This window comes from Homarus americanus, unplaced genomic scaffold, assembly GCF_018991925.1.
Source record: "Homarus americanus isolate GMGI-L3 unplaced genomic scaffold, GMGI_Hamer_2.0 scaffold36734, whole genome shotgun sequence".
Classification (NCBI taxonomy): domain Eukaryota; kingdom Metazoa; phylum Arthropoda; class Malacostraca; order Decapoda; family Nephropidae; genus Homarus; species Homarus americanus.
Window position 1 is genome coordinate 9,634,478 of NW_024733126.1, and position 144,179 is coordinate 9,778,656.

The 144,179-nt window shown below is 41.3% G+C and overlaps 3 protein-coding genes across 11 annotated transcripts in view; all 3 read left to right on the forward strand.

Moving 5' to 3' along the window:
- Positions 1–13,004: 13,004 nt before the first annotated feature.
- Positions 13,005–98,331, forward strand: LOC121869334 (unc-112-related protein-like). Of its 9 annotated transcripts, none has more exons than XM_042370631.1 (14): positions 13,005–13,095; positions 18,634–19,020; positions 68,994–69,227; positions 69,574–69,806; positions 70,997–71,181; positions 72,426–72,636; positions 73,789–73,964; positions 76,322–76,553; positions 78,363–78,575; positions 82,517–82,552; positions 85,546–85,686; positions 86,837–86,932; positions 91,369–91,458; positions 94,534–98,331. In XM_042370631.1, exons 2-14 carry the CDS (start codon positions 18,879–18,881, stop codon positions 94,642–94,644), a joined length of 2,100 nt encoding a protein of 699 aa, XP_042226565.1. In that variant the 5' UTR covers positions 13,005–13,095; positions 18,634–18,878; the 3' UTR covers positions 94,645–98,331. The 9 variants fall into 9 exon arrangements, with proteins under 9 accessions (XP_042226565.1, XP_042226564.1, XP_042226567.1 ...); XM_042370630.1 differs by having other exon boundaries at positions 13,006–13,136; XM_042370633.1 differs by having other exon boundaries at positions 13,031–13,151.
- An 8,043-nt stretch (positions 98,332–106,374) lies between these two features.
- Positions 106,375–107,653, forward strand: LOC121869263. Its single transcript, XM_042370511.1, has 2 exons — positions 106,375–106,985; positions 107,518–107,653. Exons 1-2 carry the CDS (start codon positions 106,420–106,422, stop codon positions 107,579–107,581), a joined length of 630 nt encoding a protein of 209 aa, XP_042226445.1. The 5' UTR covers positions 106,375–106,419; the 3' UTR covers positions 107,582–107,653.
- Positions 107,654–123,183: 15,530 nt separating this feature from the next.
- LOC121869337 (dnaJ homolog subfamily C member 11-like) overlaps positions 123,184–144,179 on the forward strand; it is a 55,290-nt gene continuing 34,294 nt past the window's right edge. The window contains exons 1-5 of the mRNA XM_042370641.1: positions 123,184–123,343; positions 129,584–129,713; positions 138,318–138,450; positions 138,575–138,694; positions 138,931–139,028. Coding sequence (XP_042226575.1) covers positions 123,272–123,343; positions 129,584–129,713; positions 138,318–138,450; positions 138,575–138,694; positions 138,931–139,028 — 553 coding nt within the window. The 5' untranslated portion in view covers positions 123,184–123,271. The remainder of the gene's footprint in view (positions 123,344–129,583; positions 129,714–138,317; positions 138,451–138,574; positions 138,695–138,930; positions 139,029–144,179) is intronic.

Consider the following 144,179-nt stretch of genomic DNA (forward strand, 5'->3'; position numbering starts at 1 on the left):
ATCCCCAAACTGTAGCTTATTAAAACAAAGGAACTTGAGAACCTTAATTGACAATGCAACGGAGCTCAACCCTATCCACCACCTTGTCATGGGGACTTCAACTATGGCGATATTGACTGGAAAAATGAATCAAATGACCTTAAAAATCCTGTTACCTGGTAATCTTTTTGTAGAAACTGAGAGACAATTTTTATTTCAATTTATTAAATATTATTCACTACAGTGGGGAGCAAACATCCAAACCGCTGGACCTCATTATAACTAAGGTGGAGGGTATGGTTGCCATGATGGAACACCTAGCCCCTGTTGGCACCAGTCACCATGTAACATTGACCTCCAGATTTAACTGTTACTTGGTTCATGACAAAAGCAGACCAAGGTTCTAATATTACAGGGGCAATTACAAAGAGACACTGGAGGACATGAGGGATATTCACTGACCTGACTCACTAAGGTATAAGAATGCAGACACTACGCTGAATATCATAGCCAGTAAAGTGAACCATTTGATCGATAAATATATACCCAAGACCACATCCAGTGCCTCCAGGAATACAAGGAGAGACTAACACATGAAACATGTGGCAGTTAACAAAGTTAGGAAGAAAACCCAGAATTTTGAGATGTGGGTTAGGACAAATGATGAGCAGGACAGGAAGATGTATGCCAGATTCAGAAATCAAGGAAAGTCAGCGTGTAGAAGGGTTGAAAAATAATTCCAGAGGCAAATTGCAAGCGAGATCAAGTCGAGCCCAAAGGCTTTTTACCACTACGCAAATTCGAAATTTAAAATGTGACTAGGTGTATCGGATCTGAGCCTTGATGATGGCACTTATGTAGATTCTGCCTGGACAAGGGGGTTGACATTGAACAAATTCTCTTCCTTGGTGTTTACAAGAGAGGATGCAAACAATTTCCCTGCATTTGAAGAGAGAGAGTTTGACACAGCACTTGACCCACATTGTGTTCTCAGAAGAGGGTATAAGAAATAAATTGTCAAAGCTAAAGGTTCATAAAGCCTCGTACACACCAAGATACATTGTCTAGAAACAGTCATGCAACAATGTTTCTGGACTGTTGCGAGACAATCCAGAAACACTTGGGAGACATGGCGACATTGTTTCTGGACTGTCTAGCGACTGTTGCAAAACAGTCCAGAAACAATTGGTAAACTTTGTTGCTGGACTGTCTTGCGATTGTTTCGCAACAGTTACGAAACAGTCCAGAAACTTTGTTGTACGTCCAGACCAAGCTAGAGCGATGAATTTGTGGGCAAAGCAGTCGAAGTCGTCATGTTGGTGGATGCAGAAGTAGCCACTGTGGCGGGTGCCTGTGTTATTTCCTTAGAGGAAAGAAGGTGGAGAGCAAGAAAAGACCTAGTGGATGAAGAAATTTTTGATGAAGGAACAACATATGAAGAAAAACTAATGACAGACCTGAAACTAGAAGGTGCAGCTGGATTTAGAAACTTTTTAAAAATAACAGCTTCAGATTTTGAAGTAATACTGAAAATGGTTGGTCCCAAAATCACAAAGCAAAATACCCGTACACACTATTGAACCTCAATTCCTTGCCAAAATATGCCTGGCAGTAACATTAAGGTATCTTGCCAGTGGGGACTCATTTACAAGCCTGATGTATACCTTCAATTTGTCAAAACAGTTAATAACTGCCATCATTCAGGAAGTGTGTGATGCTCTCATTGATGCCCAGAAGGAATTTGTATTAATTTTTTTTTTTTTTTTAGGCTATATGCTTACCTGATTTACATCATCATCAGTGCATCGGCCGCCTCTTGGCTCGTTTCCTTGCAGTAGGAAGAATAGCGGTTCATACCCGAACCACAAACACTTCTTTTAGAATCACTCAACTTTTTATGCTCTCTCCTAAATTGTTTACATTAACTCATTTGCAAGTTTCTGTATGGCGTCTTTCTTTTTTCCTCGGTTTTTATAGTCTGGGCATGTGACATCTCACAAAGAAGGAGTAGCGTGTAGCATCTCAATTACAGAAAGCGTTGTTTCAGTTGTCCACATGATGCTGAAAATAAAAGATATCAACTACATTTAGTACTGTTTACAAAGCAAATAATAATGCATGTAGTTCTTGAGTGTCAGCAAACCTACTTCACAGATCACAAGCTGAACATCAACTGATCCTCCATGTTGCCAAATGTGTCCAGATTGAGCAACTTTGTATTGACCCACATTCTTAGAAGAGGATATAAGAAATAAATTGTCAAAGCTAAAGGTTCATAAGAGTCCCAGCCCTGACATGGTGCATCCCAGAGTGCTAAGAGAGTTAGTTGTGCAATGAGCTTGTTGAGCCTCTTGAATTATTACACGTATATTCATGATAATGAATGGAGAAAAACAGCTTCGAAAACAAGTTAGCAAATTTATATTACATATTAATATCGCTACTATATTATGAAAATATCTGCACAATATTAACATTTGTTGCCTGGATGCCATAAAAATCTCAAGACAAGCAAACGTATTATTTTATAAAAAGTCCGGGGTTTGCAAAGATTCGGTGAATGATTATTTCTGAATTTCTTAGTTTATGAAAATTAAAGATTAAATTTAACTGGTTTATTTAAGCTAAAGCACAAAACTAACCCCTGAAAGAGATTGAAAATGTGAACATTGCCCGTTAAAGTACCTGTAAAAAGAGAGAGTGAAGCAACATTGCAGCGAAGAGAAAGAAAAGACAGATAATCAACTAAAGGAGGAGAGTTAATATGACGAAGTGCCTTTGATTCTACCCTATTTAACAGCTGGACAGAAGAAGAGCCACCCCAGATATGAGAGCAGTACTCCAAGTTAGGATGAATGAATCCCTTATAAACTTGAAGCAACTGCTTAGGAGTGAAGTAGCTATGGCATCTGTACAGCATTTCCAGCTTTTGGGAGGCAGCTTTAGCTATGGTGTGGATGTGTGGCTTCCATGACATATTAGAGGAAATGGTGAGGTCTAGCATATCTATTTTAGAATTTGGCAGAATGATTGCATCCTGAAATGTGATTGGTGGAAGATCATCTAATTTGGAAAGTGTATTGGCAAATACTGTGTATTATTACTATTAAATTTAATCAAGTTTCTACCTCCCCATTTGGAAATGCTGCACAGATCCACATTAATAGATAAAATGATATCAGTTTAGAAACAGATCTACAGGTAGTTAGAGAATTAGGAGGAAGGGAAAAATGTGAAGAGTAGAATAATCAGCATAAGAATGGATAGAATTAGTTGTAGTGTGTAGTAAATCATTGATAAAAAGAAAGAACAGAACCCTGTGGGACACCACTATTGGTAGAGAAAGAGCACGAGATCGATCCCTCAACAACTGCCATGGATCGGTTCTCAAAGAAGCTAGAAATTATAGAGCAAAGTGGGGGAGATAAACCATAAGAAGGAAGTTTAGAAAGCAAAGATGTGCCATACCTTGTCAAATGTTTCGGAGATGTCGAGGGGCACGACGAAAGTTTCCCATAATCCTAAAGAGAGAATGATCAAAGATGGGTGTAGTAGAAGAACAGATCTCCAGTAGATCTCGCCTGGTGAAAGCCATACTGGTGATCCGGCAAAAGAGAAAGGCGTTCAAGGTGACGGAGAAAATGAGAGTTTAAGATACAGTCAATCCTTACTTTACGCAGTTAATTCAACCCACAGGGTACCGCGGAAAGTGAGAAACGCGTAAAGTGAACAACATAACATATGGGATTAATTGAAATAGAGACCGGGCCGACCCCCAAACTCCACTTTTTGACGACACACAACTATGTTGTAGTAAAAATTTTATCTTCACTTTATGATGGTATGCACACACAATTAATAATTAAGAGAAATATCAATAATATTAGGTTTTTTAACACTTACATTAGTAGAAAAGATGGCTGGGCACACGGGGATGGGGGGTTGGTTCCGAGGCAGAGGGCAGATTATTGGCCCTCACCTGTATCACTTGTATCAATTGTATCACTATCCACCACAGAGGCTTGCTGGGCCTCTGTCAAACCCCTCAAAGTCCATATCCTCACTATAATTATCACTATCACTGACTTGGGCCGGCTGTGGTGGGTGGCAGGTGAAGAACTCGGTAATGTTTTGATGACTGGGTGACCTTGTGAGCACCCTGCTCGCGCCGCTTACACAACATGGCGGATGGCGGGAGGTTTGGATCCAAAAATGGCGCGGCTCACCAGCCGCTCTCGGCGTAAAGGGGTACATGCACTGCGGAATGTGAGCATCCTGGTTTTGGCAGGGTACCGCGTAAACGTGGAAAGGCGGAATGTGGGACCGCGTAAAGCGAGGGTTGACTGTAGTTTCGAAAATCTTAGAAAGGGGTGAAGTTAGGGTAATGGACCGATAGTTAGAGGGATTGGAATGGTCACTCTTCATCGGATTGGGCTGAACCGAGGCATGCTTCCTAGAAGAAGGAAAAGTTTGGGTTTTGAGGCAAATGCGAAAGAGGCGAGCAGGCATAGGGGCCAGAATTTCAGTACACTCCCTCAGAACACAAGGGGGTATTCCATCGGGACCATGCGCCTTACATCCAACCAGGATAACACACCAGCAACCCTACGAGTGAAGATAATTGAAAAGTGCATAGGTTCAGCAGGAGTAAGAGGGATAGAGTTGGAATCGTCTAAAGTGGAGTTAGAGGAGAATAAGGTGCCAGAGATGGGCTTTATCAGGGGGAGAGTTGGCTATAGAGTTATCAGGTTGGGAGAGAGGAGGAAAAGAGAGAGTTATTACAGATGTTTTTGGTTAAGGACCAGAAGGCTTTACTAGAAGAGAAGTTAGTCAGGTCAGCGGTCTTTCTTTTTATAAAATTCCGCTTGGCCCAAGGAAGAATAACCTTACAACGATTCCTAGAAGTAGTGAAAGAGGAGTGGGTAACATTACCAACAGGAGAAGGAGATAGTTTCATAACTTGATATGCCGTATCTCTCTCCCTACATGCAAGAGAACAGGAGCGATCAAACCATGATTGAAAAGTGAAAAAGTAAAAGTTTTGGTATAAGATGGGATAAATGCACTCATACCACCCTATATAACCCCAGCAATGCTATTAGCACATACCGAGGTGTCCTGAGTGGAAAAGCAACATTCATCCCAAGGAAAGTCAGTGTAAAGACCTGGGACTTAGGGATAGAAATCCCTTACCAGGCTAATCAGGATCTTAATAAAGGAAAGTCAAGGGCCATGGTTTTCTGAGGAATAACAAACAACCGTTTGAGATTGACATCTCTTTGCTTTAAAAATATAACACAAAACTCTGACACCACTCAACAAACATCAAATAACAATTAAGGCAGTCAACAGTTAATGGGGTCAAACAATTAATGGAAGCAAACAATTAAAGGGAGCAAACAATTAATGGCAGTGGCCCTGGGGGAAGGTTCTGGAACACGGTGATGCACACTCAGGGTAGGGAAGCGTCCATTCAACTCCACACTCGAGCGACGTCTTGAAATGGCAGGAGAACACCGGGGCACAGACGGAATGAGATGAACTGGCAGTCGTGGTATGCGGTAGTGGTAGATAACCAGAGAATTGACAGTCGATAGGTGAAGGTCTGGGAACACAGTCCACGAGTCCAGGACCTATGATGAGATAACAGCCAGAATTTGACGGACAGCGGGGTAGCTAGATAGTGACTGTATGGCGGCTGGGTTGAATCTGCCGGTGACCCAGATAGTCGCTGCCGTTCTCACCTCTGTCCAACCGCCCCAAGTGTCGTCTGCACCAGCAAACGAGCAAGTTCGCAGCGGTAACCAGCGGGAAGATCGTTTCCGCCCTTACAGTCGGAGAAGAATTCTCACATGGATTGCCAGTTTGCCCTCCGACAGTGGAAATAAGATTGTGATCAGAAGACCCAAAGGGGCAGAAATTGAGTATGAATACTGTGTGAGGAGTTAGAGGTAAAGCGAAGATCAAGAATGTTAGTAAGTTGATCGTGTCGATCTGGAACACGTGTAGGGTGTCTAATTATTTGTTCCAGATCATTATGTAAGGAAAAGGAAAGTGCCTCAACTCCACCTGGGTCATCCCTTGCAGACCTAAGCCACTCTCTGTGACGTACATTGAAATCCTCTAGGTAGAGGATCTCGGTGTTGGGGTGTGTGGATAGCAATGACTTGTGGCAAGAAAAGAGAGTCAAAGTGATCCAAATAGTTTGTAGAGTTAGGAGAACAGTATAGGAAACAAAGAAAAATAGTCATAGTTGGTAGAGATATTTTGAGCCAGATGATAATCATAAAGAGAAGATTCAAGATCCGTGAATCGAGCTATAGGTGTAGTACGTGTGTTGCAGTAGGTGCATACACCTCCCCTTGAGCAGAAAGAAGTATAAAGGTTGTAGTTGGAGACTTCATACAATGTCTCGCATCAAAAAACTGGTTTACCGGCATCTTCTTGGTGTAGATTAATTGAATCTTTTTCTCTTCTATTTTTAATTTATATTTACTCTTTTTTTGCCTCTAGGCCCCGCTGTGGGTCAATGACCTGTACCTGGGTGGGCTATCCCCCCCCCCTGCCCCCTCAAAAAACAAAAACACGAGGGGACATAAGAATTACAAGCCCGTAAAGTTATCATGCAGGTCGACTATTGTGTAAGTATAATAATTCTTCACACAGAGGGTGGTAGACCTATGGGACGGTCTACCAGCTCAAGCTGTGGAATTGACAACAAAACTGGCTTCAAAATTGCCATAAACAAAATTATCAAGAACAATGTAACAATGGAGGGATCCTATACACCAGTCCACTGGCCTCTTTCTTGCATTGCCACTTCTAGTGGGTGACCACCGATAAAGGTAGGAGATAAAAATTAGATTTCTTTTGGCTCCCATGCCGTAATTTTGTCTCCTAATGTTTCCAGTATAAATTTAATGGTATTTATGTGCTTTAACTTACATCGATGAAGAAACTTTGGTGTGTGTTATCGTCGTCCCCACATAGAGAGATTGTAGTGGATTTCTCCCCTACAAACGCTGTTTGTCGCTGCGTAGCCGACCCCACGAATTCCCCAGTGTATGCCTCGTGGTCTAGGTCAACCAGCGCCGCCCACGGAGCGGGGGTCAACTACTAAGCCACGCCTATCCCCCGCTATTTAAGACCTGACCTCGTGGTGACCTGTCTCTTTCTACCTACACCAACCAGCCAGCAACACCTCCTCCTCCTTCGCCTGCCTGGCGGCCTTCACTCCCGCCGGAGAGCATGGCGACCCACAAGCTGGTCCTCCTCTGAGCATCCTCACCAACCAGCTCTCTCTACATCACGCTTGTAACCATGCTGCCTTCCCAGCACCAAGCTGCATTGTACATCCAATACAACATGTATACAGACAGCACATTGTGAGTTTCCTTTCTCCATTCTATCCTGAGTGTGAACCAAACATCCCGTACCCCACAAATGGTGACTCCCGGAGATTCGCACTCACACAGCATGGAGGAGAAACTGATCACGCTCCCAGTCTTCAAGCAACATGGAAGACTGGCTTATCCACATGGAAGCAGCTCTTATTGGCTCTACAACTACTGTCTCTACACCATAGTTTAGACACCCTAGAGCAGCACTGCTTCTCTAAGTAGACACCAGCTCCTCTTCCTGCCCCAAGCACCACGTCCTACCGACCCCAGCACACCCGTCCTGCCTCAGACGCCGCCCCCGGCCCAGCAGTAACCCCTGCCGCCCCTGATGCGGCCCCTGCTCCTGACACGGATCAACACACCCGACTTTTCTCCCTCAGGTACTCCCTGCTAATGTCCTGCACCCTGCTGCTGTCGTGGACCCAGCTGCTGTCACGAGCCCTCATCCGCTTCTGCTGATGCAGCCCCTGCTCCTGACCCAGGCCCACACACCCCAGCAGGCGCATCTGACGACTGTACCTGCTGTGAGGGAAGCACAACATTCATCGCCTCCACACACCCTTTTTCTCCCTCTCTACTCCCACAGATATTGTGTATCTAGACAGTTGTCTCCAGCGACCGGCTCATCCACGCCATTGCCGTTGTCTCACATGAGCCATGCACCGCCCGTTCTGCCTCACATGTGCTATGCAACCCTGCAGACAACAAGTCTCCTACACCACCTGGAGGGAAGGGGGAGTATTGTAGTGGATTTCTCCCCTACAAACGCTGTTTGTCTCTGCGTAGCCGACCCCACGAATTCCACAGTGTGTGCCTCGTGGTCTAGGTCAACCAGCGCCGCCATACATCACGGAGCGGGGGTCAACTACTAAGCCACGCCTACCCCCCGCTATTTAAGACATGACCTCGTGGTGACCTGTCTCTTTCTACCTACACCAACCAGCCAGCAACACCTCCTCCTTCGCCTGCTTGGCGGCCTTCACTCCCGCCGGAGAGCATGGCGACCCACAAGCTGGTCCTCCTCTGAGCATCCTCACCAACCAGCTCTCTCTACATCACGCTTGTAACCATGCTGCCTTCCCAGCACCAAGCTGCATTGTACATCCAATACAACATGTATACAGACAGCACATTGTGAGTTTCCTTTCTCCATTTCATCCTGAGTGTGAACCAAATATCCCAAAAACCCCACAGTACATCCAATACAACATGTACACAGAGAGCACAGTGTGAGTTTCCTTTCTCCAACCCATCCTGAGTGCGAACCCAAATATCCCATACCCCACAAATGGTGACCCCCGGAGATTCGCACTCACACAGGATGGAGGAGAAACTGATCACTCTCCCAGTCTTCAAGCAACATGGAAGACTGGCTCATCCACCCAGAAGCAGCTCTCATCGGCTCTACAGCTACTGTCTCTACACCGCAGGTTAGACACCCTAGAGCAGCTCTGCTACTCTAAGCAGACAGCCGCTCCTCTTCCTGCCCCAAGCACCACGTCCTACCGACCCCAACACACCCGTCCTGCCTCAGACACCGCCCCCGGCCCAGAAGTACCCCCTGCCGCTCATCCTGACGCGGCCCCTGCTCCTGATGCGGACCCACAAACCCCTCTTTTCTCCCTCAGGTATTCCCTGCTACTGTACTGCACCCTGCTGCTGTCGTGGACCCAGCTGCTGTCACGAGCCCTCATCCGCTTCTGCTGACGCAGCCCTTGCTCCTGACCCAGGCCCACACACCCCAACAGGCGCAACTGACGACTCTGTACCTGCCGTGAGGGAAGCACAACATTAATCGCCTCCACAACCCTCTTTCTCCCTCTCTTCTCCCACAGATCTTGTGTGTCTAGACAGTTGCCTCCACTAGCGGCCGGCTCATCCACGCCATCGCCGTTAAGTTTCACATGAGGCATGCACCGCCCATTCTGCCTCACATGTGCCATGCAACCCTGCAAACAACAAGTCTCCTACACCGCCTGGAGGGAAGGGGGAGTATTATAGTGGATTTCTCCCCTACAAACGCTGTTTGTCGCTGCATAGCCGACCCCGCGAATTCCACAGTGTATGCCTCGTGGTCTAGGTCAACCAGCGCCGCCCACGGAGTGGGGGTCAACTACTAAGCCACGCCAACCCCAGCTCTCTTTCTACCTACACCAACCAGCCAGCAACACCTCCTCCTCCTCCGCCTGCCTGGCGGTCCTCGCTCCAGCCGGCGAGCATGGCGACCCACAAGCTGGTCCTCCTCTGAGCATCCTCACCAACCAGCTCTCTTTACATCACGCTTGTAACCATGCTGCCTTCCCAGCACCAAGCTGCATTGTACATCCAATACAACATGTATACATGAGAGCACATTGTGAGTTTCCTTTCTCCATCCCATCCTGAGTGAGAACCCAAATATCCCATACCCCCACAAGATCTCTCATATTTTTTTTAAGCTGTTGGAGTCACTAGTGTGTTACTAACCTTGTTACGCGCTTAAAGACCTTCGTTGTTGAACTGCAGTAATGTCCCTGTAAGAAATTGACAACAACAATGTCGTCGACACCAGTGTAGTGGAATTCTCCCCTACAAACGTTGTTTGTCGCTGCCTAGCCGACCCCACCAATTCCCCAGTGTATGCCTCGTGGTCTAGGTCAACCAGCGCCGCCATACACCACGGAGCGGGGGTCAACTGCTAAGCCACGCCTACCCCCGCTATTTAAGACCTGACCTCGTGGTGTCTCTCTTTCTACCTACACCAACCAGCCAGCAACACCTCCGCCTGCCTGGCGGTCCTCGCTCCTCCGCCTGCCTGGCGGTCCTCTCTCCCGCTGGCGAGCATGGCGACCCACAAGCTGTCCTTCTCTGAGCGTCCTCACCAACCAGCTCTCTCTACATCACGCTTGTAACCATGCTGCCTTCCCAGCACCAAGCTGCATTGTACATCCAATACAACATGTATATAGAGAGCACATTGTGAGTTTCCTTTCTCCATCCCATCCTGAGTGTGAACCAAACAATCTCATACCCCACACCAGTTTACACAAAATTCGCGTGTTTGTTACAATGATTTTGTTTGTGTTGGTAGTTGATTGGCCATAAACACGAATATGAACATTTAACCCTGGAATTGAACGTTAGTGAAGACAATCAACTAATAATTAAAAGCACACAAAAACCTAAGAGAACGAAGACATTAACAATTACACACTCGCTCACGCACATCGCGAATTACATATCGATATATAATATTATTTTAGTGAGTTGACATCAAGAGTTTCCAAGAACTGGTGTTTTAATGTCTGGTGAAATTGGATTAACAATGAAGACAATGTCAGAATGTCTTTGTTTTAATTATGTAAAATACTAAGCCGTAATAATAACCTGCACGGAATTTTCGGTTATACTAACAGGAGAGCTTTTTATTGACAATCATCTAGAGGTTTATTCTATTACTGAAATCTAATTGCCATGTGTTAATCGTGGTATTTTAATTGACGTCATCATCTACTCCACAATGTTAAAAAAAAACTATTCAAGTCACCCACCCACGTTTTCTCTGTAGGAGAGTGTGGTCGTAGTTACACACTTACCACTATCAGTTTATTTTCAGGAGTAGTTTTCACACTGAATGATAAACATGTTGCCTTGTGCCAAAATCAAATACAAATGATAAAGCGTTAAGAAAATTGCACAAATGAATAAATAAGTAATTTGCTATTGGAACACTGATGGTGGTATGATCACTGGAGTTGTGGCCAAATACGGAGAAACACTCGCTCAGTATAACCAAAGCTAGCGTTTTCTCGCTATTTAAAGCAGTCGTAATTTTTTAAGGAAACGTTAAATCGGCTATTTAGTTGTGAATTCGAACGTTTGATTATTAATTTTCATGTAACATCAATGTGATGAGTAGATAAGGCAATTCTGACCGATTTGTGTTTTATTTTATGATAATGATTTTTAATGGAATACATTATGCGTCAAAAAACAGTATGAGCATATCCGCCAAAGTGCCCTAATTAATTTGGTCATAGTTATACCTACATTATTTGTCAACTACATTCTCCAATTTATATATAGATTTGGTAAAATTCTTTCTCAAAATTGGAAACACGCAAGCTCTACTGTTATACTGTGCTGTAATTTGTAGAATGGCGCGCGTTTTGGGTAAAATGACGGAGGTAACCCGGACCCCGAATACAATGTATGGCATTGTATTCAAGACTCAAGAGAATAGGTCATCATATTTAAAGGATGAAGGTATCGTACTCCAGGGCTCAGACCATAAACTCGAATGGTTGTCACTGACATAAGGAGTAACAGTTAATAGATCTTATTTATAATTCCAATTCAAAGTACTAAAACATTGAATGCTGAAGGTATTGTAAACTAATGTGCCCGCAATATAGATATTTGCAATATATAATAGAGCCTTTGTTCAATAAGATGTGTGTATTCATCGGGTGGTTACAGTGTCTGAAATCACCATCTTTATTTGGTGACGGCGTGCTTGAAATCACTCTTAGAATGCGTGATGTGATTACAGTGATTCAAATTACTATTAAGCGGGGTGTTGTGTGATTGTAATGCTTAGAGAGCGTGTGCTTATCATATAGTTTTAGTGTTTGAAATTTCTAACAAAAACGATTTACCGTGATTGCAGTACTTGAAATCACTATCAGAAAGCGCGTATTTATTATGCGAGTACAATTCTTGAAATTTCTGTCAGTAGGCGTGTGTTTATCGTGTGATTGCAGTTCTTGAAATCACTGTCAGTAAGCATGTGTTTAACTTATGACTGCAGCTTTTGAAATCACTGTAATTAGGCGTGTGTTTATCTTGTGATCGCAGCATTTGTACTTCCTGTCGGAGGTCGTGTTTTACCTTGTGATTACAAATCTTATAATCACTATCAAAAGGAGTGTTTTGTTATATAACTGCAGTGCTTGAAACACTTAAAAAAAATTACATTATCCTCGGTCATGGTTAGGTTAGGTTATTTAGCCACAGTGAGACGAAAGGGGGGGGGGGCATTTCCTTCACTGAATAAATCTCAGTACCAGTAGCCGGCCAAGATGATGAAACAAACACCGACAAAAAAATATACATTAAAATGAATTAAAGAGTAAGTGTAATGTTGAATATTTTTTTATGTTTGTGCTTTACGTAGCCTATGATAAAACCCTATCACAGTAGAGTTACTTTGTATGAAGTTCTAATTACTAAAATAAATCAAGTCTACAATGACCAGCTGCATTGTGTGTGTGTGTGTGTGTCTGTGTGTACGCTTCAAAACTCCCTGTTATGAGGTTAGGTAATTTTTAGATCATTTGCGAGGAAAACACCATAGAAGATAAGTGTCTTAAAATTGTCCGAACTATTGATTGCAAAGATAAGGTTCTCTATATTCGACTGTTAACAATTTATACAATAACACCGACATTTTCCGAGATTGGTCATTTTCATACAATATATAGCCGTTTTTAAATTCCATATCAACTTATGAATATAATAGCTAGGATGTATAATGTATATTTCTAAAATTTTATAAACGTTCCATTATGCATGATCAGGGTTCAACTTGAGTATGTAGCGATTTGGTGCGTGTAGCGCAACTTAACAAGTATAGCAGTGTGATGAGCGGGGTTGAGTTGGCAATACTGATATCAGTGCCGTAGTGACGCGGTGGGCGGGGGCCACACTAACCCGACTGTGCCATAATTCTCCCTGTGTACGACCTCCCATCTATTAGTGATCGTAACAAACGTCTCAGTAGGCCAACTTATAGTAAAATATACCAGTGATGTGTTGTGAAAACTATGCCAGAGAGCGGTGAGAGCATGAAGAGTGTGTTGTTTACACAGCCTGCTTGTCGCCGCCTCATCCGCAGTACACTGATAGTGCCCCACTCACTTCTCTCCTGTGTGGCACTGGTGGCCCCCAGTGTGTAATACTTCCCCTGCCAGAGTGGTTATCAAGAATCTAACACCTTTTGTTGGTAGTGAAAACTCTATTTGATATGTTTGACAATCGTGCCAGTTTGAGCAGCAAATGAACTTCGCCACTTTAATCTGGCAAAAGACTTATTATTGAACAGTTAATGGGGCATTTTATCATGTTTCATAATTCTTTGTATTTATATATCTTATTTTCACGTTATCTGATATCACTTTTATAGTTTGATTTGAATTAGGAGTGAAGAAGTGGCTAATCAAACTTTTAATAAATAGCTATGGCATTAGTAATGCTATCTTGTTAATTAAGATGTAATTTGGATCTGTATAACTCGATAAAGTTGGCAGTGCTTGTAATTTATATTCTTTTAAAAAAATAATTTTAAAGGGAGTAATATAACTAACATGAAGGTTGAAATACAATTTGGAAGTGTATTCTATTTTTTTATAATTGTAATTGGTTGCTCCTTCCATGATTTGAGGTTAAATGTATACTAGTCAACGTGATTTAATACTGTATAGTGTGACATAAAGCTGTTTGGGAAAAGTTAGTGAGGTGTACGATTTCGAGGGAACTAAAATTTTGGTGATACTATAGTGTGTAGTCTACAAAGATAACTAGTCAAATCTAACCTAAGCTAAGCTAAATATCTTGTAGCACCAATATTTTATAAAATCATAAATTACATACAGTATTTGAATGAATTTTCTGTGTAGCTATGAATCCGAATCCTTAACATAAGAACATAAGAAAATAAGGAGTCTGCAATAAGCCGGTTGGCCTGTGCATGGCAGCTCCTGTCGAGATTTACTACCACTCTATAGCCTCCTTTTAAAACTTTCCAGCATTCCAGCACTTACTACAAAGGTGCTAAGCTTGTTCCATTCGTCTACCACCCTATTTGTGAACCAGTTCCTTCCTATCTCCCTCCTAAACCTAAACTTATCCAACTTGAATCCTTTGCCACGAGTTCTATCCTGCTCAGATATTATAAGAACGTTAACTATATCTCCTTTATTGATTCCTTTCACCCACTTGAATACTTCTATCATATCTCCCCACACTCTTCGTCTTTCTAGGGAATGCAAGTTTAGTTTCTTTAACCTATCCTGATATGGAAGGTTTCTAAGTCCCGGAATCATTTTCGTCATTCTTCGCTGCACCGACTCCAGTGAATTGATATCCATTTTATAATAAGGGCACCAGAACTGAACAGCATAATCGAGGTGCGGCCTGACTAGCGCAAGATATAGTTGCAATATGACCTCCACACTCTTATTACTTACACTTCTGTATATATAACCTAATACTCTTGTTTGCCTTATTTCGATTATTAATGCACTGATTTCTAGGCCGTAGGTTCAGGCTTACAAGTACCCCTAATTCTCTTTCACAAGTCGACTTTTCTAGGTTGATGTTAAGGTTTTATTTATTTTTTACGGGAATTAGCCCACCCGGGCACAGGTCAAACGACCCACAACGGGGCCTGGGGGGCAAAAAAAAAAGAACAAATAACTTGAAAATAGAAAAGAAAAAGGTTATACTACGTTAATGTACACCACGAAGATGCTGGAAAACCAGCTTTTTAAAGTGAAACAGATTGTATAAGTATGGAAACACAGAAGAAGGCAGAGCATTCCACAGTTTGGCTGTGTGAGGAAAGAAAGAGGTACTATAACGGGTTATTCTAGTGTGACCGAAACCCACAGAGAAATGGTGGGTACCGCGGGCAAGACGGGTGTTACGAGCCCATGGCCTTGCTGGCAGTACACAGGATGCCAAATCCACTGAACATTGCCCGTTAAAGTACAGTACCTGTAAAAGAGAGAGTGAAGCATCATTGTGGTGTAGCGAAGGGAAGAAAGATTATCAACTAAAGGAGGAGAGTTAATAAAACAAAATGCCGTTCATTCCACCCTATCTAATGGTTGGACAGAGGAAAAGCCACCCCAGATATGAGAGCAGTACTCCAAGTTAAGACGAATGAATCCCTTATACGGTATACCGTATTTGCCGGCGTATAAAACACATTTTTTTTTATTCATGTATCGCAAATTACCCTGCGTCTAATGTACCTGTATTATGGATGGGAGGCCGAGCGCCGTAGGTGGAGGTGTCTAGCTAGGGAGTCTGGGACGAGCAGTAGTCCACTAAACACAAAAATTGTTTTACTAATAATATTACTAATAATAGAATACTGAAAAACAAGCCAAATTATCACAATCTAATCACAATCTATTATTACAAACTTACGTCAAATTTGCCGAAAACGTAAATAATGGCTTATATTGGCTTAACGGCATAGGGAAGCTACATTGGCTTAACGGCATAGGGAAGCTCACAACATGTCACTGTACCTTCTTCCCTAGCATACATAACCCACACCAGATACATGTCTTACATTATTTAAGGACTGTATTACCTTTAGGAAACATTTGTATATTATCTAATTGAAAAATGCCCCTAGAAAGATTAAAGAAATGTTAGCAGAAAGTTCAGCCGCCAGTCAGCCATTAGCAATGAGACGATGACTCTAAAACATTAGCGATGATGTGGGGGGCCGGTGGTAGAAGCGGTATCGCTCTTGCCTCGCAAGCAAGATGTCAAGGATTCGATTCCCGGGCCGGTGGAAGTTGTTTGGACATACTTCCTAGCCCCCATTAGACCCTGTTCACCTAGCAGTAAAGTAGGTACCTGTTGTAAGTCGAAAGTTGCGAATTCGTATTCAGGGAGTTGTTGGAGCTCTTGACTTCAGGCTTCTATGCCCTTAACTCATGAGACATAAAGGCAAGCATGAACTTAGCATGCTTCCCTGTTGGGCGCTGTAAACACTTCTGCGCTTCACCTTACACAAGGATGTCGGGGAGTGCCCAATAAAAAAAAAAAAAAATTAAGCGATAGTGTTATACCCTGGTGGCAGATCGCAACAACACAAAACATCACAGCCAAAAATACGAGTTTCACATCTTATCGGTAATTCTCTTGACCAAAATATAAACAAGCCACACAGCTGCTCTGATCAGAAGCTATATACAGTATTGTATTTACATGCACAAAATCATATGTTTTCCCCTACAAAACCACTTTTAAATCACTTTCAATAATTGTATGATGAAACGTACTAAAAAAAAATCCACAAAATATCCTTGTAAAATAGGGGTGCATCTTATGCGGTGGTGCGCCTTATATGCTGGCAAATAGGTACTTGAAGCAACTGCTCAGGAGTAAAGTAGCTACAGCATCTGTACAGCATTCCCAGCTTTTGGGAGGCAGTTTTAGCAATGTCGAGGATGTGTGGCTTCCATGCCTTTTAGAGGAAATGTTGAGGCCTAGCCTATTTTAGAATTTGGCAGAATTATTACATCCTGAAATGTGATTGGTGGGAGATCATTTAATTTGGAAAGTGTAATTGGTAAATGCTGAGTTTTATTACTACAGTGACCCCTCGGTTAACGAACTCAATCCGTTCCAGAAGGTCGTTTGTTAACCGAAAAATTCGTTAACCGAAACCATTGTTTCAATGGGTTTTTGGGTAATTGGTTCCAGCTCACCGAAAATTTCCTAAATTCAACAAAAATGGTAGAAAAGTTCACTTACTTTGAGGTGTGTATGTAGAAGGCTCCTGGATGATGATGATGATGATGGAATTAGAATGGGGGTGGAGGAGAAGGAAGAAGAAAAGGCATTGGGGTGGAAGAGAAGTCACCCCATGGCACCATTTCATCCATAAAATTTTAGTTCTCTTGGTGTATTTCAAGATTATTTTCTTTAAATCAACACTGCACTGCATTATATATTGTCAATATGTAAAATATATTTCAAAATGACCAATAATTTGCTTGGAAACACAGAAAAAAGCGTTTAGTTGAAGAGAGTCTCAAGCAAGATGTTACCTGTGTTAAGAGGCTGGATGCCGCGCATTATACTAGTCACTTTACCTTCAATTATGTTCAATAATTGTTAAAATGACTAAAAAATTGAATATTAAACTTTTAAAATTATTGAATAGTATAAACTTCTTGATATTTACTAAAATAGTAAGGAATTTAAGCCCTAGAACCGATTAATGTATTGGCGGACTGATACTAAAGCTGGTTGCCCGGTCAGTGCAAGCGAAAACATGTTGAGGTCGGTTCGTAAGAAATTCGTTAACCTAATTTTTGTTCGTTAACCGAATTGAAGATCCATATGGAAGGCAGTTCGTTAACCGAAATTTTGTTAACCGAGGCGTTCGTTAAACGAGGGGTCACTGTATTGAATTTAACCAAGTTTCTGCCTCCCCATTCGGAGATGCTGCACAGATCCTCATTGTTAGATGTGATGATATCAGCTCTAGAAACAGATCTAATTTGAGAATTACGGGCAAGGGGAAAATGTGAAGAAGAGTGAAGAGTAGAATTATCAGCGTAAGAATGGATAAAATTAGTCATAGTGTGAAGTAAATCATTGATAAAAAGAAGGAAGAGTGTAGGAGAAAGAACAGAACCCTGTGGGACACCACTATTGGTAGAGAAAGAGCGAGAGATCGATCCCTCGACAGCAACTGCCATGGATCAGTTCTCAAGAAAGCTAGAAATTAGAGAACAAATTGAAGTAGATAACCCATAACAGGGAAGTTTAGAAAGCAAAGATTTGTGCCATACCCTGTCAAATGCTTTGGAGATGTCGAGGGCCACGACGAAAGTTTCCCCATAATCCCCAGTAACTCTTGTTGTGAAAGCTACAAAGCTTAACTATTTTTAACAGATCAAATAACCAGGTCTAACTTGATCCTGTAAGTTCAGAAATGCTACTATGTCACACAAAGAATATTGCTACAGTACTTCGTAGCAGTACGTAATATGGCGAATGGCGCCTGAAGTTAGCACTTCGTCTCCAAGTCCAAATGCACACTAATATATCGTTAGGTTGCATTCATGTTTACTGTCTAATGTAACCACTATAAACTAATATTAGATCCTGAGGTTATTTAATTTAGGTCTAGGTAATTCGTTTCTGCTGTAACAAATAGTTATTTTTAGTATACAGATTGTGCCTACCTGGTTATCTAGCAAAAATAAACGGCTTGAGATAATCTGGATCTAGCATCAAGTTTAGGACTACTCACAACTAAAGATCTTGATTCACAGATTCTTTGAAGTGGTTTGATTAACATAAAGATTTGTATAGAGTAACTATTTTGCCGATATAAATTATTTTTGCGTGAAAACATTTTATACGGTTGAGTACATGTGAATATTGTGTACAGGTATTGAAAATTTAATTTAATATAATTTCCCTCAAACACCTTTGGTTATTAATTGTAATTTCTTAGCAATACTGTATATCTATATATGACTATCGAGTGACGGGACGGAAAATTTTGTACAGTGATCGAGTTTGGACGGAGTGGCAAGTGCCCAGCTACTCAGGGAACAGATAACTTGGATTATGAGCACGGTGCTGTGGGTCATACATTATTATTATTGCTACTGTTGCTAAGTGTTAGCAGGACCCCTGTTCTGCTTGCGGCTCCTGGTGCTTCTCGTGTAGCGTGGGGAGACCAGTAGAGCCTTCAAGATGATGGCCGACGGGCAGTTGATCGGTGACGGGTCGTGGGAGCTGCATATCAACGTCACCGATCTGCAGGTGGAGAGAATCCTCAGAGTGAAGAGCGATCTGCACATCGGTGGTGTAATGCTTCGCCTCGTTGAAGAATTAGGTAAGTTGACGTTTTATTTTCCATTTATACCTGTCTTTGCCCATCTCACTTGGTATTTTTTCATGTATCTATCTCTCCTTGAGCTTTTTTTATGTAAGGGAAAACATGGTCACAGCTTTCGTGGCAGGCTTTTAATGCTCTCCCTGTAGTGCAGGGTAGTGTAACCGCAGGTGGTGTAAGTAAAACACCGGAAACCAAACCAGATATGCATGTTATTAGGAGGGCGGGGGATGTTGGCGGCCACCCATAATTACACCTGCTCCTAGTCAAGGCAACCTGCCATCCCTGAAAAAAAACCCACGGGTATTGTGTCCTAAGGCAAAAAGGTAATGATTTTAAACCTACCATATTTGCTTTTTCTCGAATTTCTCTCTTTGCTGTCTTTTTAAGAGGGTAGTGTTCCCAAAATGAGGTTACGCCCTTATTCTGCATATTGTGAAATGAGTTGGGGTAACCAGGTGAAGGAGTGCATGAGACATGTGACTAGTGGTACAGTTGCGGAAATGTATTTTACATCCCTTGCGGTAATCCGTTTCTCCAAACGGCACCGCCACAGTAGCAGTATCACTATTTATCAATGAATGGGTATTGGGAGACACGGGTTACCACCGGGGGTGTAGGAACACATTTCCGCAACTGTACGAATGGCTGGATGAATATCCAACCTGCTTTCAGCCTAAAATTTCACATTATCCATGAGTGAGTATTTATTGTTAACACCTCACCTTTTGGGGGGGGGGGGGGCACTTCTTAGTTATTTGCGCCTCATGTTAATAAAAATGTATTCTTTATTCGCATGACTACAAATCCTAAAAGGTAAGGTGTCCTGGCTCTGTTTTTTAGCAATATGTTAGCGACCAAATGACTTTCATTGACTAGCATAATCTAGTGGCTGTGGGATTTATGAGACAAACGGCTTTTAGCATCTGGACTTCAAAAAAAAATTTATGAATTTCTTGGTTGTTGGCAGTGACTTTTGGTAGCGGAGTTTGTTGATGATACGATAAGTTGCCACTGCACCCCCATTGCCAGACGCTGAGTCACGGGTGGATGGGCAGCACCGTACATCACTATGGTACTGAGGGTTTTTTCCCCAACATATTTGCTTTATCAGCCTACTGATGAGTTTGTGTAGACATTATCACTGTGCGAATATTTAGTGGTGTATCGTGTTGCACGAAACTGAATGCAGTGCATCTTGGGTTTGGGGGTATACTATTTCAAGGTCAAGTCATAGGGTTGCGTGATGCTTGGCTATATTTTCCGGCTTTGAGTGCACAAGTTAGGTGATGAAAGTGCTAGATCGGGATTAAATACCAAAGACCTACTGAACATTAGAAATATTTCACCTCACGTTGAGACACATTCACTCAGTTATAATGGAGGAAGGCTGGAGGAGTTCAAGGCATAAGATATGGGTAGTTTTAGAGGTGTATGCGACAAATAAAATGTGTTGTAGGTTCTGTAAGTGTGGGAGGAGTGTTGATAAGAAAAATATTGGAAGGGCAAGGGTTTGAGGCTCCGGATGTAAGAGTATAGGCATAGGGCATGGGGAGCGAGTTGTGCGTAGGTATAGATATGGGGGTGGGAAGGACGTGGGGTTGAGGTAGCAGGTGCAAGAGGCATAGATAGGAAGTTGTGGGTAGTGTAGAGGCGTAGGTATGGTTTTGGTAGGGACCTGAGTGTGAGGTAGAAGGCGAAAGACCGAGGACGTGGGGAGGTGTGGGTGATGTAAATTTTTAGGTACCGTACTTTGAGAGTGGCGACTGGCGCGAGTGTAGATATATGGTGCAGTATGTGAAAGGTCGTCCACTGCAGCAGTGAATTAGTGACCGCCGCACACCTTATAGAGGGCACCGTGACGTAAGAGGCCAGTCCTTGCCCCATAAGTACATGTACAATCAAAGACAAAAGTAGTGTCACGGTTTTGTCCGAAGATTAAATATAACTCTTGAAACATTATGTGAGCCCCCTACCACAAGGTAGAGCGCACCAAAAGTTAAGTCCTTCGGCATAAATTTTCACCAAATTACACGACACGACTTTTGTCTTTCATTGTACGTACTACCTGTGGTAGGGTCCTTATCTACTTGTGAGTGTGTGTGTAAGATCCTGTGGTCATATATATATATATATATATATATATATATATATATATATATATATATATATATATATATATATATATATATATATATATATATATATATATATAAAGTTTTGGGGAGGATCATCCTGTCATGTGTAACTCGGTGTTTTTGTACGGAGGGGATTTTGTGTGTATAAACGTGTGCACCCGCATTGGTATAAGGGACATAGTACGTTCAAGTATTGTAATTGTGGTGCGAGAGCTCGAGGGCATTTGGAGTGGTGGTAATACCGTAGTGTAGCTTGATAGTGTGGTGTATTCAAAACTGGACAGGATATGACGGACATCCTGATACACTCATCCTCACACGAACTCCCCTCCTCGTCTTCACATGATTCCTAACTTCAGATTGTTCCAGTGAAATGTATTGGATAAACATTAACTCAAGTTTTAACACCGTCGAGAGTACAGAAGTCCTCCGTGGAAGTGGGAAGGGAGGTGCCTTCACGTTGTAGTAGCTCGCTGTCATAGAGCTACACCATCTGGGCATCTGTTGATGGCTTCCACTTTAATTTGTCATTGGCTGATATATGTATACTAAAATAAAATAATACTCATTAAATAGTTTTATGCTACTGCTGGTAATATTTACCATGCCATAATTATAGTGTTTGCTTATATAGTGACTTCCACTACGTTATGTATTCTGTGTCCGTCTTTCACAAGGTTTCCAAACGATATCTTCTGTAAACGTGGATGGATATCGACCAAACTTGGTGTAAAATTGTATTGTCTCAAGATAGTTATCTGTTAATCGTCAGGTCACTAGATCAAAGGACTATTGTTGGTAAAGACAGAGCCTTGTGGTACACTACCATTTTGTTGTAGTGACCAATAACTATTCTTCTTAAATTATTGTACCCCAGCACAACACAAACCTGTACAAGGGTATAATGTTTCTCACATTCTAGTGAGTGTGTCGAACCCCGTCCAGGTTAATGTAAAAAATAGTATACGATACCACTTAGGTCAGGAAGTGTTAGTGGCATATTGCTTCTAACATGATGTGAGTACATTACCGTGTGTCGTTACTGCCAAGTATAATCCAAGCTGATGATTTGGTTACCCTGGGCCCACCTCACGCTCGCCAATTTTTGTGGAATTTGAATGTGAAATTAATTTAATTTTATGGAAGTAGAATATTATTTCAGAGGGACAGATGGGTTCTTCATCACAGAAGGAGGTCAGGGTGGTGGTGGTGTCTGGCGTAGTGTGACCGTGATCTCCCCCCCTCTCTCTCTCTCTCTCTCTCTCTCTCGCGCGCGCGCGCGCGTGTTTAAGTTTAATGTAGTTGTGGGTTAAGGGTAACGCGGAGAAAGTAAAAATTAAAAAGATGGTAGAAAGGTGTCTATAGTGTGTGTTTGTGTGTGATGGATGAAACGATCTAGTGGTGAGGGTGGGAGTGGTGGTTGCTGTGGGTTACTATGTGGTTAGTGGTGATGGTTGTGGGTTATCGTGTGGTTATTGGTGATGCTTGTGGCTTTGACGCGTGGTAAATGTGGCGCGTGGGGAAAGAGGGAGGTTGGAAACGATGGGAAGGAGGATATTGAATGAGGTTGTTATGGAGAAATAAGTGGAACAGAAAACGGAGGTGGAAATGGCGGGGAAAATTGGGAATGTGGGAGGTGGAGGGTTGATTGATAGTGTGGGAGGGTGGGGGGTTGATTGATAGTGTGGGAGGGGTGGGGGTTGATTGAGTGTGGGAGGGTGGGGGGTTGATTGGGAGGGTGGGGGGTTGATTGAAAGTATGGGGGGTGGAGGTTGATTGATAGTGTGGGAGGGTGGGGTTGATTGATAGTGTGGGAGGGGGGGATTGGGGGGGTGGTTGATTGAAAGTATGGGAGGGGTGGTGGGGTTGATTGATAGTGTGGAGAGGGTGGGGGTTGATTGATAGTGGGGAGGGTGGGGGGGTTGATTGATAGTGTGGGAGGGTGGAGGTTGATTGAAAGTATGGGAGGGTGGAGGGTTGATTGAAAGTATGGGAGGGGTGGGGTTGATTGATAGTGTGGGAGGGTGGGGGGTTGATTGAAAGTGAGAGGGTGGAGGTTGATTGACAGTGTGGGAGGGTGGGGGGTTGATTGAAAGTGGGAGGGTTGGAGGTTGATTGATAGTGTGGGAGGGTGGAGGTTGATTGAAAGTATGGGAGGGGGTGGAGGGTTGATTGATAGTGTGGGAGGGTGGAGGGTTGATTGAAAGTATGGGAGGGGTGGGGTTGATTGAAGTATGGGAGGGTGGAGGTTGATTGATAGTGTGGGAGGGGTGGAGGGTTGATTGAAAGTGAGGGTGGAGGGTTGATTGATAGTGTGGGAGGGTGGAGGGTTGATTGAAAGTATGGGAGGGGTGGAGGGTTGATTGAGTATGGGAGGGTGGAGGGTTGATTGAAAGTATGGAGGGTGGAGGGTTGATTGATAGTGTGGGAGGGTGGAGGGTTGATTGAAAGTATGGGAGGGGTGGAGGGTTGATTGAAAGTGGGGAGGGTGGAGGTTGATTGGGTGTGGGAGGGGAGGGTGGAGGGTTGATTGAGTAACTATGGGGAGTGGAGGGTTGATTGAAAGTATGGGAGGGGTGGAGGGTTGATTGAAAGTATGGGAGGGGTGGAGGGTTGATTGATAGTGTGGGAGGGGTGGAGGGGTGGAGGGTTGATTGAAAGTATGGGAGGGGTGGAGGGTTGATTGAAAGTATGGGAGGGGTGGAGGGTTGATATGGAAGCTTCGTACTTGGGGCTCTTGGAGTGAAAGTCATGAACGGTTACATAGAGTAGCAGGGTGATGTGGCGTCCACTGAAGTACGGTACCTCATCTTTAAATTTGATGAATAGTACTTGGGTGGGTGGGGTAGTGGTTTGTTATATCTTTACTGTAACACTGTTCACACCAAGTAGAACATATGGTGTAACTTTGTTAGAAATACAGTGTACTAAGAGAGGAGAACCACTGAGATTACCAAACCGCAGTGTCTGGATCATCGCCAGTAAGTCACGCCCTCCCTTCTCCCTCTCTGTCTCTGGTTAATTACTGCTTCCTTCCCTCCCCTCCTTCACCTCACCACATCTCACACCCGCCACTTGTTAGCATGTGTGCCGAGAGCTCGCGAGGTAATTGTCATGGAAAAAGATTTACAAGGCTTCGTGATATTCATCAGATTTGAAATTTGAAATATTTCGTATGTAATGTTGTTCTCTTTGGTACAGCGTCATCGTTTTCGGTGTTGTATAAAGTTGCAACACCTGATAAAGTGATAGAGGAATTGTCCCGTGTCAGTGGAAGTATTACTGGGATAGTAAGTGTAAACTATCTCCACACAGTAGCGTGCTAGAAGGTGTAGTTGTAAGGTACCAGCTCCTCTCTATATAGTTAAACTGTCAACATTGTTAGTTTTAGATTAGGTGTATTATTAATTCAGACAGCCTCTTCTTTCATAATATTTATGTGAGTGTGCTTTGCTCTCAACCTTGCTCGCGCGCGCGCACTCAATGTTTTTGCATAATTAGCACGTATCTAGCTTATCTTATTACAAATAGGCTGACGTGTGAAGATATTAATTGATTTGTATGTAATCGTGGAGTATATGAATGTCATTAATTTTGAAAATGTTGAAATGGAGTCCATCCGTAAACTCGTTGGTTCAGTTCAGCTTGGCGTCGGGTTTGTATCAAGTAGCCAAGGAGTAACTGGTCAGCGAGGTATCAGAATACTACTTCAACCACTCGGGGAATTAGCTGAGTGGCGAGTATGATGTTTCGATGCCACTGTTGTCTTCACCTTTTTCTTGTAGGCGGTTGAGCGAGGTAGACGCGTTCTTACATCTAGAGTCCGGCTGGAAATTTTAAATTGAGAGCCTTAGAGAGTCGAGGTTTAGGGATGGTGACGAGGCGGTTGGCTTAAGGGCACACTGACTGGTTAGATTGTAATTATAAAAAACCGAAAGGATTATGTGGAGTGGTAGTAATAGTTGATGAGCCTTTATGTGTGGGCGGGGGCTTGTGACATCTCGTATTATGTACACACAGACATCCTTGACCACCGAAGGGTCAAGACGTACCTGGCGCTCCTCTCGGAGCAGCCAGGTCAACTGTTAAGTTGGCCCATACCAACCCCCTCCCCTGAACCCTCCACCTCACCGGAATATCAACAAGTTCTCGCCAGAAGTTACAATTTCATTTAGTAAAGGAACGGAACCAGTGTTAAACAGAGGTGAACAGTGGTGAACAGTGCTTGGAAGTCAGTGAGAACAGCTCAACCGTAACAGTCGTACCCAAGTTAACCTTCACACAGTGAGGTCCCAGGTACCCAGTGATAACGGCCCGTGAGACCCAACAACAACCAGCGATGTGTTAATCCGTCTACGATAGGAAGGTCTAAGACCACACCTCACTCATATAACACCATCTGTGAGGGAGTTACTACACCACATGTCCCTCATAATACCATATGTGAGGGAATTACAGCACCACGTCAAGTCCCTCATAACACCATCTGTGAGGGAATTACTACACCACATGTCCCTCATAACACCATATGTGAGGGAATTACAACACCACGTCAAGTCCCTCATAACACCATCTGTGAGGGAATTACTACACCACATGTCCCTCATAACACCATCTGTGAGGGAATTACTACACCACGTCAAGTCCCTCATAACACCATCTGTGAGGGAATTACTACACCACGTCAGGCCCCTCATAACACCATCTGTGAGGGAATTACTACACCACGTGATGCTCCTCATAACACCATCTGTGAGGGAGTTACTACACCACGTGAGGCCCCTCATAACATCATCTGTGAGGTAATTACTACACCACGTGAGGTTCCTCATAACACCATCTGTGAGGTAATTACTACACCACGTGAGGTCCCTCATAACACCATCTGTGAGGTAATTACTACACCACGTGAGGTCCCTCATAACACCATCTGAGGGAACTACTACACCACGTGAGTTCCTCCTAACACCATCTGGGAGGGAGTTACTACACTACGAGTTTGTTGTTCAACACCTACATTAATCTGTATGTTCACTGTATGTTCCTTTACCTTTCTCTAATGAAGGCTTTTGTTAAACCACCAATGTATGTAATAAGTCATTTATGTCCAATGTATATTTTCAGCCTTCGGGCTGCAGAATTTTTTTCAATAAACCGTTAATTATTATTATTATTATTATTATTATTATTATTATTATTATTATTATTATTATTATTACACACACGCACGCACGCTACACCACGTGGCCTACGTGACCTCACACAGTCGGACAAGAGACCAGCCCGGGTCATCAACTGTAGACTATAATTTGTATGTTCATTTTATTTTCCTTCTCCTTTTAGTGATGAAAGCTTTTGTTAAACGACCCACCGACCCCATGTCTTTGTGTGTAATAAGTCATTTATGTCCAGTGTATATTTTCAGCCTTTGGGCTGCTGAACTTTTCAATAAACCGTTAATTATTAGCACGGTATATAAAAACGCGAGCGCGCGCGCACACACACACACACACACACACACACACACACACACACACACACACACACACACTCTCTCTCTCTCTCTGAACTTTGACATATTTCATTGTTACTTGATACTTGCCAAGTACCTTGATACTGTGAGGAGCAGACATGTCTTTGTTCACTGTATTTACGTGCCGGGAGTCTTTCGGTGGTTGATCCTGGGGCCTCTTCTTACCGCGACCTGGCTTCCCGGATGACAACCTGATCAACCAGACTATGTTGCTCATAGCCTGCAGGCCAGAGCGTATTCATTACAGCCCGGTTGATGAGGTATTTTGCCAGAAAAAAGCTCATCCAGGTCTTCCTTGAAAATATTTTGTTTCGTGGTTACTATTTTCGTAAACCAAGTATAGACACTGCTTCTTAAAACGATCAGAATATAAACTCTTACTACGGGGTATTTTTCTTATTAGTAATCCCACATGAAATGTGATTGTATCGACTCAACCTCTCGAGGGCCACGATAATCGGCACACTTTTTTTTTTTTTTTTTTTTTACCAGCCCACCCGGGCACAGGTCACCGACCCACATCGGGGCCCGGTGGGCAATAATAATAATAATAATAATAATAATAATAATAATAATAATAATAAAGAACCACAAAAAATACAAAAATTAAGAAAAAGGCCAAAAGTGAGAAACAATAAATGTTTGTTGTGTTGTCAATAGTAAGAGAAACAATCGAGACCCTGCAATTGTGTGTAAATGAGGCAGAAAGTCAGATCAGCAACCTGGGACTTGGTCACAATTTTTGTGGTGCCATATAGCAGCAGGGTCTATCATTAGACAACACATTATGCTTCCAATATCTTCCCAGGCGGTAATACCTCCCTGTTTGGTAGCTGCCTAATACCTACTATCTATTTGTCGTATGGACGCTATAGAGCCTCAAGCGCCGGATGTTGAGTTAATGAAATGCATTACGCTTGTCTCTCGTGCAGAAAATTAGGCTTTAGTGTGTAGGTGTGCTAGTAGGGAGTGGTGAGTAACGTGCTGACTGGTAATTGCCGTATGCAGCTGGGTCCACATTTTCAAAGGTTTGCACGATGAATATCCCTGTTGAGTGAAGGTGAGAGAATGGACCTAATTGGTTAACCAAGACTTCTTAATTTTTCCCTTTAAATGTTGTTAAGTAACCTCATTGATTAAGTTAGTCTCGGTGTTAGATTGGTGCATTAGCTTAAGTCAACCAGCTAGGTGTATTCTTACAGCTTCAGTTTTGCGGTAAAGTCACCTTAAGAATTATTGAAAATCTGGAACCTATTGTGTGGTGGTGAGCGAAAATAAGTCATTACGAGTTAAGTGATAGTGGAGTTTTTAAAGGTGTGTTCTACAAACCTCAGGTGAGTTAAGTCAGGTGATGATTAAGAGTAATGAATGGTGATGTGTCTGTCTGAGGTGTAGTGACGAGTTGCTGTATGAGTGAAGTGTTTTGACAATGAGAAGGTGGGAGAGACATACATAAAGAGGGAAGAAAGAAAATGAAGAAGAGATACGAAGGGGGGGAGGAGGGTGAAATGTAGACTTAGAGGTGTAGAAGGAAAGAAAAACGAAAGGGGGAGAGAAAGACATACAGAGAAGGAAGAAAAAACGAAGGGGAGGGAGGAGTGGCACGCGCCACATACCGCGTGTGCCACCCTGGTCCCCATACCACCAGCCTCCCACATCTATAATTACCCCCGCAGCCTCTCCTCATAGCGCACTATTACCACCTCTTGTGGCGCCCAGGGGAAGGTAGCCAGGCGAGGCATGATGGAGGAGCCACAGCCCCATCACTGACGCCCAACCGGAAGTCATTCTGATGGGAAATTGGCAGGTAAATTGGCTGGGTGTAGTGACAGTGGGTTTGTGTATTTTGGGGATGATGGTTGCAAGGTTGGTGCATGTGTGTATGTATGGGTGGGGAGAGTGTATACTGTATAGTTTGATTGTTTTTGTGTAACACTATTTGTGGATGACAGAACCAACTGTTAAATAAATTAATGTCTTGTAGTTATAGCCAAAGTTGGCTCTATGTCGTAAATTGCATTTTAAAACAGCATATACTGTATGTGGTTATGTTAGGTCAGTTTGCTATATGTCTAAGTGTCCACCTGCATCCTTAAGTTAGGATTAAAACATCGAGGTTGATTGTTTACTAAGAAAATTGGGACATTGTTGTGTGCCATAATTAAAGGAATAAAAACAGAAAACACACATGTATCCAGAGTAAAAACTTGTTGATTTTATACATTTTATGAATTAAACGTAAAGCAATACGCTTCAGAGAGAGAAAAGCTGCAAGCATTGACAAGTGTCAAGGTGTGCCATAAATCGTCAATAGTGAGCAACACTAACTGCTTCATGGTAGCAAGCACGAAGTATAACCTGACTGGGGCTTTCTGAAATAGTTCATTGATCCAGTATTCGTCATAGATATTGGCCAAGATTTCGCCATCGTTTGCTAGGAATGAATGAATGGTCTGAGAAAAGAGGCAATGGTATTGTTGGGAATTCCCTCGTCAAGATGTTTAACTGTGACGTCGTACGGTGGGGGTTACCACCAACCCCAGTTTCTACACTGCAAACGAATGTCATAGGCTGTTACGCGTGGAATTCAAATCATTGGGAATATTCCTGAGTGACCAGTGCTTGTCCAGTTATCTCATTAACTGGTCAAAGATAAGCAGAGTGTAAAACATTGTTTGTTAACATTTATACAAGGTGTTATTTGTCAGTAATCCCAGTAAACCCAGACAGATTTAGCTGGACACGAATTAAAACCATTTTCAACACCGTCAATGAACCTAAGACTGGGTAAGTCATTTTAATCTTCTTGTGTAATGTCAACTGACAAGTGTACAAAATATCTTGGTCTTTTTTGTAATAATAATTTATAGAATTATATTGTTGAAAAAACAAAACAAAACTATACAGTACATGTCCACCTGTTGTTCCCGTGTGTTGGTTCTGGGCAGCAAGTACGTAGTTATCCTGGTGAACAAGTAGGACACTCTCCTTAGAGGAAGGTAACCTTACGCCGGATATGTCAGATAAAAGTGCTCAACATTTGCAAGAGGTTTAGTCTGGTATTTGTGTAATGTAGGTACTTGTTTGACTTGTCTTTGGAGGTTTGTAGTTCGTGTGTGTGTGTGGCCGGTATCAGTATTGCTGGGAGGTGCCTGCGTCCAAGTGCCACTCCCAGTCCGTCCTGAATAATTCAACCCCCACCCCCCACCACCCCACCCTTTCCCTGCTCACCCCCCCCTGCCACTACACAACCCAACCCTCGCCTCTTGACACATCCTCCCTACACACCTCACCCTCTCCCCTCCCCACCTGCTTCTCTACACCTTTCCACTCCTGTGTTATCTCCTTTTCGTCTCGCCCTCCATACCTTCATCATACTTAGTGTCATATGTCCCCCTCTCCCTCCTGTTTCATCTCCCCGTCATGTCACCTGCCTCCCATAATTTAAACCTTCCTACCCTCTTATTTTCCTCTTTCCTCTTCTATTCCTCCTTCCTCTTCTATTCCTCCTTCCTCTTCTATTCCTCCTTCTTTTACTCCTTCCTTTTCTTTTCCTCTTTCCTCTTTTCCTCCTTCCCCTTTTTTCTTCCTTCCTCTTTTTTCCTCCTTCCTCTTTTTCCTCTTCTTCCTCCTCCCTCTTTTTCCTCTCCTCCCTCCTTCCTCTCCTCCCTCCTTCCTCTCCTCCCTCCTTCCTGAGCTTGGCGTGATAGACGTGGACACGACCACTTGAGACGGGTCTTGGCCTTATCCCCACCACCATAAAGACGAGCCAAACTGCCTGGTAATAGTACCTAGGGTTCCCTCATACTCGTACAACCATCTTTATCTTCCCGAGACCCATACTAAAGTTACTTACATTAGCAATTTGTGCATTTATGGTGATAATGTGTCTGTGCGTGGTTATTGGTAAAATTACTGTTTGATCTGCCTGTGTATTTAAGTAGTTTGTGTTGTTTGATTTTGCTTGTAACTTAGTGTGTAGTTTTTGCTTTTAACTTAGTTTTTTTTTCTGGTAGACCTTGTTGATTCTGTATGTGAGAGGTTTGGAAATGCAATTGACTAATGAATTAAAAGCAGACACAGTGGCTCCTACAAAATGTGAACAGTCGGAGAAATAGGTGGATGGAACACTAGCAGCTTGTACATACACTGCCAAGTGTCTGTTGACGGAACAACAGGAAGGACTTGTAGTGTGTCTGAGCAGACCCTTCTTCACCCCTACCCCGCTACCCCTCCTTTAACATCCCCACAAGGCTACCCCCCTCCCCCATCACCACCACTATCACCCCCAAGAAAATGTGGGAGGCTATTATTAGAGATGGTCGTCATTTGTCGTGAGGCATTATGGTGGTGAAGGAGTGCAAGTCTTATCCTTGACTAGTTTAGCTTTAATTGCTGTCATGTGCAATTATTATGATAGGCCAGTGTATTGTCTGGCTGTGGCGTTTTCTCCCTTGAGCTGTGGCCTCGCTCACATGCTTGATGGTTAACACAAAGACCTACCTTGAAAGTATTGTTTGGACAAAAGATTTTCAAAGACACTTGTGTCCATCTAATTGTTCCTTGTCATTAACTCAGAGCAAGAAGATTCTCTGGTCTTATAAGTGCTTTGCATGATCGCATTTAAAATATTTTTGAAGCATGTCCTTAGCTATAACATACTTATTAACAATGCAACTATTATAATGATATTCCTGAGGAAGGACTTAAGTACAAATGAAGGCGGATAACACGCTGTGAATAATGAAGGCGTCAACATGTACACTTAAGTACAAAACTCCTTGGACACATGGTGGTATCTGACATGTTTGACTTAAAATGTAGATAAGGAGGTTGGGATCTCAACACATGGTTACTTTGATTTTTCTTTGTATTTTTTTTTATGATTACTGTGATATGAGACGCAGCTATCATCTGGTATAGGCCAGTCATGTATGTGACCCACAAGTAAATGTCGAGAAGAGGTAAATGTTGAGGGAATTTTGTTTTTATCTGTATACACGTGGTGGGTGGAGGCAGCCTACACCCGTCCTCCAGCCCCCACAGTATTCCTGGCTACGGGTTGTCACAGATTCATTTCTAATTTTTTCCGTAACTCGAAGAGTGAGAACATATCTAACTAGCTTCCTTAAGCGACCGCACAAAAATGGCGATCTAATTGGCGCTGAAATTGCTGTGAAATTGGTCCCGTAACTTAACCCATTCTCGTATCCGCGGTAATGGGAAAAAGTAACGAAGAAATTATTAAGGACAGGTCCAGGATGTCAGCAATAGTTAGGACACCCAGCATCTCTCCCATCATTTCTACACAATATTCCAGGTCAGGGTCCGGAGTCACAGAAATTAGCCTTAAGGTAAAGAGCAAGTTTAGCGTCAAAAGTACAGTACAGTACCCAGATATTGTACCGGATCTTCAACCTTATTTTTGTCCCAACTTGTGTAATGTAAACATACCTAATTAAGAAAGTACAGTTTATCGTTGCACTGTACCATTGGTGCTATTTTGGGTGTTATTATTGTACTTTTGCTTGAATGTAGAACTTAGGAGTATTTTTATGGCTCACCTACGAGGAATATTCATCGTGCGAACTTCAGTGAATTCCTACTGTAAGGTCTTTCGCGGTACAGTACATTGTGTGCAGAAAATTTGAACACAGTCACTGTACAATACAAGGTGGAGGGAGGCCGGACAACTGAGCTGTGCGTGTTTATGGCGGGGGACTCCTTGTGTACACAACTGGGAACCATTGTCATACGGCGGTAAAAGGTTGGGAGGTAGGGGTGAAGGACAGCAGGACTCTTTTTGGATATGGGACAGGATTGATGGTGGGCACGGTGGGGTACTTTGTTTACAGTAAGTGTTGTCAAGATGATAGTCCGAACATGAGCTCATATGTAAGGATGTAGATAATCTGGCGACAATTTGTGCGTTAACACATTTATCAGATGTTATGCTAATTATTCTCGACTCTCTTCTAGTTGTAAGCGGCACCGTTGTAGAGATTGCAGTGCGAAGTGCGGATTTCCCTTGATTACACAAAATGATGTGAGAGGAGGCTTATCGAGGAGCCAGGACCAACATAAATATTTCCTGTTGCCTCACCGGTGAAGAGCAGCTTCAGGGCTTTCTCTAAAGGAGCCACATCTCACACAAGTAGATGTACCGGTACAGTGTGTTGCCAAGTGTGGCAGATGTACAGTGTGTTGGTGGAAGTTTTTCAGGCAAAAACAGGAATGACCAATAATTGGTCAGTAGCTGTGTCAGCGGGAGCTGGCCAAAAAGTGAGGAAATTAGTCAATCGTTTGGTGAGTGAGTGAGTGAATCAGCCAGGTGGCAAGTCCATCAGTGAGTTAGTAAGTCAGTCTTGTGGCGAGTCAGTGAGTTAGTCAGGTGGTGAGTTAGTTGAGTCGGTGAGTGAGTTAGTCAATCAATCTAGTGGTGAGTCAATGAGTGAGTTAGTCAGAGTGTGAGTTATTCAACAGTGTGGTGAGTCAGTAAGTCAGACAGTCTGGTGGTGAGTCAGGGAGTTAGTCATTCAGTCAGGATTTATACGTGTTGATGCTCTTGACGTAGGAAAAATGCATGTTACATGGTTTATCTGCCGTTCCTTCAAGTCGGGGATGTGTGCGTCAGAGGTTCAGTGGTATATGATTGGTGGCCACGTGGAGGAAACTCCAATAGTGACGAGGTGGAGGCCGGGGAATGATGGGTATTCCCAGATTGAGTGATGATGGCTGGGGGAGTGTAGCGTGGAGCACGAAGATATCTGGAGAATTGATGCTTGTCGTGGAATAATCACTGATGAGATGACCCATGGTGTCCGAGGGGGTGCCTCGGTGGCTTGGTTGTGGGGCTGACCGAGGCTACCACCGGGCGTTTGGTCTGGTTTGAGAGATAGTAACATATTGATAATAGTTTAATGGGGAGTAGGAAACATACCCTGAAGGTGTTGGGCCAGTGTAGGGGTAGTTGTGAGAGAGTGGCCGTCGTGGTGGCCACTGACTAGGATACCGGATGTGTGGGATCGGCGTGCGGGTATCGTGTTACTGGCCAGTCCCACGTTGTCCACTCCTCATACTTCACCCTCCTCGCCCCTGTCATACTGAGTCATACTGTACGTTACCCTCACACGTGGAGGTCAATGTTTATAACAGAGGAAGTCAACCCTCATAAAAGGTGATGCTATGGTTCACTTAACATATCTCGGGTGAAAAACATCAATTAGTTTAGGTTAGAAAAGGCCGTTTTAAGCTGTAAACTCAGCCAATAGTATTAGGTATAGTTATCCGTGTCACGACAATCATGTAGATATACTTAAATGTAAAGCTTGGAGTTGAGGGTTTAGAATATGTCTGTTGTCATCTGTCTTGCACTTAATTTGCCTGTACTGTACTTTACTGTATATATGGCCATTCACTCAGTATTGTTTCCTTGTTAATTATATTTTTGTCTGAATAATCATGTTATCTTGTGAACTTGAGGGCGGGGCAGTAAAGTATTGGGTTGTGTGGAAATATTTTCATTCTATATTTTATGATCATAATATCATCATAGTAGACTCCCAGGTCAAGCATTAATAAACTATCTCCACTTATGTAAGGTACTGCATTGTGCGTTTTTCTCCACTAAGCGTATCATTTCATTGGGCTGGCACCTATCTTAATGTATTTTTTAAGACAATTTGTTTTCTAATGAACAGAACTGACAAAGTTCAGGACTTTTTGACGTAATCCCTTTACAAAGACACCAGTAGGACACCAGCGAGAGGTCAGTGCCATGGGGTTTAAAACAACACACACTTGGATCGCTAACACTTACACAAACACTTCTTTGGCCCACATTTGGGTGCAGTGGTGGCGACAAGGCGCATAGCGTTGAAAACATGACCCCCGGCATATGGGTTAGAATATTCCCTTGACTTGGTGCATTTATTAGGTTACTCACTGCAGATCTTAGTAGCATACTTTCCTCGAGGGGAAGGAATTAATAGGGTACGAGGTAAAAGAATATACTGTATGTTTATTTGAATGCGCGATAGCAGTAACAAAATATAGCGTTCGAAAAGACAGTATGTTTGAGGTGTATTAATCTTTATATGATAATGTTGTCATATGCGGTGTGAACCAGTGTAGTAAAAAAAAAACATTTCGAAGGAGTGGAGATGTGGAGTGTGTTGTGGCCTGGCTTGCCCGGAGTGGTGCAGGGTGGTGGTACTGCTGCAGGCTCCTTGTAATGGTGGACGGTGCCTCGCCTCCATGTAATGTCTTCACGCACCCACACCTCCCAGTTTGTGCACTCGAGAAGAGTTTTAACGTGTTTTTTCACGTGGAAGGATCGATTGTAAGGGACAGCATATGGCCAGATGGTGAGTGTGGTTGCATCATTGGGGGGTATTCACCTCTGGCAGCAGGGGTATTAGGCCGGGTGGGCTGGGGGTAATGCGGGGGAGAGGAGGTTGTGCGGTGGGGAAGGGAGGGGAGGGTAGAAGGCGGCAACATACCCAGGTGTCTCACGGCCTTGGGCGCTTCACCCAGACTTTCATTTTCACCTTCTGGTATCAGCCGACACCTGCAGGTATCACCCCAGGGATGTCCACGTTTAAGGCGCTACCTTTTTCGTTATGAAGTAGTTGCACCAATGTGACACTGACTAACACTAGTTGGTGCACTGCATTACAGGTATCGTTGTCCCTTTAGTGATTTTCGACAGAAGTGATTCATCTGAGTTAACACTTTCCATCAGGATACACAGCTTCAGGGATCTAGTCTAAATGTACTATGTATTGTATACCATTGTTTTTGTCGAGATTAAATCAGTATATGCCTACTTGCATGTGACGTGATCATAGTGTTACTGACAATGCAAATCATATCGAAATTGCACCCCCGGTGACTCGAATACATTGCCATTTTGAACGAGAATAGGAAGTTATGACTAGGTGGGAGGGAAGGGCTCTTGCTTCCTCATTCCTGTAAGATCATACCAGATCTCTGTGTCACGACCATCTCATTCTTTGAATTTTGTAGTGCCACTGATGGCGTTTTCAAAGTGTGTTATACACTCTCACAGTTGGGAAGTGTGTGATAGGGAGAGGCTGTGCTGCTTGGTCGCTCATCAGGTCCACTGTCACGGGTGAGTGGACAGCCTCATGATGGAGAGAAAGGAATATAATGATAAAAAAAAAACACTTTACTTCTACAAGTCATCAGTGCGCGTTGACTCCTTTCATTCCCCACTCACTCTCCTGTGTGATGTTGTCGTGATAGTTTGTCTTAAAATATGCACACTTGAATTTGCCTGTTGGAAGTTTACAACGTTTGAAGTTGTTAATGTTACGATATAGCAATAAGATTCAAATAATTATAACTCACAACGAAATGTTCTCACGCGTCCTAAACGTTTAATGCACCGATATCGCAAAGTTATCTTCGGTGTATGAACTTCACCAGGTGTGTTGGAAGTAGTAGTAGTGGGAGGTTGTGGCAGGTGACAGACCCTCGTCAAGTGGCATGGAGTGAGGATAACATATAGTGATTCGGCTTCGAGGCTCAGATTTGTTTTGATACGGCATGACTACTTTATCATGGTCGCCATCATTAATATTACAATTATTACTACTACTTGCGACGTTCCATTGTGTTCGTCTTGTGGTATATCCTCAGTGGTATTAATAGTGATAATGGTAATACTGTACTGTATTATTGATACTCTCATAAGATGTGGTGATGTAACAGAGCATCTTAGACGATATGGGGTGAGAGGGAGGTTGATAGCTGGTGTGTGGTGGCATGAGTGGTGAGTGCAGCAGCCCTGGTCCTGGGAGTGGCTGAATCGAGTCTTGATTCAGTGGCCACTTGCATGGTGGTTGTGTACTCCGTCACCCACCTGTTACCCTGTGTCACCTTGGTTCACATTGCTTCCTCTCCCCTCTCTTGGTCACAATAGGTAGTGATGGTAACTACTGGATGACCACAGTAATAATTCCACTGTAACAGCCGGCGAGGAGTTTAGAAAGATTCCCTTTATGTTATATGATTCTACACTCGTGTGATTCATCTTACTGGGAAGCTGTGTGTCATACTGGAGTGTGATGCAACGCTTAGTGGAGGTGGAGTCCGGTGTGCTGATGGTGGGTAAGAGGTGAGTGTGGCAGGCTCTTGACTCCTTCATGCGGGCGATGGGTGGTGGTGGTGCCTGGCAGTGTGGTGGGTGGGTGGGTTGGGCCTGCAGTGCCTTGAGGCCGAACTTGCCCGAGGCTCTCACACCACCACTCAATACTCTCTCTCTCTCTCTCTCTCTCTCTCTCTCTCTCTCTCTCTCTCTCTTATCAGTGTGGTGGCTGGTAATATACTTACTCGCTGCTTCAGTCTTGTTTATTTAAAAAATTTTAACCAACCATGAATATACCACACACACACACACTGTTGAACAAATCATTGTTTGAGGTGTCTTGGCACATTATTATCCCATAGGTTAGTGCCTTTTAACCCCGAATAATACAAGTTCCTCTGGTATTTAGAATCCAGATTTTCAGGTTTACCGAATCAATATTCCTCGCAAGTGAAGATGTAAGGACGCACCTAACTGTTTGACGTAAACTTAATACAAAAGTAACATCCCAATACTATCAACATTACTCAAGACGCTACCTTAATTAACCGGATAACATCATTAGCACCAGGCAGAATTAACGGATACAATTTGCCTAAAAATTATCGGCGTTCCTTTTGTCCTCTAGAGTCTAGATGGTGTTAAGTTAGCTTTTGTAATTATGGTCCAGTAAAGTTTCATTGTAGCACGTGTGTGTAACAAGCGTACGTTTTATGGATTACGTATGTATTTTAATAACGGGTATTGGGCAAGTTTGTCGAGTCCAGACAATTTGGAAGTAGTCTTGTACAGCACAGCGGTGACGCAGCGTCTTGCTAGACTAGAATATGGCTTACGTGACCAAGTTTTGTGTATATGTTAACAGTCGTTTCCTGAGGATGTGCGTTGTAAGAATATCTTTCTCTCCCGCTGTGTCATGGCAACCAGTGTAAAATAGTAGTGGCCTTGCTCCTGCGTGTTCTTATTTAAGAGACTCACAGCAGCTCAGAGATACTGCTTATCAAGGAACGTCCTCTCTCTCTCCCATCTAGTATTTTCTGGTAAAGTAATTGACGCCATCAGAGTCGGAGGATTAACCCCGTATCTTGTGAACAGGGCTACCGGAGAAGGTGCCCTCCTCTTCCTCTTCGTCGCCATTCTTTCTTCATTTTACACGTTTCTTACCTTCCCACCTCCCCTCTACTCAACCATCATTCTAATTGCCTCCTCTATACCCCCCCCTTCCCGTACCATAGTGGAGGACTGTGCCTCTCTTTACCCTCTGTACTACTGTGGATTCGCTACCCACGTTCCCCCCTTCCCCAGCTATTCCCTTCCTGGACACCCGCTAATCACCCCCTACCCTTCGTCCCCTTCCCCAGGATGCCCCCCTCATCCCCTATCTTTGGACACCCAGTCCTTACCCCCTCCCCTCTATCACCCTCAATGGGCTCCTCTCACTCCTCCTCCATCGCCTTGTTAAAATATCCTGGTGGACAATCACACACCCATTGGCTCTATAAAAAGGATTTATGGTGGTATAAAGGGATTACTTTTGTGTACAGGGAGTGTTGGAGTCTATCTTCTATGGGGGAACACCTTGGTGGTTAAACTTGCATTGTGTCAACTATTTTAGAGGACTGCATCATTTAGTTTATAAAGACTTATGAGATAAAGCTCAGACGTGTGGTAGGATTACGGTGAGTGTGTGTGTTACTTTGTTTGGCATGATGTCGAAAAATATCTGGATGAATGTACAGGATCTTGTTTTTGTGAGGGTATGTAGAATGTTGTGGAGGGAGAACAGTTATAGAAATCTGTGTAGGGAATATACAAGTATTTACAATGATATGGAAGGTCGTTGGAAGCGAATACACGATGGTATTGAATACTGGTGGGGCAGGGTTGGGTGATGTGGGGCAGGTGTGACGGTGTAGGTGACAGATGCCCAAACAAGGCTTGTGACACCTGGCCTTAACATTGTACACCACACATGATGATGGCCATGGCATTGCAGGAACTTTGGCCACCACATCAGATGATTGCCAGGACAGTGAAGGATCTTAGGCCACCACAGCAGATGATGGCCAGGGCATTGCAGGATCTTAGGCCACCACGTCAGTTGATGGCCAGGACAGTGCAGGATCTTAGGCCACTACACCAGATGATGGCCAGGACGTTGCAGAATATTGGCCAACCACATTAAGTGTTGATCAAGACATTGTGGATCATTAGGCCACCCCACGTGTCCACCACACTAGGTGTTGGCCAGGATATTGCAGGTCCTTGAACCGTCACGAGTGTCCTCATTAGGCCAACCACTTATGCCATGACTAGAATCACCAACACCGGTAGTGGTGAGTGTGTGGCGGTATCCTCCTCCTCCAGTAGGAGATGTAGGGGTGACAGGAGGGTGTTGGAGCAGCTGGTATATACCATGTGTGAAGTGTGGTGGCAGGCGCGCCCACTTACTACCTGCACCACCACCAACTATGACGAGCCTCGCCAAACTCCTCGCCCAGGTGACCACGCCCAGCTTCTTTCACTGATGATGATGATGGTGCCCTTGTTGTTACTACTACAACCACCTCTACTACTATCATCACCCTCATTTTAGCGATCACTATCTGGACAACCGTGCCTCTTACCAGTGACCCGATTAATAACTTATCACGTAGTAGGCAGGTAGTAGTAGTGTTGGTGGTGGGTGTAGGTGTGGTGGTGGCGTTGTGGACGTTGGCACACCTGCCCTACTGGCGGTGATAACATCAGGGGTGATCGCCGTCGTGTGGGTGGGGCGCGGGCATTGGGGGCACGGGAGGGGCGGAGACTAATGGGAGGTAGTCAAGGGTCTCTGGGGAAGGGATAAGTTTTCAGGTCATTTTAATGTTTTACAAGATGATAGTGGGACCCCTCACTCGCATGTTTGTATCTGTACTTCATTATGGTGTATTTTCTTATGCACGTCACGAATTGTATATACTGTAGTATTACACTTGACCGTTCTCTTGTATTACGTACAGGGTGACTTCTCACAAACAAACCGGTAGTCATGGACCCTCACATCTTGATGAGTACTACAGCATCACGCCAGAAGTAGGTTACTGACCTACACTTTGAAAGTAATTTACCTGACCCCAGTTAAGTGTTTTGTTGACCTTTGAGTGTAGTTTATTTTAGGCGCTGAATTTTTATGGTCACTGTATAAGAGCGGGGGACCCTTGTCATACGGCACACTTTTTTCAAGTGATGATAGAGATAATTAAACATTTGGTAGTTGTGGTGTGTTGGTGTGACTTGGTGCTTGTAGTGCAGGGGTGTGTAGGATGCCTGTATGGTGGTGGCGAGGCCACGTCACACCCTACAGGATATGGTACACATCGCTTACTACAGAGACACCTCCCCAACTTCACTACACTAAACCATAATCTACTTTCCCAACGACTTCACTGGCCGGTTTTTTTGTGGGGGGATGCCTTATGTTTTTCTTCCAGCCTTGCTAACACAAACCAGACTGCTGGCCTTGGTGGCGTTATATTCATGTCAAAATACTCACTACTGAATCCGGCAACTCCGTAGCAATGATGCAATTGAGGCAAGGTGCGGTGCCACCTCCAGATCCTACCATAAGTGGACCCCTGGTCCCTCCCAGTCGGGGGTTACCCTTAACCACTACTACCACAAATAAAAAAACACTACTACTACTACTACTACTATTACTATTATTATTATTATTATTATTATTATTATTATTATTATTATTATTATTATTATCATTATTATTATTATTATTATTATTATTATTATTATTATTATTATTATTATTATTATTATTACTACCCTCACCACCTTCACCATTACCACCACCACCACCTTCACCACCACCACTACTACTATCACCACCATCATCACCACTACCACCACCACCATTACCACCACCACCACCATTGCCACCACCTCCACACTAACCACGTGCCAACATTTACTCGCCCACTCACTCTGGTGTCAGCTTAGACGACACTAATAGTTAAGGTGTCACAGTGTTAACCGGTACTGTGTTAGTGCTTCGTCAGGTACACCAAGGTACCCCTCGTTGTCCAGTGGAGGGTGAGAGAGGGGAAGGCGTTTGGGGTGGTTTTAATATGAGGGTTTGGGGCAGAAGAGGGCTAAGTAACGAGGGTAAGAAGAGATAGTAGAAGAAGGGGTGACAAGGGAAAGAAGAAGTAAGGGCGAAGGGGAGGGAGAGATTGGTACAAGTGCTGGAAGGGGGATGGAGTTGAGACGGTTGAAGATGAGCAGGAGGATGTGGGTGAGGGAGACCAGCTGCTGGGTCTATCTGCCACACGCCCGGACACACACACACACACACACACACACACACACACACACACACACATACATACATATGCATATATGCACACATACACCGTCCCTTCCTGCCCCGCCCCGCTCCGTCCCGTTTAGCCCCGTTCTTTGGCACTCTCTCCCCTAACCTTGTCTAGGCACGACTTGTGGTTTGGTTTCTCCCCAACCTTATTCATACATCTTTCCTCCCCGCTCCATACCTTGGTCCTCTCTTCCTCCTCGTCCAGGCACCGTCCCCGTCCTGCCCCGTTCCGAGGCTCTTACTCTCCCCTACTTAGCTCAGGCATCGCCCCGCTCCATGCTTCTCTTACCCACCTCATCCAGCACCATCACACTTCTAAGGTAGGGCCCCTCTTCCATCACCCTGCCCCGTCCTCGACCACCATATGTACCCTCACACGTGACCACCGGAGCGACACTCATCTGGCTCTAACCTCGACTGACCCACCTATACCATCTATCCCCCTTGCTAATGCCGGGTCACTTGTTCCACCTGTGCCATCTGGCGTATGTCACCTCTTGTCCTCCTTGCTACAGCCGGGTCACTTGTTCCACCTGTGCCATCTGGCTTATGTCTCCTCCTGTCCTCCTTGCTACAGCCGGGTCACTTGGTCTACCTGTGCCATCTGGCTTATGTCTCCTCTTGTCCTCCTTGCTACAACCGGGTCACTTGTTCCACCAATCCCGTTATGGGGATCCCTTGCTACAGGTGGGTTACTTGTCCTGCTTGTACCATCTGGCCCCACTTGGCTCAGCTGGCTCACGGCACCATAAACGTCCGGGTACATCTTGAGAACATCATGGGCAGGTGGTGAGCATGAGTCAGGTGTACTCCTGTAATCGCTACACCGCCATCTGGATGACTCTTTCGATGCTTCTCTCTTTTAGCTTCGTGTTGATCAGCCGAGAGGATGTTCCCAGTCACCTCACCTTCTCTTACTGATATCTGCAGCCGTTATTTAATGCCTTGCGTACTGTATATCCCTCACTAGCTTTTCTTGGTGTTATTGTCATATTAATAGTGAATTCTGTAACGGCGAGCGGATTGGGAAGAGATAAATGGTTACACCCTAATGATGAAGAATGGCTATTTAAGTTGGTTAGGCAGATACGAAGATGAAACATAGTTAATGACGATGATAGTGTTGTTAGATTAGATAATATTACCAACTTATCATACAAGGACTTAATTAGTTGCCTTATTATGCAGAATTATGCTAGGGGCTGTAGCTAGTTCCAGTGCAATTTGGGTTTCTCTCCCTCGCCAATATATTTCGGGCGATGTCCTAAAGAACGCCTTAACTGATTCGCTTTACGACAGACATCCAAATTCTGTGATATCTTCATGGTTGTTGTGCTAATTGTTGGAGGTTCTTGCCCTCTGGCGGCTGTTGTAAGACTCGTTCTCCGCCTCCAGTGGTTTGCTTTATATACAGTACTTGGTGTGTGGTGTTGTGTTGAAGTCTCTTGTTTGGACCGTCTGTGATTCCTGATGGTATTCCTTCAACACCTCCACAAACTTGTTTCAGATTCTGAATGTCTCTTCTCTTGGACTGAGTGTGTATGTTGTAATACTGTGGAGGGGGATTTGTTTCCTGGTCTTCTGGAGGATTTTTCATTAACATTTCTCACTAGTTTACTTAAAACCCAAAACATACGCCTGTTCATCTTAGGGTATTGTATATTTTTAAGGTGAAGTTGCATTCTTGTACCCGTCTTCGAGGTGTGTTTTAGAAAATACCTTTAATTTGCGTCAAATCTGACGCAAATTTACTGTATCTTGTCATCATTATAAAGACTATTTTGGTAACTATTATTGTTCATTTGTAAAAGCTGACTATGTATCCGCAATAAATTATTTAGATTGTGCAGACTTGAGGGATCATATCAGGGGTTAGTACCTTTATACGATGATATATCTGGAGCATGTTTGTATAAAAAAAGGGTCTGAGTAACAAGCGAACACTGAACTCCTTAATTAATGCCTCAAACATGTAAACAAATTCTCCCTCACACCCACGCGGGCTCCAAAAACAGCATTGTGTCAACTTTGAACCCAGGGACTGCCCTTCAGGTTAAATTTCATTATCAAGTCGTAAATTGCTCTTGTGTTTGTTATTGTAATCACTATTTTTTATTTTTTTTGTATATAAAACTGATTAATAATGATGAGGCTAACAGAGTACCGTGTGTTGGTTTGATTCGCCCTCTCTTGACTGGCGAGGGGGGGGGGAATTAGCTTTTATCTTATCTGTTGATACAGCGAGGAGATACTGCTTATCTCTGTTTGCCCTTACTCTGCCACTCACGCCCCTGGTCTGGGCTCTGGAGGAGGTGGTGCTGCCAAGAGTGGTGGTGAGGGAGGATTAATGGTTTTGATGTGTAAAGGTAGTTGTATCATTAGTATATATTTATAGTAAAATCTTGGTAGTATTCGTGCTCTTAAGAGTATCAGAGGTCATACCAGTAGTAGTATTAGAAGTAGTAGTAGAACGACATGAACAGGGAGTATTCCAAGAGAATTCAGAATGTGGATCAAGACGGCTTCACTCCTCTGGTGTTCACAACATCTGGTGGGATGAGACCAAGTGCAAGATGCTTCTATGCAAGACTGGCCGATGTGTTATTTGAACAGAAACATCAGCCCAGAAACCACGTTGCAGCCTGGTTGAGATGTCGACTGTCCTCTCTGCTTAGGTCTGCATTGCTATGCCTCAGGGGAACGAGATCTTCGGCTCCAGTGTCAACAACAAGTCACAGATATTGACTATGAGGCAACAGTCACTGAATGCTACATAGATCTGCGGCTTAACTAACTCAGCACAGCTAGGGTAGCTACTTTTGTATTAGGATGTTTAATTTTAAGCTAATAAAATGGCAGTGAGGGTGTGGTTATTGGGGGAGTCTGGAGGCCACGTTAAAAAAAATAGTAGTAGTAGGAGGAGGATAGGAGGATAGGTACACGAGGCGGAGTGTGTTGGGATGTGTGTGGGGAGACCGGTATGTTGATGAATGGTGTAAAAACTTAATGAGGGACTGGATTAAACATAGAACGAGGGAGGGAGATTTGGGGACGGAGGGTGGTAGAGTTGGAGTTACTCTTCATGAAGGGGAGGAAGGAGTTAACTGGCCTCTGTTTACCCTTAGAGGTGCAAGGGTGTTAGAATGACACCCACTTATAAGCTCTTACGATTAGTTTCGGAAACTGAATATAAAGGTCGGGAAAATGGTTTAGAACTTTAGATTATGATTACTCGACCTTGATAATAATTGTTGTTTAATTTTAATGTTTCCCAATAATTTAAGCTACAATTTATATGCGATTAAGTAATTCCTAGAGAGAAAAGGTGAGGAAATGACTTCGCTGAGATGCAATGGAGATGAGGAAGTAATAGTTTGATTACATATCAGATGCCATCTGCACTACTGAGAAGTAGAGAAGGGGGGGGGGGCACTTCTTCACTTCCGTAATATTTGTATCGTACAGGATTTGTTTCAGAAGTATCAGCATTGTTAACTCGTGCTCTAACTTTACAGTGTTATTGGGTCAGTAGTTCGTCTTCACAGCACAGGATTTATATTTAATCATGGTAGGTTTTCCCTAGTATATATCGCGCTTTGAATCATGTGATGTCAATATTTTATCTTCCTACCACTTGAAAAAAAAATCTGCTGACGCCATATAATATTTAATATTAATTAAAGCACAGTGCGGCAGAGCGTGGGAGTGAGGGCTGGAGTGCTGTGTTTGTTGAAGAGGATATATTCTTCCTCGCCTGGGCGGTGTTGTGCGGCGGGAACAGGTGTGGGCAGCAGATATTGATGATGTGTGCTTGTTGGTGCTGAAGGTGTTCTTGTTGATGTTCTTGATAATAGTGTTTAGCCGTGATCCTGACTCCTTATGGCCCGGTAATGGTAGTAGTGGTAATGTTATTGTGCTTGTTGGTGACAGTGATGATTGTGGTTGTAGTGGTAATGGTGGTGGAGGTGGTTCGTGTTGGTGTTAGTTGTTCTTTGTGTTGCTAACATATTCTTGTTGTCATTATCGGTTGTGTTCTTGTTAGGAATAATTTTTATTTGTTTTTCGGTGTTGGTTATAACGGAGTTCTTAATGGTGTTGTAAAACACACGACGCACACACGTATAAGGAGTTACTCAACAGGCTGTGGTGGTCACACACTCGGTGCTCTCCAAAAAAGAAAAAATCCATCCCTGGGTCGTGGTGAAGGTGTGTAGGCGTGAGCGTGGGGGGCGTCGTCCTGAAAGTGTGCGCGTAAGTGTGGGTGTGATTGTAGGCGGAGTGGAAATGTGTGCGTAAGAATGTGGGCGGCCTGAAGATGCGGGCGTTAGGTTAATGGCGGCGTGGTTGCTGGCATAAGACTGTGGGTGTTGTGGGCATACAGATGTTAAGACTGTGGGTGTTGTGGACATACAGATGTAAGGACTGTGGGTGTTGTGGACATACAGATGTAAAGACTGTGGGTGTTGTGGACATACAGATGTAAAGACTGTGGGTGTTGTGGACATACAGATGTAAAGACTGTGGGTGTTGTGGACATACAGATGTAAAGACTGTGGGTGTTGTGGACATACAGATGTAAAGACTGTGGGTGTTGTGGACATACAGATGTAAAGACTGTGGGTATTGTGGACATACAGATGTAAAGACTGTGGGTGTTGTGGACATACACACATTAAGGGTGTGGAGGCGTAGTGGAGATACAGCGGGAGTTGTGTGTGTTGATCTCTGTGGGCGTGGGCTAGCATGTGGGCGGGGCGCGCGAGGCTTCTACCACCTAGTAAGGCAGCAGGAATGGGGCCGCTCACCACATTAACATAATCCACACATCTGTTCCCTGGGCTCTTGATGAACTATCCTCCTTTATTGACTTAGAATTTTATATTGTTGTTGTTGGATGTTTCCGGGTTATAATAAGACAAACACTTTACGACTGATATTGGTAGGAAACGTTGGCAAAAAAGTGATGGATGGGTTGTAGTCATTGCGTGTGTATCTGGGAAGTGAATCGTTTGTAACTTATTAAAGTGACCCTCACTGAATTTGCATTAATAACTGGTCTGATTTCAGTATGGCGAACCGTGTGATAACTGAACGTTTAATAGTCGGTCATTACAGAAAGTACTCCCAGTGTTTTGTCACAGGTGTATGGCTGACGAGAGGACCTGACTAAACTATTTACCTCTGACCTATAGCTAACTTATGGACAGTAATGAAATCTTTTGTTTCCTCTTAGTGTGAATGAACCTTATTTATATCCGTATATATTTATTTAACCAATTTACACATGTTCTCATTTGTTGTATAGTTAAAAATGATTATAGCCAGATATGTGTTGTAAATGTTGGTAATAGGTGTGTCGTGCGTACCTGCCAGCGTGGGTGTGTTGTGATTGGTGTTATCATTAACGCCAGTTGGTGTTGGCACCAGCCTAGTGCCTCAGCCTCTGAGTGCCACTCGTCTTGTTTATAGCCATTTTATAGCTCATACCTGTGCGCCGGTGATTGGTTCTTGGCTGGGCTGCTCCTGATTTTATGTTCCACCTGCACCATCTTATAAAAAAAAGATTTATTATGAAATGTCACAACGAGTTGAGATTTAAGTTTACAAAGAACAAGTACAGTGTTTCCATGTGGTAATTGGGCCTTAGGGGTGATGCCGTGACCTAGATACGAATGGGTATGTTGAAAGAAGTGTGATTCAAATGTCCTCACGAATTGTGTTTATTATTTACAGTGTTGTTCAGGACTGAGTAATAATAAAGATGATATATCCAGTATTAGAGAGGAGTACTTGGATACTTGTTAGAAGAGACACAATAAATGTGGTGTTGTACAGTGGCGAGAACTTCATGTGGTGATGTTTGTTATTGCTGGCTGGGGAGTTTTTCTGGTGGACCATGTGTGTGTTTGTGTTGACTTCCATGTGCGGCTTTTACCTACTCGGGTTCCTTGCCTTCCCCTCACCAATACTTGTGTTGACTTCCACACTGTTCCCGGATGTATTTTTATTAATGAAACTCTAGATACGAGTTTTGAATTTTAAAGTGTGAAAGTATAAAGGAATATATGTTTTAAATTCGTGAAAGTTACTGTCTGTCAGTCTGTTCGCCATTATTTTATTTAGTAAAGAAACTAGTAATCAATATTCATATTACAGAGTGTTTAAAATTCAACTTTTTTCGTGTGTGTATATATATATATATATATTGTGTTGTTGGCAGATGGTAACCTTTGAAGTGTGTGGGTCATTCAAGAATAGCCAGGGTGCGGTAAGACAAAGTTGCTTGCCGCGAGTTGAATGCTGTTTCTCAGGCCGCAGTTGGCTCCGTCCCTGTTTGCTTTTGTTTATTGATTTCTCGGGTTTGTGCTGCTGTAAGAAAGGTTTTTCCACGTATTATTTTCTCATGATGTGTGCGTGGACTCATAGCTTCTTAGGGGTTCTGGGGTGACATGCCAGATTGGGTGTCACCTTCAATGTTCGCTTAACATTATAGTGGTGACTCATCAACGTCTGCACACACAAAAGGCTCCAAAGACAATATAGCCACGGTATCATGTCACATTTAGACCGCTGAGATTATACATTTAGGGGTTTGTTGTTATTTTGAGTTAACTCGGACATTATCAGCACCTATTAAGTTTCTCCTTTCATGGGATGGATAAGTTATTGATTCTAGATGATACAAGGGTGTCAACTTTCAGAGCTTCTCTGTATTTGTTGATGTTAGCTGTGGGGTGCGTGTCTGGTTCAACGTGTATTCTATACTACTGGATCTATACCTTGCAAACTGCTTTGTCCATTTGCTTTATCGGACACTTATTCATCACTTTATTTACGGTCAGACTATTAGTCTTGTCTAACAAATCTGCTGACGTTTTTTTTTAGGAAAGTCTTCGAGGTAGTAGATAATGACGAAAATTACGATGCTATTTACTTAGACATTAGCAAAGCATTTGATAGAGGCTTCTGAGAAAAGTTAAGGCTCATGGTATCGAGGGGAAAGTTTTAAATTGGATAAAATCATGGCTCACCGATAGAACACAGAGGGTCAGCGTAGATGGTGTTTAATCTGACTGGGGCTGTGTAACCAGTGGGGTTTCCCAGGTGTCAGTACTGGGCCCACTCTTGTTCATAATCTACATAAACGATCTACTGTAGATACTGGGATCAGCAGTGACATAAGCAAGTTTGCGGATGCCACCAAAATAGGGTGGCAGATTAATTCTGGGCGGGATGCAAATGCACTACAGGAGGATTTAATTAAACTGCAGGTCGCCTCTTGAGCTGAATATGATCGTCTGGCGTTAGCCAAACAAAATAGTGATAGTGGCGTCCCCTTTTGATATTGATACAGAAACAGTTTATTTAGGCATAAAAATACAGATACAAAGTGGACAATAATAAAATTTTTAACACGGCTGAACTAGTAGAGAGCCTGATCTCTCTTGAAGGCACCTGATATACGAGTACACCGTACATTTATGTCAAGGAAGTATTATGCAACATTTAGTATCATCTGGAATAGTACACGTAACATGGTGGTATTAAGAACATACCACAATGTTACCACGTTATCACTTCGTTATTTATTTATTTTATTTTTATTAGAGTATATACAAATTTACAGTGGAGTTTGAATCAGGGTTGTATTAAGGTGGAACAAGAGGACAGAAGCTGTCAGTATCATGTTCTATCGGCAAATATGATAATTACATTGGTAATTTCTGTCTGTCTACATGACACTTTCTGATATAATGGTTTTGGCGGTACAATAAAGCAGGAATACAAAGTAGGTATTACAAAAATATTAATACTGAGACAATGTATATTTTTAGAGATAATTTAAAGGAAGGGAGCGTAGTTTTTACTCGGATGGGTGGGGGTAAGTTGTTCCACACCTTCACACCATGATATTTTATGGAGGTCTGGGAGTGAGAGGAGCGGTACACGGAAAAAATGGCACAGGAAAAATGGCACAATTTTCATACTAGGAAAAAATGGCACAACAAATTTCACTTCGAGCTCACGAACCACAAACGGACTTACGAGCTAACGAGCCTGTGTTTGAAGCTATCCAGCGGATTCGAATTAATGATGCTGACGAGGATAGGTTAAAGAAACTAAACTTGCATTCCCTAGAAAGACGAAGAGTGTGGGGAGATATGATAGAAGTATTTAAGTGGGTGAAAGGAATCAATAAAGGGGATATATATAAAGTTCTTATAATATCCGAGCAGGATAGGACTCGGAGCAACGGATTTAAGTTGGATAAGTTTAGGTTTAGGAGGGAGATAGGAAGGAACTGGTTCACAAATAGGGTGGTGGACGAGTGGAACAAGCTTAGCATCTTTGTAGTAAGTGCTGGAACGCTGGAAAGTTTTAAAAGGAGGCTAGATGGATTAATGTATGATAGAGAGTGGTAGTAACTCTCGACAGGAGCTGCCATGCACAGGCCAACCGGCCTATTGCAGACTCCCTATGTTCTTATGTTTGGTAACTTGCTATATCACCTTTGTTGAGCCCTGATTTCCATTTATACACTTCGATCATATCTCGTGTTTTAGTTTGATACATTTGAAAGAATCCCTTGGGGGTATGACTTCGCCTCCCTTGTTACCTTCAGTTCATTATTCCTCTGCTTTTCTTATCTCGGTCTTAACCCTACTGGCCAATACTTTACAATAATCTCGGAGGTAAACTTCACCATGATTTATTCTCTTATCTATAGCCTTCATTTGTCCAATAATATTCTTTAAATAATTGTTTATCCATTTGGGGGTCATTGTTGTTTGAGCTGAGTTTTCTGGATGGTATGTTCTGCCCTTGTGCATTAAGTAACTCATTATTTAAATTGTTGTGGAACTCGTCAACCTCAGATCTCGTGATCAGGTCATCCTCAACCGTCATATTTTGTGAGGTCGTCCTCTGTGGGTACATTGTGTTAGGTCACCTCACGTGAGGTCATGTTTTATGTTATAGCGTTGATATAACTCTAAGTTTCAGTAACAAACGTTTTAAAATTTTAGCGAAAACATGTCAATCAAAATTAATGTGCCATTTTTCCTAGTCTGATGATTATGCTTTTTTTTCCGGTGCCATATTTTCCTATTGCCATTTTTTCTGTGCCCTTTTTTCCTGTGACATTTTTTTCCTACATTCGAGAGGAGCGCATGGGGGTGGTCTTAGTAGCTCTGGGTGTTTCAAGTTGTATCTTTGATTATTCCGGAACTGGAAATAGAGGTTGTAAGGGGAAGTGCAAAGCGTGACTTGTAGCTGCGCACTGACCGGAAGTTGGGCTGTGACCGCACGTCAACCTGTGCGGGTGGGTGCTGCGCGGTCTGTCGCCACCACCAGGAACTAGGGAATCTCCCCTTCCTCCCCAGCGCCCCTGGTGTACACCCTATTAGGAGGCCTATCCTCGTCATCCCTATTGCCACTCAGGAAACGTAATATTTTCTTGTCAATAGGGACAAATTCCTACCTTCTGGTGCATATGTTTACGACTCACCTTTGTTAAGAATGTTTGTTGGGTGGTGGGTGAGGTGGAACAAGGAGGCGTTATATTCTGCGGGTGGGGATTGTCTGTGAAGGACACACGTTATAACTGTATTGTAATAACTGCTGACGTCATGTACACCATCTTGTGTAACGTATCGGGTTTTTAACTTGGCGTTGGCTGCAGTTCCGTCTCCAGCTCGCCCCTGCACCGAGCCCCCAGTCACTTGAGATTCGTACGGCCAACTTGTCTTAAATTAGGGGATAGGACTTGTTTAACTAGAAGTACGTAGGAGTCGAGAAGACCTTAGCCCAGACTGGAATATTTTTTGTAACCCGTCTGCCTGGGCTGGTTAGGTACACCGAAAGAACATACCGATTGGATTTAAACATTGTCAGTGATCTTCCCTGAAGCTTTTCCAGTAATAGGTTATTGCATTTTACGTTTCAATGTCTTAATATTGAATTTGATCCGACAGTGTTCAATTAGTTCATTGCACGAGTACCTTACGAAAAATGGAATAGTACTGTAGCTTTTTTATACAATTTATATAGTGATGATGATGATGATGATGTGATAACCTTTGTACAGTACAGTATATGGTAGTTTGTAGTGCTGAAGTAATGACTGGATGGTGTGGACTGTAGTGTGGGGGGTGGGGAAAATAGATTGAAAGCAAACTCGGGGAAAGTAGGATCAGGGGGAGGGATGGTATAGGTGAGTGTTAGGAAGATGGTGAAGTGTAAGAGAGAGTTGAGGGAGGGAGAGTAAACAGAGGAAGAGTGTGTGTATAGGAGGAGGAGGAACCCGAATGAATAAGAGGATGGAGGTGAGAGTACAGATGGATGTTTGCTGAAATGTAAACGATAAGAAACGAGAGTGTTGACCGTGTTGCCTGGGGGGCGGTAGGTGTACAGCCAAACTTGCAGCAGGTGTGGTGGTGAGGTGGAGGTAGTGTGAGGCAGAAACATACAACACTGTCCATCAGGGGGACGTGTGGTGGGCCGCAAGCCAAGGTCCTCACGTACACACAACGTGCAGGACAACACATAACAACACACACACACACACACACACACACACACAATAATAATACGAGAGAGAGAGAGAGATATATTCAAAAACAGTAAGAAGACATCTGATACCATATCTGACACAGTTTACACTAGGGTAACAACAACACTGCTAGTATCTGAGACAGAATAAAACAAGCTGAGTATTGTGGTGTGTGTGAGAGAGAGAGAGAGAGAGAGAGAGAGGTGTGTGTAAAAGGAGAGATGTGCGTGCAAAAATATCCAACTCAGGACTGTGCTACTCAGTTTAAAAGTGTCACTTATCCTCTTGAAAACCCACAATTCCCTGGAGGAGTTGTTCTCTCTCTTCATCTTAGGCTGCATAACACTCAGGGGAGAATCTCTTCACATGATTTCAACTGGGTCACAAAAGCTTCTCTTCAATCACACTAGGTAATGTTTTCTCTCGAGGATCACTCACTCGGTAATGTTTTCTCTCGAGGATCACTCACTCGGTAATGTTTTCTCTCGAGGATCACTCACTCGGTAATGTTTTCTCTCGAGGATCACTCACTAGGTAATGTTTTCTCTCGAGGATCACTCACTCGGTAATGTTTTCCGGAGGATCACCACTGGTAATGTTTTCTCTCGAGAATCATCACTCGGTAATGTTTTCTCGAGGATCACTCGCCAGGGTAATGTTTTCTCTCGAGGATCACTCACTAGGTAATGTTTTCTCTCGAGGATCACTCACTAGGTAATGTTTTCTCTCGAGGATCACTCACTAGGTAATGTTTTCTCTCGAGGATCACTCACTAGGTAATGTTTTCTCTCGAGGATCACTCACTAGGTAATGTTTTCTCTCGAGGATCACTCACTAGGTAATGTTTTCTCTCGAGGATCACTCACTCGGCAATGTTTTCTCTCGAGGATCACTCACTCGGTAATGTTTTCTCTCGAGGATCACTCACTAGGTAATGTTTTCTCTCGAGGATCACTCACTCGGTAATGTTTTCTCTCGATGAATTACTCACTAGGTACATCTCACTCTCCAGGACGATTTGCTGTTTGGTGTTCTGCGTAGGCCAGTCTTAGGGCGTGTTGTCCTTGGAAGCCACAGGGTCAGTGTTCTCTAAATCAGAATGTTGAGGAGAGAGAGAGAGAGAGAGAGAGAGAGAGAGAGAGAGAGAGAGAGAGAGAGAGAGAGAGAGAGAGAGAGAGAGAGAGAGAGAGAGAGAGAGAGAGAGAGAGAGAGAGAGAGAGAGAGAGAGAGAGGAGAGAGAGAGAGAGAGAGAGAGAGAGAGAGAGAGAGAGAGAGAGAGAGAGAGAGAGAGAGAGAGAGAGAGAGAGAGAGAGAGAGAGAGAGAGAGAGAGAGAGAGAGAGAGAGAGAGAGAGAGAGAGAGAGAGAGAGAGAGAGAGAGAGAGAGAGAGAGAGAGAGAGAGAGAGAGAGAGAGAGAGAGAGAGAGAGAGAGAGAGAGAGAGAGAGAGAGAGAGAGAGAGAGAGAGAGAGAGAGAGAGAGAGAGAGAGAGAGAGAGAGAGAGAGAGAGAGAGAGAGAGAGAGAGAGAGAGAGAGAGAGAGAGAGAGAGAGAGAGAGAGAGAGAGAGAGAGAGAGAGAGAGAGAGAGAGAGAGAGAGAGGAATGTGATAAAGAGAGACACGGGAAAGATAGAGGACGAAAGAAAAGAGAGATAGAAAGGGGGTTAATACGGGGTAGAATTGAGAGGAGAGAGAGAACGGTGAAGGCACAGAAAATACAATGGCGAGGAAGAGCCACTGAGAGCAGGAAGCACGGAAGGCACGATACATCACTCGGGTTATGCATAATCAACTGCTTCACAAAGTTCACATGTCCTGGGGCTACGGTGGTCGACCTGCATCTCCCCCTTGCCTGCTTCTCCCCCTCACCTGCTTCTCCCCCTCACCTGCTTCTTCCCCTCGCCTGCATCTCCTCGCCTGCTTCTCCCCCTCACCTGCTTCTCCCGCCTGCTTCTCCCCGCCTGCTCTCCCCCCTCGCCTGCTTCTCCCCGCCTGCTTTCCCCTCGCCTGCTTCTCCCCCCGCCTGCTTCTCCTCGCCTGCTTTCCCTGCCTACTTTTTCCCCACTCGCTTCTCCTCTCTCACCTTCCCCGCCTGCTTTCTCGCTTGCTTTCTCCCCCTCACCCCCTCTCACCTGCAAGTGTGTCTTCACTTCTCCTCACCTGCAGTTATCGCAAATTACAGTCCCGATAATGGCTGTCTTTTCTTAGGCACGAGTGTATGTTTCATGTGTGTCTTCGTGTCATGTGTGGTCAGGGTGCGAGCAGCGTCAGTGGCTGTGCTGCGGTTTGTTGATAGTGGCCGCGGCAGGCAAAAGGGATATTAAACTTCAGATGGTAAAGGGACTTCGGGATGGGATAGAATTTTTTAAAATAAGTTAACCTTAATGTTGAGTGTCATTATCAGACCCTGTTGGCTCATTAAATCTCACGGAGTCAAGTACAAAGTTCCCCTCGTAGCCGAAACCTTCAGGTGTCAAGACTTGGTGGTGCTCCCTGCATTATGTGGATCAAGCGGGGTGAGTGCTGGGAGGCATGAGGATCGTGTGGGGTCACGGTGCAAGGGTGTGGTGGGGTCAAGGTTATGCTGCTTGTGCTTTAAAGATACAGATCTGAAGGCGCGGGTCAAATCTGAATCTAAGGTGTGATAGGGGATGTTTTAGGGCCATTGATGCTTTCAGTTGACGACATGGGGTTTGGAATGGGGTTATGCTCCTGGATGGGGGCGGTGGAGTGATGGGCTACAGCTGTGCCTCCGCCGCCCTCACCACCATCTGGTAACGAAGACGGTCCTGACACGCCCACACCCAATCATCTTTTATCATATGATACACCACCCCGTTGCCCCCACCCACGCCCTCATGTACACCTACCCTCACTGAGACGTGGCACTGGCAGGTGTGTGGACGTGCCTGGTGATGTGTGCTTGTACAAGTGGGTTAGGTTAGGTTTGTATGGTGAAGCCTGTCGTGGTGCCCCGTCATGGTGCTGAGTTATACTTATTACTCTGTCGTGGTTTTGGGACGTCCTCTTGTTGCTATTTAAAGAGTCACTGTCTCGCTCAGTCAGTGACGGTCTTGTAGTTACTGGTTAAACTTAGCCACTGCCAGGTATCACGACACTCACTGCCAGTCACTGCCAAAGCCACAGTGTCTGTCAGAAATTTCATGGTCTAGTGTCACTTCTATACACTGCCAAGCATAGTCAGTGCCACTCACTGCTAACATCACTGCCTGACAGTCATAGTTACCGTTAATCCATTCACCACGGGTCACTGCCTCAGGTACAGGGTACAGACGGTCCTCGGTAAGTTTCACACGTGCACACCACACAGAGGCGCTTTTGGGTACACCTGCCTGGATCTACACTCAAATATTCACCTGTTTTACCCCAAACTGGGCATAAGAGAACACATCTACGCTCAGTAGGTTGTCAGTGCAATGTGGATGCATGTTTTGGTCGCTGTTTTGTGACGTATAATGAGCTGGTTTGATATATGTAATCCCAAGTTACGGGAAAGGATTAACTTAGAAATCTTGACGAATTCCCTAACTTCCACCGCTACAGCCCGCCAGGTCACGCTACATTAATATGTCATCACCTTCACTAAGCCTTGTTACCATCACCCGTGAAGATTTTACGTGAAAGGAGGTTGTGTTTGTTTATTTATTTATTTTAACTCTCCTTCAGTAGTAGTCACCATTTTTTATGTTTTGTGTTCTCGACCCAAAATCCGTGTTTGTAGTGGTCATCCCTCACCACAGCAAAAAAAAAAAAAATGGAAATTTGGGCATTTTTTCTCTCTCAAGTAAAGTGGTGGGACGGTGTAATATATGTACGGATTTACATGTTTTACGAGTTTGGGTAAAGAGAAGGTTGGCTGGCTGACGGTATGTTCTTCATAAAGTCCGTGTTTGTTGTTGACATTTATGTGTAAACGTATTCCATATTGAGGTAAAATCACCATAAAAGTAAAGTAAGAAAAGGAGCTGAAGTAATTCTAAGTCTGTAACTGAATGATGGAAACCTTAAAAATAATCCACGTGAATTTATTTATTTATTTTTTATCTGTTTGCACTTTATATTGATTTTGTCTAATACAACTTCGGTAAGTGAGTCAGGATTATTACTGGTAGTATTGTCAAACGGCAGTGGTATTGGGAGGACCTTTGGGTAATTATTTTGGGGCGAGTGGAGGTGGGGAGAGGACTGGGGCGAGGGGAGGTGGGGAGAGGACTGGGGCCAGGAGGTGGGGAGGACTGGGCGGGGAGACTGGGCGAGGGGAGGTGTGTAGAGATCAAAATAGGAGGCGGATTTAGGCCTGGGAGGTTGCCGAGCAATAGGAGTACCGCCGGTGTGTATGTGTTTTAGTGTTTGTCGTCCATCTTTTTATTCGTCCCTGCCGTCTTGTGTTCTCTCTTCTTCATATCCCTAGTCTGTAAGCCTTTTTCAGATTCATACACACACACACACACACACACACACACACATCTCCCGTGAGGTCTTGAAAGTTAACTATCATTCCTATCAGTTTGTTACGCCCGTCTGTTCTCCCGTCCATCCGTTTCCACCTTGTTCCACTATTTTTACTTCCTCTTCTGTCTTTCTCTCTTTTTACGATTATTTCTTTAGTCACTCCTTTATTCCCTCTTCTCTTTTACGCGTTTTTTTCTTATTTTGTCCTCAAGTCGAGCTGTTCGTCTTCTAACCAATTTCTTTCTCAATTACGACAACTTGTCTTCTTTTTCCGCTGTATCTTTTCTCCCCTTCTCCTTTCTCCCTCCCCCCTCTCCATCTCTCTTCCTTCTCAATTCCTGGATCCCCCTTCCCACCTCCTCCCTTCCCACCTCTTCCTCCTCTCCTCCCCTTCCCACCTCTCCCCACCTTCTCCTCCCTCTCTCCTCCATCTCCCTCTCTCTCCCCAGGTGGTGTACATGGAGAGGAAGAAGACTATCAGTGAGGAAGGGAAGTAATGAGGGTGGTGCTGATATACCTTGCCTGGGTGTAGGATCATGACAGCTGCTGCCAACCTGGTCCAGGGTTCACAAACGTTCGTCCTGTGAATAGTGCTCTAACCTAACCTAGCTAACTAACTTAACCCCACCATTTAACGTTAGTGTTTGATCATCAGGTGGAATAAACTGGGTTGTCTTAATTTTCACGTGATCTTTGAGGATGCTACTTCAATGGTTGACTTAGATTAAAGTATCAAAATAAGATTAAAGTATCAAAATAAGATTAAAGTATCAAAATAACACCCCAAAGGCATCAACTTTCAACTGGATACGTTCACTCACCACAAGAACAAAATTGATACTGTCTCTTTAACTGACATGAAGTGATTGTAGTTAAGAGTCACGGTTGTAATTTTAAGGATATTTTTGGGGGCATTGTATATTTGTGCTTTAGCTATACGAGGAATGGTGATTAAACGCTTTCATGTATCTACTGTTGTGTGGTTGAGTGTATTATGTGTTTGTAAGGTGATCTTCATAGAAATTCAGTAGGTGATGGGAAAACTCTTTGACTGTATTAGTTTTATGATTCCGCCTCTCGTGTGTGTGTGTGTGTGTGTGTGTGCGTGTGTGTGTGTGTGTGTAAGTGGGCGTGGTGGTGTTATTAAGAGATGGTTTGCCAGTCATTCCCTTAATAGAATTATCTCGTTATTCTTCCCAGCTATGTGCACTTTGTTCAGCTTATCTGTGTGTGCACTGTAGATAAGGGTGAATGGGGTGTGTGAGGATGGTGGTTACATGGTTAGTGTGTGAGGATGGTGGGGGTGTGTGAGGATGGTGGGCTGTGAGGAAGTGTGTGAGTGGGTTATGTGTGAGTGAGTGTGTGAGGAATGTGTGAGGATGGTGGGAGTGTGTGAGGATGGTTGTGTGGGATGGTGGGTTAGTGTGTGAGGAGGATGTGGTGGGTTAGTGTGTGAGGATGGTGGTGTGTGGAGGAGGTGTGTGAGGATGAGGTGTGTGCGTGAGAGGATGGTGGTTAGTGTGTGAGGATGGTGGGTGAGTGTGTGAGGATGGTGGGTGAGTGTGTGAGGATGGTGGGTGAGTGTGTGAGGATGGTGGGTTATGTGTTAGGATGGTGGGTGAGTGTGTGTCTAGTTGGGTGTGGGGATGGTGGGGGGTAGGAGGCAGGTAGTCAGTGTTGGCAGGTGATAGTTTACGTAGTGGCGCCTGTGGTGTTCCTTAGAGGCCACTGTGTACTCCTGCTGGTGAGTGGTCATCTCCCACTTAACGCCTGCTAGTATTCCTCTTGCCATTGGTGCTGCTGTTCCTCTTGCTTCTGTTGTTTGTGTTTCTGCTACGTGCTGCTTTTGATATTCTTGTTACTGGTGATATTGCTCCCTAATATTACTTCTAGATTGCCTGATCGGTTCGCAGTCATGAAACACCTGCCTCAGATTACTGATGTTTGTATCACTGGTAGAGGGAGTAAGTGGGGGAGGGATGAAGGGAAGGAGACTGAGTGAAAGGAGTAGCTGTCCTTGATTGAGTCACATCTAGTTCTACCAAGAATCTTTTGTGTCCAGGTCCTGCGTGTTTTCTCCCTCTCATTATCTCTTTTTAAGCCTCTGGTTTCTTCCAGTGTCTCTATTCAATCGTCCTTGATTCCTGTAGAAGGTTTCACTCACATGTTTTCTGTTTTACTGTGTTACATCTGGTGCTGTCCCTGCGTGAAAGATAAATAAAAGCATTACGTAAATTAATTGTGTTGATATAATGTAGCGCGAAGGGCGTGGTTGGTGCGCTCTCATGATATGTGATATATAGTTTCGTGTTACTGGTGCCGTCACAACGATATCGGTGCACTTGACCTGCATACTCTCGACCCCGTCTTACATCCCCTGACCCCGTGTGCCTCACTCTTAGATTTTTGGCAAAAGAAAAAGAAAACTACTCCATGGTCAGGATGATGCCAAGGTTAGTTCATTTCCCAATCTCGTGTGTGTTGATAAAACGGTTGTGTTTAAATGTAAACGGACGTAGAAGCGGACAGACCATACCAGACAGCCCACTTATGGCGTGACGATCAAAACAGATCATAGATGACCTTGGATACTTCACCTACAAAGAAAAAAACATTTAGAATGTGTGCGATGCATAAACAGTTTTATTATGGAACTCGGCGGATAATAAAACAACGCAAAGTAGGATGGTGAATGATCCGCACTGTGCGATAAAATACCACAAGAGATATCATGACTCACTGATGACGTCACAGTGTTATTATCCCAAACAAATGGTAAGGGCAGCACTGAGGAGTGATTGTTGAAGATATAGTGAGCTAACACACTAGTGTCATCCATTCATCGGCTGATATGAATCACCGTCTGCTGAACGCAGGACAAGAAAACAACGTGTTGATACTTGTAGAATTATCGTTATATTTGTGAATGAAGTTATAACGTATTGGCAGGAGTGTTTTTCTCCATTCATCACTATTGTTTGCTTGCGTTAGCGGATAAATTTCAGGATATTGATTACGTCTCGTGGAGGAGCGACTGTGTTGCCGTAAGTGATCTTTGTTACGCACTCGTGATATAATTAATGAATCGTCTGTAGGGCGGAAGAATGGACTCCTTGTAGTATTGTCTGCCACGGATAACACCGTTGTAGTGACATACATGGCTGACTCCCAAGAAAACCAGAGTGTTGTATTAGTGTTGAAAGTTACCTCGAATGTGAATGTAACGAGGTCATTCAGTTTACCGAAGATATTTTGTGGTTAGTCATTTTACTTGCTAATCTTATCTGCTTCACCACATGCTAGCCAGCAAGGGCATAGCAAAATATTATTGATTTGTCATTCTAATTGTATTTAGGTTACAAAGAGATTACTCACGTATTCTACACTGGCATTCTTTCAGCAGCTTAGAACAAACTGATAGTGTACGTTATTTTACAAGATGGGATCATAGTAATGATAAATAATGACTGCCTTCTTGTTGTAAGTGTGTCATCTGGAACCTATTTTTGTTCACGGAATAACTAAATTTAAAGGCTTGCGTCTACCACGACAGAAGCGGAATCTCACCAAGTTACGCCCCTCTGTGGGTTCCGAGAATGGTCGCTGCATGCTGCCAAGTGCAACAAACGAGTCACCTGCTGAAATATATACGTACCCGGGTCTTGTAATCTTAGTCTCGTTCAACTTCCTGTTCCGTCTAGGATACCAGCTTCCTCGAGCAATAACTAGTGATTGGAAACTGGGAAATGACGTCACAGGGGAGTTGCTGCTTGCCTGAGGAAATACCAATGTTGTGTGACCATGACGTGTGAGACATCAGCTGAAAATGCTTTGTTGTTGAAAAGTGGTGGCACTCATGATGTGAGAAATGACGTTATCTCCGACGTATAGATAATATTCGTTGATTGATTTCAGCGACTATATCTTGTCTTAAAACTGATCGATCATCTGTGGGAAAATTGGTGATATTAGTTTGCGGGATGAGAGCTGACGCCTGTGTGTGAGAATATAGTCATTAATTAATCTTCTTGGGGGGTTTTATCAGTGGTCCGGTGATGGTACAAAGCTGTGTTTTGGAACCTATGTGTAAAGGTGTTGATGGCCTAGAAGATCAGTCTTCTTAACTCGGAATCCCTGAACTTGAGCATAAAAAAATTCAGATGTGTTGGACATACTGTGCAGGATGTCCATAAAGTCATTATACAACTTGTATTAACTTCTGATGTACACATGATACAAAGAAACTGAACGGCGTAATGAAAACATACCTCTTTTTTTTGCGTTCTTTGGCATTTTCCTTCGTGCGTTACGTTTCTTAACAAGTGTATGGGTAAACGTGGACCGGTTGTTTGTTACCTTATTTTCCTGGCCCATCCACATTGGATTTTTTTTATCAGGTCATGAAACTGCGCAGCAACATCTGGGACAATATACTGTTTTTTTTTTTTTTTTGCGAATTGGAAAATCAGATTGAACCAATGTTAGCGGTTATGTTGAAACCCGGACATTTAACCGGATTGTGTGAAAACTTTGACATACTCATATTTTTTTTACAGGTTTTACTTTTATTCTATGTACACCCAAATTTGGTTAATTTTAAAGTTACATAAGGTCTTAATGGACACTTAACATCGCTCTCCAACACTTAATTTATTACTTTTTTACCCAAAAGCACATTATAAAAGTCTTCGTTGAACACGAACACACACAGGTTCCTAAAACAGTATACTGTATATCTTGCCACCTTTAAACCTCTGATATGATCACTTAACCTTCCCCGGGAGAGTTCCCTGGGAGCCTTGGCCGATCCTGCGGTGTGCCGAGTCATCGGTAACAGCTATTTATATATACATTTGTCTATTTTGCACAACGTATGTCTAAATATAGCAAGGTGGTCCACGCAGCTCATCCCCCTCACCATACCTCTGTCACCTTAATAAACACGCGATGAGCAAACTATGAGTCGTATAAAAGCGAAGAGATACTAAACCTTTACAAGAATTACTTGGGTCACACCCCGTATGAGTTGTAAGGCCCCGGGAATAGAACATGATTTGGGTGACCGGAAGGAAACTATTCTTACGCCAGTCACCAGTGTTTCGCCAATGTTTTCGTATCAGTTGGTTACGTCAGTGTAAAGTAGATAAGGAATGTGGTGGCTGCTGCCCAGAGGCTGGCAGGTAAGTCCCATTCATTTAGGAAGTAATTTCAAGATAAGTAAACAGCTGTAGAGAATACGTTTTGAAAAATGTTCTAGCAAGACGGCTTACCCCCAGAGCCTGCACAATTATACCTTTATTCTTGAGATTGGGATCGGCGACCCAAAATGTTGACGAAAGTCGAACGTTATTTTATGTATGTAAAAACTTGGGGGATTTACAGTGGTTTGTTCTTGTGTAGATAAGAGCCTCGTATACCAGCATGTCATGTACTGTATAGTTAGGATTGTGCTTTAGACACTGAAAGATTGGGTGTGAAGGATAGTGCTGGTAATACTTGATACATAGCTACCAGAGGTTCAGGTGTGCTGTATCGCCTTTAATGGTGAACCCGATATTGCTTGACCTTTACCCACGCTTATCAAGGATTCCTCAGCCCCACCTTAACCCAACAGGTATATGATTCACTGTAAAGCATGATACTATACTCAGGCCACCAAGTATGCTGGTTCACCGTAGAGGACGATGTCTTTGATGTAATAAGGCTTCTGTATGTTAGTCAACTTACTGGTGCAAATGTTAGTGCTTTTATATTGACCTGTGGAACGTGGCTTTTATACGTCTGCTGTGTCAGCTTTAGTTGGCAGAGCTTTCTGCCTTGTGGTTTGTGAAGGTGTACAATGTACTAGCCTTACCGCTTTAGTGTAAATATTATATTGCAGATCTGAGATAGCGTGAGTCAACGATCACTTCTCAGAGGGTAGTGCCCGGGTATAGCCTACCTTGGATGCCTTTTAAATTCGCTAAGTGCAGGAATTCTTTATGTACATTGTTATTATAAAAAATTATTGCATTTGGATACATGAATATGAAACTTAAAGGAGTGTGTCTGTGGTGGAATATACTGTATGTATGTAACAATCATCTGCTGTGACGTCATAATGGTGGCCCACATTCTCGTTATAGGCCCCCGCGCCCATTAAGGTGTTGTTGTGGACCTCTGTTATGCAAGCACCTAACGTCTGGGAATTTTAATCACATTTATTTAAGTGTCCATTATTTGAATTGTTTATATTATGTTATAAACAAGTGTCTCAAGTACAGCATAAAAAGTGCGCGTCATGTAAACAAATATTTTCATTACTAGCTCACGGGTATGTCGACCAGTCCCCTCTTGTCACGTACAGGCAGACGACGGCTTTCTTCGCTGACCACTGATAGGCGAGTTGCATTAAAAAACCCATGGTTCAGGAGAGGTGGGAATTATAATTGGCTGAAACAAAGTGCGTTTTGTTTATAGTATCTGTCTGTCTCATTTTGTTTAGACTGCGACGCGTCTCAGTGTTATAGAACCAGCCAATCGCTTGTAAATCCTACCGTGACATTACATGCCAGCGTGAAAACGTTCCTCGTATTTCATATTCACATTGATATAATGTTATTGTCTTTGCAGGTTAAGAATGCTATAGTGCTGAGATGAAGAAGAATAATGTATGATTGGCTTAATGGAATAAACTTGCCCAAATTGGTTGTGTGAGTGTTGTTATCAAGAGAATATGTTGAGGGTTAGTTTTGACGCGTCAGCTGATGTCAAGGCTGGTATTAGTGCCTTGACACGTCTTACATGGCGGTGAGATCCTCATGGGTGACTTGTAACGATTAAGATTTATATTATATCAGTGATGCGCCCTTTTAAAGCTCATTGTTATTGTTGTTACGGTCGTGCGCGCGCGCGCGTGTGTGTGTGTGTGTGTGTGTGTGTAAATGATGGTATATAAGCTAGCAGGTCACAGACCCACACGTCCACTGTTATGGTGGCACTAAAACCACCTCACTCTACTTCACTTTACCTTTACTGTCACATGGGTTTTATCTTGGAGATCATGACGTGTTAGTTCCTTCCAGCTGTGGACGATGTTATTATCTTGCAACTGTGATCAGATCAACATGCTAGAATAATCTGGCTATCTTTGACCAGAGGTGATAGAGCCTTTATCTGACAGGGGTAATAATGGTATCATCTTCCATTTCTTGTTAAACCAGTATCTGACAGATATAGCCAAGGTATGAATGTGTGCAGGTGTAGTAACTGTACAGCCATAAGATGAGTAGCTGCCTCACACGGAGGGTAAACAGATTCCCCATCTTGTGTTTACAAACGGGAGCTGCGGCGTCTGCGTATAGACTAAACCTCGCCAAGGTCGTGGCCACTCTGGTTACCTGCGGGAAGCGCTGACACCTGTGTCATTAATATTCCTTATGAAGCCAGGTGTAAATACAGTTAAGGAGTCACGTTTGTGGGATGGGAGTTTAACCTGCTTTTCAGTAACATACTTCATGAAACCAGGTGTAAATACACTGTTATTCACTAGCACTATGAGTCACTTGCATGTGTTGTGGAGACTTGCTCGTTTGTTATTAATATTTTTCACTGAACCAGATGGAAGAAAGGTTTGTTTGTTTTTAGTGGTGGTGATGGCGGGACGATGGGAGAGGGAGAGTAGCATAATGGGTGGGAAGAGTAACGGTGGTGGTGATGGGGTCAGTTCCTTCCTCTCTTTCTGAAGGTGTGTGTGTGTTAGTTTTTCCATGGGTGTAATGGTTGTGTTTATAATAGCGAAATTGCGATGGTTTGAGTGTGTATGTATTTTTTTTTGTATGTTCTGTTAATTGGGCAGTAGGTGTAGCAGATGGTAATTCCCAGGTAGTACCGAGGAGTGGTGGTAGTATGTGGACCCGCCCATCTGTAACCAAGTATCTATGGTGGCCTCCTCAGTGTTCACTATTCATTAAGCAGCAGCACGCGGTGTAAACCGATCCCCAGTTGTCTCACACACACACACACACACACACACACAAACAAACAAACAATAGGTATGCACTGGCCGGACGACCACGTCTGATTGGCGGATTCTCTTACCATTGGGAGACGAATCCTTGTGCTCGATGTACACTCGGTAAAAAACGCTATCTTTACAATAATTCTTGTGCGGAACAAAATGACACCACGAAGGAAGGTTTTTGAAAAGGGCTCATGAGCCCTACTGTTATTCACCAATGATGATGCAACGAACTAATTTTATATTTCGAATTAAATAACTAAATTAGGCCTCCCATAATAGGTAGGAAATGTCTCACAATCACGCCTACCAACCCGAGCGAGACAACAGGATTGTTCAGTTCCAAATTCATCGTACCCCTCCTGAGAGATGCTTTTTTACCGAGTGTACAAGAGGCCAACTTACACCTGGTGTGGATCTCCCCTACTCCCATTCTGATGCATTTCGTTCAAGTATATTATTTGATATAAAGATGTTACAACACGTTCCTGTACTGTATTAATAAAAGGAAAAACACAAAATCTAGGGTGAACGTGTAATTGCGAGAGTTAAATCCCACTTGGAAATAAATCGGGACAGAAACATTATCACTCAAGTCAGGAAAGGCAAACCTTGGGCTGGTAAAGAAGATTGAATTCCCAAAACAGTGTTACTCTAAAACCTGCCAACACTGGGACGTTATCGACCTGGAGGTTACGGTGAAGTTAGTTGTTAATGAGATCACATTAGATTACAGACCCCTGGCTATTTCACCTGAGGATTAAACGCCCTGCTGCTATCCTATCCTAACCCCTAAGGCAGTGTTAGGATGTTTATTCAAAAGTGGTGGTTTCTAATCTTCATGAGCTCCTGTTAATGTCCCGTTATCGTAACGTTATCTTGTGCCTGTAAATTAACATAGGAGGACCCGAGTGTGCCTCGACCCTCACTGCTACGACGGTTATGTATTCTGAATATTGAGCGTTAATTCCCGAATATGTTAATCGGTCACTGTGTGAATAGGTCACGGTGTAGTTATGTGCGTGTTTTGGTTTTTGTGTGAGTGTAAGCCTTGGTGGAGGTATGTGTGAGTAGAGGTGGCTGTGTATTTGTGGGTTTAGATGTGGACATTTACTTATACTGTAAGTCTGTGTGTTTATATGTGTGCATGTAGGTTTAGTTTTACACATTTAGGTTTAGGTGTGCACGAGTACGCATAGATATATAGGTTAGTTGTGCATATCTGTGTGTTAGAGTGCACACACGAATGTACGTGTGTGCGTATATGTGTAGGTGTGAGCGTGTAGGTGTAGCAGGGTCGGGTCTGACATCAGCAGTAAAATCGAGCATCAACATTTTGGCGCCGCCCTCTGCCCCCTCCACCAAGGTGCCCCTTTAAACTCTCTACACTGGCCTGACACTTGCCCCCCCGCCCGCCTGTGCCACCTGTCCATCTCACCCGCCCACCTATCTTGCTCGACTTAACTGTCACCCCCTATCTACCCTCTTCCTCCTAGACCCGCCCTCCCCATCAACCCACCCCATCAGCCACCCCTCACCCCACCCCTCAGCCCACCCCTGACTACCCACCTGACTACTCAATCTCTCCTTTCCACTAATCCCTAACTACTCATTCCCCGCTCACCTTCCCACCACTCCCTTCCCCACCCCTCCCCTCCCCACCCACTCTCCCCCACCTTGCCTCCCTTGCCGACGTTTTGGTCCCCCTTCCTCCACTTCCCCCCCATTTCGTCATCAGTGCTCTTCCCCCTACCCCCCCCCCTCCTTCCTTCTATTCAACCCTCTCCCATCTTTCTTTCCTCCTACCCCTCCTTGCCATCCTTCCCTCTCTACCCCCCCTACTTCCTACCCCACCTCCTTCCCGACCGTCCCTCCTCCTTCCCTACCTTCCACCCTTCCTATCCTCTTCCCCACCTTTCCCTGCCTTCCCCTCCCTACCTTTCTATCCCTCTCCTTACCTTTCTATCCCCTCCTTACCTTTCTATCCCTTCCCTACCTTCCTGCCCCCTGCCCCCTACCCCTTCCCACCTCCTTTCCACCCCTCCCTGCCCCCAACCTTCCCACCTCCCTACCCCTTCCTACCTCCTACCTTCCCTCCTTACCTTTCCACCTGCCCTTTCCTTCCCTACCCCCCTCCCTACCTCCCCCCCTCCTACCTTCCCCCTCTACCTTCCCACCTTCCCACCCCTATTCCCACCTCCCCTCCCCCTTCCCTCCCTCCCTACCCTCCCCTCTGCCTGCCTTCCCCCTCCCCCTGCCTTCCCCCCCCTCCCACCTTCCCACCCCTCCTCCCTACCTTCCCTCCCCCCCTACTTTCCCACCTCCCCTCCCTACCGTTTCTATCCCCTTCCTGTTCTCCCCTCCCCTTCCTATCCCTCCCCTCCTCCCCTCCTCCAATCGTGTGTCATTATGTTAAAGATCCAAGGAGCCATGTTAGGTCTCTTGTGGTCACTGGTACTGGCTCCCAGGGGTCATTCACTCCTCCATGTAAATTACGCTGAGTGCAGTGTTTTGTCAAGACATGGTGTCCAAGGCAGAAATTGGAGACGGACGCGACCTATTAATGAATGTTTTTAATTTCCATTTGTGTTTTCTCAAAATATCTCGAGAAATATCACAGGAATCCCCACATGTTGATACCAGATATTTTACATACTGATAACAGTCTGAATCTGGATTTAAGATTCTGTATGGTAACTTGCCTGTCTGTTGATTACACTCGTACAACTTCAGTTTCAAAGAAAATTTGACAAGCTTTTGTAAATAAAGCCCCATGGGAAAAGTTCTTAAATTTAGTTAAAACGCAGTTGAACTGATCAAGGTCACAGGGAAAGATCAAGGTACACACGTTGTGTGTTTCCAGGAGGGTTTGAGGACTTTTCAAGCGATAATTAGTAAGCTTGCTCTCCCATATTCATTTAATTTTGTTGGATAAATATAAGTACAGTATGGGGAATCATTAATGCTGTCTTATATGTTGTGGAACAATTTGACCTTCATAATTGAGCTGCATTAAAACTGTAAACTCCTGTACATAAACACAGTGGTTCTTTATTTAATTTTATTGTTATGAACTTGTGCATGATGCTTGATGGTGGTAATGATGTTGATGTACACACAATCAAGAAATATACAATGACGGTTCTGGGGAAACATCTCCAATAATGACTCTCCAAGAATGTTGAAAGGTAACATAACCAATGTCTAAAGTCCAAATAGCAAAACATTAACTGGCAGAGATGTTAAAACGAATCTTAACCTATTTTTCTAATCATCAGTATGATGTATGGAGTATGGAAGAAATACAAAACAAAAATTATAATTGAGATAGTTCTCCATATCCTTCTTTAGCTGGAAAAAATGTATCGATTCGGGGTTCTAATAATGATTTGTTTGCAAGAGAAACAGTCATTACAAGTTCATGTACTGTACCTAAAATTTGCTCTAGAAAATGTGAGAGGAAAAATATCATTCTTACATCGGTTATCAGGAGTGGCAGTTACTTTTTAAAAATAAGAACATTGCATCCAAGTACCAAGTACTTTAATATAATATTGTAGATAAGCCTTGGAAATCATGCACATGGTGAATATTAAGATATTTTCACCTCTTGATAACGTACATGGCAGGATGTTGAAAGAAACATCAAAAAGTTAATAAGAAGCAACAACCGAAGGTATCATAATTTAATATCACTAACCTAATGAAACCTTAACTACAAAAGGTATCAGTTAAGGGTGAAGTATTTGGCCCCAACCTGTCCCTAGGACACCCCTGCATGTTCCTGGCTATCCCCAGCCTATCTCTGATTGTCCCAACTCCCAAGCAAGTAATCTAGCCATGTCTATCCCAAGTCCTTTCCTGATTTCAAAAACTAAGGAAATCAGTGATGAAAGCTTTAGTTTCCACTGTCAAAAGTTCTCATCTTTCTATGCCTCTTTTTGGCACCCAGCAATCAAATACATACATGCGATAATACCAGATAACAACTGTAATTTCTTTATACTGTACCTACACTAAAGACATGAGAGTACAGTACTGTATCTATTAACTTGATATTGTACTAACATTGAAATGATCTTCACAACAGTAGAAGCAGAGCTCTGACATGGAAAACTCTCAAGAAGCATATCTTCCTTCTCTTCATTTCCCTCTGTACTGAGAGAAATATTTTTCCTCGTGTGGCTCTGTCCATGCTCTTACACATAGGCGCAAAGCACCAGTTTCCTTTCCTTTAACAGTGTTTTTTATCAAAGGTGACTGTCAAAGCACACAAATCAACTGGCTGACTCTCGCCCTTGGTATCACCCTGTATTTACTAAAGTGCTTTTTTTTTTTTTTAATTGCAATCGTCAACTTGTCCATTTTGTGTTAGACAATATGACACAGTGGATGTAGAATTTTAACAACCCTGCCGAGACAACAGGAGTCACAATGTTCCTTTTGAAATTCATTGGACCCTTCCAAAGATACTTTTTTGATTGTGTGTACAAACACAGTATTTCTTTGGTCAATATACATTCTGAATTTATGTGAAACAACTCGTCACTTTTTCTGTGAAATTATTGCATGTGTCAAGTAAATATATCCCCACTCACATTATGTATCTTGGTTGGTGTGAGACAGCTAGTCATTATTTCATTGTTATTACCATATACTGTACATATATCCTCACTGTCATGTTATCATGTACTACTGGACTGCTTAGATGACTAATTTTTAACATTCAGAACATGCTGATATGTGTTTATTTATAACTACAAACTATGTGAATACGGTATGCTGACTTAAGTTAATATTTTCAGATATTGCTGTTGATTGGTCAGATCACGCATTATGGTGGCCCAAGAAAAATATGTGGCTAACACACACCCGCTCCACTCTGGACCAATATGGGGTAGGGGCTGCAGCACAATTGGAATTTACACCCATGCACAAAACCCTCCGTGTCCAGCTACCTGATCTACGCTACATGGACTTCAGAGTTGACTTCTCAAAGAAGACTTTCAATTCCGTAGTTCAGCTCTGTAAACAACTGGGTAAGATCTATTTTTATCAAAATTTCCCAGGAATAATTCTGATTCACTTTTCTTCTAAATGATTCAATTAGTTTGGAGATTATACAGTACAGTATAAGCAAACAGCTTTCTTTTAAAATCTTTAGACATTGCTAAGTGATGTGTGAGAAATAGAGTTGGTGTTGCACTGAAGTTTCTTCTGTGAAATATGACAAATCGGTTAAGAAATGCAGGTTTAGAATAGCACTTGAATCATATAGTTTTATAAGTGCAACTTTTCCTCAGTTTTTTTTATACAGTAATTGCAGAAAATCTTCACTGTTCCTCTAAGACTTGAAAACTCATGAGTGCTTTTTCTGTAAAACAGGTATTCGGTACCCAGAGGAACTGTCATTTTGTAAGCCCCTGAGTGTGGACGACCTTAAACACAATTACAGTGAGAAACAAATGAAGAAGAAGAGCAGTGCTACAGTCAAGAATGGTACACCAGCTGACACGAACTCATTCATAGCTAACAAGACTCACAACTCCAGTAATGGCTCGCTGGATCGTTCTGCAGCATCCCATCATTCACCCAACAAAACACCCATCAGCTCTCCGGTAATATCACTCCTCAGGATTGTATTAAAAGGGAATAGTATAATCTAAATATAGTGTAAGAGGGATCCCAGTCTCTTTAAGTTGGATGCATTATTTTTTGCTTAATTTAGTCACAATAGTAGAGTTTGTAGTTCCTTTCAACCCAGTGCTTGCCATTACACAAGTACATACTTCACCCATAAAGGCAGTTTCCCCTACCGGGTACTTGTTTTTACCATTTTATCATTTCAGTACAGAATGTTGGATGCAGTCTCTCACTGCTTCCTTATCTGTGGTTGCTTCTGTATGGTCTTTGCTCAGTGGAGTTTCATTTTGCTTTCTATCCCAGTGAACATTCAGTATTATCCTTTCAAAGTGGTCATTCATTGTCACTGTATTAATTCTGTATTAATTTTATCATAATAACAATGGATGAGTAAATCTGTCAACATGACACCTCATCATATCATCGTTACTCAAACTTATGATGCAGGCAGAACATATTTAGTACATTGTCTTATTTCATTAATTCTCGGTACACCTATCTCTTCTATTATATGCTGCATTACCCCTGTTAGAGTCCCTCATTTGTTACACACACACACACACACACTTTGGCACTGTATACAGGTACTACTTTTTGTATCATAATTTTTGGTATCGGTATTCTTTGTATATACAGTAGTAGAGAAGTGCAATAGAGTACATTCTTTTGATGCACTACTCTTCATGTATACAGTGAACACATTTATGTGAACTTGTTTGTATGTCCATCTGATAGAAAATTGTAACAAGGATTAAGTGAATATGATCCAGCATAGAACAGTGAAAATAATTTGGCTTTGGTGTATCCTATGATATGTGATTGGTATATACCGGTAAGTACGTAGTTTGATATCTGTGCCAGTGGGGGCATGTGTGTCACAAACACAAGTCTTGGTCATTTCCTTTACTTTTGTATATTTTTTGTGTGTACACCTTTTATATTAAACTGTTGCAATCTAAATTGTCTAAATTTTGTCTTTAGTATAGACATATATCAACGTGGTTTTAGATTACCACTGAACTAACCTCTTTCATACTACAGTATGGCTCATCAAATACTACTTTGCCATAGAGGTAAGTCTCTCAGTTTTGTATTAATGAACAGAATTTTTCTGGAATTTATTTAATACAAATTTTTTTACATTCTGAAATTTGCATATTTGTAGGGTGGTACTTGGCGGTTTAATAGTAACAATGGAGTGGGAAGTCTGAACACCACCATGGACAGCATTGATGGGGCCGATGACTTGAGTGCATCTCTCTCAAATTCCCCATTACATCCATCAGAGCAAGCCCGCAACTCTCTCCTACGACCCAAGTCTCTTCTTGAAAGGGCTCGTATGAATGTAGCGTAAGTGCCTGTATTTTTATTATTTTACAGCATTATAAGTTCAGTACACTATCTCAATTTCACACTCTTATTTCATGGTCTTTATAAATACAAATGCAGTAAACATTAAGATTATAAGATGTTAATTATTGTTTGAAAAGATATTACAGTATATGTAGGGTAAGAATTAAATTTTGCATGACGTACCTTTTATTTATTTTGTGATAATTTTTTAAATATTGTAAATGCATATGTTAGCTTCCTTTGTGGCTCCACAAAGACTTAAGACATTGATGGGTTTGACATGCAATGTAAACCCTACTACTGTACTAATACAATGTGCAGTACTGTATCGTAATTGTGAGTCACCACAACACATTAGGTAGCAACATGGACTCAAGAAATAACTTTTTTATATTTTTAGTGAATGATCTGTTCAAAGGAAATACTAGTGAAGAAACCAAAAGTAAGGTAGCATGACTCAAATTTTCTGACATGTATGAAATGCACATGCAGAGCATCTCCACAAGTCATAGTTCAAGCACTCACCGTGTACAGTATATACCAACTGACAACTGATGAAATACATTACAGTATTTTCTCGTTTTAACGGACTAGTTCGAGCCACCCCTTTCTGTTAAATCTAAATTTCCGCTAAATTGAATTTCCAATATTTTCGCTTGATTTAGCGAACTAGTTCACTAAATCGAGTGTGATTCCATTAAATTCTGTCGCTTGGCACCTGGGATTTGTTTTCAACCACTCAGTCTGTGTCCTGCTGCCACCACGTGTTGTTCACTGCTACCTGTCAGTTTACCCCTCGGTCAGTTAACTATTGCGCGTAGACATCAGGCTGAAAGTCTCAGAAGTCTCAGAAAGGAAGTGGTGTGGGGGGAGAAAGTCAAAAGAGTGCGGCTATCAATTGGAAAAAGTTTGGAAATTATCGAAAAAATTTAAAACAAACACCAAACCCCTAGTTTAAGGTAAGCCATGAATAATGTTTCTAATGTTTCTATGTACATATCATGTGTCTGAGGTGCCTCCATAGGTGTGATCTTATTAATGGAAGTAATCTCGATTGAGCGAACTAGTTTGTTATACTGTGTTGGATTCCGTTAAATCAAGAGTATATTGTACAGCCAGTCACCAAGTTGGTCGCATGTAATGTGCGTTCTATTCAGCTGGCCAATATTAGTTCACGGGCCTGCACTATTAAAACATTTATCAGTTAAGATAAAAACTAAAGGTACTTTATTTATTTTCAGATGGCTTGATTCTTCACTGTCAATAATGGAACAAGGTGTACGTGGTTTTGACACACTCTTACTTCGCTTCAAGTTCTTCTCCTTTTATGATTTAAACCCAAAATATGATGCAGTTCGAATTAACCTCATCTTTGAACAGTCCAAGTGGTCGATCATGAATGAGGAAATTGACTGTACAGAGGAAGAGATGTTGATGTTTGCTGCCCTCCAGGTGAGTGTGAATTGTAATTGTTTGAGATCGAGTTAGAGAAGGTTCATGTAGTGAAGGAATGTAAATAAACTTTTGTAATTCTTTAAAACCTTCAAAAATTACAGTAGTTACATTTTTTATAATTGAAAGCAGTAGGAAAAAGAAGAATGAAAAGGGTTGAAGGATGACAGCAGTACAGTAAAGGGGTCCCCAATTTACGAACGCCCACCGATACGAACGGGGTTAAACTTTAAATTTACAGTACTGTACAGTGTTTTATTTACCTGATGACTTATTTTTTACTTTCGTTTATACTGTATTGTATTTTGTGTTTATTTCTTTTGTCTTAACTTAAGTGATTTTAGGTGTATATAAGGACTTAGGCTATGATATAGTGGGATTTTAAACATTGTTCTGTAAGTATGGTATGCACATAGCATGTGTTCCGAATTACGTACAAATCTGACTTAAGAGCGTCCTCGGGAATGGAACCCGTTCGTAACCCAGGGACCCCCTGTAATATAAAAAGATGAATATTTGGTAGACTGCATGTAATGATTGGAGAAAGTTAAGTACAATACAGTATTAGTGAAATGTCACCTAATCTTGTATTGTTATAAAATGGAAGATTGGATGTGATTTAATTTTCCAATGTTTTACAAATACAGTACTGTACCTGTACATGTTTTTTCTTATCTTTGAAGAGAATAAAAATTGGAGCTTTAAATTTCAGAAAACTCTCACATTTTAATATCCTTTTTAAAATATTCAAATTGTTAGAATTACATTGAATAAAGCTCTTTTCTTACAGTATTTTCATATGTTACATAATGCAAAATTCAAGGAAATACTTTGTTTATCTTGTAACCCAAAAATGCAAGTCAAATACATAGTCGCAATAAAATACACTGAAATTGTATGGGTCCATTGTAGATTTTGGCAGGTTTTAAATGGTGTATAGAATAATTACTACTGATCAAAGAATTGTAAAATTATGTACTAAAATATATACAGTACAAGTATACTATATTTGTTTGTTGAAGAAAACTCACTTGTATCATAACCATTAGGTTCTGTGTATGTTCACATGTTGTTGATGCCCTTCATATAACCTTTTTCTTAATTTTTATTCAATTATGTTCTGTTAAAAGTGGTAATTTCCCTTTTTTTCAGCTTCAAGTAAACCTTCAGGTAAATCAGCCACAGCCAGACATAAACAGCGGGAATGAGGATGACATTGACCGTGCCTTGAATGAGCTCCAGATATCCCTGGAAGGTTCTCATGTGGCCTCAACTCCTGCTGATATCATGCACATCCCTGAGTTGGCAGATTATCTAAAGTTCATGAAGTAAGTCATTTTTATACTTTGATTATGTAGATTTATAAACATCATTATGTTGGAGTAATGTGCTTGAATTGCTGTGACAAATGGGAAAGTTTAGAATCTGCGGTGAAGTGAAATATCCTGTATTCAGTATGTGATGTAGTGGAAGACCCAGCACAATATAAAGAGTATTGAAATAGTTTTTAAGAGTGACTTATCTTAGTGAGAAGACATAAGAATACTGAGGAGTTATTGTCCAGGAATACATTGGAGGGATTGTACGGTATCTGAAGTTTGGAATGTAAAGAAAATGAAGGAAGCATAATTGCCAAGTTACTGCATACAGTATAAACGAAGTCAACAGTGATAGCTGTAGATAGAAGTTAAAGATAGTAAATTGACATAAGCATTTTTATTATATGAGCACAGGTATAGATAGATAAGGGTTAATGTAATGTGACTGAAATAAAGTAGTTCTACCAAAATTTTTTACAGTACTGTATACAGTGAACCCTCAAAGATCTGGACTAAAGGGGGTGGTGGGGAGGACCACCTGTCTGAAAAAGCCGATTGTCTGTATCTTCCGTCGAATGTACTAAATGTATAAAAATTACACCAAAAATACAGTACCATATATTACAGCATATAAGATGCCCTCCCCCCCCCCCCCTATTTTAGCAGGGAGTATTTAGGAAAAAACTTTTGTGTGTATTTTCCTCCTGTAGCTTTCTTAAAATAATATATACAGTACCAGGAAATGTGAGGAATAAATAAAAATAATACCAATAAATAAGTTACAACAAAAAATACTGTACTATATTGCCAAATCAGTAAATAAAAGCCAAATAAAAGTTTCACACAGTCGCCATTTGCGTACATTCCCTGCTTCCCCATATTAACGGAGACCAGCTGGGACGCCGATTCCCTAGCAATGCTCCCCACCCCCTACACTCAGCCCTCTCCCACTCCCTCACTGAGCCCGCTAACTGATGTGCAAAGAAATGTATATTCCCTTTGTGTTTGCCCTTAGGACAATTATTTCTTTTACTTTTTCACAATATGTATGTAGGATGGTGTGTGCAGGTAACTGAGTAAAAATAGATGAAGAAAGTTATGTACAGTACTGTATATCTACCTGAAAATACGAGTTGAAAACAACCATAACGTCTCACAGCTTGGCCTGGTGGTTACAGTAATGAGTCTAACCTGGCTATAATGCCATGATTAATCACTGTTAAGTGCTGTTACATCAGTAAACACTGTTAATAACAGTAAATCCAGTGAAATATGGCAGGGAGCAAGGAGAGTTACAAGAGCAGATGATGCGCTTAACTAGCTTTTGCAGTCACTCATTCCCCTTACTGCTCCCATTGCCAGGCGTACGTATGGGAGAAATACATATTTGAAAATGGTGATGGGCACAGTGATAAACAAATCATATAAACCATGCATTTGCCTACGATAACATAATAAGAAACATTGTACCATTACTAGAGCGAATGAAATAATGTTCCCACTAACAATAATTGACATCCCTGTTTATGTTTCCTACCTCGGGCACCTGTGTCATGCACACTTGAGTTTTATTTTTATTTTTTTATTTTTTTTTTTTATTTTTTTTTAAGGGATTAGCCCACCCGAGCACAGGTCACTGATCCACATCTAGGGGGAGGGGGGGAATATAATAATAATAATAATAAAAATAATAATAATAATTAATAAAAATATAATATAAAAATTACAACAAAAAATAATAATAATAATAATAATAATAATAATAATAATAACCATAAAAAAAATCGGGAGTGAGAAATGATATACAGAATGTATGTTGTGTTGTCAATAATAAGAGAAACAAATGAAACCCTGCAATTGTGTGTAAATGAGACAGAAGTCAGATTAGTAACCTGGGACTTGGTCACAATTTTTGTGATGCCATATGGCAGCAGGGTCTACCATTAGACACATTATGCTTCCAATATCTTCCCAGGTGGTAGTACTTCCCTGTTTGGTAGCTGCCTACTACCTAATACTACCTTAGGTACACAGGTCTAAGATGATCTTTCCTTAGTTTTGGGAATGCTTCTTAACGAGGTTGCTTTGCCCCCAGAACCCCCAAATTTTGTCTGAATGTGCCAAAATCCGGATTTACCGGGCCGAATCTTTTAGGGTTCACTGTAAAATATACTGTATCTGTATTATACTGTGCCACAATGTGAGAATCATTGAAAATGAAGAAGTGGCAGTAGTCTTTTTCTGAAGCAATGTACAATATATAAACAAAGAGAAAAGGAAAACTGAACTTGATGCCTAAGAAGTAAAGTAGTTATTGTAAATATTGAGTTCCAGAAACAAACATAAAACAATTCTTCATTTTGCAGGCCACGTCGGTTCACACTGAAAGGGTTCAAGCAGTATTATTTTACATGTAAGGACATGAGCTTGCGTTACTATAAGAACAGTGAGAGTACCAATGAGGAGCCCATTGAGAAGATTAGCCTACGGGGCTGTGAGGTGACTCCTGATGTCAACATTGCACAACAGCGCTATGGGATTAAACTAGAAGTTCCTGCATCAGATGGCATGACTGATTATATCATCAGGTGTGCAACAGTGAGTATTTCCACCCTATTTTATCATCTTATAATTATGTAGTACAGTACTTCCTAATTTTGTTTTTCACTTACATTTTTTTTTTTACAGGGATTAGCCTACCCAGGCACAGGTCACTGACCCACATCAGGGGCTGGGGGACGAAAATGTAATAATAATAATAATAATAATAATAATAATAATAATAATAATAATAATAATAATAATAATAATAATAATAATAATAATAATAATAATAAAGAAATGCAAAAATGAAAAAAAAACAAAAGTGAGAAACAATATACAGTGGGGTATGCTATAACGAATCTAATTGGTTCTAGAACCTCGTTCGTTATAGCATTCGTTCGTTATAGGATTAATCCGTTCCAGGCCCCCAAATACAACCACTTAACACTGAAAAATGTCTGTGGAAATTGTAAAAAATACAGTACTTTATCTTACTTAGTGTTGTTCAGCATACAGGACAGGAGGCAGAGGGGGAGGGGGGAGGAGAGAATTATGGAGAAGAGGTGGAAGGAGAGGAGTCATCCTTCCTAGCCCTCTTTGGTGACTGTCTTACAGGCACTTTGTCTGTTTATTTATAATTTCTTTCTTAGTTTCAAGGGTTATTAGCTTTCTCACTCGCTTTTGACGATTCAACAATTGTTTGTATAACAAAATAGTTATAAAATTGACGACGAAATTTCAACAAGTTCAGTGGTGCACTGACTACACAATGAACCAATATGGCGCCTGACACTCTTGCTGGGAGCAGCGGTACAACAATATTCATGCGCCAGACGAAATAGTCCGGTATTCATCCGCGTTCGTTGTAGGAGTTGCGTTCGTTATAGCATTCTCAATTTTATAGGTAAAACCGTTCGTTATAGGAATATTCGTAGTAGGATCCGTTCGTTATAGCATACCCCACTGTATGTATGTTGTGTTGTCAATAGTAAGAGAAACAATTGAAACCCTGCAATTGTGTGTAAATGAGGCAGAAGTCAGATCAGTAACCTGGGACTTGGTCACAATTTTTGTGATGCCATATGGCAGCAGGGTCTACCATTAGGCCACACATGCTTCCAATATCTTCCTAGGCGGTAGTACCTCCCTGTTTGGTAGCTGCTTACTACCTACTACCTGTAAACAAATTAGACTCTACAGGTACAATACTGTATGGTGATGATAACATGCTGAAAGTGGATGGTTGAAAATATTTTTTGGAATTAAGGACCCATTTTTTGTGGTTTATATTTTCTACATCCTATTCAACTCGCATATTAGTCTCAAGTGTTTCATATCTGTTGCTTTTTAATTTTTCACAATGCAGTATGGCATTTGTTATGAGTGTGGCCTTCACATTTTAACTCAAATCTCACTGCAGGTTCTTCTGAATATGTTAATTCCACTCTCTCCTTGTGCCTCACCTTTCATAAGCATATTTATAAATTGTTTCAGTTAACTACGGTAAGTCCTAAACTGGATAAATTCCATTTTTTTCTTCCATTGCATTTAGGAATTGCTCAAAGAATTTTCCTCTTCTGTATTCCTCTATATCTTCTCTCCGCTATGGTATTTATTCCCTCTTTCATTATTATTGGCCCATTTCCTTTTTGCTCTCAAGGTTTCACCCTTTATAGGAATTCTTTCTTTACAGTAGCTCTTTAGTTTCTTTATTTATTTGTACTCCACTATTCTTTTATCAGGCTTTACTTTTGCCTAGCACTCATTTCAATACTGTATATTTTTTTTTATAAATTATTGATATACTGTATAATATTACTCTTATAACCTCTGATGGATGTGTATGTTTTCTTTTTTATTTAGGAAGACCAATATGCTAGGTGGATGGCAGCCATGCGGTTGGCTTCTAAGGGCAAGTCCTTGGCTGACTCATCCTATGACAGTGAAGTTAAGTCAATCTTGGCCTTCCTGTCTATGCAGCACCCTGCCCCTGCCCCAGTCCTTAACCCAGAGAGTCTTGACATTCAGCCAGAACACTACATGGCTCCACGTTTTGTGAGACGCATTCGAGGCAAGGTCAGTATCTTCCACATGTATTATTTTTTAACTTAGAAGACCATTTTTTATGAGGCATCCCTGTCATGTGGAAATAAAGTTTATATAATGTTTATTTAAAAGTATTTAGATATAGATATGCAGCAGTACTCTGTAGATAAATTGTTAAAGATAGCTATGCCTGTACTCTCTATTTTGCCACAAGAATTACAGGGCTCTATAGAGAATCATATGCTTGATAGTGTAATTTAGTATTCAACATGTCTGTATGTATGTGTGTTTGTGTGTTGAAAGTTGACTCACAGTAAAATAGATCATGTTTAAAATAATTAGGGAGAAGCGCACGGCTGTAATGACCTGAGTTGTCAATGGCCAGAATATTAAATCAAGCAAGCTAGAAGCTTACAGTTGATAAAACCAGGTACAGTAATTGTGCTTATAAACAATAAATATATTGAGTGTTACAAGTTTAAATGAAAAATGCAATTAAAAATCTGACAACTGACTTTGATTGGCTAATGGCTAGTCTAAAAATCAAATGAAGTTTGAAACAGTTGCTCTTAGGTATAAATTTGAGTGAACGTATGTGTGAAAGCTTTTGTAAGAGGTGAGAAAAGGCTTAGTAAAGAAGTGATAAAGAAAGTGAAACTGAAAAGTATTAATAATAAAACAAATTATTTGTATATACATGTATAAGACTTATGAAGATGATAAGAGACTAGAAAAAGTTGGTGTTGAGTGAGATTAATTTAGAATTGATGTCACCTAAGGTGATTAAAAAGTGGTAGTCAGTGAGTTTTGGGCCAAGGGAAGAAAATTGGGATTATGCTTATGTAAGATTTAACAATATTTTGAGTTTAACTTTGAAATGTTGGACAATAAGCTAGTGCATTTTAGGAAACCTCTTAGAATACCAACAGAACATTGAAGGCAAACTACGAGGTCTTGAAAAGGTGTGTAATAAGAGGAGTTGAAATTTATTTTAATACAAGGAAGATAAGTGGTGTCGATAAATAAGAGCCTGCATATAGGATATTGGCCAAATTATTAATGATGGAATTCTCATAAACTGATATTTCAACCTATTCATACCTTATAATGTCTTCTTTAAATATGCTTACACATACTGCATACTCACAACCATTTTCAAAATATACTCCCATGTACACACACACACACAAAATAATAATAATAGTTGCCTCTCGTGTTCGAGGATGGCCGGCTTTAGGGCCACCTAGGCGTGGATTTGTTTAAGGTGTAGAAGTTGTTGCCAACACAACAACCACACCATAAGTTAACGATTTGTATGACCCAGTGTCAAGGAATAGTCCGAGAAGACCAGACAACTCGCCAACTGCACTGGCTAACCATTACTGTACCCCGGAACACGATCCGCAAATCGTTTAACATCCAGGTTCCCAATTACTGCTGGGTAAACACACACACACACACACACATATACACACCAGAAACAGTATATGCAGTACTCCAAAATAAAACCTTTTGATTAGGTTAGGATTTTCTAAATAATATTATTATGTACTGTAGTCTGTAACTGATTTATTGTATTTAATTCTACTAATCTATAGAGTTATTTAAAATGCACAAAGTTCTTAACAGCAATTATTAGGAAATTTATTTCTAATATTGTAATTGGAATCATAATGACATGAGTAGGTATTAATGCAGGTATAGTCAGATCATCCACCATAATAGTGTTAATGAATGGTAATAATAATCTTCTCTTTCTTTTAATGGTAGCCAGGCACTACTTGCATACCTGGACCTTCTCCGGTAATTTTGGAACTACATCTGCTTAAATTTATATATTTCCCTCAGTAGATGCTTATTTGAGCCACATAAGATTGTTTATTAATTTGCCATTATGTTTATATCCATACATCATGGTGGTTCAAGTTAGCTGTGCTGTTTCATAACTTCCTTATCCTTGATGTTGATATTACTGCACACCTTTGTTCTATAGAAACACTGTTATTAGTGACTGTTTTAGTTAGTTTATATGTTCTCCTTTCTTCTTATCTAGTTTTAGCTTTAGATGTAGAAAAACGTAGCTGACTGTTGGGCTGTTTAAAGAGTACAGTTGTGTTTTTGGAGGACAATATTTAGAAATCATCAATTACTCTTATTTTAAGAAATATCCAATTTCCTTTTTGTTTGGAATTTTCAGTTCAGTTACATATCTATCAAAAGGATACTACTGTGTAAGAAATACAAAAATAATGAGGATTTAACCAACGATCAGTGTTTAAGCCAAAGTATGGGCAAACAATTAATTCAAAAGGCTGGAAACTTGAAGATATTGCAAATTCTTGAAAACAAAACTGGAAATATGAATACCAGTAAGTAGTTGTGGAAGTGATCTCTCTAAAGAGACATAATGGAAATTTATTCAACTGGCCTTTTATTTTTGTGAATTTGTTCATAATAGTTCATATAGCAGAAAAATCACTTGTGAAGAAATTCATGAAGATTAGAAGTGGTGCTGTATGTGTTATCATGAAGTTTACTTTAGTATGATCACCCCAAGTCCCAAAACATAACCCCTTTCCGAGTTGGTACAGTCATCCAAAGATGCATTGACCCTCACCCTGGCTCTAGTCCCCTTAATTTTACCTGGCAGTGCTTGGTAAAGTAAGGCTGTATTTAATGGTGATTGTGATTGATTTATAAATTTTTGGCTGTATTACTGTCGGGATATATATTAAACAATCCAAAGGTAGAATTTTTATAATAAACTATTCATTGCTATTTAAGATCATAATAATTTTTCAAATGTTAGTATATATGCTAAAATAATGAAGAAATTAGATTTGAGAATCTTGTGGCGGCCCTCGTTGTAGTTGAGTTGACAATTCATTAATCTCATTTCTTCATTATTTAAGCAAATATACGAACATTTGGAAAATTATCATGATCTTAAATAACAATGAATAGTTTATTATTATAAAAATTCTACCTTTGGGTTGTTTATTATTTATCCTGGCAGCGATACAGCTGAAAAGAGATTCACCAATCACAATCTCCATTACATACAGCCTTACTTTACAAAGTATTGCCAGGTAAAATTGTGAGTATGAGAGCCAAGGTAGGGGGTTAATGCATCTTTGGCTGACTATACATAGATCATACTTTTCACCTTTTATGTTTGGATAACTGAGAAAATACAGTACATGGTGTATAGATTTGTAATTCCTCTTTTATATTAAAATTAATTAGTAGATTTGAACGCTCCACTTGCCATAGATGACTTAGGTCTCCAGAGATTTAATTATGTCTTATGAGATATTCTACCAACACCCACAGGACTTCTTTGCCTTGATGGTTATGTTGTTCTTAATCAAGCGTGAAACAGAAGAAGTTTCCAGTGATTTGAGTGATGAAATGTGAAAGATAAAAATAACCCTTGTAGGTCATCAACACTTCACCCTGTGGTCATGATTTATCCTAAGAAATTTCACACCATTTTGACAAACTTCTGAGTCCTGTTTCCAAGAGAACCTGTTTTTCATTTTATTCGTTTTTTTTTCTACTTTAATTTGTGTGCAGCCATTTTATGAAGCAAAATGTTTTTATGGTGGGCATGCAGTAGATTTGTTCCAATAAATAAAGCATGTAGTTTGAATTTTATGAGAATAAGTTTAATGAGCAAAGGGAGAAAATGGAAAAAAAAAGACAGGTACTGTATTGGGTTTGTATCTTTCCAAAGAACAATGATAATCATGAGATGTCTCTTATTTCAATCTCATTTGTATAGATGTGGATACTATATGACTCGTAGTGTTAACACATGTCCACAAGGGTTAAATTGGTTACAGATACTACATGGCAACTGCCATTTTGAAATGTCAAAAGACTGCCTGTACTGGGACTGAACTCTTGCTCTGGAATATTTGTTTGGTTTAGTGTATTTTAGCTGCCATATTTTCTTGTCTTCTACACAGGGGGGTTGGTGTGGAGGACCTATACCTGAATATATGGTAAATTAATAGCTTGAGTGTGATGTGTGCATATCCTTTCGTCCATCACCAACTTGAACATTTTAATATGTACAACATTCTTCAATTCCCAGGAATTGAAACTGCATTTGAGATTTGTTTGCATGTTTACAGACAGAACCTGAATCTTATAGATGTTAACTTCTATAGCTTCTGTGTTCTGCACAACTTTCCATAAAATGCTGATTTTTTGTAGCTTGAAGTTTAGCCACAAATTTAGTCTTTTGCTGTAGTGTGGTGTTCATCCTACCCTGCTGGCTTAACCATTGTAATAATATCATTTACAGTGTTAAAACAAATATTTCCTGATGATTTGTTTTTGTCCCTGTAATTTCTTTGTTAAGATTCCATTTTAATCTTCACTTTGTATTTTTTGAACCCTATGATAATTAAATGCTTGGTGGTAAAGTACTCACAACCAGTTTTTATTCTCCAACATTGTTTGTTGAAGGCTAATGAAGTATTACACTGATTGATGACTATATTGTACACTGATACAGTATGATAATATTGATACAGTGAATACTGCATTTATCATAAAGGATGAATACTGTAGTTTTTTCACTATATATATATATATATATATATATATATATATATATATATATATATATATATATATATATATATATATATATATATATATATATATATATATATATATATATATATATATATATATATATATATATATAAGAAAAAACTAGTGCTCTTTTGTGTTACATGAGCTGGTGATTGAAATACTTTTTTAATTAGCCATGTTCAAGGGTATCAAATACAGCACAAATTTTGTTTCCACAATATCTATAGTACTGCATTTGCTTAAGAGTAACAAACCCCATGTTTGGATTTTCTGTTTCACAGTTTCCATACGTTTTCCATTTGCTTATACTGTATTCTACTGTATAATTTATATCGGGATCTTTTCATCTTTTATTTCATGTGCCTTCATGTACTACTTTTCTAAATTCACAATGGTATTTCTTGTTTTTTCCATGCTTTCTTCTTTTACTCTAAAATCTAAATTATATTACTCTTCTTCTGCATTAAAATTTTGTTTCCTTATCAAAATCAGCTACAGTGTTTGTTTCTAGTTTGTCATTATTACGTGTTTTATCTACATTCCTTACTTTCTACAACCATTGTGCTATGGCTTTTGGTGAGATAATAATACTTAGCATCACTTTATAAACATTCCCTATTAATCCCTTGTGTACGGTGTCGCCTCTAAGCCGAATAAAATCGTCTGGCATTAGCCAAATAAAATATCAGAAGTGGCTTCTCCGTAATGAAGAGGTTAATGCTAATTTTTTTTCATCTCATACTGACCCTTTTAAGTGTTTCAGTATATTGATTCCCAAGTAAACTATTCATCATATATTAAAAAAATAATTAACGTGGCTTTTTCTTCCAATGTTTTTGGTCCCTGAACAAATCTGGACCTTCAAACATCTAATTAAGAATAAAAAAAAAAAATTCTGCATGACAATATTCTTATATTCCCATATTCTTATTTTACACCATCTTTATCACTTAAGGGATTTGGCTCATTAAAAACTGATTTATAAATGTGGATTCTACTTCAAACACTTGAATTATTTTTCTTTTAAATTTGGTTCAATATGATCAAGAAAGTATACTGGTATATGGTTAGTTAGATGGACTTAGTAATATTTTTTTATTTTCAATAAACAAATTTACAAGTTGAAGTGGCAATCTCTATTGAAATTCATTTGTCTCTTATGAAGGATAATTAAGTGCTTGAAAATTGTAAAGGTATTAAGTCGAGCACTGTATCATCTAGAGTTCTAGATCATTCAAGTGAATTCTCTTCTCTATCATGCAGAGTACTGTACTGAAGTTTAATGTTGGGGAATATACAATAAAGAAGGAATAGATACCATTATGGCACAGTAGTTTGTAAGTCATAAATACTGTATATCATTCACTTTGTGTTATCTTCATTTGTGACTTAAAATTGTTGAAATTGTTCAGTTTTATTTTGCCATGTTAAATTTGTAATTCCAAGTGGATATAAAGATTATCATCTTGGATAGTACAGTACATGTTTGTGGTATTATCCTGTCACTCAAAATTAAATTATTAGATAAATGATTACATTACACTTCTTGTTTAGTGAATGAATTTTAAAAGTTTTTAAGTTTGGTTTAAAAAAAAATGTCACTGGCACAGCAACATGCTTCAGTTTTTCCTGTATTACCTTCACCAGACTGAAGATAAACTGCCCTTAATGTTGTATGAGGCACCACTGTATTTTTTAGATAAATTGATTCTTATTATTTTTTGGTTTGGAATCTCTTGTCTGTTTGTCTCGTCATTTATACAATACCCTGTACAGTATATGCATTGTATTTTTTTCACATTAAGGATGAGATGGTTCAGTAACTTTATTATTGAAGATGAGGTACAGCACTGGGAATGATTAAACTTGTTTTTTCAAATTCAAGTCAGTAATGGTTTAGGATGCTGTGAAATTTTAAACACGTTTACAGTATTTTTATATTGAAATATATTATCTGCTATTAAATCTCAGCTGACATTACTTATTTAATTATCAGTCATTCAATCGACAGAAATTGATTATTAGCTGCCTAAAAATGCACATGAAAAACATTCCTTAAGCACAAATACATCAATTAGTTAGGTCAAGAAAGGTACACATTGGGCTGTCTAAATACAGCCAGAAATTAGCACACTATTTTCCTTCTACTGTACTTAGCAGGGTGGTCAAAATTATTGGGCTGTAGTAGTTGTATATTAGATATTGATTGGATGTGATTAAATTTACAGTACAGGTATTATATATATCTCAATTTGCCTGTGCAATACATATTCTCTTATTAGGTCAGTTTTTAATGTTTTAGCTGATGTTAAGTATACTGATGAAGCAATAAATTCATGTTTCATTGCAAATTTTCCATTATTGAAGTACTCATATTTCCATTGTCTTTTAGGCTGTTCAACGCATCTTGGAAGCCCACGCCAATGTCAAGGATTTGCCGCTAACAGATGCAAAATTACAGTACATTCGTGCATGGCAAGCTTTACCTGAATATGGTATTGCACTTTTCCTTGTCAAGCATATGGGACATAAGGTGGGTGTTTCAAGAGCATGCCTAATACTTCAAAGTGTTTTACGGGTACCATATAAATTTTAACAATTGAGATGGTAGTTTTAATAAATTTGTAATTAATTCATCTTGATGGAGTTAGTGTTGGTACATAAGATTATGGTGTTTTTCACTAATTTTGTGTAATGGTTCTTCTGTATTGTGTAGTACAAAAAAATTGGAGCTTTACTTTGTATATTCTGAGTCTGTTAATATTATATATTTCATGGTAGCTTAATACCAATGGTGTTAAAAGTGATGGCTTATATATATATATATATATATATATATATATATATATATATATATATATATATATATATATATATATATATATATATATATATATATTATTTTTGTATCTTATAGAATAGTAATAATGATATTGTAGCTACATTGCTAAGAATATACTAAAGCTTTTAATTTCATGATACTTGCTGAAGAAAGCTCTTGTTTGGTATGAAAGGAGATACAGTACAGGGTAATTAACCCATAAAGGATTAAATTGAATTGATTTGAAACAGTTTATTTAACCAGAAAAACACAGATACAGAGTGGATAATAATAACAATATTAACATGGCTGAGCCAGTTGAGAACCTGAGCTCTCTTAGGCACCTAATAGACACAACATTTATCTCAAGGAAGCATTATGTAACATTTAGTATCATCTGGAATACTGTAGTACAATAGCATGGGAAGTCTCCCTTCAGAAACTGAATACGTAGTAGGCTAAAATGCGGTCCAGGAGAAGTGTGGGTGAGCGGAGATGAGCTATTGCCACAATAATAGTCATGCTACTCAATGCGGGAAAAAAAAATGAAGCGCTAGATTGACAACATTAGACCCCTACTACATTGGGCACTCTGGGATGACATCAGACCTTTATGGGCTAAAAGAACTAGTGCAGGAGAGGAGCCAAGGAGTTATTATCAATCAATATAAGTAAAAACAGCTTTATTTGAATGTTTGTATTGACTTACTGTATTGCATTCTGACTTAACATGTTCTAACCATTTTTTTAGTTGAAAGTTAGCATATGTGAAAGATACGGGTTATAGCTTATTGATCTTCATAGTTTGTAGCTGAATGTACTTCTGTAAAGATAGTATATAGTAGGGATTTATGTTTTACAGCGTGAAGAGTTGTTGGGTGTTGCATTCAACAGAATTATGCGTATGGACCCCAACACTGGTGATCACATCAAGACTTGGCGCTACAATACTATGAAGGTAAATTTTCCAATAATTTATGAAATTTTATCACTCACAAAAGAGATAGGATGAAATATCCCTATTATACTGTTGTTTCAATCTACAAGTCTTGTAACTCTTCATAGTCATAAATTATCTTTTTTGATGCAAGTACAGGTAAAGACCCTCAAATCTGGGACCCTTGGGACCGATAACCAAAGTGGTTTTAAGGATCTTCTGGTTCCTGAGTCATCCATATAATCCCAGACCTACCAGGACACTATGTCAAGATTTGCTTCCACACACTCACACAAACTCAGTTGAATGTTTTTACTTCTTAGATAACAAAATAAAGTAAACAACATTGTATGTATAATTTCAATAAAAAAGATAATGGATGCCCACAAATCTATTTAACTCACATTTACAGAATCGTGAACTTCTATATAGACTGTATTAAATGTTTGTTTTTTATCTAAAATGTGCATGCAACAACTTTTTCTTTATTTTTATTTATTAAGAAGTAAAATATTCAACTGAGTTTATGTGTGTGTAGAAACAAAACTTGACTAAACCAAGAAAGAACATATACCTTACCTTACCAGAGGTGGCCATGCCAAAGGAAGAAGGCTATTTTGAAGCCCAGTACTGTTCTTGATTTCACAACTTGAAGTAGTAGACTGTTCCATAGGTCTAACCACCCTCTGTGTGAAGAAGTATTTTTTATACTGTATTTGCCGTGCATGAAAAATTTACCTGGGTTCATGTTTTACATCCCTTTAAAGATTTTTGATGCTCATAAGGTCTTCCATATTAATGTCTTGTCTGAAGACTAGTTTGTCCTTAGGCACTCAATATACTGTACTTGGGTAATTGACATAAAGTTCAGGAATCATCATAGTCGCTCTTTGTTGCACCTTTTCTTGGGACAGTAAGTCTTTCTGGAGGTAAAGTTTCTTTGTCTATAAACAGTAATTCAGATTAGGGCATAAGAGAGACAAAGTTGAGGGTACATTTTCTTATTTTTGTATCTGAAGGTACAGCTTATAATTCCTAAATTTTGGTTGGCATTTTTTCACTCCTGCTCCTACTTGTTGCACTGCCTTCAGTGACTTATCTATCACAATGCATAGATCTTTTTCCATATCAATAGTACCCAGGAAAGTGTTATTAACAGAGTATTTATGAGTCTTACATTTTTTTGTTAAAAAGTGTCTGCCAGTCTTTAAATAATTTGAACAGCTCATGCAGATGTTTTTGCATTGTTGTGACATCTTAACTTTCTTCCTTTCCAAATATGTTTGTGTCATCTGCAAACTTGATAGTATGACTGGATATAGTTTCATCTAGGTCGTTAATGTAGATCACAAACAGGGTGAGTTGAAAGATAGATCCTTGTGATACTCCATTGAGAATCTTTTTCCATTCTGAATGTACAATTCTGTTTACGACCACTCTTTTTTTGTGTGCCTTCGAGCCAGTGATTTATCTTCTTCAATATTTTGCCTGTGATACCATGTGTCTGGAGCTTAAGGTCTAGTTACACAAATGAGACTTTATCAAATGCCTTAGAAAAATCCATGTACAACACATCTACTAGACCTCGGTCTATGTCGTCTGTTACAGTGTCAAGGAAAGTGAGTAAGTTTGTCAGGCAGTTTGCACTCTCTTTTATCACTTTGGTCTGTGCTCCGTCCACTTCAGGGACTTAAGATTTTTTCAAGCTCACTATTTTTTATTTTAATGATATTGTCTAAAATTATCATCTCTCAATTCATTTTCCACTCCTGAGGTATGTATTCTCTTGTGTAAACACCAATGCAAAATAATCATTTAATGTACAGTATAAGTTGTTTGTTTATCATCTTCCAGAGCCAGGTTGTTCCCTCATCCTTTAGAGGGCCAACTGTATCATTGGTAGTTGTTCTGCTCCTGGTATATGCATAAGAGGACTTGGGATCTTTATTAATGTTTTGGACTAATTTCATTTCAAAGTGCCACTTAGCTGATCTAATTTCCTGATTGGCCACATTTAGGGCTCTTTTGTATACTATATAGTCCACATAATGTTTTGTGCTCTAATATTTATTGTAATACATCCAACTGGTCTTATTCTCTCTCTTCCTTGATTTCTAGGGTATACAATCCTCTCCTGTTGTCTCAAGGATTTCCACAATTTCTTGTAATGATTCATCTATGCCTGATTTCTCTTAACCACTATTCCCCCCCCCTCCCAGTTAGTTCTCTGTAGTTTGTCTCTCATGAGCTGGTAATCTCCATGGTTGAAGTCTTAATATTCTTCCTCAACTACACTCTTCCAACTTACAAAGATTTTAATCCTTTCTAGTATGCAATAGTCACTGGCCATAGTTAGTTTTTCCTTGACATGGACATTGTCCACCATTGTCTCCTCAGTCATCAAGACTAAATCCAGAGTTTTGTCTCTCTTTGTGGGTTCTGTTAGGGGATTGTGTTTTCATTGAGGTCAAGGAATTCTTCTCTCTCAGCTTGTGTGGTAAGATTCACCCTGTATATTGTCTTGTGATTAAATTAAAATCTCCCATGATGAGAGTGTGCTCTAGATGCTGTCAGGATGACTTTATGAAGATCTGCTACTTCCTCCTCCTTTTGTTTTATATTATCAGGTGTTCCTTGACATATAGTAGTAAACCACCACCTCTTGCAGCCCTCTCCTTTTTGAGTGGTAAATAAAATTCCAACTGCAACACCTCTTCTTGGCCCCAGGACATGCTGATCCCAATGATTCATTGTTGTTTTGTGTCTGCATGTGCAGTACTTTATTTTTATTAACCAGACTTCTGGCATTCTTGTACTAACACTTGATTGGCCTGGTTTCTAATATTGTCCTCTTTAAAGGCCATGGGGTTAGTAGAATCACTCATGTTTCCCGTAGGGTTTTGTTCTCTCTGGGTTATTAGTTACAGGTAGATAACCTCTTTCTGATACTGATGGGAGGACTGAAACATTACTACCACCTCCCCATAATGTTGTACCCCCAACTACTTGGCCTCTACTGTTCTTTAGTTGAGCATTCCTGCTTAACTCATATACTGTAGTGTATATATTATTGTTGTTTTTTTTTTTGGGGGGGGGGGGGAATTGTTAAGTCAGGGGTGATCTTGATATTGCTGTACTCTGCTAATTGCTTGAGGTTTCATGCCTTCTTCAAGATATCCCTCCTGTGCTCCTGTGTAAGGATGGTGATTCTCACCAACTGCATTGTACATTTGTCAAGTTTTTCCACATTTATGATGTGCAACTCGTCTATAAAGTTGACTACATTTCTCAGCATCTATCTAACTGTTCGTTTGACTGTCTTTCCCTACTTCCTTCCTCTCCAGATTCATTATAATGAGTTTTTATTTGCATTTTCTTATTGATAATTGCTCTTTCAACTTGTCTTGAAGATTTTGTGCCAATTTATAAGTCTGTGTCACTGTGAGAGTTAACTTGCCCATTATTTCTTGTCAGTTCTTTAATTCTTCCTGCACTGATTGTTAGAATTCTGTTATTTGTTGCTTGAGTTTATCTTGTTCTTTATCTAACTTCTCTATCTTCTTTTTATGATCCTCTACAGCTGTTATTAGCGCCCTTACTTGTTCCATACATTTTTGCTCATGGTCTGTTCTGAGATGCATTTCAGTGCTTTAAATAGATGTTCAAACAGCCTTAAGCATTCCTAGTGGTGATCTGTTTTACAACATTGACATGTAAGGATCCCAGCTTTGTTGCCTGAACTCTCACTGCAGGAACCATAAGTGCCCCGAGACATTTTATTTGTATTGCCTTGGGGATGTGGAGGATCAGTTGCTTCTCTGATCCTCTGTATTCTGATGTCGAGAGCATGAGTTTAGTTAGTGAATACCAACTCCTTCAGTTGTTAACAATTGCTCAGTGCAAAGTAATCCACATAAAATTCATGAACTAATGTCCTGGTGGCAAAAAACTGACCTGACACATTGAGCTCTTTATCATTTTGTAGGATATGCCATTACTTTTCACTTATCTGTTACTTTGTGTACCACTGTGGACTGGTCTTGGCATTCCTTTACTATAGTATCAGATCTTTCTATGGAAGGGTAATCAATGTCACCACTAATGGATGTCACTGAATTTCTCTCTTTTTTTCTCTCTGTTTTTTCTCCCTATTCTTTCTGTGTGACTCTTGTGGCTTATGACAACTGTTGCTTCTTAATTATAAGTCCCACTCCAAACAATAAAGCTGATATTTTCACTCAAAATCTGACGTGAATTTACCCAGATCAAAAATTCAATGCATGGAATGTCCTAATGATGATAATTTTTTTTATTTTATTATTTTTTGGTGGAGCCCAGCAATAGTACATCTACATTGGCCTTTGAGAACCTCCAGCTTTCTGAGATTCAGTTTTGAGTGTCTACCTATAATAAAACGATAATACTGGAATTTTACATGTTCCCTACAACTATTTCAGGCTTGGAATGTGAACTGGGAAACGCGGCACATGATGATCCAGTTTGAGGAGGACAATGTGGTGTTTTCATGCTTGACCGCTGATTGCAAGGTATGTTCTCAAGATGCCTCAGATATTTTTGCCTTTTCTGTTGCTTTTTGCACATGTCTTGCTGGTGTTGAATGTGGGATAGTTTTTGTTTTGTTTTTTCCCAGGAAAGTTGATTCTTTTAGGACTATTTTATAAACCTAGTACCAAAGGAACCTGAATTATATGAGAATTATATGGTGAAATTGCATAAAGACGTGTTAAAGGGATCTCGGGGGAGGGAGCCACCCACCCGTGCTACACCCCCTCCTCTCTGCCTGCTGCTCCCAGATAAACACTCGTCTTCACATACAATATACTCCTACACTTATTTGTTCTTATTTTTATCTTTAGAGTACTGTACAATACATAGTTTTCTAATTTATTCATTAGACATATTGTATTATGTGGTTACTAACATTTTCCACTTTACAGTAAATAACAATCATCTCTGTGAAAACAGGGCATGCTATATTGTATTTTTTCTTTATTAATAAAGATATGTTAATCATGATGAACCGTAAACCATAAGAGGCCAATCATATGAGAATATAAAACTGAATCAATCAATCAATAAATAAATAAATAAACAAACATGATGAATGTGGCAACACTGGATCAGTCCTAGCCTGCATATATACCGGTACTCAAGTGTCTTAGTTCTCAGAAGGCCTATTGCAAATCTGTTAGACCACTGTACAGTATTCAGTAAGTGTGGTTCTTTTAATAAGATTAATTTATTAATCTTCCCAATTTCTAAATTAATTTATGTATTTTGTATTTCTTATATATTTTTTATTTCTTATTTATTTATTTCATTTTTTTTTTTTTTGTATTTCTGGGCCGGTATACAGAAAACTTTTAAGTGCTCGCAAACAGTTGTTAAGGTTGACATTTTCCTGCTAAGCACTAATAGTACATATACAAAACTTTTAAGGGCCTTAATAGTAGTGTTAAGTTAAAAGACTCCTGGAGCACTGCTAAGTCCCATAATAGTTGTCTGTTAGTTGGTAACCACCTTGGTTGATAACATGGCTAACCAAGAACAACATCAGCGGCGGCAACGCATTTATCAGGAGAGAAAGATGTTAATGAGAAGTGGTTTTTTCTTTAATTGATGCAACAAAGGATTCCTTTTTATTTTTCATATTCATAAGGATTTCTTTTTTTGCTAAGGTGAATTAATTGTTTTTCAGGTAAATTGTAATTTGTAAGTGAACTCATCATGCGATACCGACTGGACTGTGCAGGTATCATGGCAGTGACTGATTTAGTGAGAGAAACACTACAAAGTAGAACTGGGAGGAATAGAGCTCTAACCCCAGAGATGAAAGTGGCCATAACCTTGCATTATTTTGTGACTGGAAGAATGCAACTACTGTGTAGCAGTGATGATTTTGGAACCACTCGGCCCACTATCAGCCATACTATAACTCAGACACTGAATGCACTACCTGAACCAAACATTTTTTGTCAGTTTGTGAAGTTCCCACTCACCCAGAGAGAAATTCAAAGAAAGCAGCATTGACTCTCATGGCAATTTCCAGCCATGCCCTCTTTTAGTCTTTATTATTCAGGAAAGGCTTGAAGCGGCCATTCAATATTAACTGGTTATTTTTCATTATCCACCCATCACCCTTTTACGATATTTTTCTTATCATTTGGTAGATCTCATTGAGAAACAAAAGAATATACTTGAATTTAGCGGCACATTTAAAAAATATACGCGATATTCGCAATTTATTAGTTGTAAAAATCACGAATTTTTCTAAGTCCCAATTTGATGTTATGGTGACATGCAGCATCGCTCTCGTTTCGTTACCCATCCATCACCTTGTGAAGAATATATTTTTTTGCAAGTTTTCGTGCTGTTTTAGATGATTCTGACATTTATCTTTGGGGCAAATAACTTTTTTTTTAGTTGGGTTAGGTTAGGTCTGGTCAGGTTAGGATAGGATATGGTTTGTTAAGTCAGGTAACCTAACTAAAAAAAAAGTGATTTGCTCCAAAGATAAATGTCAGAATCATCTAAAACAGCAAGAAAACTTGCAAAAAAAAATATTTTTCATGTGAAAAAAAGTGAAGGGTGGATAACGAAAAATAACCTTAACTTTTTCTCTTCAATGGCATCCACCAATAATAAAGTCTGATCTGCTATCCAGATGGGCTTCCTTTTCTTTCATGGGGTTAAGGCTTCCATTTTCGTGATGCTCATCTTGTCCTCTCCTCAATAATACGTTTGTTTACAAACAGCACGGCAAGGTCAAGCCACCGATTACTATCCTTGGTTAATATATCTTCCTTCAAACTGCATAGATTAGATTTATATTTTTTTTAATGATCAAAATTTTAATACCAGTAAATGTAAATACTGAAATTAACCTTTATAATTTTATTGAGATTATTCAGCCATAAGACCATTTTATATGATGAACTGCTTTCCTCAGTGCTGTTTAGCGGTACAGTACTTAGCAAACAACTATTTGTGTGGTAAAAGTTTGCTTGTTAAGATTTTAAATATTACTGCTAGCTAACTGAACTATTATGTCATTAGCATAAAAGTTTTGTATACCGGTTCTGGTGACCAGAACACCTCAAGAGTCTGAAAATAGCGAATTCCGATATATTGAAGTCCAATTTATTGAGGTTTTACTGTGTATTTATCTCACTATTGAAAACACTTGTGGTAGTTTACAATAAAATGAGCATAGAGGAAGCATGAGTGAGTGTTTCACACCCATGTAAGCTCAGTGTGTTGTTTGGCATGATCCTGGAAGCATTGTTAGCGATCGCACCGAGTCGAGCAAACTTCAACATCACCATCTGGCTATTAGTTCAACAGCGGACAATGTTCCCAATCTTACTGGCCGAGTCCGCTAATTGTACCAGATAAAAAGACATCTGTTATTAGGTACACAGTATCTGGTATTGAGAAGTCTGTTATTATGTTAACTGTATTGTGTAATTATTATGTTGATCTATTTGTAGGTAAGTGTTTACTGTACAGTATTGTACATGTAAATATTATGCATTCCTTATGTTTGGTGGTCCATTCTGTCTTTCATGTTGTTTTGATCTTATGACATTTAAAATTTTCAGGTGGTGCATGAATTCATCGGTGGATACATTTTCCTCTCCATGCGTACAAAAGATGCAAATCAAAATCTCAATGATGAACTATTCCACAAGTTGACTGGTGGATGGGTCTGAGGTGATCAATATCTTATTACCTCGAAATGCTAATTTTTATGCCGTAAAGCTTTTGTGTTTGGTTTATTGTTTATCTCTGTAATTGAGTTAATTTTATTGTGAAAATTTCTGCTCAGTATTCTAATGATGCCTGCTTTATTAATATCTTATTTATATAAAAATACCAGAGTCAGTGGTATAAAGTATAAATCCCATTATAGTATGTAGAAGTGTAAGATTGTGAATAGAGGTAATTGCCAAGTATTCAAATAGTAGTAAATGATAAGATCTAGAGTGTGAAGCTTTAAGGTGTGCCCATGCTATAAGTTAAATGTAAGTTTGTCAAATTTCTTCCATAAATGCCAGCTTGAAAATTCCACCGCTTCAGAGAATCATTACAAGTGGCATTGCTACCACATTTAGTTAGGGAAAAATATTTAATATTCACAGACCAGTCATTTGTTTACTAGGCTTTACAAATTAACTATCAACACTAAACTGTGTATATTTATTTTACCAGTTGTGGAATTTATCATTCATGATATTGTATGTTTTGCAAACTTTTGTGTAGCTTTTGCAGATTTGGCTGCAAATCTATGTGCTCTTCCATTTAATAGAAAAAAGAAGGATATTTTGGTTTTGCAAAGAGTACTCTTTCCATAATGTGAATAACTAATGGAATTAGATTTTTATGTAAAGAGCATTGAATATCTCTTCTTTTATTGCAATTTGATCTTAATGTTTTCTTACATGATCGTAAACTTCATGAGCAATATTAATATTTGAGATGCCACTGTATTAACAAAGTCATTGGTTGGTTCTAAATTATAAGAATTCTGATTTAGGATGTAAGTACAGTACACTAAATCATATTTATGTTTGGGTGATTGTTTAGTGGAAGCATTCACCAGCATAGCTATTAATCTTCTTTAATAAGAAAATAATTCTTTGCTATTTGTTTTGCTTGGAGAAATTTTATGCACAAAACAGAGGCACTTGTAAACTTGTGACTTAGAGGCTTTAATAGTATCTCCAGGTAGGAGTTAGAAACATGACCTAAACATTTTACCATGTCGCTGCAGTTATTAGAATTTTCACAGTTAATTTGTATATGTTCTATGTACACTAGCTTTATTGAACTACATGTATTATTTAAGATTAGACTTTATGAGACTCATAGGTCCTAATGTGTGCTTAATAAGTGTTTGCATATGTAAAAATATAGCATATGGTTAACATAGTAGATTCTGAAGAAAAAAAAATCCTTTAAACAGGTACAATTTATTTTGCCTGTCATATTTCTTGCTTGCTTTTTACAATATTTTGGTGAAATATAGTATTATAATGCTTAATATATATAGAGGCAGTGCTTTTTTTATTAAGTATTATATTTGTATAGTATAGGTAGTTGAAGTTTACCATAAGGAGAGTGACTTTAAAGGTTTAATAGACAAATAATAAGTAAAGTATAGTATCATACTATTACAAGATCTGCTTATAAATAACTTATATTAATATGTTGAAAATCGATTCCAGTTGTATGTTAAAAGGGAAACGAGATTAAAAAGTTTAATTTTATAGTAAAAGACTGTTATGAATGTTGCAAATATTGTTTAAAATTGCACAGATCATATTTTAAGCTTTTAAAGAATGATATTGACTTGTTGCAGATCTTGACTAAGACTATTGCAGGCCTTGGCCAAGTTTGTTGGGGGTCTTGCTCAAGATTTTTCCGAGTTTGCTTTAAGGTCTCCATAGCTATGCTCAAAATAATAGACAATCATGGAAATGTTTAACACAAATTATTAATTAAAGTAATTATGGTGTATACAGCAGTGGAAATTTGCATATTTAAGAAATTGAAACTAATGATAAATATTAATGACTATACTAACTCTTGTGATGCCAATTGAAAACCTTTTGATTATCTTATAGTAATTTCTGTGTATAACCATGAAAATTTAGTAATTTTGCACTGTTCAATTATTAATTGCAATAAAAGGCATTCTAGTATCTAGTTGAAATTCCACTTTAATGGTGAAAAAGTGTATAGCAAAAAGTAATATAGGGAAAAAAATATTTACATTTGACACAATTTTTTTTTTTATTTCTTGTTAACAAATCAATTTGTAGAATGTAAAACTTATTAATACTGTGTAAATATTAATTTGTCCAAAAGAGGATTTTTGTTTTGTATAAACAAAAAAATATGGGGATTTTTGGATAACATTTTTAGGTGACAAGTTTCTAGGCCTGCTTTCAGTCCAGATATGTGTGAAGAATTCTGAGTAACGTTCATGGAGTTTCAGCACTGTTGACCTCCACAAATTAGTCAAACTGTGCAAGATAATAGATTCCTGATGCAATAACCAGAAAAAAGTCTTGCTATTAATGATATCTGCCAATTGTAGCCTTAGTAATGGTGCCTACTGATGCATTTAATGCTGTAATTTATATTATGCAGTTTAAATGTATTTCATTTGACGTTCATAGAATTCATTCTGTTTAATTTCATATTTTGTCCATAATCATAACCTTTTAAAATATTGAGGGTTGTTATCTTTCAAGTGTGGAACTATGCCTAATGATTATTATCCCAAAGTCTGTTCATTTAGTTTCAGAATCCATAAAAAAAATGGAGAGATGGAGAAGTTAGGTATACCTTAAGGCTACCCAGAGACTTTCAGACTGCCACTTGAAAAAAAAAAAAAAATCTTATTTCTTGCTATTTTGCTCCATCCACTGTATGTATTTTAGTGAAATTTGGGTTATACTTTACATTACTAAATTTGAATCCTTTGGTGTTTTCACATGTATTTTAATATATACTGTAATAGACCTCCATTACAGGAGCCCTCAAGAAGTATAATTGAACTACTGCAGTATTAGCTCGAATCAGGCAATGTGTCATATCATTCCACTGCTGTTTGGAAGTTCCTGGGCCTTGAATCCAGCTTCCTATCTCTCTGGCTATATGTATGAAATGTGATGCATTAGTACTTTTAATCCTTGTTTAATATTCTTTTACGTACTGTATTTAATAACTTTTGTTTTATATATCAGAATTTGATCCATGTTATATTCATTTCTTACATAATCTAGAGATTATATAAGAAACATTAAAACTATGAACATAGTTTATAAGAAATTTTTTAAATAATAACTAATACAAATTAAAAAAAAACCTTTGCCAATAGTTTTCCAAAGGATTGAAGTTACTGTCATCACACAAGAACTCATGGCACTCGATGTATGCATATTTTGATTGTTATTTGTTACCTCAATCCTAATTTTTACTGCACATCACCTATGAAGAGTTGGTCCTCAATTCGCTCAGGAGAATGTCAGAATTCTTCGAAGTTTAACTTAAAAAATTCAACAACAATAATACATTATTCAGTAGATATACGTATATATATATTTTTTTTTATCAAATATCTTTTACTGTGACTGTAATTCCTACTCAATTTATCATCCTCCCCTCCCCCCCAAAGACTTACCTTAGTTCTTCATATATTTGTAAATAACCAGAATATTTGACAAACTGTATATACAATTCTGATAAGTTTTGCTCATTTTGTTATCAGCTTAAACTGGGCTTCTCTACTTCCATAAATGTCTTCTACATGGTAGTGATGTGATTGGTCCTTGTAAAAGGGAAGTACAGTACATTGCTAATAAATTTACCAAATATATGTGATACCAAGACACAGTTCTTCTGTTTCCCAATTCTAATGGGAATATATACTGGATATTTTATTGAAGAAAGTGGGAAATTTTATCAAGAAAGATGGGATTTTTTATCATAGAAAATATTAAATTTTATTAAAGAAAATGGGAATTTATATAAAAAAAATGAGAAATTCCATAAAAGAAAATTTTAATTTTTGTCAAAGATGTAGTTTTATCAAAGATGGGAAATTTAATCAAAGAAAATGAAATTTTTTATCATGGACAAAGGGATTGTTATAGAAAATGGGAAATTTTGTCAAAGAAATTTATCTTTTATAAAAGAAAATAGGATCATTTTTAAATATTGGAATTTAAAAAAAAATAATTAAAGAAAATGGGAATATTCATCTTCACCTTCTTACGGCTATATTTCTCATACATGTGGAAGCTAATAGCATGGGGTCATTGTTGCCCTCAAGCAAGTTTTACAGCTGGATGTCCTTTCTATCACCAACCCTCTTTTCCAGAGTGGGGAACTGGGAATCACATTTTCAGTGCAGAAAAATGCATCTTAAATAGGCCAAAAAAAGATTATCTTATTTCAAACTGAAGTACAGTAGTAACCCGCTTAACGCGGTCAATTGAACCCACAGGGTACCGTGTTAAGTGAAAACCGCGTTAAGTGAACAACAGAACATGTGGGATTAATTCCAATAGAGACTGGCCCGACCCCCAAACTCCACTTTTTGACGACACACAACTATGTTGTAGTAAAAATGTTATCTTAACTTTATGGTGGTATGCACACACAATTAATAATTAAGAGAAATATCAATAATATTAGGTTTTTTAACACTTACATTAGTAGAAAAGATGGCTGGGCACATGGGGATGGGGGGTTGGTTCCGAGGCACAGGGCAGATTATTGGCCCTCACCTGTATCACTTGTATCAATTGTATCACTATCCACCACAGAGGCTTGCAGGGCCTCTTTGTCAAACCCCTCAAAGTCCATATAAGTCCATATCCTCATTATAATTATCACTATCACTGACTTGGGCCGGCTGTGGTGGGTGGCGAGTGAAGAACTCGGTAATGTTTTGATGACTGGGCGACCTTGTGCGCATCGTGCCCGCTCCGCTTCCCGCGTATATGGGTAGATGAACCGCGTTAAGTGAAAGTTCGGTTCTGGCGAAATCGCGTTAAGTGAAACCTCGTTAAGCGGGGTAATACTGTACTGTACAAACTTGAATATGTTAAATCTAAGACAAGAATTGCCAAACTTACAACTGTTTGAACCCATATCCTTAATTAATATGTTGAACATTACCAATTGAGAGATTTTAAGTAAAATGAAATCTAACACCTGCATTAACAAAATATCACAAGGGATGATTTTGACCATTGTTAGTTGTTTACCTCTGTATTTGTACCAAGTCCTCCCCTCACAGTGGGAAGGGCACTGATGCAGAAGTCGCATGTACAGTCCCCTTCACTAGTGTGTTTACAGAGGCTGTCATAAAAACATTCCTCAAACCATTACATCAAGATACAGTATTTGTTTCAATATTGTTTTACGTTGATGCCATAGTACAGGCAATCCCTGCATTACGGAAACTTAGGTTATGGAAATTCGCGTTTACAGAATTTTGATTTTTTTTCCCAAAAAATCACCCTTGCAGAATTTTGCTATATTAAAAAGGAAAAAAGAAAAATCGCAATTTATAACAAAAAAATTCTCCGAAATTTTTACATTTATTTCATGTGGCTTCTGCAAGACGGTTGAGGACCCACAACAATGGTGTTGGTCAGTTCGAATTAATTTCCCAGCTCGTGTTCAGAACTGCATTATTGTGTATTCTTATTCAAGATGAGTAGAAAGAAGCCACAAAGTTCAAGTGGTGTTAAAAGATCATGCAAAGGAATTATGCTGGACAATAAACTTGATGTTTTAAGGCGGTTTGAGGAGGAAGAAAAACTTAGTAACATTGGAAAAACATTAGGCCTTGCTACCTCTACAGTGGGCACAATATGTGATAAAGAGACAAAATTAAGTGAAGTGCCAAAGCTGCTACTCGTTTAACTGCTCATACATTCTACTTTCTCCTAAGTTTATGGATTGAAGATCAAACCAAGCAAAATATGCAACAAACACTGTGATCATTCAGGAGAAAGCCAAAAGTTTGTATGGTGATTTACAGAAAGAACAAGGTGCAAGTTCTGATGTAAAACCCTTTCAAGCTGGTAAAGGTTGGTTTGAAAGGTTTAAGAAATGCCTTAATTTGCATAACATTAAGATGGTTGGTGAAGCAGCCATTGTTGATACAGAAGCTGCATGTAAATACAGCAGAACTGAATGAAGGCAATTATTACTGCAGAGGGCTACACACCAGAACATGTGTACACTGGAGATGAAACTTGCCTTTTTTGGAAGCACATGCCTGCTAGGTCATTTAATTCTAATAAAGAAACGTCAGCACCAGGATTTAAGGCTTAAAAAATTGTCTAATGCTTTTGCTGGCGATATGAAATTAAAGCCCTTACTTGTGTACCACTCTGAAAATCCAAGGGGCTTCAAGGTATGCACCAAGCTTAAACTACCAGTGATTTGGCTTGGATGACTATGAGTCTTCCAAGATTGGTTCAAGAATTTTTTTTGCCCTGCATTAGAAAGGTACAGTAACACAGAGAAGTATATCCAACAGGGCTTTGCTCCTATTAGATAATGAACCCAGCCACCCAATTAACCTGAATTATCTTTCTAATAATGTTCAAGTGAAATATATGCCCAAGAACACAGCTGCCTTGCTTCAGCCAATGGATCAAGGTGTGATTGCCAACTTTAAGGCTAATTATAAGAACATTTAAATAACCCATAGCAGCAGTTGATGGGGAGGATAAACAATTAGTCAGGAACTTCTGGGAGAAATTCAACATCATGAACACTGTGGAGAACATAGTCGAGTCATGGGATGAGCTGAAAACAATAACTAATATAATGGTGTGTGGAAAAACATATGGTCAGAGTGTATCCATGACTTTCAATGTTTCTCCAAGTTGAAACTTAAAATGAAGTTCACCAATCTACTGTAACACTGGCAAATGGTGCAGGATTTGAAGAGGTCATTCAGTATGATGTGGTTGAGTTACTGAAGTCCCATAGTGAGCTGCAGGAGAAGAGGATATGGAAATTCCAACCACTGCCCTTGAGTTGACAAAGCAAATGGCTCAAGGGATTGCTCTTAGAGAGAAAGGTTTGCAAATCTTTGTTACTAACGATCCTAATCGAGAACATAGCCTCAAATTTTCAAGAGGCATTCAGAACCGCCTTAACGACTACAGGGAACTGTACAGTGAAAAAATGCACCTTCAATGCCAAACAACTTCAGACAAGCTTTTTGCCCCAAGAGCAGCAACGGAAGCAGAAGATGATAATTTACACGGTAAAGCAGGAATCAGCAGTGACCCTCTGTCTCCCTCCCAGTAACTCCAATTGTACCACCTCACCTGAAGCAGCACTCAAAATCATTTCTGGTGAGTTAAATTCGAGTGTTGTGTGCATTTATTATCATGTTTCAGCATGAATGAATAATCATTGTATGTATTTAAAACTGTTTATTTTCATTCATATATGTGCTTGTATTATGTTTCCATAGAAATGGATCTCAAATTATATAATGGGAGTCAATGGGAAAATTGGGCCCAGGTTACGGAAAAATTGTCAAGAACACAACTCTTCCATAACCCAGGAGATGCCTATATGTTTACTATTGTAAGTTTCCTTCTGTTGAATGTAAACAAACACAGGTCTGCCACACTGCACAAAACCTGATGAGCCCCTGTAAATGCACTAGTGAAGGGGACTACTTTCTCTCAGAAAGCTGGGGAGTGATGGACACTGTTGTAGCTGAACTGATTGTTGGTTAGATATACTTTACCTGAACTATAAAAAGCTATTTTTTCCCTCTATTAATATCTGCATATGAACAGTTCATGTTCTTTATTTCATTCTTCAGCAAAATAAGTTATTCTTCATTACAAGTATCACTTGAGATATGAATGGGTTAGGTTAAAAAAATAACATTCGTAAGGTGTGTATTACGAATAGATAGATATAGTGCATGGGAAAAATAGGGTTCAGTTACCCATTGACAAAAATACCCCAATATTTTTCCCCCCAACAAAAAATCGGTTCACAAACAAGAACAAAACCTACCTAACTAATGATAAATACCTTTACTTTTATCCACTTTGCCACTGATCAGCTTGTTAGTTGCTGGGGCAGATGGTCACGTCTCTGTTATGCACTGTTGGCAAGTACTGGGCATACACTGGCTCCGTAATGTAGCTGAACCTGCTCCAGTGTTGGTCAAGTCTGGTCTTGAAAGAACTCACACTCTGTGCAGTCACAACACTTTCTGGCAGATTGTTTCAAGAGTTTACAATTCTCACCATGAAAATTTTGCCCTCACAGTTTTCTGGACTTGTGGACTCTTCAACCTTGAGTTGTGAACTCTAGTAGGGCGAGTGTCCGCCAGCTCCAGATATGGACACTCATCTGAGTAGTGCCCTCCGAGATATTCATGAACTTCAATTAGGTCACACCTTGGCTGTCTATAGTATACAGTAAGCTAGGCAGTTGCAAGCATTCTAATCTTTCTGGGTAACTGATGTGCCATAGTGCAGACACCAGTTTGGTGGCCCTTCTTTGGACATTTTCAATCAACTGACAATTGGTGCAAAGCACTTTCGGGAATGAGAGATTTCCGGGTAACGAGACTACTCTCTCAAAATCCGGAAAAAAATCCCTCATCCCCAGAATTTTCCGGATAACGGAAAAATGTTCTCTGAAGTTCCAAAAATTGCCTGTTACATTATCTCTTGAACCCGGAAAAATGTCCCCCATCCCTGGAATTTTCCGGGTACTGGAAAAATTTTCTCAGCATTTCCGGAAAATGCACCAGATTTTGATCTCTCAGACCCGGGAAAAAAAACCCATCCCTGGAATTTTCCAGGTATCGGGAAAATTTTCTTGGATTTTTACGAAAACTGTGCCCCTCGGAAAATCATTCCCAAAACTGGAATTTTCCAGAAAATTCCGGATTTGGAAACGATTTTCCAAGAAAGTTTCAATTTCGGCTATCGGAGAGTTCCGGGTTTGAGGGATTCTGGCAAATGGAGATATTGCTTTTCATTGGCAAAATATTATTCAAGTAGAAGCAAAAGTATCCAGAGTTCAATGTACATACTTAAGTACTGAACATAAAAAGTAACAAAATTATTAATTGTCTCAAATATTAAAATAAATCCACAATAAATCATAAGAAATTAGTTAACTAAAGATAAAAAAAAAGACACAGCATTACACCAGTTTATTTGCAAATCTTTCAGTTGAGATTGATCAATAACTGATTCTAGAAATTATGGCTGTCCAATCAGGATCTTTTCGGCCTAAATATAGCCCACCATGACCATCCAACACTGATCACTTTCTTCCTTATCCACACAAGTATCGTCGACATGGGCTTATGATCCACAGACACAATGTTGTCTCTGCTTGCTTTAGGTTAGGATACAGGCCTATCTGGCAAGTATCTGAGGCACTTCTCTTCCTGTAAACTCTACAACTGTCCCAGTGCTAACACCCTTCAACACTATTGCCTTGACTGTCCCACTGACAGGGACCTCCTACCCTAGGGAGAGTCACTAACCGCTATATGTCACCACCTACCTATGTGTAATAATTTAATTTAATTCTTGTACACTACCCATGCTTTGGTGGGTGCTAACTCCCATTGTCCTTAGATCTAACCCATATCTCGGGCATAGGCTCAGTTGCGACAACGTTCCAAATCTTTGAGAATTGTTCCTCAGATGTTATTGCATTACACCATTCCCCAGGATGTCTCGCTGGAGCTAGACGGTGGTACCTAGTTCGCCAGGCCACCGCCAGGGGGACATTGATCAACATTCCAGAAGTTGTATTTATGTTACATGTGGTATTTTTGCAGTTTTTCTTCAATAATTTATTTATTTGCGCAGTTCTTAACGTGATTTTAAACTCAAATAGCAGAGTTACCGTGGCGCTGTTTTGGTATATTTTCTTGCAAAATTTCTTCATGATTCACGTAAACTCATGACAGTCAAACACGCACACACAATTGTATTGTAGTGGCTCTTCTCCCCTACAACTCCCAACTGAGCTCCGGCCGCGCGCCTACCAGCCAATCAGCGTACAGCCAGCTACGCCGAGAGACTAGGTCTATGCAGAGGACACAGGGGTACGATCGCCGACCTAGTCTCTACCTTCAACCTCTGGTTCAGGATCAGAGCGTTTCACACCTTACGCTTAAGCCGCTGTGATTGGTCCTCTCGCTACGCTCACCCCAAATCCTGATCCTCGTAAATTGTATAAATACGGCCATGCCTGGCCAGGGAGGGCATGGCCAGCCAGCCTTCGTCGTGATTGGACCTCTCTTCTCATCCTTCACAGCCAAGCCAGCTAGCCTGTCTCTTACCGTTGACGACCGGCACGCAAAATATCACCTCACCAACTAACACTTCTACACTTGGGAAGCTCGTCTCTGACAACGCCCTCTCTGTGCCTCCCCACTGATCAGGGGTGACTCCTGATCAGAGGTGGCCCAGATTGGGTGCTCTGCGACGGTTTCCTGTAGCGGACGCCTGCCGCGACCCCACTGGTGTTTCTTGCACCAGTGGCTATTCCTCCTTTATTCTTCCTTCTATTTCGCTCTGGCCTGGGGACCTGCATCCTAGAGGTGTATTCATCTTTGGGTCCTCCCTGTAAATGTTCACCTCCCTCCCAGGAGTTTGTGAACACGAAAGGGAGAAGGAGCAGAACCATCCCTCCGCCGAGCCTTCCTGGGAAACCGTGATCGTGCGGGTCCACCCGGGAAGGGGGTCGCATATCCTGTATCCCCCCCCCCCGAAGTAGGTACACTAGGGCTCACGCCTATAAGTGAGCAGATTAGATAGACACTAGGGAAGTAGGCTCCCCTGACGGGGCTCTGGGAGAGATACACGGGAACCACCTTTCGACCATTCAACCGACAAAAGGCGGTGGGAGGTGTTGTAATTCCTATGGTAGGTTAACTCACCCAGACTAGGTAGGCTACCTATCGAATTTCAAAAGGTGGCTTGTCCACTTTGCCCCCTCTACAATGAGGGCACATAGGGTAAGGATACGCTCCCTTGATGGGGATGTATCCGAACCGTGGAAGAGCTCACTAGCCGAACTGCTCGGTACAAAACTACTAATTAAGATCACGAGCCTTATAACAACCAAGGATTCATTCATCGCCCTCTGCCTGACAGAAGAAGACGTTGACTCCCTACTATCGAATGACAGCATAAAGGAATTGAAGAAGCAATGATTCGAAGTAGTAATCCCACCACAATTAAGAGCCAGGAAGACCGTAGTACTTAAAAGACTGGACAAGACCATCACAGAAGAATCGAGCGAACAACAATTGAAACGTGACCTGGAACTAAGAAATAAATGGGCCAAAGTAGAGGAGGTAGTTAAACTACCTAAACTACCATCTATGCTGAAAATTAGGTTTCAGGACATAGGAATGGCACAAAAAGCAATACAGGAAGGATTGTCTCTCCTACTACCATATAGGCAGCAATCAAGTTGAAGAGGAAGAATTTTTTCCCATCACGCCTTGCTGGAACTGCTACAAATACACCCACATAGCCACGGACTGCCCGAACAAAAACACAAAATACTGCTCCGAATGCGGGGAGGAGGGACATACATTCCGGGAGTGCAAAAGCAGTGTAACTCCTAGGTGCCTCAACTGCCAAGGGGACCACAGAACACTGGCAGCACGCTGTCCAGCAAGGAAAGCGATTGTAAAGGAAAGGAGGAAAATTGAAAAGGAAAGAGCACAGGAAAAGCAAAACAGGACCTACTCGGCTGTAACCAAATTAACAAAGGAAACAACTAAAGTCCTTGAAAAGGTAGCCTCACAACCCCCAGCTCAACCTATAGTGCTCAACCTGGGAAGTCAACTATCGGTTAAAATCATGACGGCAATAATACACGACCACCTCTTGAATATTGCCAAACCAGGATGCTTTGCTAAAAGGGTAAAGGAAATGTTTGCGGCAAATAACCTCCCAGACATGGAATTCCCCAACGACGTCCCCTCATCAGAAATCTTCGACCTGATCTATAAACCAGCGGAAACCACCAGTCAGGCGCACATCACCCAATCACAAGCCACTACCGACAAACCCCCCCAATCAGAAAGTAGCGAAGAGGGAATGGAGGAAGATGAAGAGGAGCAGGAACCCATTTCACAACATGACACTGTTACACAACCTGAACAAGCGTTCGTATATAGCACCCCTAAAAAGACCAAAACGGGAATTGTGGCACCACCACCGTCACCAAGAAAAATGACTGAGAATCAGGACCTCGGGGAGGAAACCGGTATCAGATTTTACACCTGCTCAGCCCCCCAAATACTCTCAACCGAGAGACTACTGGCGGAGATAAGGGAAGGAAGAGTAAAATATACATATACAGATACGAATATGGAAGATCACCATATAGAAACACTAATAAAGAGAGGAAGAATCCTGACCAAATATAATAGAATAGAAAAGGTGGAGCAATCCAAATACAGGAAAATTCGCCTCGGCCTGCATACGGAGAGGAGGTTGTAGTGGACGTCCCCCCTACAACTGCTTACAACTGCGTAGCCACAGCCACCACCTGTTACCGCATTCCGACGCGCTGGCGTCTCCTAGCAACCAAGCGAGAGCTGTCCCCAGATGTTACCGTTGCTTAGCAACGAAACTAGTCACCGGCAACTTTCTGGGTTTTCCCAACATGATTCATAGAGGACTGGCGGCTGCTGCTGGGTATATAAGCTCTGTCTCTCCATTGAGATTCATTCTGCCCATCTTCCTGAACAAGCAACACCTCCTCCAGCAAGCTCCACGCTGTTAACATTTATTTCAACCAGGAGGCCAGCAACAGGCAACATCTTCTCTAACGAAGCTCCTGCACATCTACCTCCTTCAACACGCTACTCACCGAACGTCTTCTACTGAGCAGCTCCCCACCACACGGCATCTCCAGCACCAGACTGTCTATCATATAACTTATATATTATACAAGAAAACCACATTAGAGTTTCCTTCCATCCTGAGTGCTAGACAACATTAATATCTCGATACCCCTACAAGGTCTTCAGGAGAACATCGTTCATCCAAAATGCCGCAAACAAGCTCGAGACATCACCATTCATAATCAACAGACTTAAAATAATTCAACATAATGTCCTGGCCTGGACACATACAAGAGCTCACGAATTATACAACATATATCGTTCCCTAGACCCAGACGTCATCATACTAAATTCTCACGGCAGGGATAATTCAAATAAAATCAAGATACTTAATTACACAGTATATAAAAAAAACAGCCAAAATCCTTTACAAGATGGAGTTGCCATAGCAATTAAAAGAAGCATAAAACATAAAATCCATGATACATTCCAAGAAACTTTCTGGCAATAGAAATTAACAGCACAACGGGTCCAATTATAATTGGCACCTGCTACCTCCCTCCAAGACGACCAATTTTTCCAATAGCAGACATGCTCAGATTGATGAGGAGGAACATACCTGCATACTTTCTGGGTGATCTCAACGCTAGACACCGCATACTAGGACACCATACCAACAACGCAGTAGGCCAGGTCCTGAACACACTAGTGAGCCACGGCAACGTGGTACACCTCGGACCGGAATTCCCCACGTACATCAGAGCAGGCCACACAGGATACCCAGATCTCGTGTTAACAAATCAACACCACCACCTAAACATACTACTCGAACCCGGCCCAATATCCACTAGTGATCATCTCCCTATCATAGCCACACTCTCCACAGCCCCAATATAGATCCCGGCCAGGCTAAGATTCAACTATAACCGGGCTAACTGGGAAAACTTCAAACAAGACTTAAATAACCGGCAACCCATACAATTACAAAACGGGCATACTTCTCTAATAGACCGATCACTGGATATATGGTATGAGCACGTCAGCCAGGCCATGGAACACAACATCCCCAAGACCACTTACCGAACATTACCACACCCTCAATACTCACACCAATCAAGAATCATACAGACACAATTTAGCAACCTAATTTAACTAATCACACAGCAAGGATGGACACCGGAACGCAGAAACATATACAACATAATACACGAACAACTAAAAAAAGATATCAAAAGAAGCATATAACAGGAACTGGCAGAAGCTGATTTCAGAAACGGAAGGAAACTACCATAAACCGAACAGTTCTGGCAGAAAATAAAGCACTTAATGGGAACCTCAAGCAACGAGTCAAACTATATAATAAATAGTAATCAAGTCAAATTAACAGAACCAACCGAACAAGAACCGGAATTTAGATCTTTCTGGAGTAAGATTTTTCAAATCACCAACGAAGAAAACTTAAACTTTTGCATGACCACAGAGAGGGAAGTATCCAACCATATGTCGCAAATAACCCATATTTGGCAACCGAGACCCACGATCGACCTGAATACACTGGATGACATGTCCCCACTAAACAAACCAATCACGGTGGACGAAATAGTAAGAACAATCAATAGCTTTAAGAACAAGGCTCCTGGAGTCAGCAAAATAAATAAACTCATTTTACAGCAATTACCAAGCAACATGGTACTTCTACTAAGAAATATATTCAACGCATCCATAGCTTCAGGCTACTACCCAAAGAAATTCAAGACAGCAATTATCAGACTGATACCAAAACCGGGAAAAGCCCCCACAGCAGTAGAAAACTACAGACCAATCTCTCTCTTAGAAACACCGGGAAAAATTTTGGAAAAAATAATTAACCAACGATTAAGAACACACCTGGAACTGGAATACAAATACAACCCTAGACAACACGGATTCAGGAAACACAGAGGAACAAACACAGCCATAGCCCTTATATACGAAAGTATTGCAAACGCAATGCATAATAAAGAACAGTGCAACATAGTTTTAAGGGATGTGGCAAAAGCGTTCGATAAGGTCTGGCACTTGGGACTTAAATATAAAATAACCAATCAAGAACTCCCCAACAACTTCACTTCTCTACTGTGTAATTTCTTGGACAATAGAGAAGCACACATTATAATAGGCAATCACAAAGGCCCAAGCTTCAGACTTTATAGTGGAGTACCACAAGGAAGTTGTAGGGTTTCGTGATATTATGTTGTCTAGCACTCAGGATGGATGGAAACTCTAAGGTGGTGGTTTTCTTATATAATATAAGTTATATGGTAGACAGTCTGGTGCTGGAGATGCCGTGTGGTGAGGAGCTGCTCAGTAGACACGTTCGGTGAGTAGCGTGTTGAAGGAGGTAGATGTGCAGGAGCTTCGTTAGAGAAGATGTTGCCTGTTGCTGGCCTCCTGGTTGAATGAAAGCTGGACAGCGAGGAGCTTGCTTGGAGGAGGTGTTGCGTGTTCAGGAACGTAGAGTAGAATGAATCTCAATGGAGAGACAGAGCTTATATACACAGCCGCCGGAAGTAAACCGTGGGAAGTCGCCGGTTTCTTGACTCCGTTGCTAGGATACTGTGGCATCTGGTGACGCCCCCCCCTGGGCCGCTCGTTTGGTTGCTAGGGAAGACGTAGCAGGTGGCTGGTTGCTAAGATACTGTGGCATTGGAATGCGGGTACGCAGTTGTAGGGGAGACGTCCACTACAATACTCCCCCTCCCCTCCCGGCGCGGCGGGAGGCTGGATGTTGTCCGGGTTGTGTCCCACACATAACACATACCGGGCAGGTGTACGTACGACTCGGCCGCTACGTGTAACAACTCCGTCTAGTGACACAAAACCTGTGGGAGAATGAGGAGGAGAAAGAGGGTTTGGGATTAGAGGAGGTTGTACAAGCAATGGTTGTTGTGCTCCTGCTGCTGCAGGGGCTGCGTCAGGAGGAGGGTCCATGGCAGGAGCAGGTTCTATGACAGGAGGGAGGTCTATTACAGGTTCAGGTTTTATGACAGGAGGAGGGTCTATGACAGGAGCAGGTTCTACAGCAGGAACAGGGTGTACATGAGGGTGAAAAGAGGGTGCCCAGAAATGTCGTGGGTGTGGTGTTGCTGCCGGTGGTAACTGCGGGTAGACTGGTGCAGGCGTAGTTTGTTGATGGTGCTGCTGGGCTGGGGGCCCGACGGGTCAGGTGGCCGGTTTGACTCGGTCTATGCTGACGATGTCATGTCTGCCATTCCGGATAATCGTCAGGAACTTTGCTGAACGGGTAACCACCTGGAAGGGTCCATCGTAGGGGCGTTGTAATGGGTTGCGGTGAGCATCATGCCTGACGAAAACATACTCGGCTGTGAGTAGTGCAGGAGGGATGTGTTCAGGGTGCCGAGGAGGCTGGCATGGAGCAGTAGCTCTGAATGCAGAAACTGCTTGTTGTAGCTTTTGGAGTAAGTCGTGACGAACGGCTGGAGTGGTTTGGTGGGGATCAGGAGGAAGTGAGAAATCCCCGGGTAGCCGAAGGGGCTCGCCTAGTGTAAGATCTGCTGGGCTACAGTCCATATCCTCCTTGTGTGACGCATGGATGCCGAGGAGCACTAAGGGAAGCGCATCAGTCCAGCTGTAAGGGTCGTGCTGTGCCTTGAGTGCGTCCTTCAGCTGCCGGTGAAAACGCTCTACCATGCCGTTGGCTTGAGGGTGGTATGCTGTAGTGCGTTGTCTAGACATGCCGAGGAACTGTAGGAGGTGCTGCCAGAGTTGTGACTCAAACTGTACTCCTCGGTCAGTGATTACGGTTGTGGGGGGGGCCAAAACGGGAAACCCAACCGGACATGAAGGCGCGGACAGTAGTCTCTGCTGTAGCATTGGGCATGGGAATTGCTTCTGTCCACCTGGTGAAACGGTCGATGCAGGTGAAGATGTAGGTGCTACCGTAGGATGATGGAAGAGGTCCCACGATGTCGAGGTGTACTACTTGAAAACGGCCTTTGGGAATAGGGAAGGTTTGTAAGGGGGCCCGTATGTGACGATGTATTTTGGAGGACTGGCAGGCCAGGCACTGGGCAGCCCATTTCTTAGTATCAGACTTGATGCCGGGCCAGACGACACGTTGCGTGAGGAGGTGCTGGGAGGCCCGCACACCCGGGTGGCTGAGACCATGGATGCGGTCGAAAACTGGGCGGCGGTGGACGTGAGGCACGAACGGTCTAGGCTGCCCACAGGATACGTCGCACCACAATTTTATCTTTGTGCCAGGAACAGGGAGTTCTTGGAGTGTGAGGCCTGAGGGGGATGTCTTGTATGCTGCCAGGTCTTCGTCTTTCTCTTGAGCTGCGGCCAGCTGCCCATAATCAATGGGTGGAGATGAGGGAAGAATGTTGGATATACAACGAGAGAGGGCGTCGACGATCTCGTTGTGGCTGCCTTTAATGTGTTGGACGTCGCTGGAGAACTCCGAGATGTAAGCCAAGTGGCGCAGGACACGAGGTGTATGTGACTGGGAAGCTGAAGCGAAGGCGTGGACGAGGGGCTTGTGATCAGTGAAGATGGTGAACTGACGGGCCTCGAGGAAGTGCTGGAAATGTTTGACAGCCAGGTATATTTGTTGTGCTGGGGGCTGGCTGCTGTGCGTCGGAACTTGTAGGGTGTGGTGTGTGAGTCAGGAACTGGCACAGCAGCGGGTATGGAGGAGCAGAACTGTTCAATGGTGTCCATCCTGCAGTTCAAAGTTTGCAACAGGTCCTTGATGTCTTGTGAGGTATTGCTCGGCTGAGGGGTGTTGACCCGGCTTACAAGTTCGGTGGTAGGTACTGGTGTGACCGTGGCGGCAAGGGGTGCAGCAGCGCACTCGTTGAAAATTCTGTCTGCCGCGGTTACATATAGTTCTGGTGTCGTAGAGTAATCTACTGCGGACAGGATGTTGCGTGCCCTGGGATAGGTCTTGCAGGAGATTGGGGCTGGTCTGTTGATAACGCGTCTTCGAGGCATCCCGCAGGGTAGCGAATTTGTTGTCATCTGGAGGGCTGGAAATGGTTTGTGAGACCCGCTTGGCCATTTCTGTGGGCAAGGCACAGAGCAGGGCGCCATACTTTTGCTCATCAGTCGCTTGTGAGCCGACGAGGGCTGCTTCCACATGATCTAGCCAGTCCTCGACGTTGTGGTTGAAAGTCGGCAGAGAGATCCGTCCGTCCTCCATCCCGTGTGAGTGCTTTTTTCCGGGGGTCACCATTTGTAGGGTTTCGTGATATTATGTTGTCTAGCACTCAGGATGGATGGAAACTCTAAGGTGGTTTTCTTATATAATGTAAATTATATGGTAGACAGTCTGGTGCTGGAGATGCCGTGTGGTGAGGAGCTGCTCAGTAGACACGTTCGGTGAGTAGCGTGTTGCTGCTCAGTAGACACGTTCGGTGAGTCGCGTGTTGAAGGAGGTAGATGTGCAGGAGCTTTGTTAGAGAAGATGTTGCCTGTTGCTGGCCTCCTGGTTGAATGAGAGCTGGACAGCGAAGAGCTTGCTTGGAGGAGGTGTTGCGTGTTCAGGAACCGAGAGCAGAATGAATCTCAATGGAGAGACAGAGCTTATATACACAGCCGCCGGAAGTAAACCGTGGGAAGTCGCCGGTTTCTCGACCCGTTGCTAGGATACGGTAGCAGCTGGTGGCTGGTTGCTAGGATACTGTGGCATCTGGTGACGCCCCCCCCTGGGCCGCTCGTTTGGTTGCTAGGGAAGACGTAGCAGGTGGCTGGTTGCTAGGATACTGTGGCATTGGAATGCGGCTACGCAGTTGTAGGGGAGACGTCCACTACAAAGTAATTTATCCCAACTCTTTATACAATCTACACTTCAGACATGCCTCCACCAATTCACGGTGAATACATCGCATATGCTGATGATGTCACCCAGATCATCCGCCATCCAGGCAAGGCCAAACAGATGATGGTATAGTGGCTCCTCTCCCCTACAACTTCCAACTGATGACTGAGCTCCCGCACGCCTACCAGCCAATCAGCGTACAGCCAGCGACGCTGGTAGACCTACTCCACAGTGCGGACGCACACGTAGCAACGCCAGGATCAGAGTGCCGGGTACTTCTGGCATTCTCCTCTGTGATTGGCTCTCGCTCCACACGCATCCCAAATCCTGATCCTCATTCTGAGTGGGAGATATCTATACATGTACATACGTTTGTGTACTGCCCATACAAAGAAATTGACAACTGGCCACACATACAGTGCAGCTGCAGTATCTTGAGTTAGTAGCCAAGATTGGCTGTAAAAGGGCCACACACAGCTTCAATACAATTGTAACTCTGCTATTTGAGTATAAATTCATACAAATCCTGAGAAAAACTACGAAAATATATGAATTATTAAAGAAAAACAACAAAATCACCTTCATAAAAGCCGACAGTAGACCCCCTGACGGTGGCCTGACGAACTACGTCTAGCACCGCCGGGACCAGTTTATAGAAATAATTTAAAATAGAAGAAAAAGGTCTCTTGGTGCCGCAGTAGGTGATTGGTGCTTTGGTAGAGTTAGTTTGTCTAACTGTCTCTGTCCGTCTGTCTCTCAGTCTCTGTCTGTCTTTGTATCTCTGTTTGTCTGTCCGTCAGTCTGTCTCTGTCTGCCAGTCTATTTTTACAATGTCTGTCACTGTCTGTCTGTGTCTGTGTTTGTCTCGTTCTGTCTATCTGTCTGTCTCAGCCTCTCTGTCTTTCCACTATGTCGGTCTCTGGCTGTCTGTTCTGTCTCTCTGTCTGTCTGTCTTTCTGTCTGTCTGTTTTTTGTTGAAGGGAGTTGTTGAGTTAGGTTGTTTTTATTGAGAGGGTTGTCGCTGAGGTTGGGTATGGAGAATTGTAAGTATTTCTGTGCGGCTTTGTCTGGGGGGGGGTGTTGCTGTGTTTGGAGGTTGGTTGGTATTTTATTTTATTGTATTTATTTATTATTTTATTTTATTTTTTATTTTTTTATTTATTAATTTATTTATTTATTTTTATTTTGTTAATTATTTATTTATTTTTTGTTGGGGGGTGGGGGGGGGCGGTGGTCGGGTATGTTGATTTATAGGATAGGATTCCTTAGGGAGGATTTGTAGACAGACAGACAAACAGAGACAGTTAGAAAAACAGACAGACGGACGGACACAGACAGACAGACAAACAAAAAGACAGACACACAGAAACAGACAGTCAGAGGCAGACAGGGAGAGACAGACAATCTTGGCTAATAACTCAAGATAAAAGAAGGAATCGCCGTAAATAAGAAGGTCCGGCGCTCTTCTCAGGCTCGACCGCTGTCACCCAAACTGAAACAGACAAAACATTGACTCACCACGTAACCATAACGTATCTGATTGAGTTGTTAAGCAACAGGAACACTTTGGTAAAAGAAGAAATAATAACAACTTGGAACATTTGTAGGAATCTCTCTGTCTGTCTGTTGGTCTCTGTCTGTCTGTCTGTGTCTCTGCCTGTGTGTCTCAGTCTCTGGCTGTCTTTATATCTCAATCTCTGTCTGTGTGTCTGTGTGTCCGTTTCTTTCTGTCTGTCTGTCTGTTTGTCTGTGACAAAGACAGACATGCAGACACAAGCAGACAACTGACAGACAAACAGACGGAGAAATAGAGGGACAGACAGAAACAGAGACGGCGACATAGACTAACATATAGACGAAAGAGACAGACAGACAGAAAAACAGAGGCAGAAAATCAGAAAGACAGACAGAGATCGATATTGTGAGACAGACTGGCAGAAACAGTCAGACACAGAGACACAGATAGAGACAGACTGAGATAAACAGACAGAGAAGCAGATAAACAGAGAAAGACAGACAGACTGACATACTTTGTCTTTCTGTACGTCTGTATTTCACATTTTGTATGTCTTTCTCACTCTGTCTGTGTGTTTGTCTCTTTCTGTCTGTCTGTCTCTGTCCGTCTGTTTCTGTCTCAATCTGTATCTGTCTGTCTTTGTCTGTCTATCTCTGTCTGCCAGACAGACAGACAAGCCGAGACAGACAGACAGAGATTGAGACACAAAGACAGATAGACTGAGAAACACACAGGCAGACACACACAGACAGACGGACAGAGATAGTCAGACAGACAGAGACCTACATTGTGAGAAAGATATGAATTATTAAAGAAAAACAACAAAAACACCAAATGTAACATAAAAGAACCTTCAGAAAAGCCGACAGTAGACCCCTGGCGGTGGCCTGACGAACTACGTCTAGCACCGCTGGGACACGTTCGAGGTTGGGCCCAGCCTATTGCTCACTGTAAAATACCCTAACATGTGAAGCAGGAACATTGTTTGTGTATTTTGAAGTATTTTCTCTGATTTTTGTTGATGTTTACTGTAAAGAATGCAAGAGTATGTGTAAGATTGTACCATCGTACGATATGTTTTCCCATGTTGAGATGGGGGCTTGTCTTTGGCAGTGCCCGGTTGCCAGTCACCAGCTGACACTGTTAGAATAAAGTCTACAAAGAACGTGGTCTATGACTCCAACCTCTCACATGGCGCAGTGAGTAGGATATGTCGGGGCACGACACGCCATTACAGCCCTGACAAGAATGCTGACATGGCCCCTACACGTCCACGATTCTCGACGCCCTCAAGGGGACGCCAGGGCTTCTCTACACCGGCGGGGAACACCACGCGCGCCCAGCAGCAGGCCATGAGTGCATTGATGGCTCAGATGGCGTCTTTAGCTGCTGGCAGTGGTCATGCTTCTATGCCGGTCATGAAGCCCTCAGCAGCTGTCGCACCAGAGAAGTGTGAGGCAGAAATGCCAGCAGCTGCGTTTAGGACATGGAGGCGGTCCATGGAGTCATGGGTGCTGTTGAACGGATGGTCACAACTGGTGGCCACACTCCACATTCGCCTGAACTGCGTCCCTGCACTCCAAAGGGTGATTGACTCGAGATACCCCAGTGGTCAGTGGGAGCAGCTCTCGCCCAAAGAAGCCCTGGACGCCATCAGTGGAATGGTTCTTCAATCTTCAAACCAAGCTGTGAAATGGAACGAGTTTTTCAACAGCAAACAAGGTGAAGAGGAGCCCATGAAAAGGTATTTTCAACGATGCTTCGCAGAGGCAGTGGAGTGTGAATTTAAATGTCCCACCTGTGATAACGACCTCTCTGAGTACATGCTATTACGTAAAGTTATGGTGGGCCTGAGTAACCCAGTGTTGAAAAGGGAAATTTTCCAGGGGTACTCTAGTTATAATAGTGTTGAAGTGCTTAGAAACAAATGCATGTTATTTGAGGCAGCAGTGAGAGATGCTGGTGTATTGTGTCGTACGTCTGGCCAGGCAGTGGTGGGAACAGCCGCGGAGGCAGTGGCGGTTGGTGATGACGTCACCGGTGAGTCCGAGGTAGCTGCCGCCCGACCTGGACACCCCAATCGCGCGCACTGTGGTAACTGCGGCGTGTCACATGCCTCTGGTAAAAGTAACTGCCCTGCAAGTGGGGCTACATGTCGCAATTGCTGTAAGGTTGGTCACTTCAAAAGGTGTTGTAGGAGTAAGTCAGCCCTAAGTGCTCCTGTGGATGTGTCAGGCGCTGTTACAGTGGCAACAGCCCAGCTATCCCGCCACCCCAGGTTACAAGTGTTCGTGTCCCAGGCCGGGGGCAATTCCCCCGCCACCCCTGTGCTGGCTGTAGCTGACACGGGTGCTATGGTGTGTGTGGCAGGCGCATCCCTGCTCCGGGACATCGGTTTGTGTCCGGGGCAACTTCGGGCCCGTAATGGCCTAAGGGACGTGGCGAACAAACAGCTCAAGTGTCTGGGGTCCGCCTCCTGCCGCCTCGGTGTGGACGAGGGGTCCACCGTCCAGGAGGTCTACTTCGTGCAGACAGCCAAGGCCCTCTATCTGTCATTGGAGGCCTGCAAGTGCCTCAACTTGGTGCCTGTCGACTTCCTGCTCCATAAACGTGCTGTGGCTGCCGTGAGCGATGGAGGGGAGCAGCACACTGCCGACGATCTACCTCCGAACCCTTTACCTGAGAGCAGCCGTTTCCCACCGAGGCCAGTTGAGATACCCTTGCCTCCTTTGGAGGAGAATGTGGCCAGGCTGGAGGCATGGCTACTCACGCACTTTTCGTCTACCACATTCAACACCAGCAGGTCCCCAATGCCAGTCATGACTGGTCCCCCTCACCGTATCCACCTGACGCCCGGCACGACCCCCTACGCCTGTCACACACCCGCTCCCGTTCCGAAACACTGGAAAGCGGAGGTGAAGGACCAGTTGGAGGAGGACGTCAGGAGAGGCGTCATCCAGCCAGTGCCTGCTGGTGAGGCTATGGAGTGGTGCGCCAGGATGGTTGTGGTGGCCAAGAAAAGCGGTCAGCCCAGGCGCACTGTGGACTTCCAACGCCTCAATGCAAGCTGTCTGAGGGAGATGCACCACACACCTGCACCATTCGACATGGTGTCTGGGGTGCCAGTGCACTCGTTCAAAACCGTCGCCGACGCCTTTTGGGGATTTCATCAAGTGGAGTTGGAGGAGGAGAGTAGATGCCTGACCACATTCATCACGCCGTGGGGCCGTTTTCGATACTGCAGGACGCCCATGGGACATTGCTCAGCGTCAGATGCTTACACCAAGAGGTTTGACGACGTTATTCAGGATGTGCCCCGCAAGTACAAGTGCGTGGATGACACTCTCCTCTATGACTCCAGTGTGAAGGGGGCGTTCTGGCACACTTACGATTTTCTGGAGACCTGCGCTCGCACAGGTATCACGCTGAAACCAGAAAAGTTCTTGTTCTGCAGGAGAGAAGCCGAGTTTGTGGGTTTCCTCCTGGGGTGGGACCTCTACCAGCCCACTGCCCAACGTCTGTCAGCCATCAAGGACTTCCCCATGCCGGATCAGCCATCAATCACTGACATCAGGTCCTGGCATGGCTTGGTTAACCAGTTGGCTCCCTTCCTTGCCACTGCACCTGTGATGGAGCCCTTCCGTGAGCTCCTCAAGAAGCCAGTGGGCAAGCAGGTGTATTGGGACGACCAGCTGCGGCTCAAGTTTCGCCAGGCCCAGGACACCATCTGTCAGTTGGCCAGAGACGGCTTGGTGTACTACGACAAATCCAGGCCTACGGCAACTGTCACTGATTGGAGTAGGGAGGGCATCGGCTTCGTCGTCCTGCAACAATACTGTGCCTGTGCCTCTCCAGAGACGCCCTTCTGCTGCAGAGGAGGGTGGCGGTTGGCTCTGTGTGGTAGCCGACATCTGAGCACGGCCGAGGCCGGTTATCCTGCAGTAGAAGGGGAGGCCCTGGCTGTGGTGTGGTGCATGCGCAAGGCCAGGCTGTTCCTCCTTGGCTGCCCGAACCTCATTCTGGTGACGGACCACCGCCCCTTAGTTGGCTTGCTAGGGGACAGAGCCCTCACGGATATGGCGAATCCTCGCCTGTTCAGGCTCAAGGAGAAGACCCTGCAGTACTGATTCACGGTCAAATACTTGCCAGGGAAGCAGAACTGTGCAGCTGACGCCCTATCCCGCTTCCCCTCCCTCAGGGCGGCGCCTGATGCGGAGGACATGGACCAAGAGGAGGACCTGTGCGCTGCAGTGTGTGCAGTCACAATCGCAGCACTGGATCAGGATGGGTGCATCACTATGGATGAAGACACAGTGTGCAAAGCGGCTGCGGACGACCCAGTGTACCAGATTCTAGTGTCGAGGGTGCTGGCGGGCGACTGGCACCCCCACAAGTCGCAGGAGGTGGCCTGTCTGCGCCCGTACTTCTCGGTGAGGGCTAGGTTGGCTGTGGTCAGGGGTTTGGTCACCTACACCTTTGACCAGGGCTGCGTGAGCCTTGTCATCCCCGACTCCCTCCGCCACCGGGTCGCCGTTAACCTGCATGTGGGGCACCAGGGCCTCGACTCAATGCTCAGGCGGGCCCGGCAGTCTGTCTATTGGCCTGGCATGGAGGGTGACCTGCCGTATCATCGGTCCCGGTGTGCTGCTTGCGAGACCCACGCCCCTTCCCAGCCTCCGGAGTCGTTGGTTCTGACCCCAGCGCCAGACTATCGCTTTCAACAAGTGGTGGCCGATTTGTTCCACCTGCAGGGCCGCATGTACCTAGCATATGCTGACCGACTGACAGGTTGGCTGGAGATCGCCCACTTCCCCAACGAGGCCACCTCTGGAAAAATCATCGCCCGTCTGCGGGCCTACTTCACGAGGTGGGGGGTACCTGAGCAGATCTCCACGGATGGAGGTACCAACCTTGCCAGCCTTGAGATGACAGATTTCCTCAAGTCATGGGGGGTCGAGGTGTGCCTCTCGTCGGCCCACTTCCCCCAGTCCAATGGCAGGGCAGAGGCTGGGGTCAAGGCTGCCAAGAGGCTCCTCAGGGATAACACTGGGCCCGGGGGTAGCCTGGACTGCGATAGGACATCCCAGGCCCTCCTCCAGTACCTGAACACGCCTCTGCGGGGGGTGAACAAGTCGCCCGCCCAACTTGCCACCGGCCGCCAGCTCCGTGACGGCGTTCCCGTGGCCAGACAGCACTATAAGGTGGACCAGCACTGGCGGCGGGCACTTCGTATGAGGGAGGTGCGCTTGGCCGAAACCCAGGATGGGGTCCTGTCGCGGAGGGAGGTATCCCGCCAGCTGGCTCCCCTAGTCTTGGGCACGCAGGTGCGTGTGCAGGACGCAGCTACCAAGCTCTGGGACAGGACAGGCATAGTGGTGGAAGCCCGCCCTCACAGGCAGTATGCCGTCAGGTTGAGTGGCAGTGGCAGGGTGTCCATCCGCAACAGACGCCACCTGCGAAACGGCTCCACACATGTGCCTACTACTCCGATGGTGCACCAAGCTGTGCCTCCTGGCCCCCCTTCTGCTGTGCCCTCCGTACCCGCGCCCTCCTTCGCACCCATGGCCCCTCCCAAGTCGAGCGCGGCCAGGCCCAGGAGAGGCCGTAGGCCTTGTGAGAAGAAGGTAAATCAGGCAAATAAATTATTGGGTCTTATACTTTTATCCTCTTCGCCACTGATCGGCTTGTTAGCCGCTTGGGCGATCGGTCACGTCTCTTTTCATTTATACTCTTCACCAAAAGATCGGCTCGCTAGCCGCCCGAGCGATCGGTCACGTCTCTGTCACGCACTGTTGGCAAATACTGGGCATGCACCGGCTCCTGAATGTACCTGAACCCGCTCCAGTGTTGGTCAAGTCTTCTCTTGAAAGAGCTCACACTCGGTGCCGTCACAACACTTTCTGGTAGAATGTTCCAAGAGTTTACAACCCTCACTCCGAAAAAGTTTGCCCTCACGGTTTTCTGGACTTGCGGCTTCTTCAATCTTGAGCTGTGACCCCTCGTGGGGCGAGCGTCCGCCAGCTCCAAGTAAGGACACTCAACTGAGTAGTGCCCCCTGAGATGCTTATAAACCTCAACTAGGTCCCCCCTTGCCCGTCCGTAGTATAAGCTAAGCAAGTTCAGGCGCTCCAATCTCTCAGGGTAGCTGAGGTGCCGAAGTGCAGGCACCAGTTTGGTGGCCCTCCTTTGAACATTTTCAACCAACTGACAGTCCCTAGCATATCTCGGGGACCAGATGGGGTGACAGTACTCCAGATGGGGAAGCACTTCACTCCTGAAGATCGTCACGAGGGACGGACCGTCTAGATATCTGAACGACCTTCTTATATGACCCAATAATTTATTTGCCTGATTTACCTTCTTCTCACAATGGCCCGAGAACTTCAGCTCATTGTCAACATACACACCTAGGTCCTTCTCACACACAGTCTCAACTAGTGCATTTTCTTCATCCCGTTGGGACATATGATACGCCTCCTTACCGTTGGTACGCCCCAGGTGCATCCTCTTACACTTCGTGACATTGAATCTCAGCAGCCATTTCTTCGACCATTCCTGGAGCCCACAGAGGTCCTTCTGCAGCTCTTCACAGTCCGCTTGGTTCTTAATTTCCCGAAATAACTTGCCATCATCGGCAAACATTTGTATGGAAGAGTGTACAACGTCAGGCATGTCATTTATGAAACAAACAAACAACAGCGGGCCCAATACACTGCCCTGTGGTACCCCACTTGTTACAGGTACAGATGACGATTTCGTGCCATTAATCACCACACACTGCTTGAGGTCATGTAGAAAGTCTTCTATCCACGCTAGGACATTTCCCCGAATTCCGTACCCTTCAAGTTTGATTTTCAGCCTTTCGTGGGGTACACTGTCGAAAGCCTTGGCAAAATCTAGGTAAATATTGTCGATATTACCACCCCGTTCCAGAATATGGGTCCAAATATCCAATACCTTGAGCAATTGTGTTAAGCAAGAGCGCCCCGGCATAAAACCGTGTTGGCAATCTTTTACAAGGTTGTTTCGTAGTAGATGTTCCATCGCAGCATCTCTGATAATACTCTCAAGAACTTTACATATTATGCTGGTCAGGCTCACCGGTCTATAGTTGTTCGTGGAGTGACCATCGCCCTTCTTGAAGATAGGACTCACATAAGCCACTTTCCATTCACTGGGGACCATTTGTTCATTCAGGCATTTACAAAACAGGATCTTCAGGGGCTCTGCAAGCTCGTTGCACAGCTCTCTTAGCACTCTAAGATGCACCATGTCAGGATCCGGGACTCTTATGGACCTTTAGCCTGGACAGTTTATTTCTAATACCCTCTTCTGTGAACGCAATGTGGGTCAGTGCTGTGTCGAACCGTCTGTCCTCAAACGCAGGAAGGTTAGTTGCATACTCTCTTGTGAACACTGAGGAAAAGAAGCTGTTCAATGCCTCAGCTTTATCCTGGTCAGAATCTGCGTAACTACCATCTTCAAGCCTCAGGTCTGATACTCCTACTCGCGTTTTCAATTTCGACTTTGCATAGCGGTAAAACGCCTTTGGGTTTGACTTGACCTCGCGTGCAACCAGCCTCTGGAACTCCTTTTCAGCCCTCCTACACTCTATCTTTGCTTGGTTTCTGGCTCTTGCATACATCCTCCTGTCTTGCTCATCGTTTGACCCAACCCACGTCTTGAATTTCTGGGTTTTCTTCTTAATTTTGTCGACCGCCGCATGGTTCATGTGTAGTGATCCCCACGTATTCTTAGAAGCACTGGGTTTGGTCTTGGGTATACATTTATCGATCAAATGGGTCATTTTACTAGTTATGATATTCAGCGTAGTGTCTGCGTTCTTGTACCTTAATAAGTCAGGCCAGTTGATACCCCTCATCTCTTCCCTTATCCCGTTGTAATTTCCCTTGTAATATTTGCACCTTGGCCTGGCCTTATCTTGAACTAGGTAACAGTTAAATCTGAATGACAACACTGTATGGTGACTGGTGCCAACTGGGGCAAGGTGTTCCAGTTTGGCCACCATACCCTCCTCGTTTGTTATAATGAGGTCAAGTGGCTTGGGTGTTTGCTCCCCTCTGTAATGTGTCGGGTCTCTCACATGTTGGAACAGAAAATTATCTCTCAGAGTTTCTACAAAAAGAGTAGCAGGGTTATTCAAGTCATTCGAGGGGAGGGGGAGAGGAGAGGGGAGTCAGTGCAAAGTGTTAGAAAACTTTGTCAAACGTGTAAGGGTCAAGGGAAGATACTTTTGACATTTGGACATGATATTGACAATATTGTTAAAGATGAATTATTCTAAATTAAAGGGTCAATTTCAACTACATTCACAGGGATTTTCCTCCATAGTATGTATTTTTATTACTTCTTTCTATATAGATACGTACTTCTGTTTTCTACACACAAGCCTTAAAAAAATTATACAAACCCATTAAATTTTCTAAGAGTCAATTAGTAAATGATGTCAGAATTTATATAGCGTACCTGTACATTAATTCTGCTGTGGTCGTCTGTTCTGTTGATGTTGTCTGACGGCAACTTGGGCTGGGTAGTGAGTTTAGTAAATTGGTTGTATTCATCACATCCTCCAGCATGTCTGAGGAGATGGATGATTTAAAAGAAGAAAATGAAGACTATTATACATTTCTCAACATTCCAAGAAAAGTGAGTAAAGTGGAATAATGATATATAATGAAAGTTGTGGATGATGCAAGTGATGCACGGTGTCTGTCTGGTCACTACTGTGTTTGTACAGTTGACCTTCACAGTACATACATATTGTACAGTGAAAGTATGAACTGAATATGGATACTTATTAATAATAGAAAATACTGACTTTGTTTGAAATCATAACTGTTATGAATGCTTCTGCTATTTAATTTTTAAGAATGTGTAATTCTGTATGTATTACACTAATTTATTTTTTGTTTGTAGGATATAGATTATCATGAGTCCCTAGGGGTTGACCAATATGTTTTTCCGGTGTATTTTGGTGTGTTTTAAACGATAATGGGGGAGAGCCTGGGAAATCGGGGTTTTCGGTGGGGATAACACGAAAATGAGTCGTTTAACCTAACCTAACCACTAGCCAGGGGCTCTGCCCCCGGACCCCTGGTAGGCCTAGCTTAAGCTAACCTAACTTAAATGTTTTAATAGTTTAAAACTTTGGGGCGCATCATGTCCGAAAGAACAATATCTTAGAAGTGGATAGAATGATTGTCTCTCTTAAAACAAAGCAATAAACTTAAAATAATCATAGGAGCACAAATAACAACCAACCTCCACCACGGCCATTGTCAGACTGGTCAATGAAATTCAAATCCGTACCCAGACTGCTTCCTTTGAAAAAAGTCAAATGTGATTGATCGAAAAAAATTTGCGTGATGATATCGATACATCATTGGTCACGACTGGATGATGTCAGTTAATATTGCGCATGCGTGATCCATAAATAACTCTTGTTTCACGACCACATCACAGACGAAGACTGAAAAGTGCGTAAAATCAATTAAATTCACTTGTGTTGCTATTATCTACTTCTGCCTGGTATATACAGTATGGGGTTAAAAATGCTCGGAATAGGGAGATCTAAATGTTTCAATAGTTTTAACTTTCGGGCGCTCGATGTCCGAAAGTAAAATAATACCATATAAAGTAATAGCCATCACCTCATTGGTAATGTCTGAGACCAGCACTATCACCAGAAGGAGTTGTTTGATTTCCTTAATTTTTTCCACGGATATTCTTATACTTTTACTTATGTACTTTTATCCTCTTCACCACTGATCAGCTCGTTAGCTGCTTGGGCAGTCGGTCATGTCTCTGTTATGCACTGTTGGCTAATATTGGGCATGCACTCAATCATGAATGTACCTGTACCTGCTCCAGTGTTGGTCAAGTCTGGTTTTGAAAGAGCTCACACTCGGTGCCATCACAACACTCTGGCAGATTCTTTCAAGAGTTTACAGTTCTCACTTCAAAAAAGTTTCCCCTCACAGTTTTCTGGGTAAATATTTAGTAGTTGCCACCACCCAATTGACTTTTGAATATGGATTTTTATAGTGTAAATCATCATGTCAAATACAAATATGACCATCATTGCCATCGAAAATGAGCAGTACAGGTGCTCCTCTACTTAAGAACGTTCAGCTTATAAACTTTCAGAGATACAATCATCATCACTGAGGGGGGTTACCTGCCACAACAGGTGTTTAATGTGGATGAGACTGGATTGTTTTGAAGAAAATTCCAGGTAGAACAAACATTACCTAAGAGGAGAAGAGTGAGCCAGGTTTTAAGGCTGTATTAAAGGGTATAGCTGTACTAAATATCCATAATATTTTCATTTTTTACATTATGTTTGGTATCTACAAGAGTAAAGTTGGACTTACAAACAGTTGGACATACAAACAAGCCTCAGGAATGTAACTCGTTCGTAAGTAGAGGAGCACCTGAACTGTAGTTGAATTATTGAAAAAGTGGGGTTAAACAATGTAAAAATCTAAAAAAAACGAAAAACCTAACCTAACCTAACCCCTAGTGTGTAAAAAACTTACCTAAGTAAGAGATACAGGGGGATAGAGTGTTGCGACTTGAATGAGGAAGTGGTGTCTTCGTCAGTATCCGTCTTTTACCACAGTACCACGCATGGTGATCTACACGGTAATGACACTCTGAATTACATCTTGGACACTTAACAGGTGAAACAAGAACACCGTGAGCCCTAAAAATGGTAACGGTTGCTGCTTCATTGTCCAAAATGCGCTGAATAATGCAGCAGCCAGCCAATGTACTGTACAATGAAAGACAAAAGTTGTGTCGTGAAATTTGGTGAAAACATATGCCGATGGGCTAAACTTTTGGTGCGCTCTGCCTTGTGGTATGGGGCCCTCATAATGTCTCATGAGTTATTTTTAATCTTCGGACAAAACCTCGACACGACTTTTGTCTTTGATTGTACATCTATCTCACACAGACGCCATCATCCAACTAGCCACAAATGGAGACTTGTGCTGATTAGCACACAAGTTTTATATCACATCAGCTTTCATGCTGATGGGCGTGCATGATTATGACATCACATCAATACATGCTGATTGACCAAATACTGTATTATAAAAGTTAAAATAACTCGAAAACTATAAATTTCTGATGGAAATGTTGCAGAATAAATTTGTTACAGTATATGTAATTTGTTTCTCTATCTCCCCATATATGACTCAATATTCAGTTAGATGGTGGCAACTACTAAATATTAACCATTTTCTGGACTTGTAGCTTCTTCAACCTTGAGCTGTTCATTCTAGTGGGGCGGGCATCCACCAGCTCCAGGTATGGACACTCAACTGAGTAATGCCCTCTGAGTTATTCATAAACTTCACTTAAGTCATCCCTTGCCCATCTATAGTATAAGCTGGGCAGTTACAGGCATTCTAATCTCTCTGGGTAACTGAGGTGCCATAGTGCAGGCACCAGTCTGGTGGCTCTACTTTGGATATTTTCAATCAACTGACAATCTCAAGCATATCTTGGGAACCAGACAGGGCAGCACCTCACTCTCAAGATTGTCACGAGGGACGGACCATTAAGATATCTGAACGACCTACATATAAGACTTGCTAGTTTAGTTGATAATTATCATTATAGTAGTAATCATATTACAAGAGGTGACATTTACAAGAACCCAATAGATCCTGACCTAACCAACCAAAGAAACCTACCTAACTTCCTAGCCTAAAGGGCCCATCTCCCGACCCCCTACAGTACCATATTAAACCAAATACTTGAAGTACTTATTTTGATATCTGGTACCAATGAAAGCGATGTTGTTGAAGCATCATGGTGTAATTTTACGCTTTTTGTGGACGAGAGTACGCTCGGACCAGTTGGGTCCGTTGTAAACAAACAGGCGCACATGACCACATGCGCCAACAGGAGCAGATTTTTCGGAGAAGTATTTATGGTAAATATTTAATTTCTTTGTGTACAAAGCACATAGAGACATCAGATTTTCACTGTGTTTAACCCTGCAATTTCCCTCATCATTCATCCCCTGCCCACTTACTATAATGATAAGAACATCTGGGGAAAAAATGAACGGAATTGAACTACTGCTTTTGGTGGTAGTGTTGGTTTCAGAAATTTCTTCATTTGCTGGAAATGTAAAGAATAGGCACCACTATATTAGCTGTGTTTTGATCATTTTTATGTAGACCATTTCTTACTTGGGTGCACGGTAATTAATTTTATCCCCTTCGCCACTAACCGGCTTGTTAGCCGCTTGGGCGGTAGGTCATGTCTCTGTTATGCATTGTTGGCAAGTACAATACTGGCACAATAGGGCAGATCTCAGTGAAACATTCAAAATCCCGAATTGGATGGAAAACATGAACCTGGGACATTCCTTTGTCATGTCATGCACCACCAACACAAGGACATAATTACAAGCTTGCCAAGTTACACAGAACGAAGTTATACAGAATGATTATAAGGAAATTATTTTTCACAGAGGCTGGTAGACCTATGGAACGGTCTACCAACCCAAGTATACTGGGCTTCAAAATAGGTCTTGACATAATTATCAAGAACAACTGAGGGAAGTAAAGATTCATTTTAGGTTGACCACAGAACCTACTGACAAAAAGGTTTTCCGAGTGTATTTTGTGTTGGTTCAAGCGAATCTGATATTCATTTCCTTTACAATGAGCCATTATGGAAATATGATCCTCTCTTAATTGCCTACAATATTGGTTGTTCAAAGAGGGAAAGTGTGAGGTAAAATACTAAAAAGAATACCAAACAAACCTTAGAACACCTTACCTAACCTATAAAATCACAAAACTATAAAAAGTTTACCTTTTTCATGTTTTCGATGTTTACTATGTGGGTGTGGTGTTGTTTTCTGTGTTCAGATGAGGAGGTACCCATAAACTCGAAAGTGATTCTTAACCACCATCCTCATATTTATTTTAAATACACCAATGAACTTGCCTATCTAAATTTTCAGATTGTTTTTTAAGTTCCATGCATAAGAGATTACACAATAGCCCAGACTATTCTGTATTTTTATTCTAATGCATTCAACTACAGCATTTCAAGTTATTCTTATTCGCATTTGGATACAGCTCCTCCCCGACTTACGGACCCAAATCCAGGTCGTAAGTCAAAATGGTCATAAGTCGAAAATGCTTAAATAATACATAGAAAATCTAAAATGGGTGTCTCTTTTTCTTCTGAGCACCACAAAACTCTCACTTTTAAGCTTGCCAGCCATTTTAAAGTGAATTACAAACGAAAATTTTCTATGTGTACTGACGTTGGGCTCAAAAACACGTAATTTGACAAAATTTTGGTACTACTGAGGCAGGTCGTAAGTGCAGGTGGTCGTAAGTCGGGGAGGAGCTGTACAGGCATACCTTATTTTTTAGGTTAAAGTAAATTACTGCTGAAGTATCATTGTGTATATTTACTTGCTGCTGCCAAAATGATGCAAAAGACCGATAACTCCAATATGGAAGTTTTCATCACTGTTCTGTGTTTCGTGTCTGGAAAATGTAAGTTTTCGTCACTGATGTCTATATTTAATGTTGTGGAAGGACTAGGGATGACCATGGCCAGGGAATGGGCTTGAGATGATCAGATGACATGTAATTTAATGTGCTCCATAGCTGGATGGCCGCATTCTTGATAATACTCTACTATCATAAAGGCATCACTTCTGGTAAATTTCTTTCATCTGCCTTGATGAACCCTGGAAGTAGTTGTCCAACCTTCTCGGCTGATCGGCTTTGTAAATAAATATTATTAGATAATTAATTGTGCTTTACTGTGCAACACATTAATACTACAGATTTTGAATATATAAATATTACTAAGCGCATTAACTAATTCAATGGATATTAGCTGCCCATACAAATTTCATAGTATAAACATTCCAAACAATAGTGGTATTACAGTGTATTTTGATTTTGGTCATCTGGGGAACCTTAAAATTCTAACTGTGGGATTAAGTACTTTAAATAATAAGATAAATTATCTCTATGGGATTTCTGTTGCAAAACATTTTTCGATTGCATAAGAAAATACAGGTCATAGGTTAGGTTAGGTTAGGGTATGATGAGTTAAAAGGTTAGCTTAACATACACTGGTAAGAGGAGGGGGGTGTGTAGTAACTCAAAACTAGTGATTTCCAATAGAAAGGTCTAAATCGTTCATAACACATCGCAAACAATCAGAACAATAAACATAGTCTGCATGTCTAAGTGCAAGGATGACCAAAACTTAAAATTTACCCAATATTGCCTATCTCAAATCTGAGCATCCAAATACTTATGGTAGTTAAAGTAAAATTTCACCCATTAATTAATATAAATGATGATATATCCCAGTGGTTCATTAGTGAATCATCAAAACAATAACACCACTATGTTGTCATGTTTACCTAGCATCGGGCATTCTCAAAACAAAATCCAGGCAATGTCATTACTTCTCAATTGACTCGTATCTCCATCTGTGTGTCGTCTGCAAGGTAGGTGGTTACATCATTGCAAATGGCGGCCCTGTTTCTAAAGAAATAAACTTATCTCGACTATTATAGCAGGACTTTAAACTTTTATTACAAATTATATACAGGTATACCGTATCACTCTCCGAACGTGGCAGAGTGTATTTCTTGTGTTTACCCAGAACCGTCAACTCGTCCATTGTAGAATACGTTACAGTAGTTAGTGTGATTAAAATATTTGTGGTAGTTTTAAGAAAGTGAATAAGGTCAGTAATAAAATAATGAAGTACAGTACTGAGAGTATTACAAAGATATAAAATACTCAAATTCACCATTTTATGTCTTCTCATATCAATTATATTTTACTAATTTTCTTAATCTGATGCTATTTATGATTTTAGGCAACAGATGACGAAATCAATAATGCATATCGTCGCCTCAGCCGACTCTACCACCCTGATAAACATATGGACCCTGACCGCAAGGTAGAGGCAGAACTACTCTTCAGTAAAACAAAACGGGCTTATGAAGGTCAGTTTTGTATGGGATAATTTATCCTTTGTTGCCTTCTACTTTGTTACCTCCTGGTTTAACTAGGGATGAGGTCATGCATAATTATCCCACCATTCAGTGATATGTTTCATATTTATTGATATTGTTCCTTTCTTACTGCATGGTTGATCACAGTTTCTGCATCAACTTTCTTTGGCTGCCCCCAGGTTATACACCACCCACAGATGTACAGCTGATAAAAATAAATTTTAAACTTAATTTGTTGTATTTTACATTACTGTATATATAATTTGTTACATAATAAAAACTTCTAGTCAGCAGTTTAAAGTTTACTCGGAACTTCCAAGAAATTTCTAGTGAAATATGTACAGTATAGTCTGCATTTACACGGATTTGATTTACGCGTTTGGTCATTTACTCAGCACCTTGCCAGAATGAAAATGTTTAATTACGCGGTTCATTGCATCATTTACGCGACGAGAGGTCCAGACGCGCCGCGCCAATTATGATTCACGCGGTCCATTCTTGACCGTACGCGGGAAGTGGTGCGGGGAGGGTGCGCAGTATGTCGCTGTTGTGTTATCGCTGACGTCATATGCCGTATCGGACTATGATTGGGTCACGCATCCTTACCTCCCTCCGCCGCTAGCTGTGATTAATCTAATGTAATATGACATGGCCAGCCACGGGAAGGAAGAAGCCACTGACCTAGCCGGGCCAGTCTCATTGTTCACAGTCTCCGCGTATACTGTTCTCTCTTGTGCTTCCGCTAGACCCCCCACCACCCCAGAAAAACCTTGAATTACCTGGACCAAGCCGCCCCAAGCCCAAGAAGATACGACGCGCCCTAAGTTACGAAGTAAAATACAAAATCGTCCAGGACTTAGAAAAGGGAACCCGACAAGTTGATCTCGCGCGCCAGCATGGAGTTAACGAATCTACGATTCGTACAATCAAGAAGGATGCCGCCAAGATAAAAGAACACATGAGCATCACAAAGTATGCAGGTGCTTCAATGGTGAAGTATTATCAGAATAAGGTGCTGCTCAAGACTGAGAATTTACTGGTGAGCTACTTGATTCGTCAGGCAAGATGTAACATGGCGGTCGACACGCGGGCAGTGCTGGACTACGCCTGTGAACTCAACGAATCAGTGGCGTGCAAGATGGGAATTGCAGAGCCCAAACCCTTCACTGCTTCCTCTGGGTGGTTGCAAGGGTTTAAGAAATGTAACAAGATAACCAACATTAACATTGTTGGTGAAGGAGCCAGTGCTGACTGTGCTGCCGCCATTTTCCTCCATTCTTACGTGACATTATGGAGGAAGGACAGTACACCGACGACCAGGTGTTCAACATGGATGAATCCAGTCTGTTTTAGAAAAAATTACCTTCCAAGACCTTCGTTGTCAAGTCTACCAGCAAGTGTCGGGGCTGGAAGTTGCAGAAGGAGCGCATCACCCTCCTGTTTACCACCAATGCCTCCAGCACCTGTAAGCTCAAGTTATCGGTGATCCACACAGCCCGCAAGCCGCACGCCTACAAGAACATGACCAAGCTAATTGTCCACTGGCTAACCGCACGTAAGGCGTGGATGTTCACTGGTCTGTCCCTCTCCTGGTTTGACGACTGTTTCGTTCCCGACGTTAAAAAATTCTGCGAGCATCATAATGTTCCATTTAACATTTTGTTGCTCCTTGACAATGCACCAGGACACTCGCCCCTACTGTTGGATCGTCACCCCAGTGTAAAAGTGGTCTTCCTTCCTCGCAACACTACGCCGTTAATCCAGCCCATGGACCAGGAGTTGATATGCAACGTTAAGGCTGCATTCTCCGCAAAGAAGTTTAAGCTCCTGAACGACTACACCAACACCAAGGATGAGTTGCGTAACCTTCTGAGTGGCACAGATAGCGAGAGCGACGACAAGGATCCAGAACAAGAGTTGGCAGAGCATGAAGTGCAAGTTAAACAGTTTTGGAAAATGTTTAACGTCAAGAAAGTTGTTGATTTCTTGGTGGAGGCATGGGGGCAGCTGTCTGTGGCAACGATTCGTCACTCGTGGCGGCATGTGTTGCAGGGTATCCCAGGTGGGAGGCAGAGTCAACCTGCGACTGGAGAGGCTCAGTCTGTTGCAGTGGCAGTGGACCTTGCAAGAGAAGCTGCACAGAGTGTTACAGTTGCAGGCTTCTCCGAGACCACCAACGACGACATCATGGAGGTAATCAGAGATCCTGAGGTGACTGCCGATGATATGTGGGAAGACGATGACATCAGTGAGGAGGCAGGTGGTGTGGCAGCACGAGAACAGAAGTTAACACATGGTGATGTAAAGGATGCCATCGAGTTTGCCGAGAAACTCAAGCTCATCCTTTCCAAAGACCCTCTCAATCACCGATATGAAGTCTCCAATAACCATCTAGACCAAACTATGGAGCCGTATATCAAGATGTATCACAACCACATCAACGCTAGCCGTCAGCGTAACATCGCCGACTTCTTCGCCCGCTACCCACCACAGCCAGCCCAAGTCAGTGATAGTAACAGTGATGGTGACTTTGAGGGGTTTGTCAGGGAGGCCCTGACATCTGTGGTGGATAGTGATAGCGATTCACCTGAGGGCCACTAATCTGCCCTCTGCCTCGGAACCAGCCCCCATCCCCGAATGCCGACCCATCTCTTCTACTAACGTAAGTGTTAAACCTTGATTTTTCTTTTACCTGGTACAGTATATTATTCTTTTATTAATATTTCTCTTCTATATTATGTGTGTGTGCATACCATCATAAAATTAAGATACTACTTTTACTACAACGTACGTATTGTGTCGGAAAAAGTGGAGTTTGGGGGTCGGCCCAGTCTCTATTTCAATTAATCCCATATGTTCTGTTATTTCGTTTACGCGTTTCTCGTTTTACGCGGACCTCCACGGGTTCAATTGACCGCGTAAATGGAGACTATACTGTACTGTATATACGAAGATAACTAGAAATTCCTTTCATGAATAAATCAATGTGAATTTATATATTCCTTTAGATACTGTATACTTTATGGGGAGGGTAGTCAAACATGCATCAGTAATTATTTTTGTATAATTAAGCTTAGCGCTAATATATGTGCTGTACTGTACAAATAACAAAGAACATCAACTGGTTAAGCTTAGGTCTTAACAAGATGCTCATCATATACCTGATATAGATAAACGCAATGGAATTTTATAGGGATTAATTGGTGACAGAAATAGACACAGTAACAAGAGCACTGTAGTGGTCTCATGTACAGTACTGGCGTTCATTAAGAATGTACGGTAAGTTAAACTGTAGTCTTGAACCTGGTGTTAGTAATAAGAAAGGTAAAATGATAACAGTTTACAAGCATGTACTAGAGTACACTGATAACCACTAAGGCCGAAAGGGTCATTTAGATGAGTGTTCAAGTACACAAAATAGACCTGGCGGAGTTTTATACAGGGCTGTGGAGTCGAAGACAAAACCTTCGACTCCGACTCCTCAAATTTTTATGCTTCCGACTCCGACTCCTTGGCCTATTTGTAACAACTATTTCTACCATCCTAATTGTAATTTGTATGTTGTAACCTGCATAGGTAAAAAGTAAAACACCGTGGCTATACTGCTTTATTAATGATCTGGACGATATTTAAGAACTACAAAAAGATGATAGGCTTGACTTTCAAAGTTTCAATCAAAAGAAAAATAAATTTATTAAGAATTCAAGATATTAACTAGAAAACACCATTTACATGTATATCTAAAAGTTCGATCTCAGCATATGAATTTTGTTTAAGCTCATAATCTGATGTGGATCTAAATGATGATCCTACAATTCCTTTTAAAGTAAAGTTATATATTTATGTACATTAAAGAAATGAATACCTTATTAAGGAAAATGGATAAACCTTACATGATTAAGTTATTAAATTAAATTTGCCTTAATCTCACCAAAAACAGGTTGTAGCTAATTGTTTTGTAGCTGAGAGCCTCTGTGCAGTTTTCAACGAAACAAAATTTGATATAATTCAAAATTTCAAATGGTAAAGAAGAGACTATCGTCCAAAATTATAGTGCTATACTGTGCCTGCTACAATAAATTCATAATAATGCTTATAAAATGGAAATAAATTCTTTTAATAATTTAAGAAAATTAGTGGGATCAGTGGAATCACTGCAATGAATATGCCTGAGTTCATATATTTGTTCTTAGGAACAGAATAGCTTCAGTCGGAGTCGGAGTCGGAGTCTGGACAATTTTACCGACTCCGACTCCACAAGCCGAAATTTCCTCCGACTCCCGACTCCGACTCCGACTCCACAGCCCTGATAGGTACTCCTGAATGTGCTGCTTAAGGATCTGTTAACCAAAATTTGATATCTTGATTATAACTTGTTCAAATGGCTTTTAGAAAATGTTCAAATGATTTTTAGAATATTTTAATTACTTTTGCAATGCTAATTACTCGCCACTTATGGGTTTTCGAGGTCATTTCTTGGTGCTTGTGTATTATTCTGGATGTACTTAAATAGTTAGGCACATTAAATTTTAGTTCAGAGAGAAAACGTATTTTTGGCCAAAAATCCTTTAAGGCTATAGACTTACAATTTTTGTCATTTCGGCCAAAAAATGGATTTTGTTCAAAATTTCAGTATAGGTACTCCTGAATGTGCTGCTTAAGGATCTGTTAACCAAAATTTGATATCTTGATTATAACTTGTTCAAATGGCTTTTAGAAAATGTTCAAATGATTTTTAGAATATTTTAATTACTTTTGCAATGCTAATTACTCGCCACTTATGGGTTTTCGAGGTCATTTCTTGGTGCTTGTGTATTATTCTGGATGTACTTAAATAGTTAGGCACATTAAATTTTAGTTCAGAGAGAAAACGTATTTTTGGCCAAAAATCCTTTAAGGCTATAGACTTACAATTTTTGTCATTTCGGCCAAAAAATGGATTTTGTTCAAAATTTCAGTATAGGTACTCCTGAATGTGCTGCTTAAGGATCTGTTAACCAAAATTTGATATCTTGATTATAACTTGTTCAAATGGCTTTTAGAAAATGTTCAAATGATTTTTAGAATATTTTAATTACTTTTGCAATGCTAATTACTCGCCACTTATGGGTTTTCGAGGTCATTTCTTGGTGCTTGTGTATTATTCTGGATGTACTTAAATAGTTAGGCACATTAAATTTTAGTTCAGAGAGAAAACGTATTTTTGGCCAAAAATCCTTTAAGGCTTTAGACTTACAATTTTCGCATTTCGGCCAAAAAATGGATTTTGTTCAAAATTTCAGTATAGGTACTCCTGAATGTGCTGCTTAAGGATCTGTTAACCAAAATTTGATATCTTGATTATAACTTGTTCAAATGGCTTTTAGAAAATGTTCAAATGATTTTTAGAATATTTTAATTACTTTTGCAATGCTAATTACTCGCCACTTATGGGTTTTCGAGGTCATTTCTTGGTGCTTGTGTATTATTCTGGATGTACTTAAATAGTTAGGCACATTAAATTTTAGTTCAGAGAGAAAAAGTATTTTTGGCCAAAAATCCTTTAAGGCTTTAGACTTACAATTTTCGTCATTTCGGCCAAAAAATGGATTTTGTTCAAAATTTCAGTATAGGTACTCCTGAATGTGCTGCTTAAGGATCTGTTAACCAAAATTTGATATCTTGATTATAACTTGTTCAAATGGCTTTTAGAAAATGTTCAAATGATTTTTAGAATATTTTAATTACTTTTGCAATGCTAATTACTCGCCACTTATGGGTTTTCGAGGTCATTTCTTGGTGCTTGTGTATTATTCTGGATGTACTTAAATAGTTAGGCACATTAAATTTTAGTTCAGAGAGAAAAAGTATTTTTGGCCAAAAATCCTTTAAGGCTTTAGACTTACAATTTTTGTCATTTCGGCCAAAAAATGGATTTTGTTCAAAATTTCAGTATAGGTACTCCTGAATGTGCTGCTTAAGGATCTGTTAACCAAAATTTGATATCTTGATTATAACTTGTTCAAATGGCTTTTAGAAAATGTTCAAATGATTTTTAGAATATTTTAATTACTTTTGCAATGCTAATTACTCGCCACTTATGGGTTTTCGAGGTCATTTCTTGGTGCTTGTGTATTATTCTGGATGTACTTAAATAGTTAGGCACATTAAATTTTAGTTCAGAGAGAAAAAGTATTTTTGGCCAAAAATCCTTTAAGGCTTTAGACTTACAATTTTTGTCATTTCGGCCAAAAAATGGATTTTGTTCAAAATTTCAGTATAGGTACTCCTGAATGTGCTGCTTAAGGATCTGTTAACCAAAATTTGATATCTTGATTATAACTTGTTCAAATGGCTTTTAGAAAATGTTCAAATGATTTTTAGAATATTTTAATTACTTTTGCAATGCTAATTACTCGCCACTTATGGGTTTTCGAGGTCATTTCTTGGTGCTTGTGTATTATTCTGGATGTACTTAAATAGTTAGGCACATTAAATTTTAGTTCAGAGAGAAAACGTATTTTTGGCCAAAAATCCTTTAAGGCTTTAGACTTACAATTTTTGTCATTTCGGCCAAAAAATGGATTTTGTTCAAAATTTCAGTATAGGTACCAGGGCTGTGGAGTCGAAGACAAAACCTTCGACTCCGACTCCTTGGCCTATTTGTAACAACTATTTCTACCATCCTAATTGTAATTTGTATGTTGTAACCTGCATAGGTAAAAAGTAAAACACCGTGGCTATACTGCTACAGCTTTATTAATGATCTGGACGATATTTAAGAACTACAAAAAGATGATAGGCTTGACTTTCAAAGTTTCAATCAAAAGAAAAATAAATTTATTAAGAATTCAAGATATTAACTAGAAAACACCATTTACATGTATATCTAAAAGTTCGATCTCAGCATATGAATTTTGTTTAAGCTCATAATCTGATGTGGATCTAAATGATGATCCTACAATTCCTTTTAAAGTAAAGTTATATATTTATGTACATTAAAGAAATGAATACCTTATTAAGGAAAATGGATAAACCTTACATGATTAAGTTATTAAATTAAATTTGCCTTAATCTCACCAAAAACAGGTTGTAGCTAATTGTTTTGTAGCTGAGAGCCTCTGTGCAGTTTTCAACGAAACAAAATTTGATATAATTCAAAATTTCAAATGGTAAAGAAGAGACTATCGTCCAAAATTATAGTGCTATACTGTGCCTGCTACAATAAATTCATAATAATGCTTATAAAATGGAAATAAATTCTTTTAATAATTTAAGAAAATTAGTGGGATCAGTGGAATCACTGCAATGAATATGCCTGAGTTCATATATTTGTTCTTAGGAACAGAATAGCTTCAGTCGGAGTCGGAGTCGGAGTCTGGACAATTTTACCGACTCCGACTCCACAAGCCGAAATTTCCTCCGACTCCTCGACTCCGACTCCACAGCCCTGGTTTTATAGCGATGTTTGTAATATTTATGCAGCTATGTATGACCCCCCCCCCCCATCCCAACCTTCCCACGTCCCCTTGGGTAGACATATTAATGATCGTGGTAAAATATTTTTCCCCAAAATATGGAATAAATAGCACAAAAAAGACTTTAAAAATGAATTTCAGGCAACCTTCTTCCTCTCTGGCGAATGTATGGAGGTACACACAGTGTTATTCAGTAGGTCGCAGACCTTGTCGAGGAGAGGAGGTGTGTACTATGCTGCACCGCACATCTTACTTCAATTGTACTGATGTACCAGACTTCTCTCCTCAAATATTAGGATGGCACGCAATTCAAAACATAAAAGACAATTAAATTTTAGGAAGCCTTCCACCCTTCCCCTCTACCTCACTTAAAGAATATTAATGCAGTTCAGTTTGATTAGTTAAAATTCACAAAAAAGCCAAGATTTTACTTGTAAAATTGGCTCAGAATAAGCACTTACACAGGGGAGAAAGGCTGAGAAACTTTATCGGTCTGTATCTGAAAATTAACTTTTCCAACACTTGGATTGGAATTTCTCTGCCAGTTTTTGACTGATTTCAATGAAACAAAAACTCAGCACATGAAGAACCTTTCCTCAATATAACTACAGCTTCCAATTTTTTCTACCTTGTAAGATTTATTTTTGGTTGAATATTTTATCTTGATATTTTGACAAATTTCTACCAAATTGAAAAAATTATATCCTTAAAACCAAAAACAAAAACAAACATATCTCCTTGTCATTTTCAATGACAATACTGTACTAGATCTCTTAATCAATTTCAAGGCAAAGTAGAAAGAATTAATGGAGAAATACTACCCTAAGAATTTAGAAAGGGTGTGAAGGGTTGAAAAATTTGAAAGGGTAGAAGGGGGTTGTGGAGCTGGAATTGATGCACATATGATCCTTGATTGATGACAGGAATATCATAATAATCGACCAAAATTAAAAGCACCTACACCTTAAACCGGACTCCTCCCTTACTGCATTAAATGTACTGTATGTGGCCCTAAATGGGCAGTCAGGCTTATATAAGGGACCTACTTTCAGTCTCTTTTTTTTTTTGTACTGTAGCCTTTGTAGTAAGTCTGCTTATTTGTCTTTTCTATATAAGTCTTGTCTACACAATGTTTCAGTACTGAGTGATGCTCACATGAGGGCTATTTATGACAACCTTGGGACAGCAGGACTGGAAACTCAAGGTTGGGAAATTGTGCAGCGGACTAAAACCCCGCATGAGATCAGGGAAGAATATGAGCGTTTAGCACGGTAAGTTCTACTGTGTAGTTATTATGTAAATCTGATTGCTCTGAGATTGTAATTAGAATATTTTACTATTCTGTATACATTTTGCAATATTTTGTTGACTTTCTCTTATTCTTTAAATTAATAGTGACCGTGAAGAGCGTCGGCTGCAGCAGCGAACAAATCCCAAAAGTTCTGTGACCATGACAATCAATGCCACTGATCTATTCTCCGTTTACGATGATGACTCCCCTTTTGTAGATCTGAGGTAATACTTTTCTAGTGTAAATAATTCTTTCTCTTATATTAGTTATAGAACTCGCTACGATTATTATTATATTTTGCAGTGCATTATTTTTTATCAAACCATTGTAAATAATCAGGTTAAATATATTACATTATAAAAACAGAATAGGTACTATTCAGTTTTGTTTGCATTTTATTATTATTATAGTATTACATATTATTGTTGTAACAGCATGGCTGTGTGTATATTTATTTCAGAGATTTGTTTGGGTTGCCACACATTGAAATTAGTGGAATGACCTTGAATCAAGCAATTGAGGCTCCTCTAACAAATCGAGACACGGCTATACTATCTGGTTAGTATTATGAATTAGGTTACTGTACAATATACTGTAGATAAAATCATTAATAGGTAAGGATACATATACAGTACATATGGAAAAGATGTGGAAGTTAATAAAGTGTTAGACAGAAGCAGGTCAGGGTTTATAAAGGTGGCTTATAAGAGGGAGAGAGAAAGATCAGGGTGGAGATGAAAAGATGATATGACGGGCACCCTAAAAGTGTAAGGGATGGACATCCAGGAAACATTGGTATGCAAGGATGATTGGAAAGCCTGGCAATGGGATGGCTGTGATGTTGACAGATAATGCTGAGGTTTATGAAATGACGGATAACCTAGATAGGGGTCTTGATGCCATGCTGTGTATGGCAGCAAATGAAGGGAAAGTCGGTATAGTATGTGTTTTTGGTTCTGGTCAACCTGTAGTATTGCAGGAAAAGGCTTGCAACAGTGAAACAATATCAGTAATATACAAATGTGATACAAATTAAGGAATGGATAAGTGGGTGCTTTATGTTGTAAGTTAATAAATGCACATCTATTTTTGTTTTCATTATTGTAAACCTACACAGCAATACTGTACTGAAAAGTTAACATTGAATCATACAAGTAGGGTACTGTATGTATCTCAGTAACATCATCTAATAGTGTACTTAGGATTCAATACAGTACTGTACTACAGTATATTTATATCTACACTTGTGACTTAACACTTATAAATTAGATATGCTGAAGTGTATGAATTTAATGTTTAAAATTTTTAATTTTTAATTTTCATTAAATTTTCTTGGAACATAGATCAGTTTGTGTTTTCATAATGCCAGTACTGTATCTTATATTTGATTATAAAAGTTAAGATAGCTTAGAAAAAAAGCACTGCTATTCTAGGTGACTCATGCCATCAGTTAAAGGGTTTGAACTTAGATTAATTCATTGAAATAGTAGTTTAAGCTGTTCAGATTATTATCTAAGCATTCCATCTATAACCAGCATCCAGAAAGGAAATTATAAATACATATTTTGCTGTTCAAAGCATAACATTAACTAAGTCATGGGCCAGACCACACCACTACAGTAACTTGCCTGTTTGTAACTTGGGACACCGGTAACAACCCAGTCTACAGTCCCAACTATTTACTCATTGATTTTGGAATTATTTTTTCTATACAGTTTTCCCCTGATTTAAGATGGGGTTACACTCCTGAAAACCCCAATGCAAATTGAAATATTGTAATTGAATTCATTATAACATGGGGTTCAATGGGATACTTTCCCAGCCAGTCCGACACACACATGTATCACTTAATAAAAAATTCCTACACTAATAAAATAACTAGAAAACAATTAACCAACACTCACCACATCATTAAGAACAAACCTGGCTGCTTCACAGTGTCAAGCTTCACCTCCAAAGACATGGTTTTCCTAAGCACCTTGGCCTTCCCAGACACAGGAGCCTTCAGCAACACCTTGCTAGACATTTTCAAAGTTACACTGCTCACTTCATTCAGAAAAAGAGAGTGAAAGCATTTCACAGTCACAGTAAATGTGAGGAGTAAATACAACTAATAATGAAAAAAAAAATTGTGTTGCCATTTGCCAATCATTTCATGTGACATGAGAATAGTTGAGAGATCCCCCGTGCCTCTCTCTCCCTCTCTCCTCTGCTCTGAGGGCTAACTCGAGTTGAAAAAGAACAATAACGCAGCTCACAGCTTGGCCTGGTAGGGGGAGGCTGAGATCCCCGACACCGTGCCCCCTCCCATGATCCAACACTTACTTCTGCAGACGTAAGAAATGTTTATTCACTATGTTTTTGACCTTATGATAATAAATTTTTTTTGCACATTCTGTATGAATGATTGTGTGTGCATGTAGCAGAGTAACAAAAATAGAAGAAAAGTACATATATCTACCTGAAACTATGTGTTGAACAATAGTATAGCTCACACAGCTAAGCCTCACTCACTCCGAATGCTACTGGGTGGGCGAGTCAGAGACTACTACACAATTACTTGCCATCTTCATGGATATTATTCCTTGTTATCCCTTTTTAGGATATTATTTCTCATTATCCCTCATTTTGGATATTATTTCTTGTTATCCTTGTTTAGGATTTTATTTTTCATTATCCCCGTTTAGGATATTTCTTTTTATCCCTCATCTATTGATCATTTTGCATTAACGATGAATTTTTCAGGAATGCATCCCAATTTTTAAACAAGGGATACCTGTACAGTATTCCATGCATCAGTGAGTTTGCCTTGCTGATGGCCATCATTTAAAGCAATTTTTTTTTATCATAAAGAGTGAGGTGGTCTTAAAACATCAACATTGTTAAAATTAATTATTGTAAATTGGGGGATACCCATATACAGGTACTGTACTGGATACCCTGATAAATGATGCATATAGGGACTGAAAATTTGTTGGTTAGTGAATCAATAGTTATCGAAGCAATTAATCCCATAAGAATATAACAAATTCAGCGATTCAGTAAGTTAGGGACCAGCCACACCCCCAAAAACTCCCATCTACCCCTGATGTATCTCTATTGTGAACACAGTCGAGCAAGAAATTAAAGTAGATATATAAAGTAAACATAATAAGCACTAAATAAGGAATGTAAAGCATAAATTGAGACTGTTACTTACCTGTGTTGAGGATGGTAGCGATAGTCTAGGATGGCAAGTTCAAGTCTTTACCAATCTTTGCTGGTCCATCACTACTCTTATTTCACATTATCACATGACATCACATCAAGCTGCCCCTCATAGGGGCAGCACAAGAGGAACTATCACTGGGGCGTTCAGGCACGAAGTTGAAGACACAAGTGCAGAGAGGTGGGAATCAATCGGAGGGAGCGTGTAAAGCCCTCTCATGGCAGGAATTTGCACCATGCCACCAGCTACCAAATTCAAACCAACTCTGCCTTTCCTCCCCCAATCTTTGGATCTCCGGGGTATCAACGAAATATGCGGGGCATTTTCTCAATATGAAATTGTCTGTTATGCGAATTGGCGGTTATGGGGATGTCAGGTTTTGGGGTATACCTGTACAGTACAGTACTGTACACCAATTCCAGCTAAGGCAGATGAGTGCTTAAGAATATTTTATTTGTGATGAATCATATCATATGCACTTAACCACTTGTGTATGGTGTCCTTTCTCTGTTTTATAAAATTGTCTGACATTATCCAAATAAATTATTAAAAGTGGCATCCCATTAGTGAAGGGGTTAACCCCTAACTTATGGCTACTGCACATATACGTGGCCATAGGGCAATTTGCCCAATGTATATGTATACCGTCCTTTTCCACTGTGATTTTTAAAGGCCCATTTGTCTTCCTGCATTCCCAGTATTTACACTGCTGCCAGTATCAGTGTAAAAGAAATTAAGTAATCATAGGCATATGGGGTAGCTATTTACTAGGGGATGGGGCAAAAGGATTTCAAGAATTAGATAAAAGAGTCAAAGAAAAAAAAAATATTAATGATTATAATTATCATCATTCTCTCTCCGTAAGCTGTTACAGTAAATCAGTGAATACAATTACTGTATATATGTGTAAAGATTTTCAATTAATCATTATGGCCACTATATATAAGGTATTACAGATGGCAAGACTATACAACAGTTTCAAGCAACAAATAGGTACTTGTCTCTCCACATCCGGTGTCCTGGCCGGAAGTTAGACTTTAGGGAATTTAAATTTAAACCTGCCAACAGCTCTCAAGGATTGCCCTTCCTCCTGTTGCACCCTATATATTTGCTGCATGCACAATAAATCCACTTTTTTCTCTATTTTTCGGCTTTTGGAAATCGATGAAATCTCAAACTTTTATCGTTTAGTCTGTAATTTGATATGCATCCAAATACGAAGCAATTATCAGGCATTGTCATAGACCTTCGCACCATGACGGCCAGCTGGTAACTGAGGTTCCCCCCCCCCACTCCCAGACTGTCGGCCAGATGACGTCATGCACAGTGAAGGATGAATTTTCGACTGAAAGTGGGTTGACTTGGTATAATTAGACTTTGGTTTTTACTAGTTACTGTGTCCGAGCGATTATAACTGCTAATTATTCTTTCTTCCTGGTCACGAGCATCACCATAGTCCAGCTTCAAACACACACTACTTCCAATCTCCTCTTCAGTTAATTGTAGAAGGGATGAGATATAGTGTAGTCCAGTTTTCATTAGTTATATTTACAATATTATGTACAAAGCCTGCTGAGTCAAAGACCTCACAGTGTAAGGTAGCGGTAAAGGTCTGTATAAGGTCTCGGCAAGTGATAGACTAACTAACGCATACAGAGAGCGGCTGACTAGCGCCTCAGTCATGATCGCGTGATCTAACCATTTGGAAGTGATTGAAGAGAGCCTGAGAAACTATGTGGTATCAAAGTTTCAAACCTACCAATAGTTATGTAAATATAGGGGTCCTCTTTATAAGTGGTTAATAGGGACCAGAAAAAACCCACTGATATTGAAACCACTTATAAAGGGGAATTAATTCCAATAAGAATTCATAGGAATAGGGTCTAATTGGGAGCATCACATTGTAAATGACACTTACAAAGTTTAATTTGGTATATTTTACCATTTATATAATATTATACACCTTGGAAGCATTTGTTAAAACTTTGATTACACATTATTTTATGAAATCATTTATATTTACAATATATTTAAGGTATTTAAAGTCGTTAGGGGCCAGTGTGTTGATGAAGCACAAGCTTCCTAACCCCGCACTCACACACTCATTTCAGTGAAAGTGGTTCATTGAGACATGTTCACCACTTTTCTTGTAACTTCTAATTCCACATCCATTCCATAACTACTGCGCTTCCTTTTAGCCACTACACCACCTTGCTTTGGCTACAAAAATAGTCCACCACTGTCACCAACGACACAACAAGGTTAATAATTATAGTTCTTGGAGCACTTCAAAATAGTGCCTGTGAACACAGGCGGTACTGAGCATGCGTAGTGTGGGTGAGAAGGATGACTTTTAAGAGAAGGGGAGACGGGTGGGAATTTCAATCGGTCAAACACTTGTTCTCCCAAAGACTGATGGATTTCAGCCTTAGAATCCTCTTAACTGCAGGGACTTTATATGTGTAGGTCCACAATTATTTGTCCACTTATAATGAAGACAT

What these genes read in the sequence shown, in the direction of transcription:
- LOC121869334 (XM_042370631.1), top strand. Translation starts at nt 18,879, where the DNA reads ATGATGGCCGACGGGCAGTTGATCGGTGACGGGTCGTGGGAGCTGCAT. An exon ending in TCGCCTCGTTGAAGAATTAG is followed by an intron (nt 19,021 to 68,993) that starts GTAAGTTGACGT and finishes TAATATTTTCAG; the next exon opens with ATATTGCTGTTGATTGGTCA. An exon ending in AGGGCTCGTATGAATGTAGC is followed by an intron (nt 71,182 to 72,425) that starts GTAAGTGCCTGT and finishes ATTTATTTTCAG; the next exon opens with ATGGCTTGATTCTTCACTGT.
- LOC121869263 (XM_042370511.1), top strand. Translation starts at nt 106,420, where the DNA reads ATGTTTGCGGCAAATAACCTCCCAGACATGGAATTCCCCAACGACGTC. An exon ending in GGCCTGCATACGGAGAGGAG is followed by an intron (nt 106,986 to 107,517) that starts GTTGTAGTGGAC and finishes TACCCCTACAAG; the next exon opens with GTCTTCAGGAGAACATCGTT.